General features: G+C 56.8%; 2 protein-coding genes and 1 pseudogene across 4 annotated transcripts; 1 reads left to right on the top strand and 2 right to left on the bottom strand.

Annotated features, from left to right (window-relative positions):
• Window positions 1-49368: 49368 nt before the first annotated feature.
• On the top strand, window positions 49369-76198 carry KCNG2 (potassium voltage-gated channel modifier subfamily G member 2). The gene is made up of 3 exons (XM_032872152.1): window positions 49369-49554; window positions 50289-50894; window positions 75470-76198. The coding sequence occupies exons 1-3, from the start codon at window positions 49369-49371 to the stop codon at window positions 76196-76198; spliced, it is 1521 nt and encodes a 506-aa protein (XP_032728043.1).
• Window positions 76199-79001: 2803 nt separating this feature from the next.
• Window positions 79002-124567, bottom strand: SLC66A2 (solute carrier family 66 member 2). Of its 3 annotated transcripts, none has more exons than XM_032872185.1 (5): window positions 124102-124567; window positions 116926-117059; window positions 109075-109128; window positions 87526-87742; window positions 79002-79831 (listed from the first exon to the last, which is right to left on the bottom strand). In XM_032872185.1, the coding sequence occupies exons 1-5, from the start codon at window positions 124302-124304 to the stop codon at window positions 79624-79626; spliced, it is 816 nt and encodes a 271-aa protein (XP_032728076.1). In that variant the 5' UTR covers window positions 124305-124567; the 3' UTR covers window positions 79002-79623. The 3 variants fall into 3 exon arrangements, with proteins under 3 accessions (XP_032728076.1, XP_032728077.1, XP_032728078.1); XM_032872186.1 differs by having other exon boundaries at window positions 109075-109122; window positions 124102-124565; XM_032872187.1 differs by lacking the exon at window positions 109075-109128 and having other exon boundaries at window positions 124102-124561.
• On the bottom strand, window positions 81508-85180 carry LOC116876193 (annotated as a pseudogene).
• Window positions 124568-141009: the final 16442 nt, after the last annotated feature.

Here is a 141009-nt window from a genome sequence, read left to right as displayed (position 1 = left end):
GTAACTACAAAGATTTTTTTTCAAGGTTTTTAAAGACGTCACTGCTACGTGACGTGTATCAAAGAGACGGAATGTTGGGAAACGCTGAAGACGGCACAAAGCACGTACGTGACTCACCAAGCACGTGCACAGATTCAGCAGGTTTCCCCTGTATAAATATGTATAAATATGTATAAATATGACACCCACACACACAGAACTTAAATTCTGTTTGCAGGTATTACACTACAAATACACGTGCTCACTCTGAAACGGGAGGAAAGGCCCGGACACAGCCCGCGTGCGGCTCCTTCCGCTCCCCGTGGTGCTGTCCGTCCTCCCTGCGGGGCTGCGGATCCCCCGACTGTCCGCAGGCCGCGGGAGCAAGGGCCGGGGAGACCAGGGACCTGGACACGGGCACAAGCTTCATTTCATGTCCTTCCCCGAAATCCCTCCAACACCTGCGGGTAGATCTTGCCCGCGGAGCCCCCGAAGACAGCAAGGCCTTTTCTGGGGGTGGGGTGTGAGCCACTGCCAAGTCGCGGTTCTGGGGCTGCCCGCCCACCCAGCAGGAGCGCCTTCACTCTGTCTGGAGGCTCCCCCCACTCTGACGGGCTCTGGTCTTGCTGCCTGAGGAGGGCAGGCGTCCCCCCAACATCAGGAGCGGGCACTCCACTAGGAGTGACCCCCGCTCCACTCTCTGACCTTGGCTCCCTCTGTCCCCAGGGTAGGAACACGAGGGCCAGAACAGACGGGCGTGGAGGGGAGACCCTGGTGAGCAGAAGGAGGTGGGCAGGGCCAGCCCCACAGGCCGGGTCGGGCTGGAGGCTGAAAGCGAAGGGAGTCCATCCAGCACCTTGAACCCAAGGTCCGAAATCGCAGCTGTCTGACCTCATCCCGCCATGACGCGGCTTCCTGGGGCTCCCCACATCTCCCCCGGCTCCAGAAAAGGCCCCAGGACCTCACATAGCCAGAGGAGGGAAGCCCGACTGACAGCAGAGATGCCCGCCAGCTCCGTGGTCCAGGTGAGCCCCATACGGAGGGTGACCCCCAACACGGCTGCCCTGTAGAGGAGGGGCGGGCGTGGAATTCAAGCCAGCACACGGGGAGCCAGCGGGCAGGAGAACCGGCAGGCTTGGCCCTCCTGTTCTTTAAGCGGGGTGGAAACTGAGTGCCCCTCGGTGACCACAGCCACCTGCTCCCTCATGGGGGACGTGGATCTGTCGTCTGTGCAGGGACACTCATGTCCACACACAGATGTCCCAGGCTCCTGCTCTGAGGCGGCCTCTCACAGGCACGGCTCGATAGGCCAGTCTCTGCCGTTGGGGAGACACCGTCCACGCAAGCCCTCCGAGGGCTGGGGGCTGACCCTCCAGGTGTGTGCGGGCACCTGCAGGCCCAGAGCAAAGGACGCGCGCAAGTCCCCGCAAGCCGACAGGGAGGAAGCTCGGGAGGTGGGGTGAGTGCGGCCCCTCGTCCTGCAACCCTGGCCGGGCTCCCAACCCCCTGCCTCCAGACGCCGCCACGCTCCCAGCCCCGGGGGAGAGGTCAAGCGCCCACTTTGCCGGCTTTCAGCTGAAGCCTATGCACCCAGGACCCCTCAGAGACCCCTGACGGGGAGTCAGGGCAGCAGCCCCCCAAAGTACCGTGTTCGGCTACAGAGGCCATTCTCAAGGGCGAGTGCTGGCCTGCAAGGAAGGGGTGTTAGGGCCAGAGGAAGAGTCAGCCTCCACTGCAGCGGCAGGGGACCCAGCCGGGGGGGTCGAGATACCCCAGGGATGGGGAGCCCGAGCTGCGACTTCACCCCAGGACAGCCGTCAGCCTGCGGATGCCGGTTCCACTCAGCCAGCCTAGGCTCCGGAATCCCCACGCCGCGACTGTCCAGACGCCGCCAGGGTGGGGAGCGGGTCCGCGGGCACAAAGCCGCTGGAGAGCGGGGAGGGGGCTGCGACCAGCCTCGGCTGAGGACAGGCAGTGACGCTGGGAGCTACGCTCTTATCAAAGCTTCTGGCTGAGATTTTCCGTGAACTGCTGAACTGGGATTCCTGCGATGACGGTGGGCCCGTCCCCCAGCCGTGTCCCCTCGCGACGGACGGCTTCCCGCCAAAGCCTGCCTCCTGGGTCAGGACCCTCGCGAGCGACAAGAGCGTCTGAACCTCTCGAACTGCTCCATCGGGCACTTCCCGCCATTGTCACGCGCTCACACGTGTGACAGCTCTCCCGGCGCCGCCACACGGATGCACAGCCCTGCGGGAGGAAGACCGGCTCCCGGAGGCTGCTCTGTGGGAGGAGGAAGACCGGCTCCCGCTCCTCCCAGCGCGGACGGGCCCGGGCCAGGAGAGGTGTCTGTGTGCTTGGCGTCCCGGGGCGACCGCGCCTCCGGTCTCTGGCCCCTGGTGGCAGGTGTCTGGCCACGGCTGGGGCTAATCTGTGGCCCCTGGTGGGAAATGTGTCCTCCAGACGGCGTCCGAGGGAAAGGACGCCCCAAACACACACGTGCAGCTGCTGGGCTTCTCTGTGTGACTCTGACACATACCCTCTCTGGCTGTGCCCCCAGCCAGGCGACAGCGCGGGGGACACTGGGGGCCGGACACTCGGGCAGCAGGAACTTCAAGGTGGAATTGATGTGGAGTCTGATTTTTGGTGCTAACACTGTGCGCCAGGGCAGGAGCTCCGTGGAACCCACAGGAGGGGTGCGCTGTGTCAGGGCTCAGCAGGGCGGGCCGGGCGGACCACTCTGCAGAGAGCCCTGGACTGCAGCTCTCACTGGGGGTCCTTTGGGAGGAAGGTCCGGCCAGCCTCGTGGCACCAAAGGCACCCAGCCGATCGGCTTGGGGCTCTTCAGCCTGGGAGCTGCCCAGACACCTGCCTGGTGAACCTGTGAGCTCCTGACATTTTTCTGGAAAGTTCCATTTCATTTAACGTGGTCACTTGTGAACAATTCACCCGGAAACTGGGCAGTGCTTGGGGGCCGGGGGTGCTGTGCTGCACAGGGCACCCCGCCACACTCCTCCTTCCAGAAACACAGCTCTGGGGTCAGTGTGTCGTCATGGACACTGCTGCAGCCTGTCCCTGGCCGGAACCACGCTCCCAGGAGCAGTCTGTGCAGGAAAACGCACGGCCAGGGGCTGGGAGCCGGTCAGCAAGTCTGCTGCGCTCTGCGCTGTGAGCACCCCAACCTGGGGCCAGTTCCCGGGCTGATGACCTCGAGAGCAGAGATGATGAAAGTCAGGACGATGGTGAGGGCCTCCTCATGGTCCTGAGTCACTGCTGAGGTCACAAGCATCCGAAAGTCAGTTTCTAATACCGGATGGGTAACGACCGTCTTGCCCGGGCACAGGCCGCGGCCCTGGGACCCTGCTGCGTGGATGCGCCCGCCCTGCAGAGACAGTCGGTGAGCCCAGCTTCCCGGTGCACACGGCCCTGCTGCCTGCTCTGGCCATGGCCAACCCACACCGCTGGCTCCCCAGGGCCCTGAGGTCCCGCCTGCTCTTACAGAAGCAGGTCCCTGTACAGAGGGCAGACTTCAGGGGCCGGAGCACGGGCTGCTCTTGGACGGGTCACCCAGGGTCTTGTGACGCAGTGTGGTGCCCGAAGCCCCCCAGGCCTGGCACTCCCCACAGGCGGGGGCCCTGGAAGCCGTACAACCCTTGGGTGCCGGAGGCCCGTGGGCCCCGAGCTGCCCTGACGGGTGGTCCGTCTCCCGGGCCCGGCCCTCCCCCACCTGGTTCGCCTGGCTGGCCCCGCCCCGCCCCCCAGCACCCGACCTGCAGCTCCTCTTACACGGGTTCCCGGCTGTCTCCAAACACGCCCCAGCACACACACGAAGCACCGCTACCCTGAGGAGACCCCGTGCAAACAGGGCTTTGGCTGCGCCCCCCACGTTGGCCCCCAGCCCCGCTGACAGGACACCCCGGCTGCTTTAGCCTCAAACCCCGCTGTTGCCTCGGGGAGCCGGGGGTGGGGGGCGCCTGGGCGCGCTGCCACAACCTGGGGCCGGCCGTCCCTGGGTCTGAATCCTGCCGCGCTCCTGGAACCGGTTTGCGCGGCACACGGCCCCGCGGGTGCCTGCCCGGCGTTTGTGCAGCGGCCAGCATCCCGGGTCTCAGAGCCGAGCAAGCCGACCCCACTGAACACGGCACAGCACGCACCGCAAGCCACAGCTGCTCCCAGCCTCCGTCCACCAAGGAAGCGCCCGCCTCCGGCTGGGCTCCTGGGCCCCGTGGTGGCCGCTGCCTCTCCAGCCGCAGTCCTGGGGCCCACAAGCCCTTCGTCTGGCCTCACACCGACCTTTCCCGGGCACAGCCACGCTCGCAGCGGCCGCCTTCAGGCCAGGCTGAGATGGGCCTGGTCCGCGGGGGGAGGCGAGGACCCGTGTCCCGCCGTCCTGGGGACAGACTGAGCAGCACGGCCACCCGCGTGCCCTGACTCAGGACTTTTGTTACTGATGGATGGACGTCTCATTCCTGAGAGGGGAGGGCCCTTGAGGGGTCCCCGGGGGCACAAAGGACACGCCCCCCGCCGCACCCCTGCCACCAGGCTCTGGGTCTCGTCAGGGCGTGTGGCCTCTCCTGGCAGCCGCTGTGGTCACGAAGGTCGTGACTCTGGAAGCTCTGGAACACACAGTGCTCTATCGGGAAGACGTGTCGAGCTCCCACGAGGGACCTCCTCCCTCTGCTCACGCTTCGTGACGACACTCGTCCTCCCCAAGACCTGGGATCACTCTCCAACCAGTGCACTGCTGCTTTTCCTTCTAAAATCCAAATTTCCAGTTTTATAACTTGGCCAGAGTTCAAAATGAGAAAAAGAAAACCGGTTTTTGGGGATTGGATTTTTGTTTGTTTGTTGTTTTGAGAAAGAAGGAAAACTTAAAGCTAGCGGCACGCGGCGTCCCTTCCACCTGCTCCGCTGCCTGAGGCGTCCGGGGAGCGTGTCTGGGGAGGCCTCAGGGGACGCCTTCCATCACCGCGCTGCACCTGCCTGGAAACGGTGCGGGGTCTTTTCATTTTTGGTTCTGGTCATCTCTGGCCGGTAGGTGTTGAGAGATGGGGGATTTTCCAGTCCTTCCCCAGCAAACACAGGAACTAAGTGAGCCCGGAAACCGTTCGAATTCCGGCCTCTGCCCTTCAAGTCTCAATGCCAGGACTGTTCCCTGAATAATGTTTCCAGACCTGCGTGTCCACCGACGGATGGAATCAGCCGGAGCCTGTACCCTGTACGCCATGGGGGCCCCGTGGGTGCTGCAGACCCCAAATGTGGGGCAGGCCCTCCAGCAGCTGCTGAACCTGCTGGCGATGACCAGCACGGGGGGTGGGGTCCCCCGAGGCCTCCCCGCCGGTGGGGAAAGGAGCAGACAGACGAGACGTTCGGGGCCCATCTGAATGAAACAACACTCTCCCAGAAGTCTCCCTTCAAAACACAGTCCTGTATCCCCTGATGTGGCCCCAAGCCAGCCAGGTGGTGCGGTTGCCAGCGACGGACGGGGGCAGGCCCCCCGCTCCCTGCACCTCTACTTCCAGCCCGGGTCTCCACCTGTCTCAACGGCCTGAGTCCCCCCACCAGGGGCGGGGGGTGTCGCCGTGGGAACAAGCGCCCCGCACAGCATGCAGGACACCGGGCCATCTTGACCCAAGGCTCAGGGGCCCGTCCAGCACCACCGGGGAGCTGCGGCCAAGCGCAGAGCTGGACTCCTGACCCAGCAGGGGTCCCCTGGTGCCACCCCTTCCAGACAGGTCCTTGCACGGCAACCTGAGTTCCTGTGTGCTCAGCAAGGCTCCCCGCCTGCCTGCAGGGCCAGCTCCCAGTTCAGAACGTTCTGGCAACTCTGCATTCTAGAGCTGGCCTAAGGAAAACAGCAGTTTTTGGTTTGCTTTGTTTTCTGTGCTCCGTGTTTTTCAGCCCACATGGGTCCAAACTCAGCATCCAACAAGGACGTAAGACCAGGGAAGCCTCTGACCCCATACCCTCAGTCTCCCTCAAGCTGCTGGGACACCGGAGGGACCGGCACAGAAAGGACTCCTTGCTCGAAGAGCTCCCCTCCTTGGCCCACAGTCACCCGGCAAACTGGGGTGCAGAGTGGGAGAAGGGAGTCTGTACGTGCTAGGGACTCAGGGTGACACGACCGTAGGAAGTCACCAGGGGTCGTCAGAAAGACGTGCTGTGGAGCTCCAGGTCCATCTAGAAAACGGGTTAGAGCAGAGTCAGCAAGCTGGGCGGAGGGAGGGCCAGGGAGAGGAAGGCGAGCCCTGAGTCAGGGGAGAACGCTGAGTGGAGAGCAGACCTCCCTCCCTCCTCTCCCCTCGCCTGGCCCAAATAAACGTGTTTGGGTATGCAGGCACTGCCCACTTCTTAGGGAGCTCAAGGCCATTCCTTCCTCCCTCCAGAGACCTCTGTGCTGCTGCTAAGCACCGGTCTCCGCGGGATTGGGGGTGACAGGCGCCAGCCACCGGGAAGAAAGAGGCCCCGAACCAGTGAGAGTATGTAGCAAAGGGGAGCACGTCACGGTGGCCCGAACGCTGGCACGGTCACACCGCCGCCTGTCCCATCACCGCCGATACCTGTGAGTGGGTGCGTCTCCCCCGTGAGAGCAGAAGCTCCTCCCTGATGAGAAGTTCTGCATCACAGGGCCGGCCCGTACCTGGCAGGACGTGTCTTGTAATTGCAGGAAGCGGGTGAGTCAGCAGCGTTCGGGGTGGGTGGGAAGGAACTTTTACGGTGACAGGAAACTGCACCCCCGACACTGCTCGGCTGCCTAAAACGGGGGTGTCTGCGGAGGACCCAACCGGCCGACCCTGCACGAAACGCGGATGCCCCAGGCGAGCTGGCCGACCACTGTCTGCGCCAGGCAGACCCGCACGGGCCGCGCCGGATTCCCACAGTCGCCGTCCACGCTGCTGGGTGAGCGGGTCTTCCCTGGGACACCTCAGCTGGCATCTGCTCTGACGGGCGCCTTCTCTGACCGGAGCCTCAGTGAAGGCTGCACTGACTTCAGGCGCTGGCTCGGCGCCAACCGCACGAGAGCGAGGACTCAGCCGGGCCCAGCACCAGCCGCACGGCAGGTGACGCTTGGGCAGGCACAGCTTGTGCGAAATCGCGGACGGAGCTGGAATTCTCCGGGACACGGGGAAGACGGGCCGAGTTCGTCGCCATCCACGTTTACCCCTGCAATTCCCATCTCGGGGTTCGGGGCTTTAGGGGACAATGGGGGGTCACCGGCCAGGACTGGGGGCTGCCTTGTTGGTAGGGAGGGGCCGTTCCTGACTCAGCGGCACACTGGCGCGCGGTTCTCTCCCGTGCGTGTTGCCAGGATCACGCCATCACCCGCTCCGGCGAACCGTCAGCCTCAATCAAGCACAACAAGCCGGGGGCTGGCGCTCTGTTCCGCCAAACTGTACTCCTGGCGTTACTAAACGCTCCTCCCCCCATCGCAACAGCACCAGATGACGTCTGAGTTTAAGTCTAAGTGGGAGAACCTCATTTCAGCTCTAAAATACAGTCATTTTCTTTATTCTACGAGGATCTGGGGTGTGGACATCAGATAACACCATGACTCTCATGTGGGGTGTCTCTACCACCTCCATGGGGACGTCCGGCCACATCTCGACCGTCTTGGTTACGTAGGGAGGCAGCACTGGCCTCTTATGGGGGGTGCTGGGGAGCTCCTGAGCATCCCATGGGGCCCAGGACAGCCCCCCACCCCAGAAATGACCCACCTGAACGCTGAGGGAGCCGCGGCTGAGAGGTCACGGTGCGGGCTGACCTGAGGTCTGTCCATCCTGCACGGTCCCTTCCCCACCATCCCAGCCTGACCCGCCAGGGAGCTTGAGCCTCTAGACACAGTGACATTATTCTGGGATAGAAAGAAGACGGCGGATCCTTCCTGGCCGTGTTCCTGGAATGACTCCAAGACAAAGCCTCTGGCGTCAGGGCCTCTGCCCACGTGTGGTGCCGGCTGAGAAGAGACCAGAGAGGACAGCGGAGCCAAGACGTGGGAGGACAGAAACAGACCCATGACTTCGCCTAAACCCTAAACTTAGGCCCGCTGGGGCCGAGCCGTGGCCTTGAGCAAGTGGGTTCCGGGGCTGAGCCTTCCGTGGGCGAAGGCAGCTGGAGAACATTTCTCAGGCCGAACCCGAGTCCTGGCGGCTCCACGGCCACGACGCCTGTGGGTTTCCGTGAATGAGGCAAAGGGCATAAACAAAGCAGAACGTCCCCTTCGCTGCCCCGAGGAGCGCGGAGCGTCTTGGCAAACCCTACAGCCCCTTCCCTCCGATCCGAAGCCGAACGTGTCCGAATTACTTTTCTCTCCTGCCTTTTGTAACGAATTAGGGGTTTCTCCTGCTGAACTTTACTGTCCAGTCGTCCTCTGGTTGGCAACAGCTCTTCACAGCCTCCGCATCTGACCAAACGCCTGAAAAACCCTGCGAAGTCTCTCTGGCGCGAAACCTGCCTTGACGGCGGAGCAGGTCGTGCGGGCCGGAGGCGAGGGCAGCGCGATGCCCTCCTCCCGCGGCTGGGCGCGGAGCAGAGGCGGGAGGGGCCCCTCGTGCTTGTTCACATCCCACCTGCGACGGTTGTGAAAGTTGCACGAGTTCTTTCCAGAGAATACGGAGAAGCAAAAAGCGCTCACGACCCCAGGCGAGGGCACAAGCGGGAGCACGTGTGAGAGATTTTAACACGAGGCCCCGGGTCACCTCACCCTTTACTGTCCCCGTGTCCCGAGTGTGCTTCACGGACACGTACGCGGGCTACTCTCCGCGCGTCCGGGCAGGCTGGGGGTTCCCTGTCCGGCGACATGCTGTACAGCTCCCGTCCACAGTCCTGCACCTAAACTCGTCCATCCCGATCCGTGTCCCGCGGGGACTTCCCGACGAGGACGGCGGGCACCCCGAGAAGGCGCGCACCTTGCAAGGAGAGGGGACGTGGGGTTCCGGTGAGCCCTCCCCTTGCGAGTGAGCCTGAGCGGAGTCGTCAAGCGTCTGCTGGTACTGTTCGTCTGGTCCCTTCCCCCCGTCCCTCGGGAAGGAGCCGCCTCACCTGTTCTCACAGGACAAGGGAAGGACAGCATCCACGGGCCCATGGGGCGCTCCCTCCGGGCAGTGGGCTGGACGCCGCTCTTCCTCGAGCCACGCTGCACTCGCGATCGCCGTCAGCCCCTGCACAGACCAGCAGGGCCGGGACCTGCCGCGGAGGGACCCTTGGGGAAGCGAGCAGACACTGGCGCGAAAGGCCTATGGGCTCTGAGAGGTAAATAACTCGGCTACTCTGGTGAGCAGAGACTGTCCTGATTTCCAGCCCGCAACAATGGCAAAGCCCCCACCGCAGGCATTAGAGGATGGGGTCCCTCCTTGGCTTCAAAGGAGCCCCAGCTGACAGACAGGACGCGGACGCTCCATCAAAGGACACTCGTTATTCAGCCGCGCCCCGGGAACTCAGTGACCCGCCTCACCGGGACACACCCTCCCGCGGTTGGAGTGCTCCGAGGGCCGTGCCCGCCAACCACAGACCCCAGGCCGTGCACGCCGGGCTCCCAGCCCCCGACGCCACAAGGAGCCCTGGATGCAGACCGTTTCCATCCACCGCTAGCCCGTCATGCTTGCTGTGTTTCTGCCAAAGCCTTTATGGACACGCGAGTCCATGTGGACTCTGGTTCTCCGTCCCTGGGCATCGCAGCCGTCCCTCACACCTGCCTGCCTCCGCCAGAGACCAGACACCACCAGCCAAGCCCTCAGAGGCTCCTCAGGGTGTGATGTGGGGAAGGAGAGTCCTGACCTTCCTTCCTTCCCAGGGTGCAAGGTGACCGCCAAAGGGTCCATTCCGAAAGGGAAGAAAATGTTCCAGTTGACCCCCTTTGGCCAGCAGGGATCTCCCTTCCCCTGCACCTGGTTTAAAATGTTTTCTAATCAGTTGTTTCAAATGCAGGAAACGTGACCAGTTGCTACCAAACTGTAAAATGACTCTTTCCTTCAGAAAACTTGTACGACGGTGGTGAAGGACAGGGGCTCTGAGCCCCAAGCACAGCGGTTGTTCTCGCCCAGGAGCGAAGCCCGCAGGACGGTTCCTCTGGCTCAGTGTGGTCCCCATGCCTCAGCCATGAGGCCACCCACCGTCTTCAAAGGCCCCAGAAGTAGGGGCCTCCGTCATCCTTCTGTCTGTCCTTTGCTCCTTCCAAGCTCTACCGGAGGCAAGCCTTCCAGACGGTTCCTCACTCTTCCGGTGTGGGAGGCCCTCCCCCGCCCCCTGGACAGTGTCCCTGGGTTCCCGGAGGCCTCCTCCTCTGTTTCTGGAGCCAGCAGGCCAGGAAGGGTGGGGAACGGAGACAGAAGCAGCCCAACCCTGAGCCAGAGGAACCCTATGCCTTCCCACAGGAAGCATCGTCTTTGCTCTTCGAACAAACATAACAAGTATAAGGCAGGGCCCGCCACAGGCAAGATGCTGTCCCAGGCTCTGTGAGCGACACGGGCACCTGCCCTCCAACACAGGTGGGATGCGGGACCAGACACACACGCCTGCACACAGACGCACGTACGTACACATGCACACGACACGCCTCCCATGCACACACACGTCTCAGCCATGTGCACGCGCGCCACAGACACACGTGAATCACACCAGGTTAAAACGTGTCAGGTGGCAGGCGCGAAGGGCCCGGAGTCCCAGCACACCTGGCAGGGCCACCGTGCCCTGGGGTGAGCATGGGGCACACGTGTTCTGTGGCTCTCAGCGGCGTCCAGGCACAGGCGGCTCTGTCTGCGCGTTTGCTCCCCGGCCCGGATCAGAGCGCAGGCCGCTGTCCCAGCCGCAGAAGCGGACCACAGCTCTCGGAAGTCCCAGCGACAGGACAGCGACGCACGGCACCAACTGTGGACGCCGCAGAGGCACCCCCAGGCCTCGCACCCCCACGGGTGGCGAATCAGGCCAGACCCCCCCAGGAGGGCTGTCGGGCACCCGGACCGCGAGAGCGGAGAGCTCTGGCTGCAAACCCAGGGCAGGACACATCCAGCCCCAGTCTGACTCACAGTGCTTCCCCCACAGAGCCTGGGGGTGACGCTCCCAGAGCCCTCCTGTCACCCCGCCAGCTGCCACCCATGACGTGCAGGGAGGTCCCGATGCTGCCTTGTCCAGGGACCTCATCGTGTGCCTGATATTCCAGATGGGCCGGGCCAGATGCCTTCTGGGCTCATAGGAGGCACGACACAAGCTACCTCCTTGCGTGTATCCATATGCCAGGACAGGGCCTGCCCCCACCCTTGCCCCCGCGAGCCTGACTGCAGCGCACATTCCCCACGGCAGAGGCCAGCGGCGGCCACGGTGGCAGGGTCGTCAGCACCGTGGGGACGTCATGCTCCTCGTTAGCAATCCCCAGGAGCCAGAGTGTGGAGGGTGAAGCCCGCAGCCACGCGGGGCTTTCGTGGGCGCCCTGCAGCCACGTGGCTGGTGTGGTCACGGGGCTGGCAGACCCAGCCTCGGCGGGCCCCTGGACGGTGCCGGGAGGAGTTCATGCGAGGGATATACGAGCCAGGGTGCGAGGCTGAACATGAGCTCAGGGAAAATTCTAGCGGAAAGGCGACTCCATTTTAGAAGTCTAAGGGTTCCACCCGTCCGCAGCAGCAACGGTCTTTTTATCTGGAGGGGAGGGGCCCATTTTCCCAGAAGAGCAGCACAGCCAGACCACGGGGGGTGCGTGGACTCTGTGGCCAGGATGGACCTTTGACCTGAGCCAGGAGGGGGTCTGTGAGGGCCACTCTCAGGTCGCCAGCCTAGGGAGGTGACTAACGGCGGCCCCTGCAAGCACAAAGCATCAGGACGCTGAAGAAGCTGGGTTCTGGGGTTTTCTCTCGGAAGCTGGTGACCCCAGCAGGACACGGACAGCAGGCACCCCTCCGCCCGAGGCATCTTGCGGACAGCTCCGCCTGCCACGGGACGCGGGGAGCCGTGGCCATGGGGCCGGCAGGGTTGTCTGCATGTGCCATAGCCGTGCCCACTCCCTGGGCCTCCTCCGCGCGGCTGTCCTCTCCAGGACAGTTCCTGTCATCGTGCGACCGCGGCCGGTCAGGGGTTCCTGAGGACGGCAGCTACGGGGCACACAGGCTGGGAAGCGCCACCGCATGCTTCTTGCGAGTCCCAGGACAGCTGTTGGTTCTATCTGGGTGGTTGTGCTGGGGGAGACGACAGGCGCTTTCTCTCTGTCTCACTTGGTCTCACTACGGGCTCTGGCCTCCAGGACCTGCGCTGTGGCGGTTGAAGATGGGGGGTGGGCACACGGAGTGGCTGGTGTCAGGAGGACGACCGTGAGGCAGGAGGATGACCGTGAGGAGCCCTCCCCTGTCTCCACGGAGCCCTTTTCCCCGTGGGCCCACCACGGGTTCAGCCCGTCCGCCCTGTGGGGTTGCTCAGGGCATGCATCAGCGCAGTTCCTGCCCTCCCGAGGGCAGCGCGGAGCCTGATGCGTCTCTGGGCCATGGAGCCGCTTCTCTGATGCCTGAACAAGTCCTTGCTGAGCTGGACGGAGGCGACTGAAGGGCGGAGGGCTCTGCTCTCTTCGCAGACAAGCAATTTCTCTGCAGAACATCAGTAATACCATAGAATTCTGGGAAAAAAGTAAGTCCCAGTCATGCAAAACCCTGCCCAGCATTCTACTCAGGACGGAGCAATCCAAGCACTTTCAACTGTGATCACATCGACTGTGAGCTACTTCCGCAAGGCAGGGCCAGTGAACTCCAACGCTGAGCCGGTGCGTGGAAAGTCAATGCTGGGAGACGGCCCTAAAGGAACCGCGCTGTGCTCTCCGGGCTGGGAACACTGCGTCACCGTCGGAGCAACTCTGGGGAGCGGCGTGTAAGTCGCCCACTAGCACACGGACCCCGAGAGCGTCCGGCCAGGGAGCCGCCACTGCACAGCCTGCCTGCTGGCCCAGAGGGAAGGACCTGATCCCAACCGCTGGGCGCCGACACAGGGCGTGCGTGCAACTCCCCCCTTGTCCAAGAGCGGAGAAGGAGCTGATGGCTAAGCCTGGCCAAGAGCCCCTGTGGGTGCCTTCGCCGGCGCCCACATATCTGGCCAAACGGACAAAACTGCAATCGCACGTTTCCTGCGGGCGACGCTGTTCTCTCCCTGAACCACAGGGAGGAGGGGACGGCGCGGTCGCTGCTCCGTCAGGAGCACCGCGAGGTAAGTGCGTCCACAGTTCAGGAGACGGATTCCCATCTGGAGCTCAGATTAAGGTAACAGAAATGTGGAGCCCGGGACTTTGGGATGAAAAGTAATGAACAAAGGAGAAAATCTGAGAAAGCTCAAAGGCAGGCGGGGGGAGGAGCAGACGAGAGAGAAGCTGACGCAGCCAGAGCCACGCTCGACCTCCAGGGTTTGAGCAGCCACAGACGGCCAGACCCGGGGACGCTGCACACTCTGGGGAGAAAGAAAAGCCTGAGGACAGAAATGCAGACAGAGAAGTGTTTCCGGTCGCAGCTGAGTGAAGCCAGGGGGAGGACCCACGTCCCGGCGTGGGGCAGGCGTCCGGGGCCGTGTCCTCTGTCACGAAAGCAGAGAACAAAGAGTGAAGAGCCAGCCGGGTCGGCCAGGGACGCGAGAGGGGAGAGCCGGGGCAGACCAGGGCTGTGGGGCACAACCGAGTTCCAGCCCGCAGGGACCCCCAGGCCAGGCGGGGAACAGAGGGGCCGGCGCTCCCTGCTGCCCGGCCAGGGTGGCCAAGAGGAGAAGTGCCTGGACCGCCCCCGGTGGTGGCAGCACACCCTGGGAGCACCCTAAAAACCACGGAATCGCACACTTTAAATGGGTGAGTCGTCCGGTGTTGGAATCCTATCTCAATGAAGCTGTGGCCAAAACCAAAAAAAACAAAAAAATTAAAAACAAAAGGAAGGACTGTATCCCCTCTTGGTTTGAAAAGCAGCCAAGAAATGAAAACTCATGAAATTATAAATCTCTGTAAAAGTGACTCCTCGACGGTGTCAGTGAGGAAGGCACCAGACGTCCGTCTGCAGGAGTGACCGCCCGCTTCCTCGTCACGCACTGCCACAGCGCCCGCGTGAACTCGCCCAGGGCCCGGCCCCGAGCCAAGGACCCAGAAGGCGAGAACAAACGGCGCCCGGCTCAGGGGGCTTCCCTTCTGCCAAGGCGGAGATCAGCAAATACGCGCACAGACCTTCTGCTCCTTCAAGGGAATGAGTTTTCAGTTCCGTCCACCACCAGGACCCGCCTGAGAGCTCAGCGGTCCAGACTCACCAGCATCGCTGTGGTCGAGATACACCTGCAGAGATGCTCATGGCCAAGATGGTCTCTCATGAGCGAAACACGGGAGAAGCTGTAAATGGACTTTTGGTTAAAGTACAGTTCTAGCCTCCGGAGGGGACTCCATGCCACTATTTAAAATGATGGAGGGACGCCTGGGGGGCTCAGTTAGTGAAGCGTCTGCCCTTGGCTCAGGTCACGATCCCGGGGTCCCGGAATCAAGTCCCACATCAGGCTCCCTGCTCAGTGGGGAGCCTGCTTCTCCCTCTGTTGCTCCTGCTACTTGTTCTCTCTCTCTGTCAAATAAATAACTAAAATCTCTTAACAATTTTTTTAAATTTTTTTTAAAAATGGCATTGGTGCCTGGAAAACATTGTTTCATTTCTTGTTAAGGAGTGACAATCCGGCATACATTATGGTGCTGTTTTTGAATATAAACTAACAAAAATGTATTTTTACATCAAAAGAGAGCAAAATGCTTGGTACAAACGTCAGGTTCTGGAACAATAGCAGTGAGAGGTTCTGGATGACACAGTTGGGAAAATCACAGGATTTATTTTCCCCTTTGCATTTTTCCCAGAAAGTTTTCTGATTTTCTACAATGAGCATGTAATATAGATACATTTTTTGTAAATATTTGCTCCTTTTCCAAGACAGAAGCTACACACAAATACGAATGTGTTAGCCAGGATGTGAACTGAACGTTATTTAGGAAAAGCAGCGGACGGGGGCTGAGCCTGGGTGGCTCAGATGGTTGGGCGTCTGCCTTTGGCTCAGGTCATGATCTCAGGTCCTGGGATCGAGCCCCACATCGGGCTCTCAGCTTAGCAGGGAGCCTGCTTCTCCCTCCCCCTCTGCCTTCCTCCCTGCTTACGCACTCTCTCTCTCTCTCTCTCTCTCAAATGAATTTTAAAAAAGAAAGAAGCCGCAGAGAGGCTGCGGGATGGTAGGGGCCATCTTCTTCAGCCCGCCCCTGGGTGCCCGCCCTTGTGGACCACTGTGAGCACCATGGCAGCCGCGCTGGGACTGGAGGCCACGTGGCCGCCGGAGGCCAGGACACCAGCAGTAGCCCCTCACGGCGCGGCCTTGCTGTGATTTCAACAACAAACAGAAACACAGAAGAAACACTGGGAGGTTCTGACGCAGGGAACTCACATGACACGGGAGCAGGAGACGCACACGAGAGACCGGCCAGCCGGAAAATCGCTCCGCGAGCTCGGTTCCCCCGACGTTCGCACAGAGCCCGCCTGGCGCCTCCGAGATGCCTGGTTCCTTCTACCGCATTTCCCAAAGGCTTTCGACAGAGACTCCGCGGACCCCTCCCAAGCACCTGGACTGGTCTCGATGGGGGGCAGATGGCGCTGCGCCAACGGTCAGGCCAGGTGGATGGCACACTGGCCGGCAGCAAACCCCCGCTCTGTCGGCCAGGACGGCGCCAAGCCTGGGACAGATGATGTTCCTCCCGCTGAAGGTGAGGAAGAAGCCAAGATGATACGATTCGGTTTTCGGAGACAGCTCATTTCATTTTAAAGATTCTATTTATCTGACAGAGAGACACAGCGAGAGAGGGAACACAAGCAGGGGGAGTGGGAGAGGGAGAAGCAGGCTTCCCGCAGAGCAGGGAGCCCCATGTGGGGCTCGATCCCAGGACCCCGGGACCATGACCTGACCGAAGGCAGAGGCTTAACGACAGAGACCCCCAGGCGCCCCGAGACATCTAATTTTAAAGAACCAAATGATTGAAAATTATGGATCAGGAAAAATAAAAAACAACTACCTTTAGAGATTTCTGTTGACTGGAAAGCCAGGGTTGACAAAACGCACTGTTCTGCAGAAGAGGCTGGGAGGGGTGAGGGGCTCAGCTAGGCGGCACAGTCCCGGAGGCCCAGAGGCCCCGTCAAAGGCGCAGGGTCTGGAGAGCGAGTGTGGAAATGTCCTCCTGAGGACCGGCGAGGGCTCATGCTGAGTCTGAGAAATCACGCACCCACCCACGACAGCACCTGTGTGAATGACTGGCAGCTGGGGGGCTCCCGGCTGCCACATGCTGGGAACTTTCCCAGCGTTTTCTCGTTGGCTCACTTACGTTACACGTTTTCTCCCGGTGGGAGGCTTCTGGGTTACGCTCCTGGCCTCCTGGTCTGGGCAGCAACCGTATCCATTCTGCCCAGCAGCACCTGCCCCAGGAGGGGGTTGTGCTAGACCTAAGGAGGACTGCGTGCGCACTCAGATCGGTCCCAGGGACATCCTTCCCATGGAGAGGTGGCCTTTCACCTGTGGGGGGCCAGGCTTCTCATTCAGTGAGTGTTTCTATGGAGAAGAAACCTTCCTTCCCAGGTCTCCGCGTTCAGGCTCAAGCGGGGACACTTCCTGCAAATGCCAGTGATGAACGTCTCTACCAGAGCGGCTCGGGTCGTCCAAGAGCCATGACACAGACGTCACCGGTATGCGAGGCCGGACAGCGGCTCCAGACTCCAGAGCCTTCCCCAAGGCTCGCAGGGCCGCGCCCAATGGGGCAGACCCTGGTTCTGCCGCTTTCCCACAGGGTTGCTTCGGGTGGGTTAGGAGGGATGGGGGGCGGGTCTCTGCTGCTGCAGCCAGTGCCGTGTGTGTGAGCGCGCGTGTCTGGGAGTGAGTGTGAGCGCGTGGGCCGGGTGCCCCCGAGCGCCCGCTCCAAGCGGACCCAGGCCTGCGCTCCCTGCCCGGGCCGGCGGGCCGTGCGCCCAGGTGTCTGCCCCCAGGACCCGCGGCCGGGCGCGAGAGGGCGCCGCGCCACCGCCGCCGGGCGGATCGCCGGGGCCGAGGGGGGCCGGGGGCGGCGCACGGGGCGGTCCCGGACTTCGCGGGCTGCCGGCTCCGGAGAAGCCGCGCTCCGCCCGGAGGAGGCCGCGGCCAGGGCAGCCGAGCGGCGGCCCCGAGTCCGGCCCCGAGGTAAAGTTGCGCGCGCGGTGGAGCGGGGTCTGCGCCGGCGGGTCGCGGGGCAGAAGCGGGGTCTGCGGAAGAGGCAGGAGGTCTACACCCCGGGACCGTGGCGACGGGGAGCGGGGAGGGCGGGTCTACAAGGGAGGGTTCCCGGCAGGAGCAGGGACAAGGGGGCGCGGCGCGGGGGACAGGTCTACACTGGAGTCTCTCCGGGCCAGAGCGGGGTGAGGGACGGGGGTGTCTACACCGAAGGGGCCGGGGCCGGAGCACGGCAAGGCGGGGTGCAGGCGCCCGTCCCGACGCGGCGCTGCTCCCGCGCGCAGTTGCTCCTCGGTTGCGCCGTGGAGATGGGGGCGGGGGGCCGTTGAAGCGTCCTCGGACGCCCGGGGCCACTCGAGGCGGGGCGGGGCTGTGCAGGACGCCGCCCGCGGCCCCCCGCCGAGATCCTAGACCCCCGCAGGCCGGCGGGCGCCTGGGGGAGACGCGCACGGGCCCCGGCCGCTGGGTGCGCTTCCATGGGGGTCCGGGCGGCAGCGGCCAGGGCCTGCTTCCTGCCTCCGAGCCGTCTGTCCGCGTCGGGTCTGCGGGAGCCCGGGTGAGAGGAAGCGCCGAGGGCCGAAGCCGCGACCGCCCCGCGGGGGGTGACCGGGGCTCCCCCTGCGCTCGGCCCCGCTTGGTAGGTGGGCGCACCCGGCTCGCGCGAGAAGGAGGCGGGACGTGGGCGAGTGCCGGCTCGTGGGGGCCGTTTCCTCGCCGCTTCTCGCCGCCCTCACACCCACCCCTGCACACGCACCTGCACGCATACACCTTCCGCACGCACGACCCTCCTCCCAGCCGGCCTTCCCCGGCTCCCCGGGGCGCAGACCTGACCGGTGAGGGGGTCCCAGCGCCGTCAGCCGCGAATTCTGCAAACTCAGGAGCGGTCCGAGCCGCCGGAGGGGCCTCCCACACCCGCGCGGGGAGAGCAGATCCCAGGAGGGGGAGGGGATGGGGGACGCGGGGGCGGGGTGTTGGGGAGCCGCGCGGGGTCCCTCTGACCAGCGGGGCGGGGGAGGGGAGTTCCGAGGAGTTCCCTGCGCCTGCGCGTGGTTGTGCTCTGGCGGTTTGGGGGTGACGGTGGAGCCCCCCTCCCAGACTGCCTTGTTCCAGGGGGTTCGGCTTCTGGTTTCTGGCCGTGGGAGTGGGGCCACTGTCAGGGACGGTTACTCCCTTTGTCACCTGGACTGAAACTCCAGCCCAGAGCTCGGGCTCCTGTGAATTCTACTTGGTCTTTAGAATTCCAGAAAGTACTTCTTTTACCTGTCCCAGGCCTCCCTTTCTCCTCCCTCTTCCTGGGCTGCAGAAACTGATGGTTTCCTCCAGTGTGTGCTCAAGGCCCATGTCTGGACCAAGTAGCAGGTGTGAGATGGGTTCTGACTCTGCGGGTGCGAGTCGGAATGGCCGGCTTCCGGGGACCAGCACACGCGGGAGAGCGGTTGGGTCCCAGCGGTGACGCGCACAGCTGCTGGAAAGGTTAGTTGGGTGAGCCCTCCAAGGCCGTCCTGTGCACAAGGCGCGGACGCGCAGTGGAGGAAGTCATGAGATCCCTGAAACCCAGGAGGGATCCCACGAACCCCGCACTGGCTGAAGCAGAAGAGAGGCTGTCCCACCGGGGTGGGGGACCCCACCGGGGTGGAGGACCCCACTGCAGTCGGGCCTCCGGAGGCTTCCTTCATTGATGATTCCCAGTTAGTCAAAGGATGGACTGGCTCTGGGTTCTTTTCAACTGGGAATTGGGGGAGGGGGTGCATTAGGGCCCATTTGGGGGACAAAATCCCCTCGATTGTGGTTCCCTGGTGTGTACCAGCTACAAACATACAAAGAATTATACGCTATGGCTAAGAAAAGACATATTTGTATTTCAGTTGGAGACAGGTTAGGAAAACAATTTTGAGATTCTTTCCAAGGCCGGTGCCGTCTAGTGTTCTGGTTCCTTTCCTTTTGCAATGTATATATTCCACTTGGCAAAAGTTTATTTTTTATACCTTGAGATTTCCATAATTCAAGATAAAAAATTGCGTGTTTTTGCATGGGAAGAAAAGAAGGGGACGCGCCTTGTCAGCCGGCTCCGAAGCGGGAGGCTGTGTGGATTTTCTGTTCTGTGCTTGGCACCGAGTCCCGTGCGCGGCAGATGCTCTGAGGACATGAGCTGGTTGTGGGTCGCTGGAGCCCTAATGAGGAGTTTGTACCCGGTGTGTGGTGGGCGCTGCATGTTACAGCAGCACAGTGAGGTGAGGGCCACTCCGGGCTCTCTGTGTCCTCATGGAGGGTGGTGCCCGGCTCCCAGGCCCCACCCCACCTCCTGGCAAGCCATTGACTTGCACCTCAAAGCTTGAGAGGCATTAAAGAAATAGGCATCCAGCACTTTCTTTCCCTGGGCTCTGGGCCAGCCCCTCGCTTGGTGTCTGACCTGTGTGCACCTGCAGCCTTCCCTGGGCTCCATTTACCAAGCACGTTTGTCTGGAAGAGCACTTAAGTCAGAAAACACCTTGAGAAGCAAGTGAACCGAAGGGGAAACAGGTCCCCAGAGGAAGGCTGCAAAGGGTCTGCTCAGAGTCACAGAACTTCTCGAAGGGGCCCAGTGACCAGCCTGCTTCAACCTCTTCTTGTGGCTTAGGAAGTCAGACTTACAGACTGCTTACCCAAGGTTTCCCGCCACCAGCTCCCGCTGAGAAGTAAGGGTGCGCGTTCCTGGGAGGGCTGATGCAGGTGCCCTAGGCCTCGTGGGCCAGGAGACGTCGGCCTGCTTGCCACGGACGGAGTCCTCCCGCGGCGTGTGAGAAGGCTGGACTGAGCCATGTCTTAGCTTTCTGATTTTCAGAGGAGAAACTTGTATTGTAGAAAAGGAATATATTCACTCAAAATGGAAATACCCAATATTTTGATTTGATTGTAGGTAAAGATTAATCGAATTGTAATGTTTGAACAGTACAGACGATCTTTACGTGCTCTTTTCAGTTAAGGGAGCAGACAGTGGGAAGGAGTTCACAGAAACGCGCGCCCCAGCTCCCGGCGACACTTCTGAGGGCCGGGCTCCATGTCCTTCGCCTCCTCCCGCCCAGGACAGGGCAGCTGGACATCCTCCCCCCCATTCCGGGGTCTCTTTCACACCGGCCACTGGGTGCACCTGCGCTCCAGGCCACGCCTGCTCTGGGCCAGCCCTCGGCTTGGCCTTCCTCAGACAAGCCGCACCGTGAGGAAAGCGGACGGTGGCCAGAGCCCAGGATGACAGTTCCCGGAATTTAATGAAATTCCTGGGTATTTTTAACCTTTTCAGACGTTTGAACAATGAGGGTGAAGTCTTAGACTGAGCGGTGTTGGGCACAGGAAATCGAAGGCGAGGGCCTTTCGGGCCCGCAGAACCTCAGACTGATCAGCTGTTCTGGACAACGCGGCGGTTTTCACTCAGTTCTGTCCAGAAGAGGCCGATTTGTTTCCACCCAACGATTAGCACTGGCGGGAGAGGCTGTGTGATGGGCAGGGCACGCACCTGCCTAGCCCTAGCGGGACTTGGGGTGGGGGACGTGAACAGAGGGTCTGCCCCCAGCTGGTGTGCCCCTGGCTGGCTGTCCCCACACGCGCCCTTGGCCCTCAGCTGCTGTGAAATCAAGGCCTTGGGTTGACACCTGATCCAGGCCACACCCCCATGGGTTCGGTTTGGTGGGTCAGGTGGGGCCCAGGGATCAGTAAGTCTCATTGTTTTGAAGGTTGGAAATGCTGGTTTGGGTTGGAACTGGCATCATTGTAGCAAGACAGAGAAGAGAAAGTATCAGAATTTCCTGTCTCACATGTGTGTTCTGGGCCACAATATTTCTCACTGTGGGTTCACAGTAACGGACAGCCCCATCCAGATCCCGTACATCCTGAGGCACCCAGGTCTGTCTCTGAGCCAGTTTAGTTAGTGTGGATGTTTCCAGACGCTCTTAGTTAGGAGGCCCATTGGGCAGGCTGGGGCCAGGGCGCGCAGGGGAGCCCAGCCATCCACCTGGGCCGGGCAGGTGCGCGCGTATGGCCGGTTTCTGACCGTCCCCCGGAGCAGACATGCAAACCTTTGTCTGGTAAAAGCCAGGGAAAGGGTTCCCTTCCTATTTCCTTTCTTTCGTGTGTTTGGGGTGTGGAGGAGACATCTTTGTGTGTAGATTGACAAGAAATGGCTGACAGGTTTTATATCCGTATGTTTTATTTAACGTGGTAACAGTTAATGCAGTAGAGTAAAATGCATCGGTGAAACCAAATGCATTAGAAACTAACGGTCGTTATGCGGACTAGCTAGTCACCGGAAACTGTCCTCTTGGCATACTGTGAGATTTGACCGGGCTCAGCACCTCTGTCTACCCTGTCTGGCCACTTTCCTGGGGCATTTAGCGCAGCTCACGCTCATTCGACTGGTTTACATGTCCTTCAAGAAACAGACAGTTTCTGACCATGAACAAAACTCCCCAATTTTCCGCTAGAAGAAAAAGGCATCTTTTAGGTGAGGACAGATAGTAAATACATATAAGGCTTCTTCATTACGCGGCAGATTACACATAGAAGAACCCCGGGGTCTGGAGAAGACGCAGGTGTCGGAGCTGGTGGGCAGCACTCAGGATCAGTGAGTCCTTGCTTCTCCTCTGGGTGGTCATGACGTATCGTTTTCCCAAGGAGCCCACAACACTGGTGGGCGTGCGGAGTGTGGGGCTTCTGTGGGGCCTCCGGCCAGGCTGGAGGCTGAGACGGGCCACGACTCCCATGCTCTGTGCCTGGCACTGCCTTGGGGCCGAGCTGCAGTCAGACGCCCTGGCCAGTGGGAGAGCCACGTCCCGGGTCTGGCGGGAGTGTAAGGACAGGGCCACCCTTCCAGCGGGGCTGGCCCGTGGGTCACGTCTGGGCTGACGCCCTTTTCTGGGAACAGCGAGGACATTACTTTGCAGCAAAGGGAATGTGGCATGGGAAGCAGCCAGCGCTGAGCCCAAGGGACATGGAGAAAGGTCGTTTCTCGTGTTTCCAGAAGCAACACGTGCAATTTGAAAATTCTTGTGATTGCTTTTCCCTCGTTATTAAGCAAGTCCACTGCTACCATGGCAGACTCGGGGATGAGCTTGAAGAGAGGCACAGATTTTTAGAATCCTCTGTGATTTCCACATTCTGGAGGTGATGGCTCCAGGTTTACTAGGACATGTCCTCTGTCACTCAGTGTCTGCACACACATGTCGCACACGTGTCCCACGTGTCGGCACAGACGCCCATAGTCACGCACACACTGGCAACCGCTGTAAGTCCTCACACTTTCTTACGTTCTACTGGGAAGATTTTGCATGGAATCGTCAGTCTGTCCACGTGTCCTTCTGTGGTTTGCCACGTGGATTGTTTCTAAGTCTAAATACCACTATCTTTGTAGGTAAATGCTTGAAAACTTGGCGTTTGGTCAAAAGGTATGAACGCTTGAAGCTCTTGATACGTAATGTCAAGTAGTTTCACAGGAGAACCTGGAGGGACGCAGTCGGTTGGTGCCCCACTCTTGGTCTCGGCTCAGGTCGTGATCTCAGGGTCATGGGATCAAGCCCTGCGCTGGGCTCCATGCTCAAGGCGGAGTCTGCTTGAATGTCTCTCTCACTCTTGCCCTCCACCGTTCCCCCATGCTCTCAAATGAATAAATAAATTTTAAAGAATCAAATCGCTTCTTCGGGAAGTTGTGGGGCTGGTCCCCTTCACAGCCTCGTCATCACAGTGGGTGTCCTCACTGTCCTCTCTTTTCAGATTTCCAAAGTAAATGTCCTTTTGTTGTAAAGGCAGTTCGTGGTCATCATAAAACATTATTGCAGGAAGATGTTGTGAGTGAGAATAGGTGCCACTGGCCAGGCCTTCAGCCGCATGTGCACACAGGAGCGTTGGCAGTGAGCCGGGTCTGCACAAGATGAGAAACTGTGTCTCTGAAGACCGAGGTGTGGTCACGGGGCAGGAGGAGCTGTTGACAGAGACAGAGGGATACACGTCATATACATACACACATGCATGTGTGGATACACACGCGTGCACATGTACACATGTACATACATATACATGCGTGTGCGTGGATACATGTATACACACATGCACGGACACACAAGGACGCGTGCATGGATACAGGTACATGTATGCCCGAGTGCACATCTGCACACATGTGCATGGATACTTATATGTATATGAACATACACATGCGTGTGTGCATGAATACATTGTGCGCATATACACCTGCACACATAATGTGTGCATGAATGCACCTACATGTACATGTACACATGCGTGCACACATGTGTGTGCCTGCACATGCATATGCTATGCACAATGTGCACACAAATGCACATGCATGCACATGCATGCACGTGTGTACATGCATGTGTGCATGTACACACGTGTGCTTGCGTGTGCGTACATGCACATGCCTATGCACATACATGTGATATGTGTGGACACACGTGTGTACATTTGCACATGCATGTGTTCACGTATATAGACACGCATACACACAATGCATGCCCGAATGCACGTGTGTACATGTAGACGCATGCACATACATATGTGCTTATACACGTGCATACACATATGCACACATGCATGCAACGTGCGCACAGACACATGTACATGTGCACAAGTGCACATGTGCATGCACGAGCACACACAATGTGCATGTGAACACACATACATGTGCACAGGCACGTACACACGTTTATGCACACATACAGGTAGTGTGCATGTACACATGCGTGCACATGCATGTGTGCGTGGGTGCACATGTGCACACCTGTGTGGCTATTCGAGTGCATGCGTGTATACCCATGTGTACACAAGCCTGGCGGCCAGGGGAGGACTCAGAAGCATCACCAGGCATATCCTGTCAAGCCAGTGCTGATCCAGAGCTGACTCGGGCTGAGGAGACACCAGGATGATCCCTCAGGGATGGTCTGACCTGCGAGGTCCGAGCTGGGCGTTCTGCGTGTTGGTGTCTTGCTCACACACCTCTTCCAGATGTCTGTGTGACGCAGGGATGTAAGGGCCCTGAGAACACCTCCCAGGGCGACTTCAGGCCTCGTCCCCGCTGAGTGGCAGAGCCTGTCTCCCAGGACACCCCTGCCTCTGTGGGCTCAGCTGTCTCCCGAGATGAAGGGCGGCCAGAGGAAGCAGTCTGTCGGTGCTCAGAAGGCCTGGTGGCCTCTCCCGGACACTGCCCGTGGTGGCTGTGCCCCAAGCCAGTGTGGCTGGTGGCCTGGCCCACCTCATCCGTGGGCTGGGCCCGTTGCACTTTGCGGGACCTCAGGGGAGTCTCCTGCTGTGGGTTTTGCCAGTCCCTCTCTTGTTGCCCACAGCCCTGGGCAAGGGGAACTGTTGTGGGGTCGTTCAAATGTGCCCTGTGCCCCCAGTCAGGCCTGGAGAAGAGCCCCTTCGGAATCGGGGCCGTCTGTTAGCTCTCGGAACATGGGGCTGCTGGGGAGAGGCTCCAGGACGTGGGTTCTGATGGGTCCTTATGGCGTTTCTGGCCCCCATGGAGTGACCTCCGGCTCCACTTTCTGGGGCCGGCACCTCCCCTGGGACTGTGCAGTGACCCCCCGTTCAGGCTGTGGCCAGAAACAAGGGCATGGGAGCCTCCTGAGGCAAGTGCAGATGAGAACAGCGTTCTTCTCTCGTCACCAGCAGACCGACAGGTCCCCACGTGTGTGCTGCTTCGGGGCCGGAGTTAGAAATTAGTAATAAATGGGGCTCTTGTGCCATTTTCTTTTCTCTTGTCCCTCCCCATGGCCCGATCCTCCGTGTAGGAAGCCCCCAGGGCTGCCCTCCCTCATCTGTTAAGTGTAATGTCAGAATTAGCCCCAGACCTGGAGCCACCTGGAAAGGACTTCGGAGAGACTGTCCCAGCTTGCCTTTTAAAGCCGGGGAAGATAAGGAAGGCAGCTCAGAGCCCTATGCCTCGCCCAGCCTTCCTCTGTGCGGCGGCTCTAGGCCTGCAGACAGGGAGGCACAGGCTCTCAGTCCATATTCTTCCTTACGAAGGGCCTCCGAGAGGTGCGTTTTATAAGGACTGTATGCGTGGGGGCTTCAAACGGGCCCCAGCTCTTTCCTCACATCCTGTGGGACAATTCCAGAACTTCCCCAGCATCTCCATTTGCCCATGGGCATGGCCACCTGCATAAGCACGGGTCTCCCTCTCCAGGGACCCATTACGGGTCTTCTGAGTCTCATAGCCTCTTTGCACACGTCACACACTTAACTTGAAGCAGTTGTGTTTGCATCTTGAGTGATGAGCTCAAGGACACACTCTCCTAAGCAAACGACTGGGACACAGTTCGTGACTCGGGATCCCTTCCCTCCAACTCTTCTCCACCTTCTGTGCCGTGGCAGCCCTTGCAGTGTCGGGGCCGCACCACCGCACTCAGCTGGCCCTCCTCATATCACACCTAGAAAAGCTGATCCTGGTTGCAGTGCCCCAGATCAGGTCCCGAGCTGCACAGGAGAGCCTGGGGTCATCAGCCTCCAGCTGCACGCGGATGCCATTCTGCCGATCTACGATGTTCCGTCCTAACCCTCAGCCCCAGCAGGGAGGACACTCACGTCCACTGAGTCATCCTCTTCTGACAGCACTCCAGGGCACCCTACCCGAGAAGAGAGGCTGTTCACCTCTTCTAGAAAACGTAAGAGCTTCACCCAAGGACACTAACGGCTCTGGCCCACCCAAGCCATGGGATTTCACCAAAGCCTTCGTCCCTGTCTCCTTCACTGCTCTGGGTTTCAGACTTCTCCTCTGCCACTGCGGGGACCCAGCCTGCAGGGCAGACAGGGCCCTGAGCCCATGGCCAGTGTCTGTGCCACAGACAGGCACCTGCATTCGGGCCAGCCTGGTCCTCGTGGCTGTCTGGCTGAGCCAGTCGGCCTCACGTGGCTGTCCTGTTCCTGGGCTGAAACAAGCCCCCACCAGTCTCAAATCAATAGAACTTAGAAAATGTGTTAATTCTTTTAAAACTCCTGAGAAAGGAAATCTCCAGGCTCAGGCAATTTCACTAGAAAATTCTACCAAGCATTCAAAGAAGAGTTAATCCTATCAAACATTCAACAGAAAGGAGGGAACTCCTAACTCGCTTTATGAGGTTAGCTTTACCTGGAGACCACACTGGAAAGCACAAAAAGGAAATACAGATCAATATTTTTCGTGGACTTAGGCACAAAATCCTAAATAAAATATTAGCAAATTGAATCCAGTGATGTATAGAGTTGCAGACCAAGTGAGATTTACTCCAGGCGTGCAAGTCTGGCTCAACATTAAAAAATCAATCAGTATAATCCACATCCACAGAACAGACATAGTGTCATATAAATTCATGCAAAACAAAAGCACTTGATAAGATCCAAAACCCACCCATAATGAAAAACTCTCAGAAAACTAGAAATAGATACTCAACTAAACAAAGAGCATCTACAAAAAACCTCAAACTACTAACCCGCGTCGGTGAAAGGCTGACTGTTTTCCCCCTAAGATCAGGAACAAGACAAAGCTGTCCACCCTCATTGCTGTTACTCAACCTAGTACTAGAAGTTAGATAAAACCAGGGAAGGACATAAAAGAGGTACAGGTCAGGAAGGAAGAAGTACAGCTGCCCTATATGCAGATAGCATGAATAGCTACGTGGGAGATTCCAAGGAATGTACCCCAAACCTCCTAAACAAATGGAAAGACATACCATGTTCATGGATTAGAAGACTCCATGTAGCTTAGCTGTTTTTTTCTCCTCAAATTGATCTGTGGATTTAATAAAATGTCTATCAAAATCCCAACAAGATTTTTTGTAGCTACAAACAGCTTATTCTGAAACTCATATGGAAAGGCATGACCTCTAACATAGCTAAGACGATCTTGAAAAACAAGAATAAATTGTGAGGTCTCACAACCCGGTATTAGTGTTCATTATAGAGATCCAGGAGCCGGGACCCCATGATGCTGGCAGGAGGACAGACAGATGCACAGAACAATGGAACAGAACACAGATCCACACCAGTATATCCAACTAATTTTTAACAAATTTTCAAAACCAGTTCAGTGGAGGAAGCAGAGCCTCTACAACAAATGACATTTGAGCAACTGGTCATCCATAAGTGGGAAAAAAAGAACCTTATCCTTAACCTCACACCTTGTATAAAAATTGAGTTAAAAATGGATCACATTTTAAGTGTAAAATGTACAGCTGTAAAACTTTAAGAAAAAAAAAATAAGAGAAACCCTTTTGGATTTGGGGTTAAGCAAATAGTTCTTAGACTTAATACCAAAAGTATGATCCGTAATATCTGGCTTGATAAATTTGAGCCCATGAGAGTTAAAACCTGCTCTTCAAAGGACCATTTAACAGCATGAAAGGAAAAGCTGAAGTGAGAGACTGTATTAAGACACCGGACAGTTTGGAGGAATCTTCAGGGACTTGTTCTGTGTCACATAAGCCAATCCCTAGGTGACCATTCTAATCTCATCTCTAATCTCATCTCTAATCTAATCCCTAGGTGACCATTCTAATCTCATCTCTAATCTCATCTCTAATCTAATCTCTAGGTGATCATTCTAATCTCATCTCTAATCTAATCTCTAGGTGATCATTCTAATCTCATCTCTAATCTAATCTCTAGGTAACCATTCTAATCTAATCTCTAATCTCTAGGTAATCATTCTAATCTAATCTCTAGGTAACCATTCTTTTTTTTTAAGATTTTATTTATTTATTTATTTGACAGAGAGAGATCACAAGTAGACAGAGAGGCAGGCAGAGAGAGAGAGAGAGAGAGGGAAGCAGGCTCCCTGCCGAGCAGAGAGCCGGATATGGGACTCGATCCCAGGACCCTGAGATCATGACCTGAGCCGAAGGCAGCGGCTTAACCCACTGAGCCACCCAGGCGCCCCTCTAGGTAACCATTCTAATCTAATCTCTAATCTAATCTCTAGGTAACCATTCTAATCTAATCTCTAGGTAACCATTCTAATCCAATCTCTAATCTAATCTCTAGGTAACCATTCTATGTAATATTCTGAAATGATAAAAATACAGAGATTGGGAACAGATTAGCAGTAGCCGGGGGTTAAGGAGGCAGGGAGAGGGAAGGACCTGGGTGACAGGAGGGACCCTGGTGGCAACGGATGTCCTGCATCTGGGCTGTCAGTGTCCTGGAGGTTGCAACACTGGGCCAGCCAGGAGAAGGACACACAGAATGTCCTTATATTATATGAACCCACAGATATTTCAAAATAAATTTAATCTTTAGAATGTATGTGCAAATATTTCATATAAAGGTTTAGCAAAAAGTTCTGGACAAATGTGTCACCTTGAAAGTCACCGTGAGGTGGATTTGAAGGGAATTTGATACTGGACACATACCATCCACTGTCCTTGCTGTTGAAGGGGAAGGTAGAGGCAGACATGGACCGTCCCCTTTCCTTGCTGTCGTAGATGCTATATGCTGATATAAAGATGCTTAGTGGAGGATGAGGAAAGCTCAGAGCAAGTGACTTGAGTTTGCAGGAGCATTCACGGTGTCTGATTGTAGGTTAATATTAAAATAACGCCTGGTGTTGGGGGAACGCTGATGGAAGTAACGGGCCATCCTGGAACAAGAGGCTGTGCACAATGTCTATCACGAGCTCGCCGACTGCAGACTGATGTGGGGGTGGAGGCCAAGAAGGTCCAACGTCACTATTCGTACGGGACTCCCAGGGTCACTAAAGAGCCACAATTTAACAAAACCGTGGGCGTCACCATAGTCCCTGTCCGTTCCCATCCAACCAGACAGCACAGCCCCAAACTTCTTGAAAGTCTCGCTCAGGCTTCTTCTTTTACCATCGACATCCCCTGGGGAAGGAGAGGAGAGGAGAGCCTGGGCGTGGAATCTGAGGACGCTGGAACTCTGGCCCCCCAGGCTTTCAGTATATGGTGTGGGTTGTATATGGTGTGAGGTGGGGTTTGAATTCATCCTTGCGTGTGGGTGGACCGTTTTCCCAATGCCATGTGCTGACACACTGCTTCTTTCACGTTGAGTGGTCTTGGCACGTGTCTAAAATCAACTGACCAAAGGGGCGCCTTGTGGCTCAGTCGGTGAAGCGTCTGCCTTCAGCTCGGGACGTGATCCCAGGATCCTGGGATCGAGTTCCACGTCAGGCTCCCTGCTCGGCGGGGAGCCTGCTTCTCCCCCTGCCCCTCCTCCCCCAACTCTGTTCTCACACTCTTTCTCTCAAATAAATAAATATCCTTTAGAATCAATCAATTAATCAAGTGACCTTAGGTGTATGGGTTTATTTCTGGACGTCCTATTACATTACGTTCAGCCGTGGGCGTGCCAGGACCACAGTCATATTCCCGCAGCGTTGTAGTATGTTTGGAAATTGGCAAGTCTTAGACTCCCGACCTTGTGGCTCTTTTCAAGATTGTTGTTGCAATTGAGTCCCTGATGCTCCCTATGAATTTTAGGATAGTTTTTCTCTTATTTCTGGAAAAAAACACTGTTGGGATTTTGATGGGCCATCCTAGAAGTGTGTGGAACATTCTGGTAGGTTTTACCTGTAAGAAAATCCCAGCAGTAATATTTGGGGAAGATTGTGTTGCTTTCAGTAAAGCTTGTCAAATTCAGACTCAAGGTACAGTTCATTCCAGTGCCCCAGGGATGAAGCAGAAAGAGTAGACTAGAAATAAAAAACTTTTTATTTGAACTATTTTAGACTTACAGAAAAGCTATAAAATTAGCTCAGAGTTCCCTCACCCAGCTCCCCTCATGTCCTATCTTATGTGACAGTAACCCAGTGGGAATGTGAACCAGCTTTAGAGCCCTGGCCCAGACACACCCTCTTCCCCTGTGTGTCTGCATTCCGGGTGCCTCCTCAGGACCCCACAAAACACTCCGCGTGTCCTCCTCAGTCCCACAGCCTGTCCCGGCCTGCAGCTTTCCCTGCCCTTCAAGATGTCCAAGGGTGGGTAGAGCTGGCTCTGGGCCTGCGAGGGTTTGCTGGTCTGGGGCAGCCCTTGGGGCCCAGCCCTAACCGCCCTGCCCCTCACCCTCACCTTGACCCTAACCTATGGGGGCCTTGGCCCAGGTGGGCCCCTCATGCTCCCCACGGAGTCCAGCCCCTCACCCGGCCCCCGGGGGCTCCAGTGCGGTCCCCCCACCCTCCCCTCATGTCTCTCCTGCCCTTCAGTTCCAGACTCCTCCCTCCCGGGTTCTGCTGGACCACCAGACACACGCCGTGTGGACTTGTGTCCCCTATGGGTGGCTCCCCAGCCGGTCCTGTACAGCTCGCACTCAGCTGTGCGACTGCCAGGAACGCACCCCCTGCCTCGTGCCTGGTGACCGCGCCCCGTTCCATGGGGCTGTGGACCCACCGTGCTGGACCCTCTCTGCTGGACCCTCCCTGGGACCCGCCGTGGCCACATTCTTCCGCGAGTGCAGGGGTGATGGGCGCTCAGGGATGTGGAGGGCGTGTGTGACCCCCGGCTCCCAGGTCAGCAGCGCTCCCCCCACCGGCTTCACGTGGTCCTCTCAGCTGCCCACTCGCATGCAGAGATTTTTAAACTTCTCACGTCGCGTGGACGGGAAGTGACGTCCAGTGTCTTTTTCTGTTCTTCTTTGGCCGTGCGTGTGCTGGGATGTTCTCTCCACATGTTCGAGGGCCGTTTTTATCTATTTGATCTATTTAGCAAATCGCCTTTTCATGGTTTTTCCCACTTCTCTATGGGTTTTGGTCCTCTGTCCCTCCACTGGAACAATGCTTCTGACGCACTTGCACATTTGACCCGAGTCCTACATGCTAACCCCATAAAACAGCTTGCTCTGATTTTGCTGGGATTGAATGAAACGTGTACGTTGACCCGAGTGGAGAAACCCCTCGTGTAAAACGCCGAGTCGCGCTATCCAAGAACACGGGGCGGCTTTCCCTGGTCCGGTTCTGCTCTTCTTACCCGGGGTGTTCTAAAACCCTTCCTCGAAGAAAGTGCACACTTTCCTTGTGACACAGGCGCCTGTAGATTTAGTCTTCTCTTGCAATCACCATATTCTCGATTTCTTGTTTGTGTAAAGGAAGCTGTTGATTTTGTGGCCTGCTACTTTACTCAGTTCTTTTAGTCAATAAATACATGTTTTACCATTGGTTCCTGTGATTTTCTAGTTACATTATCATCTCATCTCCAGGTAGAGACGGTTTTACTGCCTGTGCTCCCTCCACGCCTCTAATGGATTTTCTTGCCCGGTTCGGTCAGTTAATACCCCGAGGGTAACGTCGAATAACATCAGAGACAGAGCATGTCCCCCCTTGCTCCTTATCTGGGTGGGAATGCTCGTCACAGTTCTTCATTAGCCAAGAGAATGGCTTTTGGGCTTAACATAGTGGTGTGTTGTGCCAGTGAAATATCTCCAGTTTCTGGACAGTCTGTCAGATGCTTCTTGGCATCTGTGGGATGGTCAGAAGATTGTTTACTCCTTGGGTTTATTTTTATGGCACGTGACGTTAGTAGACTTCCTACTATTGAACCTGTCTTGCATTCCTGGAACAAATTCCAATTTTTCTAGTATTTTTTAAAGAACATTGGGTTCTTCCTGTTTAATAATATTTGCTTAGATTTTTTACGCTGGTAGTCACGAGTGATACTGGACTCGAGTTTTCTTTCTTTGTATTAACCGTGTTTGGTTTAAGTATCAGGTTTTACCTGCTTCGTGAGAGGGACTCAGAAGCCTTCCTTCCTTTTCAGTGCTCTGCAGTACCTCACAGCACGTGGGGACTGTCTGGTCTTCCAAGAAGTCGGGGAGGATTCCCAGAAACTCATCCAGGTCGGGTACTTCCTGTGGGGAAGTTCCTTCACCACCTTCTCTGTTTCTGACTCTCGTGGGATCATTTCTGATCGTTTGTATTTCCGGAGAAAGTTGGCCATTTCCTCTAGGTTTCTAGATTATTTGCATGGAAGACTTCAAAGTGTCCCGTGATATTTTATATTCCATTTCAGAAGGAAATTTCTTGAATATAATCACGTAGTTACAAAAGGGGGGAGAAAGTTTGAGTGACTGGGAGAGATCATCATCCTAGAATTTCAAACATTATTATTTTCAAAGCAGCATGTTACAGTGTTGCTCACCCTCAGTTTTCAAAGACTAAGCCGTTGGGTGGTCTACGAAGGCATCTCCCCGTGCCGCTGCTCCAAGAGCTGCCCGCTGTGGGAAGCGGTGGCCTTGCCTGGGACTCGCAGGGGCTCCGTGACCGCAGAGGCCGGCGGCTTCTGGTACGGCCGACACGGCGTGCAGAGCAGATCTCCGGGGTCAGTGCCAGGACAGCCCCCCACGAAGGGCCATCGCATCGCAGTACGTTTCAGGAGACTTGCATCTCCTCAAAACACTAGAAGATGAGACTCCCCCTAAAACCAGACTGGATTTATTCCTTTTTCCGGCTACTCGAGTTCTGGGATCCTCTGTTGGGGGGTGGGTGTGATGAAGCAGGGTCGAAAAGCATAACAAAGTGAAAATCACCTAAAACTCTGCCGGCGCACCTGTGTGCTCTCCGCCTGCTGACGACTTCCGTCCCAGAGGTTTCTGTGTGCATCGTCCCCAGAGAGAGAAACCGGGCACAGATGGTCGGTCATGGGTCTGGGCAATTCTGTCACCTGCTGTTCTTCTGGTCCTTCATCACAGATGTCCCTGCCCAGACTTGAAGACGAGGAAGGGGGAGCTCCCTGGAGAGCAGGCTGGAGGTCTGCGGGCTCGGGATGGCGGGCCGTGCGCCTCAGGCCGCCGAGGGCTGCAGCAGTGTCACCGCACGTCCCACAGCCTGTCCCCCAGCCGGCGGAGGGAGTGTCTGGATCCCGAGGCCGCGCAGAAGCAGCTGCCTCAGACTTGACTCGAAGCCTTATTTTCGCAGCCAGTGGGCAGCTCCGGACACCTGGGAGGCGCGCGGCCCCTCTGTGAGGAAGCGAGGGTCACGGAGAAACCAGGCCGACATTAGGGCCCCCTCCCCCTACCGCACAGCCGTGCCGTCGGCCCCACTGGGTGGCAACTTCACGGTGTGTGTGCTGCTGTCACGGAAAGTTAAATTATGTGTGTTTCGTGCTGGTTCAGAGGTATGGGAATGATTAATCACTTGTTCTAAAAATTGATTTGAAAAAGAAATTACCAAATAAGAGTTGTCCCGATTGAGAAGTAAAATTCGATTATCTGGGACATGTGCTCCCTTCCTGTTCTGTGTCTGCTCTCCCCGGCGTAGGGACGGGAGCCCAGCATTGGTGTCTGCTCGTCTTTACGAGGACACAATGGAGGTCTCAGGCCCCCTGAGGACCGGCCTGGGGCCCCTCACTCGGCAGAGGACGTGGGTGGAGAAGCCCGGTAGCTGGTCTGATCGTGGCCCACCTGTTTGTCGGGAACTGGGGATCCTGAGGTCCAGAGGTCGGGACAGGGGAACTCCTGGAACCCATGAGAACTTCAAACCAAGTCCCTGTCAGCCCCCCTGCTGTTTCAGGAGCTCTGCGCCGTGAAGACGCCTGCTCCGGGGCCCGCGTCCTGGGCCCGGCTATACCTGCGTTGTCCTGGGCCCGGAGAGGGGCTCCACAGCTTCGGAAAGCAGCTCTCAGACTTCTCCACCTTAAGGATGATTTAGGATCAAAGAGTTTTTTTAAAAAGTGGGTCGTGTGTATCACCATAGCCAGGTTAGAAACCACTGGGGCAGGAACAAGCCCCCGAGGGCGTGCCTGGCCTGTGCCCTGGGGTCCTGTGACACCGATAGTCCAGCCCTGCCTCCAAGACCCCATCACGGATGGGGGACGCTCAGGACGGATTTGGGAAATGCTAGGGGGAAAGACACAGCTCCCAGGAATGTTAACCATGCCCTCCAGGATTGCATTTCCTCCAAACCGTGGCCCAGAAACCAGTAGGAAGTGGACGGGCGACTCCATTACCCACCCCGCGGCCCGCTGCTCTGCGCGCTTACGTGGACGCTGGTGGCGGAGGGGCTCTCTCCTCTCCGGGATCCATGAGCAAAGGTACAGATGTAAATAGCTATTCAGAGGGAAGGTGGGCTTGACGTACATTTGCATAAAGCACACTGATTATAACCCTCTGACCTGTGCCTTGAGGCAGATTCAGCAGTTACAAGTGTCCTGGAATGAATGATCTTCTTAAACAGAGGCGCGCGGGCCGAGGGAGGGGTCCCTCCGTGCATACGAGGATGCGAGCTGAGCTTTGCCGACTCTGACGGCACCATGGCGAGGGGCCAGGCCCCCCAAGGGGACTGACATCCCGAGAGACGATGAACGAAGTCCAGGTCTATGGCTGATCTGGAGCGGGCACCTGGGGCCGGCTGAAGCAGGGTGAGCGCAGCCCGTGTCGTAGCGACTTTGGGCTCCTCTTACAGCAGAGGGCAGCTGGCCCCTGGGGCAAGAGGAGGAGGCAGCTCTGGGCACGCGGAATGTGACATGTGCAGGAGGAAGTGAGAAACGCAGAACGACAGAGTGATTCGGGAGGTCTTCCAGAGGACGCCAGCGCGGGCGATTGGCCTCCAGAAAGAACCCTCCTTCCCTGACGCCGGATGGTCATGGTCGGGGCGGGGGACAAGGGCCTCGTGCTGGGGCCTGCAGGTCGTACTTCTCACACTTTCTGGCATGGGCCTGAGCAGCTGTCCGGTTTGCAAATGGGAGACCAGGAGAAGATAGGAGAAAGGAGCAAATTCTGGAAAATTCTTATGTTTTCCTTTGTCCAAATGCTACACTGGTGGCTCTACCTTTGGTAGACGAGAGTGACAGTGTGGTTTGCCATCATGATGTAATTAAGTTGGTAAATGAGATAAATGCAAAACGTTCCCCCAGAAATCAAAGCTCTCGAACTGGGGAGCTGTGGTCCTTGTGACCACGGGTGGATTTCATGGGGTCCAGGGAGGCCCCAACCTGAGCCAAGATGATGTGTGCGGCGACATAAATTCTACACAAGGAGATGGGCTGTGTTGGTTGGATTCTCTGACAAGTTCATGGCCCTACCAAGGTCAAGAAGCCACGCCTTAAAGGGGATTGGAGGGTTCCCCCAGGAGGCTCAGCTGATTAAGCGAGAAGCTTTTGGTTTCAGCTCAGGTCGTGATCTTGGGGTCCCGGGATCAGGTAGGCTCTGTGCTCAGTGGGGAGTCTGCTTGGGATTCTTTCGGCCTCGGCCCCTCCTGGCACTTGCTCACGCGCGCTCTCTCTTCTCTCTCTCTCAAATAAAACCCATCTCTTAAATAAAAACCTAAAAGGGAGATTTGACGTGTCATTTCAGGGACTTAAACGCACTGGCCGAGGTCCGACGGGCGGCACCATTTGCGAAGGGGCCCCTGGGATGAGCCACCATGAGGGGACACCGGCCTGAGGTAAGACCGTGCCTGCCCCCCACACCCCACTGGGAGGAAATGGGAAGATCTTTTCCCTGAAACCGTCTCATTTAAAGAGTCTCAGTGTGTGACGCCGTAAATACACGGACGTCCTGGAGCTTCGATGAGGACGGGGAAGGAGGGTGAACTCTGGGCACAGAACCCGGGGACAAGCCGCTGAGCCTGGTGGCTTCAGGTGCCCGTCCCCCAGTAGCTCCTGCAGCTGCTCTGGGAGGCCAGCAGGGGATGGCCAAGGGGGCCCCCGAGTTCTAACTGTGGAGTGGGATAGAGGCAAACTGATGACCTGGGGGACCCCAGAGAGCCTGTGTCCGCTGTCCCCCGGGCCTGTCCTTTGTCCTGTGAGACCCCGGAGCCTACCTCGCCCTTCATGGGACACTCACGGAGCAGACCTGCGAGCTGCTGATTCTTTGAGCTTTGCCCCAAAATTCCGGACTGAAGGCTGTCAGGGGTCTAGGAGCTCACCGACCCAGGTGGCCAGTGTCACCGGCTCCCACCCTGCTCCAGCTCCAGGCACCCCAGTCCCACACCAGCCTGGGCCTCCCCCGTCCAGTCTTTGCTGCTACTTTCCTCCTCCCTGTTCTACCCATCCCTGCTGTTCTCCGGAACCCCGCCCCTCCCTTCTCGGCCACTCTCACCTGGCATTTACAGACCTTAAACTTGGAAGAGAGCCAGAGATTATTCCATTCAACCCTCGGTTTGCTACCTGGACCCTGAGACCCTGAGGGTTTTGGGCGGTGGGCCCCAGATGCACACCAAAGGCACCAGGACACCCTCCCCTCCCCTGACTTAGTCCTCGGGCTTTCCCGCCGCTGTGCCCAGAGTCCTGTTGGGCGCAGCACACAGTGGTCCCAGTAGCTTTGCACACTCAGACGTGTGGTTCCAAAGGACGTCCCCCCTCCTCACGGCCCCCAAGTGCCTGCTCTGGCTCCCAAGCGGAGGCAGATCGGCCGTGAGCTACAGTGTAGAATCTGGCCAGTCCTTCTGTTAGCGTTCGGCTGCGAACCAGGATTCACCCTCTGGCCGGGAAGGTGGAAGCTTCATTTCCCATAAAAACCGGCAGAGAGGGATAGCGTGCGAGTTTTCCTTGCCGTGGTGTCTCCGTGTTTCTCAGCCTCCACGACTGGCTCCGCGATTCTTGGAGTCTGACCTGGGTCTCTTGCTGCACTTTGATGCGGCTGTTAGCGCTGCTGGGCACGGCCCCTGCGGTTCCGTTTGCCTTCCAACGCCCGCATCTTAGTGGTGTTTGGGGACTGAGAAAGCGGGAGCTCTGAACTTACAGAATAAAACCCAAATCTGCTGCAGTCGTTTTAAAAGCGCACGTCCATGAGGACACCCCGCAGATGGACGGGGAGCCAAACAGGCCAGGCGTGCCGCATCCGTGAATGAGTAACGGGCACATCAGTGTTGATGTATTTTACAAAGACTCCTCTGCCCGGTTTGGTCAAGCCCCGTGTGGTCACTGTGACGGAGACACGACCCAGCAGCCCCGCGTACGTCAGAGTGTCCAGGGTGCCCAGGCCCTAGTGAAGGCCTCGGTGGCGGCCGGTGTCATCACACTGAGGGGCCCAGGAAGAGGAGGACAGCCCGGGGGCCACACAGGTGGTCAGGGCATGGACGCCCAATGCAGCGTCGCACCAAGAGAGTTACGTTTGTTGGCGTAGAGTTTTGTTTCGGGGTTTGTTGCTATTATTTTCCAGCTTTTTTTAAAGGGAAAAATCTCAAACACACATAAAAGCTGAAGGAGTCGCACGGTGAAAACCCAGCCATCTGTGCGTTCACATACATGAGAAATAACGACCCATCTTGGAAGCGGCCTCCGGCATCGAGGCCTCTTATCCCTGAACAGTTGCTGTGCATCTCCTAAAAAATAAGGCCCTTCCCTCTGTGACCACAATACATGTAACACTACGGAAAATTAACAATCGTGGGTGGATCGCGTCCCAGTGCAGATTTCCCCAGCCGTCACCAAACTGTCTTCTGTTGCTGTTTTGGATAAAATTAATCATGTCTACAACCTCATCGGTCGGTTATCTCAAGCTCTTTGAACCCTGATTCTATGACATTCCTCCACGTTTTGATTTCCCACGTCACTGACTCCACGAAGAAGCCAAGGAGTTTCCTCAGAGTGGCCTCTGCTCACGCTTCTGTGCGAGCACATCTCACCCCCGGGTTCTCTGGACACGGGGACGTGGGTCTCCGCGTCACTCAGGGCAGAGCCCAATGGCTGTGGCGGTGTCAGCCACTGCACACCGTGTCATGCTCGAGGCCACGATGTCAGCGGGGCCATGCCACGTTGTGTGACTGGACTCGGGTGAACCCAAAAGGCACCCGTGGTAAACCCACATTCACCCTCACGACGACTGGGTGGCCGGCGCAGGGCAGATGCCCGTCCCCTGGGGATGGCAAAGGTTTTTCCCTCTTTTCTATGTATCTCTTTTATTATTGCGTCTCTACGGACTCATCGGCCTCTGTTCACCCGTGTCACGCATCCACTCTCAGTGTCGGCTGTAGGACCCGTCCCTGCGCACCGCTTCACCCGGGACTGCCGCGCGGCTCACAGAAGCACTGGTCACGAAGCGTTGATCTCACCCCGGATTCTGCCTGCCTCCCCTTGGGGACCGGCACTTCCTGCGAGATGCAGCTCACGCAGGAAGGGCCGTCCCTGATGGCTAAGAGCATTTTCCCTAGAAAGAGAGGGTATTTAGCTGTATGATCTTAGGAGATACGCCGGATGTGTTCATTCTGTTCTGAGCGGCTACAACAGAAGGTTTAAATAAGATCCAGTGTCCCATAACATCATGCCCCAAATCTCCAGGTTTCTTTGGAAAACCAGTTCTCATACCAAGAGCCAAGACGGTTTCAAACCCAGCGGAGGACAAGCATTAGACACTGACATCGAGATGACAAACGCGTTAGAATTAATTAAGCTGCCATCATAAAAACACGTCAACGAGCAACGACAAACATGCTTGACACAGACAAGAGAACTGAGCTTTAGCAAAGACAGAGCGTCTCAGTGAAGGAAGAGCAGGTATGAAGGAGAAGAAACTAGAAATTTTAGAACTGAAAAATACAATAAATGATAAAAAGACGCAGTGGATAGATTCAAGCACCAACGAGAAGGACAGAGGAAAGAGTCTGTGGACGGCGAGCCGGGCCGTCTGAAGGGCAGAGAGGACAGAGACTGAGGGTAACACGGACAGCGGCTCAGAGACGGAGCTGCCATAACAAGACCCAGCGTTTGCGTCGTCCGAGTCCTGGAGGGGAAGGACAGCGGGGTGGAAAGTTCTTGGGGAAAATAACGACTTAAAAATTAGCAAAAGACACAAGTCTACAGATTCAAGAAGCTGAATATGTACTAAACAGTATAAACCAGCAAGTCCACACCAAGACACACCATAATCAAATTTCTAAAAATTAAGAAACTAAAAATCTGGAAAGCAGGTAGAGATAAAACGTGCCTTCCCTGGAGGGAAACAGTTCAAACGGCAGGAAATTTCTCATCGGAAGCCATGAGGCCAGAGGAAGTGGGACGAGATTCAGTGGCTTAGTTTAAGACAATTCGTATCAGCTCAGAATCTCACATTCAGCAAAAACACCTTCAGGAATGAGGTGAAATCAAGACATTCTCAGGATACCTGGACTAAGAGAATTGTTGCCAGCAGACCCCTCCCCTCCAGCACACGCTGACTGGAAGTTCTTGGAAGAGGGAGAGGCTGAGGGGCCCCGAGGGGAGAGCGTGGGGAGCGAGCGCAGGGCAAACGCGGCAGCTTTGCCGCGCTCCTGGGGCTTCCGAAGCGAAGTTCGATGGCGGGAGAGAAAACCGGACGGCTGCCCGTGTGCTTCTAAAGCCCCTCGAGGACAGCCGCGGACAGCTGGCCGCCCCGTGTGGCCTGGGCATGTAGGGGAGGGTCGGGGACCGTGCTCTGCGCCGGCTGTGGAGGAACGGCCCCTCGCCTGACAAGTCGTGTGCACATAGCGCAGGGTCTGAACCAGCCACCGAAACACTCGGAAACAGCGCGACGCGTCCAGGGAGAGTTCCAGCGCACGTGCGAGGCGCGGGCACAGGGGCGCCCGGGGGCTCCGCCCGTGAAGCGTCCCACTCTGCTTCCGGCTCTGGCCATGACCTCAGCCCCCGCCGCGCTGCACGCTGGGTGGGGCTCTGCTTCTCTCCCTCCTGCTCTCCCTCTGCCCACCTTAAATGAACAAGCGAACCCTTAAAAAATAATTACTTGAAGCCTACATGGTATAAGGGCCCTGGCTGGCTCAGTCAGTGGAGCTGATGACTTTCGATCTCAGGGTCCTGAGTTCAAGCCCCATGTTGGGTGTAGAGCTTCTTAACTAAAAAAAGAAAAAAAAAGACAAGAGATTTTTTTTTTTAAAGCATAAATGATACAAAGAAAACAAATACCAGTTAAAAGGCAGAGAGAGATTGGCAGACTGGATGGAAAAACAGGACCCAGATGCATTTGTCTGCAAGAAAGGCCCTTCCGTATAACGACAGGAGCAGGCTGACCACGGAAGGGTTTGACGTGTCACACAAACACCCGTCGAAGGGAAGCTGAAGTGGCTGTATTTTGTATTTGATAAAGCAGACAAGGGCCAGACATGAAGCCCAGGGCAGAGAGGGACACTCGAGAGGCTGAGACTCAAGCCTTGGAGACATGGCCATGCTCCGTGTGTGCACCGGGACCTCCGACAGGGTCGAGGCTGACCGGGTTGAAAGCAGGTTTGAGGTCCATACAGGTCCTCCAAAGTCCTCAGTGAGGTGAGTTTTGTAAATAAAGAGAAACGTATTCTGGAATGCATGTGGAGAGGTGAAGGACTAGAGTCAGTAAAGGCCGTCTTGGGAAGAATGAAGGGTAGAGGCTGGAGCGTGGGTCCGGAGACGAGCCACACGTGCCAGCAGACACCGGCACACTCCATGGGACAGAACAGAAGACCCATGAGGAGGCACACAAATGGGCCCAGCTGGGTTTTGGGGGAGGGGTTGTCTATTTTTTTCTTTCTAAGATTGATTGGTTTTAGAGAGAGCGAGAGCAGTAAGCAGGAAGGGCAGAGAGAGATCTAGGGCAGCCTCCACCGGGCTCGATCTTGCCACCTGAGCCGAAACCAAGAGCCAGACGCTTCACCGACTGAGCCTCCCAGGTGCCCCTCCGACTGGTTTTAGAGGGGACTCAGAACGCGTCAATGAAGAAAAGATGGTCTTCTTAACAAACGGGGCTGGAACCGTTAGACGCAAAGACCGTGAGCTTCCACCCAAGTCCAAGTGGAGACGTTGGCTCCCCTGGCACTTAACCCAGAGGGGAAGAAACCCTTTACGGGAACGTCCGTAGCAGGCGTGTCCAAACCCTGGAGATAACCAGAGGCCCCGCAGCCTGGGTGCAGTCGCACAGAGTGTGGTCCCCCCGTTCCGCGAGCCGTCCCCAGGATGAGGAACGGCCCAGGTGAGCGCCCAGCGCCCAGTGCCGATCGAAGAGCCAATGAGCCTATCCGGGAGGGCCACAGCCTGTCCGTCCAAAGGCCGCTCCTGGGGTTCTGGGTTTTTTAAGTTTATTAACTTCTTTATGTAAGCAAGTTGGGGGCTCAAGCTCACCACCCCGGGATGGAGAGTCACAGGCGCCCCGAGCTGAGCCGACCAGGCGCCCCCACCACTCCTGGGTTTGACCAGAGGACAGGGGTTGGGGGGCAAAGGAGAGGACGGGGTGGGGTTGGTGTTCATTGGGGTTACGGAGGCGGCGGGAGGGGGGCGGGCGTCAGGGGCCCCGGGCGTGGCAGTGGCGAGACTGGGCTGCAGGTGTGCACGGAGCAGACCGGGGAGAGGCACCCGGGGTCTCTGCAGGGAAAGTCTGTGAGCGGTGACCCTTGCTTCATGCACCGCGGTCTCGTGCACACGTAAGCACACTCTGCTGCACACGCCTTGCTTTGTGGGTGAGGGCCGTTAGTTACCACATTCCAGGTCTAACAGGTTTGGAGATTATAAGTGGTTTCCGTAAGTCATAACTCAAAAATAATCATCAATTTTTCTATCAACAACACGGCTAAAAATGGGTATAATCAGCACGTTTTCAGTTCCATTCATATACATGCATTAGAAGCCTCTTGGAGCTTGTGCTGCTTTGGCACAGAATAAACCCATTTCAAAACAAAATAATTGAACACACGTGAGTTTAAAAAATCAGGGGCGCCTGGGGGGCTCCGATGGCGAAGCTTCTGCCTTTGACTCCAGCCGTGGTCCCGGGGTCCTGGGATCGGCCCCATGAAGGGCTCCTTGCTCAGCAGGATGCCCGCTTCTCCCTCTGCCGCTGCCCCGCACGCGCTCCCTCTGACTCTCAAATAAATAGTCTTTCAGAAGAGCCGGAAAGGAACCACAGGAATGATCCTAGTGAGGTCTAATTTTTAAGACTGAAAATCTCTGAAGAGCCATGTTTTACCTGAAATTACTGACTTTGGGCGCGTTGTTTCTAACTGTGGGTGGTCTTCTCCGTCCCTCCTGTCCTGTTTGTTCGGAGACGGGAACCCGCAGCAGCCGCTGGCCTGTGGGCGCTCGGGGTGGGCAGTGAGTGGGCCACACGCCCTGCGCCTGCTGCTGGAAGGGGAGCGTGTTCTGTTGGGACCACATTCCCCTGTCGTCCCGGGGCCGGGCCCACGGGCCTGTCTCGGGGACACGGGCCCGCTCGGAGACTACGCATCTCCACCACAGAGCAGAGCCTGTGCCTGGGAGAAGACCCGGCAGGGGAGAGGGGGGAGAGCTGGACAGACGCTCCGCGGACAGACACTGCTGGCCACTGGCCACGGCGGCCGGCGGGGAGGAGCAGGGAGCCGGCTCTGCCAAGACTCGGGAACCAGACGGAGGCGGGAGCAGCAGAGCCTGCGGTCGCCACATTAATGACCTCCAGCATCTGCGGCGTGGCCCTGAGGCTGTGACGCGGAGACCACACGGCTCAGAGCGTCCTCCTCGCCAGGACGCCCCGCGTCCTGCCCCGCGGTGTAGACGTCCCTGCAGCTCCGCGTGGGTGTCTGGCTTTCTCGCGTCTTCCCTCGTGTGGTGCCTGAAGGAGCCCGGTTGGAGCTGGGTCCCCCCGGCACCGCCGACGATGGGTGGGCGTCCCGGACCAAGCGCGATGAGCAGCCCCCCTGCAGCTGTCGGTGCGACGCCCACAGATGGCGCCCGAGTCCCTGGGCCACGGGGGTCTGGCGGGCCACAGGGAGGGCAGCCACCGTGTACAGAGCGCCCCCGGCTAGCACCCGCAGAAGCTCCGAGTGACCTCAGCCCAGAACTGTGAGGGCCCCGGAGTCCCCCGAGCCCTCGATGACCAGGGGGGCCTCGCTCTGCTTGCGCAGCCGCAGGCACGAAACCCCACGGGCCCGCTCAGACGCGCATCCTCCGCTCCGGCCCACCCTCGGCCTCCACTCGTTCCCCCAGAACTCAGACACTGCTCACGGGCACCTGCCAAGTGCCGGTGGTGTTCTAGGCACTGGGGACGGGCAGTGACACAAGGCAGACACCGCCCTGGCCTCCTGGCGCCCACCTATTAGTGGATCCCCCTCCGGGCTCACAGACAGGTGTCCCTCCCCAGCTGCCACTCCCCGCGCCGCGGCCCAGCCAGAGACGGGGACCCAGGCGCAGCCGGGCAGGCCTGTGAGTGCGCGGCGCTCACGGCAGCTCCGAGAGCCCCCAAGCCCTCCCGTCCCCGGCGTGGGGATCGCAGGTTCTGCGGGGCACATGACAGCCGCACGTGGCACTGACGTCTGTCTGGCCCAACGTGGACAGCCTGTCTGTGCTCCATCCCTCAGCTGCGGTGGCTGTGAGAGTTGGGGCTTCTGGCCTGCCCAACGTCCGGCGGTCGGAAAGCCACGTGTGGCTCCCTGTGTCATCCTGGCTTCCTCATGGCCTGGCACCGGGCCCCATGGCGAGGGTCCAACAGGGTGGGAACTGGCAGAAGGCCTGTCCTCAGGAACCCCGTAGCTGAGCCTCCGCTACTGTGCCTCGCTGGACACATGGGGTCCCGTCCACCTCCTGCTTCAGCCCTCCGTCCGGGGTACTGTCTCCACCAGGAAGTCCACCCTGCTGAAAGCAGGTGCCGCAGCGATCCTAGCCGGAAGGCCCAGAAACAGGGCAGGGCACTGAGAACACACGTCGGCACGGGCTGAGGACTCCTGAGCCCAGACCGTCCTGCACACTCACACGGATGTTCCCATGCTTATGAGGCCGCTGCTGCCGTTCATGGGCGTGGGATCTGTGACTTCCGTGGGCTTGCACGGCTCTTGGCACGGGAGCTCGGTGTCGGCCCGGCCGCCTGGCCGCCATCACGCTGTCCCACGCTGGGGCTGGAACCGAGGGGATCATAAGTCCCCATGGCTACCACCAAGCAGACTGTCCCTCAGTGATGAGACTCATAGAAGATGTGTCCTCCCAGAGGCTGCGGCCAGGGCCACGGGGGTCCTGGCACTCAGCGGGATGGTCTGAGCGCTTTGCTTCCTGAGGAACAGCTTGTATCCAGCGTTGTCTCTGCTCTATTTCTGTGACATTGAATCACCCCCAGGAGGGTGAGTACAGTCCGGACGTGCTGTCACCCCCGAGAGACAGACGTTAGTTAATGAGGAGGACATGTCGCAGGCACCGACTGCCCAGACCGCCGGCTCTGGAGGGGTGGGCAGATCACTGTCCCCAATGGGGACACGGCCGCCCTGGTCCTCCCACACCCACGAGGGGTCTGCGAGCCAGGGTGGACCATGGCACGTTGGAGCCAAACTGCCATCTTGCGGGTGGGGACGCTTGACGTGAGGACGGCAGAGCGATGGGGAGCAGGGCCACAGGTGCCGTCCTGGCCTGCCGAGCCTGACTCAGTCTTCCTGAGCCTCTGCTTCAGGACTCGGGCTCCGGCCGTTTCTTTAGGGGAAATCACGTGGGCTGTGTTCTTAGGCCCCCCGACCAGTTCCACCAGAAACCTCCTATGTGCTAGGCCACGGGCCAGACCACACTCCAGCCACGCTCATGCCGGCCTTGCCACCGTTCGGGAGACACGTGACGCGTGGGGCAGATGGGCCGGCAACATCTGGGGCACGTCTGAGGCCTATTTGTCCCTAGCTTGTCCCTTCGGCAAGGACTGCCTGACCACCCGCCACACTCCGGGGACCGTGTTGGGGTGTTTGATACGTCTGTGGGCACAAGATGGCAGCCATTCCCTCGTGGAGCCCTTGTCCCAGCAGGAGCAGAAAGAAAACAATCAGTGGCTAAAGCAAGTGAGCACACTGCCTGCTCGTCTAGGAGGAGAGCACCACGGGTGGAGGGAAGCCCTCGGCAGGCGGGAGGCCGGGGAAGGCCGGGGTGTGCAGTGTGGTGAGAGCTCAGGGATGGAGGCAGATCTCAAGGGAGGGAAGGGGCCGGAGGACGTGGGGGGTGAGGAGGACACCGCACGGGCCAGACCTCCGTCCGGGGAGCAGACACCAGGGAAGATGTGGTCGGAGGGATGACTGCCAGGCCTCGGGAGCCTCCCTGGCTGCAGTGCTGGGTGCAGGGGACAAGGAGGGAGACCGGCCAGGAGAGGATGAGGCTCTTCAGCGGGAGAGGATGGAGGCTCAGACCAGAGGCATTCAGCGGTGGACACTGCACCCATCACACGAGTCGGGAATTCCCCAGAACATCAGACACGGGTGTCAGCCTGGAGGGGTTCAGAAGTTCGCAGGATTGGGACCACCGGCCGGCGTGGAGCTGCTGCCGGCTCTGTGCTGATGGGCAAGGAGGTTGGGGACAAGCGTGCACTCACTGTCTTCTGCGCCCAGATGCAGCGTTCCTGCCCACAGGCAGACACCGCTCCGGGGAAGCCGGCCTGGCCTCGCTCTGAGCCTCCGGACAGACGGGTCCTCTTCATCCAGCTCCCGACCTTGTGTGTCTGGTTATACAAAATGCCCTAAGGGGACGACTCAGACCTCGTTCCTCGGGAATCTGTGAGCTGCGCACCGTGAGCAAATGGCGTTAGGTTCCGAAGTCAGTCTTGGGAGTGTGTGTGCGGACATGGGCGGAAGGTCGCCGGTGCTGGTTCCTCGTGTGACATCATAGAGCACTGCACCAGCATCAGGGTTAGGGTTAGGGTGTGGCGGAGTGCCCCTGGCCAAGCCTCCTGAGGACGGCACCGAACACCCCAGCAGCGCTCACCATCTGGGCCTCACCCACAGCCCAGCCCTCACTGTCCCGTGGCCCCAGATGCGCTAGCTGGGAGCCCTGTTATGCGCGTTCCGAAATACACGTGGACTTCAAAGTGAGGAGGGAGAGGTCGTCTTACCGTCCCACAGCACACACAGAATGCCAGGGGAGCGCTCTCCGGTCTCAGAAGCACGGTCTTCTCAAATGAGAAGGAGTCAGATTCCCGTCACCTCAAGGAACACCAGTGGGAGCCTCGGGGACGGTCGGGCTCTCTAGGCCCTGGAGGAACCCGGAGGAGTCTGCCTGCCAAGCAGTTGTGAGCAGCAGGCACACCCCTGCTGGAGGGGAGGGCTCGCAGCTGCCCAAGGGGACGGCTGGCCGCAGCGAGCCCAGCCCCTGTGAACACAGAAGTGCCAGGACACAGAGACGGGGCTCTCCCTCGCATCCCGATGGTGCTTTGGGGAGATGTGGCTCTGCCTGCTGGCGCTGTGGACTCCCACTTCACCCAAGGAACACCCAGCCCAGCCAAGCACCGTCCCAGATTGGCTGATCGGGCAAATGGACGGAGGCAGACAGGTTAGCAGGACCTGTTGCATCCTGCATGAGTCAGCGGGAATCAGAAGGGAAGAGGGTGTGGGGGAACAGCAAGCTCCCGGCTCCTTGACCCTGCAGTGCAGCCGCACCCCGCCCTGGGACACGTGGTTTGCAGTCTGCAAAGTGAGCCCTCAAACCTGCCCCCGAGGGCCGGTGCCCACCCGTGACAAAGGATTCATGGCAATCCTAGACCCAGCAGGCCCTCAGACGGTCACCGAGCGGCTGTCCCTGTCCGCAGACACCCCGCCCCAGCTCCTAGTGCCCCCCAGTCAGGCTTCCTCCCCCTTCCCCACCCTACCCTGCTCTTCTGGTCCTGGTTTCTGTTGGCATGGCCAGGAGAGGTGCTTAGGGACTCTGAGAGCTGTCACACCAGCCGTCCCCGGAGGAGCTGGGAGACGGACCGTGGGGGTGTGAAGGCCAGCAGGTGCCGGCCCCCACTCAGGGCCCCCTGCGGGACCCCACTTCTGCCCTTCTGGGGCAGGGTAACGTCCCTCTCAGTTGACTCTGGGTCCCCTGCCATCATTCACAGCACCCTGTGCCTTCTAAGAGTCCCGGTTTGGATGACAAATTACGTGGGGGAGGCAGGTGATCGCCAGAGCAGAAGTGGGCACTGTGAGGTTCAGAGACCGTGTCATAAAAGAGCAGTAATTTCCCTGCAAGACCCAGTCAAGGGACGTCTGGGGGGCGCGGTCAGTGAAGTGTCTGCCTTTGATCTCGGGTCCTGAGATCGAGTCCCACATCGGGCTCTCTGCTCAGCAGGGAGCCAGCTTCTCCCTCTGCACCTTCTCCTGCTTGCACTCACTCTCTGTCTCTAGCAAATAAAATCTTTTTAAAAAAAGAAAGAAGGAAAAACATAGTCAAGCAGCCCAAGATAGTAGCTCTAAGTCCCTTTTCTCCCTACAAGAAGCAGGAGGTTCCATTCTAGAAGGTAAGAGCCTGATGCATCAGAGGCTTTGAGTAATCAGTGACACGGACGCATGCACGCGTGAAGCCACTGATAACATTCTCTTCTAGACACTGTTCCTTGCATCTTCCTGGCTCTTTAAAGTTCTGGGAACCACGGGCTCCACACACAGAGCCTCACACTCCCCAGATGTCTGAGCTCAGTTCCTGGAGGAAGGGATGCAGAAGCCTCCCCAGGCTTCCCCAGGAAGCCGCCCCAGGAACACCAGTCCCGAGTGTCCAGGAGAGGAAGGCAGAGTAGGTCAGCCAGGGAGGCCCCTCGCAGGACTGGGAGCTCCGGGGGCCCCTCACCCCTGCCTCTCTGCCCTAGTGAGAGGTGCCCCTGCAGACGCTGAGCCTCAAGCATCTTTGGTCTGTGCTGGGCCGGCAGGGCGGGCAGGGCGGGACCCAGCGGCCAGGGGGACGCAGGCACAGAGACCCAGGCACGGATAGCTAGGAGTCCACCCAGCATGGGCACAGACCCGTGGGAGGTGGGGTTCAGGCGAACACGAGACCAGGGAGACCCAGGGCCCAGGGGAACATGGGGACCAGGAGAGATAGGTCCGGGGGACATGGGCCCAGGGAGACTTGGGGACCAGGAGAGATAGGTCCAGGGGGATGTGGGCCCAGGGCCGCTGTTTCTTGTTCTACTCCGCCTGGTCTCTTTTCTCCGTGATGTCTCTAACCCCTTCTTTCACGTCTTTGTGTTTGGAAGCTCTATTATCTAAAGACCCTAGGGCCTCTCTTACCCCTCAGGTGCCTGCTGCTTCTTGCTCTGAGGATTGTAGCCATGTGTGTTTCATAATTTCGCTTTGTGACTTCATCGTCACTGAGGCTCCGTCTGTGGGAATCCCACAAGGCTGGACGCGAGAGCTGGTCCCACGAGAGCCGTGGCACTGTGGACATCTGGGCTGCTTCCCACCCTGGGTTCTGGGGACATCCTGTGCATCCCAGAGTCAGCAGCCCCCATGCTCTCCGCCCACGGCTGTCAGTCACCAGCGCAAACAGTGGCCCCAGCCCCACCAAACGCCACCTGTGTCAGGTTGAGAACCGCAGCTGTGGACGGAGGGTGTGCGGCTCTAACACGAGCCGTGGGGACAGTGCCAACCCGAAACTACCTTCTGTGGGCGATCGTATCTGCGCTTCGAGTTTCACAGACCGAAATCCCAGCCGCAAACGACTGTGATGGTGGGCGTTGAGGTCCGTGCTCTCATTCTACACCCAGAGCCTGGCCAAGAAATCTCATGGTCTTCCCACACCAGCAGATGGATTTTTTTCTAGTTTACCCTTTTCCTGAGCACGTGGCCTAGCTAAGGTCCCCGGAGTTCACACCCTCGGCTGCTGCCATAACAGTTGGACCAAATGACGGTCCCTGAGAAGGGAACGAGTCTGACAGACCCCACACCTTGACAACAGAGAGATCAGACTTCCTCATCGGTTCCCACACGCTGCCTCGTGGGGACCGGAGAGCTCTCTTTGGTCATGAATGAGGCTGCATATCTCTTCATATGTGGAAAGGCTAATTTTTCCTTTCCTGTAAACTTTGTGACTTTTGCTCATTTTTCTGTTGAGCCGTCCGTCCTCTTAAAACCAGCTGCACTTACAGGACTATTGTGTTTGTGTTGGGAGTGGGGATGTGTTCAAGGTGCTTGGAAGTGACAGGGTGGTCTCCTGAGTGAGCAAGAAGTCGACTGAGAACACTTGTAAAGTGAGGGATGATTTATACTTCTATTTCTACAGGTACGTTCTGGAGGGAACATGCATGCTCTGTAGAACGTGTGTGTTCTACATGTATGCAGAACCGTGTTCCCAGAAGTCCCGGGGTCCGGCGGATTACCCAGACCTTTCAACGCCTGCGCACGCACTGACGGACACTTGGGAGCACGCACCTGATTTAGCTACAAAACGAGTCCCTCATCCCGTTCCACGGACTTAGTATGTGACTCAAAAGGGGTGTAGGGTGAGGGGGAGGGACCGAAGCCCCGGGCAGCCCAGACAGGCTTCCGCACGTGCGTGTCACGTAAGCTGAGTTAGTTCTCTGTCCCTCGTGGTGAGACCAGACGCCGGTATTCCCAGCAGAAACTGCTTTGGGTTCCGCAGTCCCCGGGGGAGGGTGAGCCGTGCTTCCCTCTGGGGCATGGGACCTTCAGCGCCTTCCCGGGAGCTGCAGCCGCTGGTCCACGCCCGTCAGCCTCACGGGGCTCCGGGCTCTCGGGACAGTGTCCCCGTGAGGGCCACACGCTGCCCCCGCAAGTCTTCCCTGACAAATCGCTGCTGTTTCCTGCCGTTTCGAGTGCAGTTGCCTTGTGACCCCACGAAGGAGGTTCGGTCTGGGAGCCCGGGGTGGGGGGACGGGGAACTCTCAGAGCTCTGCACCCCTCTGAGTCTTCGATTTGGGGGAGCAACAGGAAGTCTTGGCAGCGAGTTCCCGGGACCCAAATGATGATTGCTTTCCAGTAAGTGAAAGCTCACTCCTTCAAAACAGCTTCCACTTTTCCCCAACTCCTTGCTTCTGAGAGGCTCTCCTGGCTCTCCCAGACCTTTCTGGGTGCCCTCCAGAGCACCCTCTTATTTCTCCTATAGACCTCACCTTGCAGCTGGGGGTGCTGGGCTCTCTGTCCCCCAAACTGGAACTCCAAGGAGCCACGTCCTCCGTGTCAGGTGTCCGGCACACGTGTTCATCCTGTGCTCCTGACGGCTGGCTGAGTGCACACAGATTCAAACTTGATCACTGGCTCTCGCTTCCAGCCACCGACTCCCCTTCCAGAGCCCAAGAGCACACCGCCCCACAGCTTGATGAAAACATCCCCTCCGTCTTTCCCTCTTGACCTTTATTCGAGGAGCCGGTGAGCCTGGCCAGGATCCCCTGCGGGGCATCAGGTTGGTGGCCCACCCTTGGCCACTGCCTCCCGGGGAGGTGAATTGACACTAGGGCACCACCTAAGCGGGCCTGCGGGGGCTGAAGGTGTCCGATCCCCAGTTCCGTGCAGCTGGGACAACCAGGCTTCTTCCCAGGCCGGATCCCCCGCGCGCCCTGACCCCTCTGTTCCTTCACAGGCCCTGCGTCCCGAGTCCGGCCCGGCGCCGGGGGCCATGGCACGGCTCCCCGAGCCCGCGGGCGGCGGGCGCGTGGTCATCATCAACGTGGGCGGCTGCAGGGTGCGCCTGGCCTGGGCGGCGCTGGCGCGATGTCCCCTCGCGCGCCTGGAGCGCCTGCGGGCCTGCCGCAGCCGTGACGAGTTCCTGCGCGTGTGCGACGACTACGACGCGGGCCGCGACGAGTTCTTCTTCGACCGCAGCCCGTGCGCCTTCCGTGCCATCGTGGCGCTGCTGCGGGCCGGCAAGCTGCGGCTGCTGCGTGGCCCCTGCGCGCTGGCCTTCCGCGACGAGCTGGCCTACTGGGGCATCGACGAGGCCCGGCTGGAGCGCTGCTGCCTGCGCCGTCTGCGCCGCCGCGAGGAGGAGGCGGCCGAGGCGCGCACGGGGCCACCCGGGAGCCCGGGGGACGCAGGGCCCCAGCGGCGCCTGCGGGACCTGCTAGACGACCCGCGCTCTGGACCCGCCGGCAAGCTCTTCGCCTGTGTGTCCGTCGCCTTCGTGGCTGCCACGGCGGTCGGCCTCTGCCTGAGCACCATGCCGGACATCCGTGCGGAGGAGGAGCGGGTGAGCGGGGCGGCCGGGGCGGGGAAAGCAATGGGGGTTGAGAGCCAGTCGGGGGTGGGGGGGGGGGGGGGGGGGGCAGTGGGGAGGGGGGAGGGGGGGGGGGCGGACTGCGATGGCCCAAGGGTGTGGGGCATGGGGGGCGGAGATGTCCTGCAGAGGGGCTGCTGGTCACCGCAGGGTTGGTTGTGGCCAGGGCCGAGGGTGGGGACAGCTGGGACCTGGAGGCAGCTAGGTCAAGGGAGAGCCAGCTGCGTGCTGGTTTTGGAATCCCTCCCCCGTCGGGAGCTGACACCCCGGGACCTGGGCCCATCCTCTCCTGCTCTGGTCTGGAGCCCCCAGAGTGGGCCTTCTGGAGGAGGCACTAGCATCAGCCGGGTGGCTGGGCTGGGATCAGACAGCTGGAGAGTGCGAGGCTGCGTCTCCTCGGTGAGCAGCTCTTTCTGGAGCCTCTCTGGCCGGCAGGCCAGCAGCCCCCAGACTACTTGCAGCCGAGCACACAGTATCATAAAGGCCTGGGGAGTCGTGTGCTCTAACCTCTAGTCCTGGGTCTTGAACCAAGGGGACACGACCTCACATTCAGGAGGGACAGGCCCGGCGTCTGCTCAGACAAACCCAGGGTCGGCTGTGCTGAGGGGCTGGGCGCAGTGGTACACTCTGTCCCTGTTTGGTCTGTGAGAATGCCCGCACTTGTGGCCAGAAATGTTCCCAGTTTGGATGTTGCCCAACGTGTGTCAGCATCTATGCACTGAACGCACCATGGAAAACCCAGGGGACATTCCGGAAAGGCCTGGAGTGTGTGGGGCAGCGGCGCCGGAAGACGAGACAGAGGGTCCTGCGGCGTGTGGAGGGCAGAGTCGAGCATTTCCAGCGTTTCCTCCTCGGGAGGGTATAAACCCTCCACAGTCCCCAGCTTTCCCATTCCAGGGGCTGGGCCGAGGCTTCTGAGCACCTTCCTTGGGCAGAGAGCTCGAGATCAAAGCCTTGGAGCCCCTCAGAGGTCAGGAGGTCAGCCTGGAGCACAGGTGATGGGGTCACCCTTATCCAGAGTCACAGTGACGAGCTGAAGGCCAGTGCCCTCCCCCTGAAACACAGCCGGCTGACCGGGCGCGTGGCGACCCTGACGGCAGAGTCAATTCCAACATGAATTTTAGGAGGTGGGTTCCCTTTGCCGTTGGGTGTCTGATTCCTGAGCCGTCGCTTCCAGGGGTCTTAGCTCCGGTTTCGGATTCTGCTTCAAAAAGCCACTTGCCGTGTTTGGATTTTCTGAGCCTCAGTAACCCCGGGCAGTACGCAGAGGGGACCCATGTACATAGTAGAGTCAGGACACTGGAGGAGTCGGGGTTGCCTCGTTCCCGACGTCCTCTCGGGAGTCAAGCTGGCCCCTGCGCAGTCCTCGGGCGCCCGCCGGCCTCCGTGCCTCCCCCAGTTCGAGCCCCTCAGCCCCTCCCCCCACTTCCTGAAACATCACTTCACGTTGGCCAGGCACCACCTCATCCCGTCAGTTGTGGGTTTTTCAGAGGAAGAATCCCAGTGTCGGTGAGCACATGCTGGACTGTGTCTTGTGTGCCCTTGCCTGGGGACAGACACCTGTGGGGCGCCTGGCCCCCCGCACAGACCAGGTGCTGCGTAGAGCGGGTGTCGCTCATCCGTCTCAGGGGAAACCTGCCCAGAGCCGACCATCATCTCGACGAAGTGTGCACACGTTGTGTCATTACCGCCACCGCCACGGCCAGAAGCTTTTCATCTTCCCAAACTGGAAGTCCACCCCCATTAAACAGGACCCTCCTCCCCCAGCGCCTGGCACCCACCGTCTACCCTCTGTCTTTGTGACTGTGACTCCTTCAGGACCTCACACAAGCGGAATCCCACCGGATTTATGCTTGCGGCTGGCTTACCTCACTGAACATATGTCCTTCAGGATCGCCCGTGTCCCAGCAGGTGCAGAATTTCCTTCCTGCTTAAGGCTGAGTAGTATTTCACTGTTACGCATACACCACACTTTCTCATTCGTCCGTCTGTCTGTGGACACTCGGGTTGCTAACCCTCCGGCCATGGCGCAGGATGCTGGCGTGACCCCGTTATCAAAACCCCTGCTTGAGTCCTTGTCCTTCATTATTTTGGGTAAACATCCAGGCGTAGGCTTGCAGGATCATATCGTAATTCTGTGTTTCCTTGTTTGGGAAACCTCCTTACTGTTTTCTGCGTTGGCTACACCATTGACTCTTTCCAGGAACAAGGCAGATGGGGTGGAGGCAGAAGAAAAGAAACTTGGGAGCCTTTTAGTACTTTCTTGTTGAGGTTTTTCCAGTAGAATTTAACTTGAAAGTCACAGGGCTGCAATATTTTCTGTATGTGATTTCCGATTTTAAAAGTGGCTAAAAGATTTCTTTTTAAAGTTTAAGTATCATTCTGCCCACAGTGTGTGCCCCCACCTGACCCCCCGGGCTGTGAATGCCCTCAGGGACCCGAGGGCCCTTCTCTGTCTGCTCCAGCACTGAGCCGTGGGCTGGAGCGCCCTCAGGGCTGAGCCCAGGCCACGGAAACCCGCCCTTCTGAGGGTCGCTGTGTGCATGGTTAGGCTGCTCGCAGGAGCCTGTGCCGGCAGGTGCCGTCCCCGGGAGCTCCTGACCGCTGACTCCGGCCGGAGCCGCATCATGGGTCACCGTGTTCCCGGCACCACTGGAGCAAACGCCACGGACTGCCTGGTAGAGGCTCCACACATCTCCCCGCACGATCCTGGCGCTGGGCCTGGCCGGGACCCCGGGAGGGCACCGTGGTCTGCCTGCCGGCCTTCCAGCCGTCAGGGCGGGCGTGCTCCCAGCCCTGGTGTTCTGCCCTCCTTGTGGCTCCTTCCTCTGCTTGCGGCTCTCAGGCCTCCCTCTCCCGAGGACACAGATGACTATGGGCCTCTGATCCAGGGCCATCCCCAGGGGACGGGGTGCTGGCCTGTGTGCCACAATCTCAGACCAACCTGTCGTAAGATGTCTCTTCTTTCCGTGAGAAACCCCCCCTCCTGTGAGGGGCCTGGAAACCGTGAGACGTGGTACCTCAGTGCCATGTCGTCAGACCTGCCCCCTGCGGCGTCTGCAGGCAAGAGCCGTGATCTCGCTCAGGGGGCGATGGTCCATATGTAGGGAGTGGAGACCTTGTGTCAGGCGCTTGTGTCTGTAACAGGAAGACAGAGCTGCCTAGAACCCTGGGGACACACTCCAATCCGAAATCATCCGTGGGCGACACGGGCCTTGTGTCTCCAGCAGCTCTCTAGAACCTAAGAAAGAGGCATGCTTCCCTGCTTCCAGGCGTCTCGGGGTGCACCAGCCCCCTCCCCTCCATGCCCCGTGCCCCACCCCCAGGCCCATGGCTGCCAGCTTCTTGGTCCCCATCTGCAGGACTCAAACTGCCTGGTCCCAGAAAGCCTGTCCCTCATGGTCGGCTCCCCCGTGCTCCCACCGTGAGCCGGGCTCATCCCAGCGCCCCCTCTCGGTGGCATCCTGAACCCCAAACTTCTTGTGGACAGGCCTCAGGCCAATCTGCTCAGTGGTGCCAGCTTGCCTGCAGGGACAAACGTTAACAATCATCTGTGGCCACAGAAAGGTACAAGGAATTCCCTCATTACCAAAAAGTACTCTCTAAGCCAGACACACCCGGGCACACTCACTTCACCTCGGTGCCTGGTAACCCAGCGGTGCCCCCGCCGCCTTATGACCACGCTGGAGGGGCTCCACACGGCACATGGGTTGATGTTCTAATGCCAGGTGCTCGGACGGAGTGTGGGGTGTATGCCCCACGGAGTGAGGCGGGGTCACCACTGTTTAGGGTGGAGACCCCAGGCCCCCGGCAGGGGGTCATCTCCAAGCTCCCACTCCGTGTCACTATAGGAGCCCTGAGCCGGAGGCCGTCTGTGGCCTTCACCTTTGGGGTGGGGGGGGCTCTGGGAAGGAGAGGACAGCCCCTCGCTACCCCACCCCACCCCTCGTGGAGGCCCCATGTGAGCACACGCCCTCATTATTGTGGGATCATCAGGGCTCGCCCGATCTGGAGAAAACAAGGCCACGTGACGTGTCCCTGGGGCCCAGCATGCTCGAGGTGGCCGGGAGAGGCCAAGGCCGTGCCCAGCTGTTGGCTGGTGTCCGACACTGAAGGGAGACATCCGTTCTAGCGACTCCATGCTTTGTGGAGAGGCCCCAGAACTGCCGGGAGGACGGGGGACAGGAACTGTCTGCCGCATCCCTTCTGTGCGGCCGCCACTGGGGTGTTGCCGGGAGACGGTGCTGAGCGGCCACCCCGCGGCTGGCAGTGGCGACAGGTCACACACACGGACTGTCAGAGGACAGGGTGTCCCAGGGAGGCTGTGCTTGTCAAAGCCATCGCTTCCCCTGGTCCTGGCCTCAGTCAGTTTTTCTCCTCAAAGCCCACACGACCGAGTTGAGACTGGCACGATCAGCTCCAGATTTCACCGCTGTGAGCTCAGCCTGGAATTCTCTAGGAACGTGTTGGCGGCGGCATCAAAAGCTGGGGAGCGAGCTTGTGCGGCGTGTGGCCCCCGGCACACAGGTGGGGTCTCGCCAGGTTCTCAGAGCAAGAACTTCTCTCGGGAGCCGGGGTTTTCCGGAGAAACAGAATCAGAACCGACGAAAGTGGGGGCCTGTCTCTCCTCCTTTCTTCCCGCTGGACAGAAATGTCTGTCCTGTGTCCAGCCCTCCACTGTATTTGGGGGGACACAACGGGTCTGGTTCCCGGGCTCACAGCGGGGGACTTTGCCTCTGACGGGTCACACCAGGAGTATCACCCACGTCTCCTTCATCAAGGTTCAGCGAGACTTTGGCCTTGGATGTCGGAGCTGCTGCTAGAACGTGTGACACTTTGGGCTGTTGGAATAGGTGTGTCCTGCATGTCAGAAGGACCAGAATTGTCCCCCCAGATTCGTAAGTTGAGACGGAGGTGACGATGTTAGGAGGTCAGGCCTTGGAAGGTGATGAGGTCACAAGGGCGAAGCCGCTGTGAGGGGATCGTATCCTTATAGAAGAGGCCCAGAGGGACCCCTCAGGCCCTCCGCTGGGAGGACTCAGTGAGAAGACGCTGTCTGTGAACCAGGAGGTGGGTCCTCACCACAGGCCAAAGCTGCTGGCTTGGACATGCGGCCAGAGCTATGAGGGTAACACGCACGGTTCCAGCCGCCACTGTGGGGTACCTTGTGACAGCAAATAGCCTGAGCACGGCCTGAGCATGGGCCTCACGCACGGACGGCAGGTAGGGGTCCCCGTTCAGAGCAGGGGACTTAGGTTCTCATCTTGAGCTCCTAGAAGAGCTTCTCCAGTCCATGGTGGCAGGAGAAAGCAGCGTTGGTTAGGGCCCCTGAGCAGGGGTGGTTGGCAGGGGCCACAGGCCACTGGGCATGCTCAGCACACAGTGTCCACCTCACCCCTGCGGGGGACAGCCGGGCTCCCTGTGGAAACATGGCTGCACAGTGAGCAGCCTGTGTCGTGCGTGCTGTGGGCTCCTGCTGCTGCGGGGGCTGGGACAAGTCCCAGGCAGGTGGCCACAGGCCCAAGGGAAGCTTCCCTGCTGGAAGGAGGAAGGAGAGACAGCGCTTAACAGCCAGACCTGACAGACCGCAGGGGCTTCCCCGGGGCTGCAGGGATGCGGGGTGGTGCAGGGAAGATTAGGGGCTTCCAGGACCCCCCCCCCAAGAAAAAGAGAATGGCTTTGGTTGGTTTATTTTCCTATTTGCAAAGATGTGATCCAATCATCGGCAAAGTCCAGTGGCAAATTTTGTGCAGTGAGCCAAGCCTCATTCGGGAGCCTGACATGCCTGCCCGTTCAGGCTCTCACTATGTTCCCTTCCTCTTCTGAGAGATGAGGACGTCATTGCCCAGGGCTGCTAAGAAGGGCCGGGTGAGCCTCCGGGCGGGACGGGCGCTCCAACGGGTTCCTCAGCGGCGCGGCTGCAGCTGCTCCCGTCCCCCAGCCCCGCACCAGGCTCCGCCCCTCTGCCCCGAACGGCAGTCCAAGCCCCATGTCTGCGAGACCCTTTAGTGAGGCCGCCACAGGCGCTGGATCCGCCAGCACGGCCAAGGGATGAACTTAAAGGTCAGGATGTTCTCCCTCCGTTTCTGCACGAATTGGGCACGGAAAAAAGTGCCGCGGGGGGTGTGTTTTAGATTTGTGCTTCAGCCTGAAAAAAAAAAGAAAAAAGAGTTGTACTCAAGTGGCCAGAATAGAGGCTACAAGATTCTTCTTTTTTTTAAAACCAGTTTTTAGAGTAGTTTCAAGCTTGCAGAAGAACTGGGAAGAAGGTGCAGAGACTTCCGTAGACCCTGTCCTGACACGTACAGGCTCCGCTGGCCCCAGTGTGGTGCCCTTGTCACTGTCGGTGAACTGACACGGACACGGCCTCGTCAACCAAAGCCACAGCCAGCAAAGCCACTTGCTCTCAGTGCTGTCTGTTCTGTGTCTTGGGACAGATGTGGAGTGACGTGTCCACCACTGGCATCTTATGGAAAGGTTTCACTGCCCGAAAACTCATGTGGTCTGTGGTCCACCTCGTCGTCCGATCCCCAGGTCCCGGCCACCACGGGTCTGTGCTGTGTCTGCGACTCTGCCTTTTCCAGAACGCCGCACACCTGGAGTCACGCAGGACGTCGCCTTTCCAGACTGGCTCCTTCTCTTTAGTGTCACACACTCAAGGTTCCTCTGTCTTCTCTTGGCTCGACCACGTGTTCCTTTTCACCGCTGAGCACTGTCCCGTTGTCTGCCGACCAGTTTGTCCTTCGCATCCTGAAGGACACCGGTTGGTTCCGAGCTCTGGCGATTACGAATAAAGCCGCTCTGTAGTGTGCAGGCCTTTGTGCGGATGTAAGGTTTCAGTTCATGTGGAGAGATAATGGGGAGCATGACTGTGAGATCGAACAGTGGGTCCATTTGGTTGTGAAGAGCCATCAAACCGTCCCCGTTCTGCACCCCCACCCACGGCCGTCGCTAACGGTTTCTGTGGTTTTGCATCCTCTCCAGAACGCGGCGCTGTCGGTATGTTGGAGTTTGGTCCTTCCGGTCGGTGTGCGGTGGGTCTGATTGTTGCTTCAGTGTGCGTCTCCCTGAGGGCGGCACAGTCGGCGGAACGTCCCACTCGTGGTTCCAGCTCAGCGTTGCGGGATCAAGCCCCACAGCGGGCTTCACGCTCAGCGGGGAGTCTGTGTGGGATTCTCTCTCCCGCTGCCCCTCCCCTCACGCACACTCACTCTCTCTCCGTCTCTCAACTACACAGATCTTTTTTAAAAAGTAAATTAGCATTTCCCGATGACATATAACTTGAGACAGCCCGTCCTCGGCTTTTGGCTGTCTGCGTGTCTTCTGGAGGACACGGTCGAGCTCCCGGAGGTAAATCTGGACAGATGTTGGGGCCACACCATGGCTGGACCCTCTGGAATTTTATGTGTCAGACTTGTCCACACTGAGCATCCAGCAAGTTATTGACACAGTCCGGGGTTTCCTGCCCCGGCGCTAGTTCCCAGCACAGGATGTGCTCCCGTTGGCGGGGCTGCTGGGTCCATGGTCCTTCTTATCTTGGGGGCGGACTTGGCTGCGTCGTTCCCCTCAGACTGGAGAAGAGCTGCTGGTTTTCAGTCTGTCCGGCTTCTGTTAGGATGCAGTGCTGACTCCCAAGCCCTTTGGTGCAGACCTGAGACTCAGTCCTGAGGTTCTTTTTGCCATCGTCTATCCAAGGGCATCGTAAGAGGCCAAACGGGTTGTTCATTACTTTCGCGACACTGCACACGGAGCTGGGCCCGGGGCCCACTGCCTGGAGGACAGCCACAAGGCCTTAAAACCCTCCTGTCAGCTTTCCCAGCCTGTTACCTCCTCTAGTAAATGCAGACACTTAGAACTATTGAGAAGAAACTGGGCCATTCGTGTAAATTGCTCTGGATGGTGCTTTGCTCTCAGAATTAAATAAGCTGCAGCTCTTTTCACCTTCTTGCAAATGAGGAGGAAGCTGACATTGCGCAGGACATGCCGGGTGGCGGGACAGCAGTCAGGAGGGCTGAGGGCAACAGCCAGTGAGCTCTCCAAAACCCGGTTTCAGCAAACGGACTACAGAGCAGCAGGGAGCGTCAGTCCAAAGAGGCCATTAGAGTCTAATGCCCACCTTGCGTGGCCATCAGCAGAGACTGTGTTGTGCAGGATGCGGCCACTGCCTCTGCCTCTCCTCGGAGGACTCGGGGGACTGAGACCGCCCCGCCGCGGGGAAGCCGCTGCCCGCAGAAGCGTCCTCACCCTCCCTCCTCACCCCTGGGGATCCGTGGGTCTGCCTGCGGCCCGTGGTGCCGCTCGAGCAGGAGCCCCTCCAGCCTGCAGATGAGAGGCCGCCCCCCCACGTGAGCACACACGTGCTCATGCATGCACACATGCACACACGACACGTGTACACACACACATTTACACATGTGCACAGCGCACACGTGCACACGGGGCACACACACGGAAGCACACACATGTGCACACGCATGCACACACGCACACACACACACCCTGCAGCCTGAGAAGGCTCCACCAGAGAGGGAGAATGTGGGCACATCCCTTGCGTTCATGAGCGCATCCTGAAGGGGTCTGGCTGTCCCTTCCTTCCCCCTGAAGCTGCCTGCGTGGGAGCAGCTATGAGAACAGTAAAGGTTGATCGGAAATAGCGGAGACAGGAAGGTCTCTCCACGGGTATGACCCCATTGTCTCCTCGCATTCCCGTCCTAGGACTGAACTATTTGACTTACAAGCGGTATTTTTAAGGGACCTAAATTCATCCAAGCACAAATTCATCAGACACCGCCCTGACTGGGGGAAGAGACCTGAGAATTCAGGTGATTTTAGGTTCCATGTAAGCCTGAAATATTAAGTAGGACCTGAAGGGACGTTTTCGATAATAAGACACTAACTATTCTAACTCAGCAAACGAGCTATTCCAAATGAGCTTGTGCCATTTATTTTACCAAAGGGTTAGTTTGCAGGCAAGTGTGAATAGTTGGTAAGGGTTTGGAGTTAGGACACGGGAAGGAAATACATTGTGAAATCCGTACACTGGAGGGTCCTGGGCACTCTGACGGGCGACGTCGACGTCCCTCGCCACCTGGGGCTCTGCAGGGCTTCCGGGGAGGACTCACAGGGGTGGAGAGCTGCTGTTTTCCAAGCCGGCCTGGGAATGTCCATCTGGAGAAGAAAGCTGGGTGCTTCCCTGAGAACGGGTTTGTGGCCTTGGTGTGCTACAGAGCTGGGGGAACGTGTCCTCCAGCCTCATGTCCTGTCCAGGGATGGGGTCAGCTCGGGGCCTCCCCCCACCCCTGCATCCTGCCAGCTGCCCCCACAGCCCCACCGGTCCAACGCCGCCTGTCCCTCTGTCCCCAGCCAGCTCGGAGGACATGCACGTCTTTAAAAGTGTCTTCCCAACCTAACGGCATGACACTTGCTCATTAGGAAAGCGGCACACGCCGTCCTGCCTTGCTTCCTGACCCGTCTCCGTGACACTGCAAGGCCGCGTGCTGACTCCAGACCCTCGCAGCATCAAACCAACGGGCTCTTTCTAGCTTGAAGTCGTCCCTCCTCCTGCTTTGTTTGCGGCTCCTGGCAGTGAGCCATGCCGGGATGAACACTCTTGCTCTGGATTGTTCCCTGGGGTACGCCCACCCGGTGTGCTGCGGCGTCACCAGGCTCCTTCTGCGCCCAGAGGAGGCCATGCGATCCACGTGAGCACGTCACAGACTGTCCCCGGCCAGTGGGCCATGTCCTTATAACAGTTTGCTCGACTCTTTTTTTTAAAAGACTATTTATTTGAAAGAGAATGAGAGAGAGAGAGCATGAGAAGGGGAGGGTGAGAAGGAGAAGCAGACTTCCCGCTGAGCAGGGAGCCCCAGGCGGGACTCCAGGATCATGACCAGAGCTGAAGGCAGTCGCCCAACCAAGTGAGCCACCCAGGCACCCCAGTTTGCCTGACTTACAGAGAGCCCTCTCCTGGCTTCTGAATCCGCACCCCATCCGCAGGAGGCTCACATCTTTCCCCCTCTTCCCACGCTGTTCATCCCCCTGAGGACTTTCTTCCTCGTCCCCGTGCGCTGGGCGGCTGCCTTGCCCTTGGTCTGTGTGCGTCCAGTGTTTTCCCAGAAGGCTCCCAGACACTGCTCGAGGGGACCTGCCGCCAGTCTCGGCCCCACGAGGGTCCTAGCAGGGGCCTCACGCAGCCCTCTACGTCCTCCCCTGCCCACATGTCCCCCCCCTGCTGGCCCTCAGCAGCCCCAGGCTCAGCCTCCGTCCTCCTGTCCCCCTGCCCCTCCATCCTTTGCTCCATTGCCTCCTGTGCCCGAGGTGTCCTCTCTTCGGGGCTCCTGCTGCTCCCCGCCAAGCCCCCACGGCCACCTCTGTACACGCCCTCCCACGCTGTCCCTGTCAGCCGCAGCCTCTTGTTTTGCACTTGTGCGATTACCTCAGGCGCTTGGTCTTGCCTGACGTGCGGCTGTGCCTCCCTCACACCGGGGACCCCCAGTGAAGCGGCGTTTTTGCGTCCATTGTGAGTAAAACACATGGTGGGCCGTGCTGGGTGCTGCTGAGTTCCAGCTGTGCGTGGTGGCTGCAAAGTGAGTGAGTGGGAGAGGGCGGAGACGCCGCCATCCTCCCCCAGCGGCCAGCCTGGGCATCTGGAAGCGGGCGTTTACCCCGAGGAAACATGGGGCCTGGGCAGGCAACGGCGAACCGCACCACCGCGGCCCCAACAGACACAGAAGCGGCCGCGGGACGCGTTCCAAGGTCCGACGTGCGGGGGCAGGGGAGGCTGCAGGACGTGGCGCAGTGCGGCTCGGGGTGCCCGCGGGGCCAGCCCCTCAGCCAGGCATACCGTAGGGGCGAGGCCCGGCGTGTGCTCCCGGCCTCTCGTGGCCCAGCGTCCGCGTGCGGCTCGTCTGACTTCCAGCTTCGCTCTCTGGGTCTGCCAGTTCACCGAGGTCACCTGTGGCCGCCCAGCCCGGGCTCCCCGAAGCCAGGGTCCTTCTTCCTGTCACCAGGCTGGGGCGCGCGGATTCTGTTCTTATTCTCAGGCGACAGAAGGAAAACCGCAGAGGCAGTCTTCAAAATTTAGCATTTAGTTCTAATGAGCTTTTAGTAAAATTGGCACAAACAAGTTCTTCATTTTAAAAAATGTAAAATGTGAGTGAGAAAATAAACAAGTGTTCTTTGGACGCACGCAGTTCTAAGTGCCGGGACGACGGGTGTCGAGGTGGAGACAGTCCCGCCACGCAGACGTGCGGCCCTGAGAGCACGTGCGTTTTGGGACAGCTGGACAGAGGGGAGCAGCAGACCCACTTCCCACCCTCAGCGTCCGGCCGCATTCACGCTGCCCACGCCATGACATGTGGGTGTCCTCAGGGCCGCTGGGCCCCTCCAGCCACCCAGTGGAGACGGCTGTCTGTTCTCCCCGGATTATCTAATTTGCTGCGTTATTCGTAGATCGAATGAAAACGCAAGAGAATTAACTGAAAAGTTATTATAAATAAATGAGTTTGTTAAGGAAGCTGACTTCAAAACAGATACACAAATATCAGTCGGTTTTCCGTCTGTTACCGGTAATAGCAAATTTCGTGGAAAATCCGGTCACTGTCATAACAAGAACATGAAATGTCTGTTTTTTCAAAGATTTTATTTATTTGTTTATTTATTTATTTATTTATTTATTTGACAGACAGAGATCACAAGTAGGCAGAGAGGCAGACAGAGGAGGGGGGAAGCAGGCTCCCCGCTGAGCAGAAAGCCCGATGCGGGACTTGATCCCAGGACCCTGAGACCATGACCTAAGCCAAAGGCAGAGGCTTAACTCACTAAGCCCCCCGGCGCCCACGAAGTGTCTTAAATTATTTTATTTATTTTATTAACCTTACTAAGAAAGGTTCACTCTCTATAAAAGAGAAAAGGAATGTACTTCTACTGAGGGGCACAAAAATGGCTAAATAAGGAAAGACAGACACATCATGTTCTTGAATGAGAAAATTACTCCCCAAATTAATATGTAAATTTATTACACTCTCAATAAAATCCCAATGGGGGTTTTAGAACCTAACAAAATAGTCGTAGAAATCTAGAGATGTGAACCAAATATTAGCCCACGAATTCTGGAGAACGAGGAAGGACGTGTCCGAAAAGTGTGCACCCCTAGATCAGTGACCTTTTCCTGTGACACGAAGCACGCCACACCCCGGTGGGTTAGGCTCTGCCCTTCTGTGGCTGGCGTGTGGCTGGGTTTGTGGGCGAGGCATCAGTGGGGCTCGCCTGTGTGCGGGTCTTGCCGGCGGTCACTGGAGACGACCGCCGGCTCTTCCCTCATGAAGGTACCCCAGGCCTCTCCGACGGTGTCCGGAGACACCCCTGTGCCTGTCCGGGGGCCTCAGGCAGATCTCATGGCCAGTCTCATGAGCAAATCTCTCCAGGTTTGATAGGAAAGCCAGAAACCGTCAAGGAAAGGGAGTGTCTGAAAAAATTAGAAACTAATGGAATCCTCCCCCCACCCGAATTCCGGCAGTGACCAATCTGAAGTCTGACAGTAGAACAGCCACCTACACGGTGAAAGGCTAATATCCCTAATATGTGGGAAATTCCAACGAATTAATAAGAAAGCAACAGCACCTGAGTGCAGAGGAGGGCTAAGACGGTGAGCCCAGAACTACGCGGACACTAGCAAGGGCTCACACACCGGAGACGCTCGCTTTGTGGGAGAGAAGCGCACCCAAGCACCGCCGCGGTCCCCGCAGCAGGGACGGAAGAACCGGCCGCACCCGGGGTGCCTGAGGGCCCTTGGCGGGACCCCCTCCGGTGTTGCCGTAGGGTCTGAAGACAGAGGCCGAGCTGGGGTGTCTGTGCGGGTGTCACACGTGGGAACCACCGCACGGAAGAAGCATGTCGGGGAGCAGGTCCGCAGACCCCTTGGGGTTGCTGGTCAGGGCGCTCTGCACCCCACAGAACCACAGGGAATGCCACAGCGTCAGTGTCCCCCGACTGAGGCGCCGTCAGGGGTGGGAGCTCGTCACCCCAATGGCGTCAGGTGGAAGGCAGGGCAGAGCCAACTTCATGCGGAAAATCTGTCCCCGGCAAAGAGCACAGGAGGCAAGAGGGACCCCTGCGGAGCAACCAGGAAAACACGAACCTAATGAGGACGCGGCCTGAAAACAGCGTTGCGATGCGCGGGCTTCGGAGGCAAGTCAAAGCCATGGTCTGGAGCTGCTCTCGCTTGAGACGGACGCCCACCGCCCGTTCCGAGGAGGTGCCGTCCCCTGCGGCTACCTGTTCTCTCTGTGTGTCTGTGGCTCCTGCCGGTCCCATCCCCAAGGACATGGGGCAGGGACCACAGCTGGGCGCACGCATGCCTCCTGGCCCCGTGCACACGCCCAGCAAAGCCGGCCGAGTGGATGAACACGTGTGCAGAGACGTGCATGTGTCCTCTGCTGTCACTCCCCGTCTCCACCCACAAACCATAAGGTGCTGGGGTCCCCGGTTCCCTCGTCTGTGTGGAGACCCTTCGAGGCCTCCGACCCAGGACGTCGCTCCCAGAGAAGCCGACAGACGTCGGGCTGGGGCCGCTGGAAGACCAGGCTGGTGCGCAGGAGGGACAGACCAGGTGCGCGACAGCTTATAACCACCCTGCATCCGCTTCCTCACGTGAGACGGCACGAAACTCGTCCGTGGAGTGTTCGCGGGCAAGTGACCTGACAGCCTGCTTTGGCGGAGATAATCTGAAATGAGCACATTCATTAGTTCTGTGTAAATGGCTGCTATTTTTAAGTATTTAATGTTCTCCCACTTTTCTATTTGTGCAAGATGCTTTTTCCATAGATAATTGGAAAGAATGAATCTCAGTTCAGTTCAGAGTCAAGTTATTGTTAAGTTCATAGTGAAATGAGTTAATAAACAGTTCTTCCAGGCACTTGCAGGAGGCTAAAGATAAAATCTGCACACAACGTCATTCATGAATGTAAATAAGTTAATAAGGGTACGTCCTTCTAAGTTGAGAGGCAACATGTGGGGCTTGGGGGGCAGGGAAGGAAAAAAATGAAACAAGGTGGGATCCGGAGGGAGACAAACCATAAGAGACTCTTCATCTTACAAAACAGACTGAGGGTTGTCTGGGGAAGGGGGTCGGGAGAGGGGGTGGGGTTCTGGACACTGGGGAGGGCATGTGCTGTGGGGAGTGCTGTGAAGTGTGTGAGCCTGACGGTTCACAGACCCGTACCCCTGGGGCTAATAATACATTATATGTTAATAATAAAAATTAAATAATAAAAAAAAAAGGATACGTCCTTCTAATAGGAAGAGAGGGACAAGCTGGGTGGTGCGTGCAGGGTGAGCGGGCCCAGCGAGGCTGGACCTTAGGATGGCCGGGCCCGCGCTGCTCTGGCCCCGTCTCTGCATGGGCCCCATGGTCCACTCTGTGTGCACGGGCACGGACATGAGTTACACACTTCTCCGTGTGAATGGTAAGCCGCAGGAGTGACACGGACAGCTTGGACGTAATGGGGAGCACCGTCAAGATTATGCCGGGGACTAGTCCCTAATTGTCGTTCCTTATCCAGCTGTCACCGCAGTCCAGGATGGGGCAGGAGGACACCCAGCCGGACCTGCAGAGGCTGGAGACTGTGCCCCACACGGCTCTTCTCAGGAAGCTCTGGATGGAAAAATGGAATAAACCAGCCGGTGCTGGGGAGACTCCGTGTTCAAGGACATCAAAGCCGGCAGAGAAACTCCAGACCACAGCTCTGGGCAGCCGGCCGGATGTCCCCGCAGGGGAGGGAAGCGGAGAGGAAACAACCCGGTGGTGGTTAGACGTGTCCGAGCGTTTGGAAGAAATGCACCGTGATTCACAATAGCCGTTCTAGAGTGAAGCCACAAACCTCAGGAAAACAGGACCGCTTATGAGGGAAAACGTGTGATTGTAGACCGCGAGCCGGGCCAGCAGTGCGCAGTGTTTATCTTAAATCAATTACTGACTTGACCCCCAAGTGTGACAGAACTAGTTTTGGGGGAAAGGGGTCATGGAGGTGAGGACGTGAGGTGAGGTGGGGTGAGGCGGGGGCACACTAAGTCAGCAGAGACGTGTGCCGTGAGGACACCTGTACATCACCGGAGAGGGCGTTGTTTAGAACGGCAGAAAGAACTGTCAGTATAACCAGTTAGGACTGAAAATTATTGCCTCTGGGAGCTAAGAATTTGGGTGAGAGTATTCTTTTTTCCTGTAAACCTTTTAGTATTCATCAAGTTTGGAGGTTTTTTTGAAGATTTTATTTGAGAGAGAGAGCGAGCGCACGCAAGGCGGGGGAGGGGCAGAGGCAGAGGGAGCAGCAGGCTCCCGGCCACGCAGGGAGCCTGACACGGGGCTCCGTCCCAGCACCCTGGGATCATGACCGGAGCCAAAGGCAGCGCAATGCACTCTAGGTTTTCACCCAAGAGAAACGACCGTGTGTCTGTTCACAGACTTGTACTGAAACAGCCCCCAACTGGAAACCACAGTGTCCGCACACAGATCCGTCCAGGGTGCTAATCGGACGGAGGACAAAGCACCAAGACCCCAAACAGCATGACTGGGGCACAGACCATAGTGGGAAGAGCCAGACACAGCATACTTCCATGTGGGAGGTGTTCTGGGAGAGGCGAGAGGGTCCGTGAGTGCCGGGGTCGGGGTGGGGACGGTCTGGCTGCAAGGAGGCGGCACAGGGACATAGGGACCTTGGGATGGTCACAGGGCTGGACGCCTGTGCAGAAGAGTACACATTGTCCTACTGAAGTCTGTGGCCTGCATCCACTGTCTCTTGAGAGCCCGGTCCCCAGACTGGAATTTCCAGGTCAAGCACATACACACGTGAAGGCTTTTAAAATACACGTGTGAGAGCGTGTACACATTATCCTCTGCCCGGTGACCTGGGTTCTGCCTGGACCCGCCCAGACCGCCAGATCCTTGGCCTGGGGGTTAACTCTAGAGCTAGTTAGGGTAACAGCTCCGATTCCTGACCAGCATGAAAATGTTCCTTCCCTCCCAGGAAGGCCCCAGACCAGCTCTGACTATGCGCAGAACATCCCCAGCAGGTTCATTCATTTGTGTTTGGTTTTGGTTTTCGGTAACAGCGATGATAACACTTACATGAGGTTTAAAGACATGTTGCAAATCCGATATGCAGCTGAGCGGCGGCTGGACACACGGGGTGTGAAGGGGTGTGGGCTCTGTGGCCGGCCACCCCCGTGTCCTCACGAGTGTGTCTGTAATCAGCTCAGACGTAACCGTTGACTGAGCCTGCTTCCCTCAGGGCATCTGACCTTTGGTTCTGGAGCCACAAGTGATTGAAGGATGCCCGGTCCCACTTCCAGAAACAAAACAGAAAGGGGAGGGACCCACAGCCCAAGGGCTCAGGCACCTGGGGAGCTGCCTTTCCATTCCCTGCCCACCCCATGCAGACCATGAAGGGCGGCACCCAGGACACGGGCGGTCGCTGGGGAAGGGCACGCAGTGTCTTGTGGCCTTTCCCCAAGAAGGGAGGTTTGCCCGTGGGACCTTGAGGGAGGCTGGGGGATGAGCCCAGCAAGGGGGTCCCAGCTCATCCTGGAGGAGAGGTCACAACGAGGGCGGCGTCGGGGCTCCTGGCAGGTGGGAACGAAAGGCTCTGCTCCAGAGCTCAGGGAGCCCCCAGCCCTTCCATCCCGTCTGACCCGACTGCTGCACTTGCTGACTCGAGTGCGGACTCACCCCCCGCCCCATCCACTCCAGCCCCGCAGCCGTCCCTTCCAGCCGCCGGCCCAGGGCTTGTCCCTTCCCGGGCCCGTCCCCGCTGGCGTGGACCCCCTTCCTACTGGGCCTCACCACCTTCGGAAAGCCTTTGCTGGAACCTTCCCCAGCAGCCCCCAAACAGGCTTCCTGGTGGTGGGTGCGGGGCTTCTCCCAGCCCTCGGCCATGACCTCTGGCCCTGGCTTCACGCTGCTCTGGCCTCAAGGCCCGGTCTCCTCCACGCTCTGTTCCACTGGCCCTCAGCTCCCCACACCCCCATCACCTGCCGCAGTCGTCCGAGTTCTCGCCCAGGTCCTGCCCCAGCCTCGCGCGCTGAGTGCAGCATCAGCTCACAGCTCCCGATCCTGTGTGTACGGGAGCGTCCACCCTGCACTGCCCAGCCATCTGGGCTGGGACTGTCCCCTCCCCCGCACAGGCCCTAAAGCTTCCATCGCCAAACCCTGGCCCTCCCACCTTGCTCTTCTCTCCTGCCCCTGCAGGGCTGGGCCCTCCCTTTCCCAGCCAGCCTCCCGCACCCCGTCTCACCTGCACGTGGTCTGCCACCCTTAGGAGCCCTCCGAGGCCGTGTTCCATGGCACCCGAACGTCCTCCCCTTTAACGCCCATCTTCTAGGACCTCCGCCCACCTGCAAGGGACCCTCCTTCCTGACACACGAGTGTGGTCCCAGCTGGACCCTTGTACCCCGATGCAGAGCCCTGCACCATCACTGTCCCTTGTGGTATCCCCCAGCTCCTGGCAGCGGTCCCTGGCCCCCCGGCACCGGCCAGCACATGGAGCTGGAGGGAACCCACAGAGGCTTTCCTTATAGTCAGTACTTGCCCCCAGAGTTGTGGGGCCCAAGACAGGGCAGGCCAGGGCTCCTGCTCCTGGGATTCCCGTCATGATTCCTCCATATCTCCTGCACCAAGCTAAGGGCTCGGGGTCCCTGGGGAGGTTCTGGAGCCGCGTGGCCTGGGCTCTCGGGCGCATTCCGGGCTCGTGGGGGGAGATGTGCTGCTCACACAGCTGCTGACAAAGGCCCCGCCCTTTTTTCTCCCAGGAACACACGTGGAATGTGGAGGGGGTGGGACGGGAAAACGTCCCCCACCCATGGGGGCTTTGCCCGCGCCGGCACGGCCCAGGCCCACCTCAGAGTGGGGAGTCCACTCCGCCCCTCCACAAGTGTCTATACTGGAGTCCCTGTGTAACCCCCTTCAAGTTCCTGGGACCAGAACCCTCTCCCCTTGGCCCTGACAGGAGACAAGCAGAAACCGTCGGCAGGACATCCCGTCCAGTCCCCGAAGGCCAGTCCCCAAACCCAAAACGGGAGCACCCGTGACTACAACCAGGAGACAAACAGTGCCTTGCAGCCCCGTGCAGAGATGGAGTTTAAAAGGCTTCAGCTCGGCACCTGGGTGGCTCAGTGGGTTAAGCCTCTGCCTTCAGCTCAGGTCATGATCCCAGGGTCCGGGGATCGAGGCCTGCATGGGGTTCTCTGCTCAGTGGGGAGCCTGCTTTCCCCCGCCCTCTGCCCCTCTGCCTACTTGTGATCTCTGTCAAATAAATAAATTAAATAATTTTTTTTTAAAAAGGCTTTGGCTCAGGCAGAGTGGGATCTGGGGACCTCAGCCCCACTGGCCTGGGTAGGGGCCACTCAGCGAGGCCAGTGTGCGGACAACACACTTTGTATCCACAGGAGGCCTCTGTGGCCCGTGGACAATGTGTGCAGAGATGCTGGCCAATGCCAGATGAGCGGCTAGAGGAGGGGGGCCCTGCAGACCACGGGGAGCCGGGCCCAGCATAGACTTACTTCTGACCTGATTTTGACCAAACAGGCCAGATGTGTCAGACTTTGATAAATTGGGGTCTGTTTTCTGGGTTGAAATTTCCAGAAATAGCTTCTTCCAGTTAAGCTCCGTAGCTGGTCTTCAGGAGGGGGCGGCCGGGCACAGGGCTGGGGTGGTTCCCACAAGCTCGCCTCATCTCGAGCCCCCAGGGTCAGCCTGGCTCCAGGGGAGCGTACTGGCGTCCCTGCTTGTGCCCGGGGCAAGGGTCGGCCATCCCCAGGGGGTCTCCTTCTCTCCTCCTTCTGAACATGGTGCTCAGACGGGGCCCCGATGGGGGCTCACCGCTGCCCCTGGCCAAGATGATGGGAGCTGGGCCACGGCGGGCCTGGAAACGGGGTGTCACATGGGTGCTGCTGGGGCAGGTGTGACACTCTTTATGCTGTGACCACCAGACTCTGGAGTGGGCAAGGGAAGCCGGGCCGTGACACCGTCACCTCCCAGACCTGGCGCTGGGCCGGCCCCCATCCCCCTCCTCCCGGTCCTGAAGCATTTCACCTGCAGGTGTCTCACAACATTGGCCCCCTGGGGCCCGGCCCTCTCTTTGCTGAAAGCCCACCAGCCGGGGTTTTCCTCCTGAACCCCGTTTGCCCGCTGTCACCCCCGATGCTGGGGCCGCCGTGCCCTAAGGCTCTCTGACCCGACCAGGGGCTCGGGAATCTACAGGGCGTCAGGCGCCACGCTGGGGGAGTCCTGTAGCCTCCCTGAGTCTGACTCAGCTTCAGGTCGGATGAGGTGGGACCCCATCCTTGGGGGAGGGGCAGCAAGTCCCTAGGGCTGGCCGACGCCCTGAGGTCCAGGAGTGGACTAGAAGCATTTCCACTCCTATAGCAAAGAGCTGGGACAAAACTCCAACCCCAGACCTGGACCACCTGGGGGCAGGGGCCTCCAGGAGCAACGAGCCCCAGGGCTTTGACCTCCGGTTGTCATGGACGCCGTCCTGGGGAGACCAACAGAACAATGGAACAAGCAGACTCGGGCCGCGGTCAGGCCCGAAGCTGCAATGCACTGAGCTCTGCTCCCCAGGTCTCCTAGGACACCAGTCCTAAGGAAATCAGTGGGCGCTGGCCCTGGTCCCAAGGAAACTTCCAGAAGGGGAAGTGGCAGACGTCCTTGCTGTGCTTCTGCTGCCCCAATTGCTGCTTTCCCTGGCTGTGCACGGTCCTGTCGCCAGGCCTCGCCCCTCAGGAGCCCTCCTGCTAGGATCTGTGACCCGCCAGATGCCCCAGGGTGTGCGGAGTCTGCCAGCCCTCACAGTGGCCTCCACGGGGAGGGGGCGCAGCCAGCGGCCTGCCGCACAGAGTCGAGTGGGTGATGGCCCCATGTCATCAGCATTCCCCAGGGAACCGGGATTTGGAGGGGTGATGCTGGCAGGTGGGAACAGGTGGACAGGCCCAGGTACCCCCGAGGGCACGGGTGGGGCAGGAGCCCCACAGTGCTCTGCGCACAGCAGCTCCTAACCCTTTGGGGGCCCAGAGCCAGCTCTGAGACAGAGGGACAAAGGCACAGACTGGACACGCTCGGGACCCCAGGCCATGCCGCAGACCGGGCCCCTCCAGTCAGGCTGCAGCCCCTGCTTGTCTGGGAATCGAGGGCAGCAGCGAGACCAGCGGACTTTCTAGAACAGTCGCACCGCTGGGAGCTGTAGCTGGATGGGCCGGGTGACTGCTGGGAAGCCTCTGGACTGGCCACACCACCCCTGACCCTGGGGGGATCGGGCCTTGTGGGAAGACAGGCCACTGAAGACCCTAGACCGGGTTGTCCGCACACCCCAGCAGAGGGTCTGAAAACCCCTCCTCTGGGTGGAGGCACCACTGCCTTTGTCTGGGGACAGATCTGCCACGTTGTGTCCGGACACCTGCACCCGGGCCGTGTCTGCATGTGAGCATGTGGGATAAGCAGCGGCACCTGTCCACTATTTCCGGGCACAAAACAGGCGATGACCACGGCAGCCGAGGTCCTGGGCCCCAACGGCTCATTTGTGGGGAGGCGAGCCACCGGACGGCGGCGCATGGCGGAGACAGGTCTGTGGGAGCCCCAGAGGCTCGGGTTCCTAAAGACCGAGATAAGTCAGCATCTGGACATGCAGGACACACTTGGGGAGAAGCCCTGTGCTGTCCATGGGGGTCGGAGACGCAGTCCTGCTGGCCCCTCCCTGGAGCAGGCTCGGGAGCTGGGCGGGCAAGAGGGTCTGTCCCCACAGGCCAAGAGGGACGTGAGCCCGGTGGGGGGGGGGCAGTGCAAGGCCCCCAGGTCTCTCCTCTCCAGCGAGAGGGGGTCCGCGAGTGCACACCAGCGTCCGCTGAGTCTGGGGAGTTTGCTGAGCCCCCGGGAGGTTCAGGCCAGGGGGAGCTCGGGGTCAAAGGCGGGCCCGACCAGGACCCGCCTGCAGCTAGGCACACGGAGAAGCCTGCACGTTCCACTCTCCCGTCAGCATCTGCCCCAGTCGCCCCTGCTCTGGGGTTTCCCGCAGGCCGTCCGATTCATCCTGCGCCCCAGCGGCCACGCTCACAGACGTGCCTGGAGAGTCTGTTGAAGCAGCTTCACTGATCTGTAATTCTCACACCGTGTAATTTGTCCATTTAGAGTGAAGATTCAGTGGTTTTTAGCATAATTACACGGCGGTGCCACCATTCCACTTCCATCACCCTGAGAGAGACCTGTGCCTTTCACCCTCCCCGCCCCACCGGCCCTGTCCCCACCCTCACGCCCACCAGACCCTGCTCTTTATACATTTCCTTGCTCTGGACTCCAGTGAGAACAGGGTCGTGCGGCGTGCCCCCTGGGGCTGGCGTCCTTCGCTCCGCACCCCAAACCGGGACTTTGTTCCTTTTTATGGCCCAGTGAGATCCCATTGTGTGCATTTATTACAAGACTGTACTTATCCATTAGCCTGTTAGCGGACACGTGGGGTGTTCCCACCTTTTGTCGTGAGCATCTCGCGCGGTGAGCCCGCGGGGGCAGGTTTCCGTGGGGACGGGTGTGTTCGCTTCTCTCGGGTGCACCCACAGGAGTGGGGTCCCTGGGACATGTGGCGATGCCCTGTCTGTGTGAGGAGCTGCCCAACGCTCCTTCAAAGTGGCCGGAGGGCCCAGCAGCTGTGGGCAAGGGTCCCACCTCTCCGCACCCTCCCCGCACTCCCACTCCAGCCGCCCGGCGTGGGTGCGACGTGGCTCCTCTCAGCGGCTTGAATCTGTATTTCCCTGATGAATGAGGTTGGGCGGCCTCTTTCTATGGGCTTCTTGGCTATTTGTGTATCTTTTTCACAGATACGTCTCCTCCTTGCCTGTCTTTTAATGGGGTTTTCATCTGTTGAGTTGTAGGAGTTCTATATATGTTCTAGATACCAGTCCCTCAGCAGATAAACAACTGTCAGTATTTCCTCCCATCCTGTGGACTGTCTTTTCCTTCCCCGATGGTGTCTGTAATGGTTCACCAGCGCTCCCACAACAAAGGGACACAGACGGTGTGGCCTGAAATTGAAATTTATTTTCTCAGCGTTCTGGAGACCACACGTCGGAGGTAAGGCGTCGGGAGGGTCGGTTTCTCCCACGACCTCTGTCTGGCGTATCGATGCCCTTGCCCTCATGCCTGTGTGTGTCTGTGTCTTGACACCGCAGTCCTGTTGGACCAGGGCCACCCGTGTGACCTCATTGTCCCTGCGTCACCTCTTTAAAGACCCTGTCCAAATACAGTCCTCATCTGAGAGGTCGCGGGTTAGGGCTTGAATGTACGATTTTGAAGAAAAACAATTCAAACTTTACAGTGTCCTTTGAAGCACAGAAGTCTTAAATCTTGATTGAATTTACCTATTTTATCTTGCTTGCTCGTGTTTTTGGTGTCATCTCTAAGAATGTTTTGCCAAATCCGAGGTCAGGAAGATTCTGGCATCCCTGCTTTCACCCAAAGAGCTTCCTTGGGAACTTTTTGCAAGGCAGCTATCCCGGAAACCTGTTCTTTCAGATTTTGTTTCTCTGGGAAAGGTTTCACCTTCCTGCGGGAACAATGGCTTTGCTGGAGACGGGATTCTGGCAAGACGTTTGTTCTGATGTTCTGAGTCCGTGCCCCACAGCATTCTGGCCTGTGCCGTCTCTGCTCAGGCGCATCCCTTCTCCGGCCACGGGCCGTTCCCGCCTGGCCAGTGGCACTCGGACCCTTCCTTGCCACCACACACCGGAGTCTACATTTGCCCTGCGTTCCCGGCTGTGCGGGTGACTGTGCGCCGGGCGATCTGGTGAGTTTCCAGCCATCGTTGCGTGGAACGTGTTTCTCCTCCTCCCTCTCTGGGCACCCCTGGCCCCAGTGCTTCACAAACATGCCCACATTCCGCTCAGACTCCGCGGGCCTCCCTCTCTCGCCTCGCTGCAGGATTGGCCTCTGGTCCCACTCCCCGGCTCGTCCTTCTGGCGGCTCGGCTCTGCTGAGGAGCTCCTCCGGGGCTTCACTGGTTCTCAGTGACGTCTCAACTCCAAAAGCTCCAAGTGGTCGTTTTAAAAATGTTCTCTTTATTGCTCATCCCCATCTGTGCAACGGGCTGCCATCCCGAGTTCTACGTCTTCGATCTTCCTCTGGTCTGTGACCACCTTTCCACAACGGTGCTTCTCCAAACTCCGGTATCTGGTCCTCTCAAATGTCGCTTCCGTTTCCTGATTCTTTTCTGAGGCAGGGATCGTAATTTACGGTTTCCGCGCCCGCTCCAGGGTTTCTTACTGGAAAGACGCAGGGTCACATGGACCTTTCCTCTGGGCTTCGCTTCTGCTACCTGTTATAGCACAGGGGTCCTTGCCCTCCGTGCGTGCACACACGTACACAGACATACATGTGCACATACACAAATGCGCACATGCACGCACACACAGATACATGTGCGCGTAGACACGCACATGCTTACATATGTGTACACGCGGATACATGCATGCACACAATACAACACACGGATACACACATGCACGCGTACACGCATGTACTCGTGTGCGTGCACACACGCAGACACATGCACACGGATATGTGCGTGCACACGCGTACATGGATACATGCATGCACATATACACATGCGCACACACGTGCAGATACAGACATGCACACGTACAGACATGCACACCCACGTATGTGCACACACATCCGCACACTGGGATTAGCCCCCGATGCTGCCCCTCAGGGGCCCACAGCTTGGGTACACCCACAGTCATCCTGGAACGAACTCCATGACTCTCCTCCCAGTTTCCTTCATGACAACCTCCAATGTTGAGAACACCCTGGGGTCCAACAATTCTGTACTTAGTTACAAATGAACTTCATTTCTTTGGCAAGAAATGACTGTTCTAGGAGCCTGCTTCCCCCTCCCCCGGGGAAAACCTCTGCCCCAGGGGTTGTGGAACTGGGGGTGGGGACAGTGCCTGGCTTCTCTGGTGACCCCCATTCTCTAAGCTAACTGGGGGGAGGGGGTCAGAGCAGCTCAGGTCCTCTGGATTGCCTCTCCTGGTGTGAAACCACCAGCACAAGCCAGGGCCCCAGGTGAGGCGGGGGACCCCAGTGTTCTCAGAGCAGCGTGAGGCGGAGCGTCCATCCACGGCAGGTCTGGGGACTGGGCAGGAGAAGGGCCCCCTTCCAAGCTGCACTGTCCTGGGGAGCTGGGGGACGCGGCCTGTGTTCTGGAGCAGGGTCTCCTCACTGAGCTGGGGCGGTGGTATTTCTCTCGCCTTTTAAAATGAATTTCTGTAGCTTTGCTCGAATGGATGTTCCGTTTGCCGTTTGCCCTTAGGCTTGTTTCCAGAGGCTTTAATGGCTGTTTTTAATGACTTTCACCAGTTGTGCTGGGGAGCCGGGGAGCTGGTCAGCTGAGCTCTTCCTGGCTCCCAGGCGAGAAACCGGGCCCCCTGCCGTCGCGCATGGGGGAGGAAGGTGGGGTACGTGGGGGAAGGGCAGCGCGGGCGTGACCGCACCCCACCCCTCTCCTCCGCAGGGCGAGTGCTCCCCCAAGTGCCGCAGCCTCTTCGTGCTGGAGACGGTGTGCGTGGCCTGGTTCTCCTTCGAGTTCCTGCTGCGCTCGCTGCGCGCCGAGAGCAAGTGCGCCTTCCTGCGGACGCCGCTCAACGTCATCGACATCCTGGCCATCCTGCCCTTCTACGTGTCGCTGCTCGCGGGGCTGGCGGCGGGGGGCGCGGGCGCGGGCGCGGGCGGCGCGGCGCTGCTGGAGCGCGCGGGGCTGGCGCTGCGGCTGCTGCGGGCGCTGCGCGTCCTCTACGTGATGCGCCTGGCGCGCCACTCGCTGGGGCTGCGCTCGCTCGGCCTGACCGTGCGCCGCTGCGCGCGCGAGTTCGGGCTCCTGCTGCTCTTCCTCTGCGTGGCCACCGCGCTCTTCGCCCCGCTGGTGCACCTGGCCGAGCGCGAGCTGGGCGCGCGCCGCGACTTCTCCAGCGTGCCCGCCTGCTACTGGTGGGCCGTCATCTCCATGACCACCGTGGGCTACGGCGACATGGTGCCGCGCAGCCTGCCCGGGCAGGTGGTGGCGCTCGGCAGCATCCTCAGCGGCGTCCTGCTCGTGGCCTTCCCGGTCACGTCCATCTTCCACACCTTCTCGCGCTCCTACTCCGAGCTCAAGGAGCAGCAGCGGCGGCGCGCCGCCAGCCCCGAGCCGGCCCTGCGCGAGGACAGCGCGCGCTCGGCCCCGGCCACCGAGGACAGCCAGTAGGGGCCCGCCGCAGCCGCCCACACCAGGAGGCCCCGCGCGGGGTGTGGCCGCGACTGTGGCCCCCAAGAGGCCGCTCCTCCTGAGCTTCCTCAGGTATAGAAGCGCCCCCCCCCCACCCCGCGCCCGTCCCACGGGCGACCTCGCGGTGGAGGGGCCTGGGTCCTTCCCGGTACCCACGGCATGTCCCTCCAGCCCGCGCAGCCCTGAGGGGGGGGGGTACTGATCCTCTGCTTCCGGTCATTCCTTCCCTCTTTCCTCCTTCTTCCCTTTGGAGTTCCGATTCCCTGGCCCAGAAATTCCAAGGCCGTGGCAAATGCCAGGAGGCCACCTGTGTCTGCAGGCCGCACCCTCTGCTTCCCTGCTCCTTGGCAGGGCAGCTCCTGGAGGAGCTGTCTGCGGTGGGCAGTCTGGGGGGGCTCCTGCTTCTGCAGGGTCATCCACCGTGGGCGTCCCACTGCGACACTTGCACACACAGTTTCTTCTTGCCCAGCTGGAGATGGGCCGGCTTCACTGACAGCCTTCCGTGGGCTCCAGGTTCTCAGAGGCTCAGCGCAGGGAGCCGCACCATGTCACACCAGCAGCCCGGGCAGTCGCGCCACTATCCTGCTGAGGGGAAAAGCCATACAGCTTTATCAGAGGTCTAAGCCTGCGGAAAGGGACCCTCATCTACTCTGATTAGAGCCCCACTTCTCGGGCTCGGGAGCCTGTGCCCCGCCGGCTGGTGTGACGACGGGGCCCCAGCTCCTTCCCACATACCTGGCGGCTGTGAGTGGAACCAAAGAAAGAGGCTACAGGTGACTTTCCAAGAACTGAGATGGGCTCACGGAGAAAGAGGCCTCTCCGTGTTTCACTGTTCATTTCGCCATCGGGATCTCTACTGCATGCAGAATTAGCAGTTAATTTTAACGAACTGATTACAAGAAAGTAAAAATCCACCCCCAGAGCAAGAAGACAAGGGTCCAGGCGGGGATGCCGGCTGCCAGAGAGACCGCGTGGTGTCACCCACACGGAGCAGCTCCGGGCCAGACTCACTCTTGGACCCCGGGGCCAGTGTGGGAGGGGGCTGGGGGGGCCATCCAGAAATTCAGAATATCACTTTCATGTACTTTCACCGTATCTCTTTGATATTTCTGACACCTTGTCCCCAAATGTTAATGTCTCCATGAAAAAAAAAACTGGTCGGTACACACAGCTCCGTCCCTACAGGCTTGACAGAACTGTGCACTTTTCTTCAAACACTTCCCTTGGCCTTTCTTTAAACAAAACACCTCTCACCCTTTCAAGGCATTCAGTGGTCAGGGCCTCCCCTGGCCTGGTCCTGCTGGTCTGTCTGGGGAGCTGGTCTACCTCTGGGGGCCAGTCTGTCCTGGGGCACTGGTCTGTGCTGAGGGGCTGATGTGGCCCAGGCTGGTCTGTCCCAGGAGACTGGTCTGTTTGGGGAGCTGGTCTGGCCCTGGGGGCCAGTCTGTCCTGGGGCAGTGGTCTGTGCTGAGGGGCTAGCCTGGTCTGTCTGGGAGGACTGCTCTGTCCAGGGGACTGGTCTTTCCTAGCGAACTGGTCTGTCTGGGGGGAGGGAGTGGTCTGTTCTGGCTGGGGGCTGGTCTGTCCAGGGAGCTGGTCTGTCTGGGGGGCTGGTATGTCCGTGTGGGGGGACCAAGACAGCAGCCTGGGTTTCACAGGGGCAGAGCTGGACCGCAAGAAGAGGGCACCCACCCTTCCCTGAAGACCCGTACGGCGAAGGAAGGATGGGGGGGGACCCATGATTCACTGTGTCCTGGGGCGCCCGCTCGGACTCCATTCACGAGGCCACACAGATCCGCAAGCGGTTTATTGGGTTAAAGTCAGAGCTCGGACAACCCTGAGTGCTCCCCTCGCTGGGCACATGCCGCCACGGCCGCAGTCAGAGGGAGACACTTTAATCTGGAGGAAATTACAGCTACTGACACCCCCTGTGTTTAAAAATAAACATTTTCAAAGCATCTTACAGCCCAAGTGACTAAGCAGGACCCTTACTCAAACATTCAGGTGTTTGTGAGCAAAGCTCCGGAGGCGGCAGCAGCTGGAGCAGCAGGACAGCGGCGCCGCCCCCGCACACCCGCCCCAGGGCCGGCCCTCCGCCCCGCAGAGGGGAAGCCCCACGGCTGCTGGGACACAGGCGCTGGGGCCTGGGAGCTCGCCCAGGGCTGCTGGGCACAGCGGAGATGCTCCTGTAAAACCGAGGGGGGGAAAAGCAGGTGGCCAGGGACGCCCCACCCAGGCACGTCACCCCACGCCCAAGGAGCGTGGGGACACCTGCATCACATGTCCCCACGTCTGACTCGCAGGCCATCGCCGTCCTGGAACACAGACGTCCAGGGCGGCAGGCTGCAGGCGCGTGCAATTCCCAGAACCCAGAGGGAACGCCCCTAAGTACGCCTGTCCTTGGCGGAGGGTGCGTCCCCCAGACCTGGTCCCAGGCCCCCAGCTTCCCTGGGGGCACACACGGGCCACTTGTGCCTCCCACATACCCCCAGGACTCATGGGGAACTCCAGGCTCTGGTGCCAACACCCCTGAGCTCACTCTGGCAGCGTCCAGCCGGCATGGACACAGGCTCGCCCCCTCCCTGCCAGCGGCGTCCACACGGGCATCTCCCAGGAGGCAGCCAATGCAGAAATGAGGCACGTGGGCACACGGAACACTCTGGGCCCCACTGCCAAGCTTAGGGCCAAGTCCCGAGTCCCGGGACGCGGCTGCACTGAAGGTGGCCCTCACAGGGCCGACTCCGGCAGGTCACCAAGAGCACTTGTAACGTGCGTAGCTTCCTTCCCACAAGCATCAGCTGCGTACAAACCCCAGGCCCACTCTCTGTGCCCGGGCCCTGCTCTGAGTCACTCTCGCGCGCATGCTGTCACCAGGATGTCCACGTTTGGGCCATTCTGAGACCAGGCTCTGTGCGCCGTGTGTGCGGGTTCTCCTGGTGCCCCTGCTCACTCCTGCTCCCCAACCTGCCCAGGCCGAGGGTTGCCGAGAGCCCGGCTGCAGGCCCCGGGGGCTCCCGGCAGGCCTGAGTCCCAGAGGGGCTTCCTGGCGCCCTGTCCCGTAGCAGCCCGAAGTCTGCGTTTCCTGGGTCTGTGAGCACATTCCAAGTTCCAGACAAGTGTTTTCTGAGAGGAAAGAAGAGAACACTTGCTTCTCCATCACCTGGAAAACAGCCTCAGCCCAGCCCTGGGGTCTAGTGCCCACTCACACTCGTCCTCAGGGTAGAGCACCAATGTTGGCACCCAGGCCCCCTGGCAGTGCACCCGAGACCCACAGAGCTGATCGAGATCCCGATGACCCAGACATCCCCTTGGGCCACAGTGCCCACCTGCCCCACACAGGGATGACAGGTGACTGGGCCAGTGCCCACGGCGGAGGCCACATGTCCGTGTCCTCCCCCGCCACCTCAGAGGGCCTTGGCGCTGGCAGGGTGTGCCACGTGGGGGGCTGGCTTCTGGGGGTGGCGGGCGAAGGCGTAGGCCTGTCCCAGGATGGCCAGGTCCACCAGCACCTGCAGCAGGCCGCACACGGAGAACTGCAGGGGGGCGCCGTTGAGCAGGAAGTAGGCCGTCTTGAAGGTGTCGCCGCTGGTCCACATGAGCACCATCTTGATGCTGCGGAGACACAGGGCAGCAGTCAGCGGCCACCCAGGCCCCCGCCTGTCCTGTCCCCCCTGCCTGTCCTCCCCGCCCCTCCTGTCCTCACCACGAGGCCACGGCATGCACAGCCGTAGGGACAGGCAGGCCCTGCGGCTGCCGGGCAGGGAAGCAGACACTGTGGACACCGTGGCATGGCTCACGTGGCCTCATGAGCGTTCTATCCCTCCTGACGACAGGTGTGCAAGCTATGACCCTCAGGAGGCGTGCTGTGGCCTCAGACGGGAGAGGGGAGACCACCCCTTCCCACACGGCATCCCAGGGACCCCCAGGCAGGTGGGGACTGCAGGAGAACAGCACTTGGCCATGGGGATGGGCAGGCTGGGCCGGGCCGGCCATGGGAGCCTTGCCCAGGAGGGGAGGCCCTGTTGCCAGGAGCTTCTTTCTGGCCGGGCAGACCCCATCTGCACCCAGGCGTGCTGAGGACGAAACTGGAGGCCACAAGCAGCAGCAGAGTGAACCCCTGGTCATGGGAACCCGCCTGGCCAGACCCCCTCCCTCAAAAGGTAATTGGAGGGTGATCCCGTCTCTGGTTGCCGACGCCAACCCCCCTTCCAATGTTTCAGATCAGTCCACAGGGAGGCAGGGACCCTCAGCCCTCAGTGGGTGACGAGGGAGCACCTGTCACTGCCACGTCCCCCCTGCCACATCCCCCACCCACGTCTCCCCCGACAGCTTTGAATGCCGGGGCTTCCCACAGCACAGGCACAAGCACTATTGTGTTTTCCGGTAACTTACCAATAAATTTAAATCAGACCCGTTTCCACCAGCGGCCTGAGCCTCTCCCAGCTGAGAGCCAGACCAGAGTATGAGCGGAGTTGCTTCCAGGAAGGGGCGTGAAGACGAAGGAAGGGTTGTGGGGATGAAGGACGGGGCGTGAAGACGAAGGACAGGGCGTGAAGACGAAGGAAGGGGCGTGGGGACGAAGGAAGGGGCGTGAAGACGAAGGACGGGGCGTGGGGACGAAGGACGGGGCGTGGGGATCCCCCAGCAGCGGGGAGCCGTCCGCCGCCAGAGCTGCCAGCACCAGAGCAAGGGCCACGCACCCAGGCACTGAGCTTGCGGACGGACACCGTCCTCTGAGCCCCAGGCCGGTTCTCATTCCTAAAACCAGGGTGAGGACCCCCGTGTCCGGAACTCCCCGCCTGAGGACGTAGCTCTGCGTCCCCTCCTCAGCCGCGGCCGGCAGGGCGCAGACGGGGACGGAGAGGCCTCCCGACCTGCTGCACACGGGCTGCCTGAGGCTTCTCGGGATGGTCACGGGGAAAACGGCCCGCGGCCTGGTGGGCCCCTGCAGCCTCTCCGCGGACGGACGCTCCACGGCCGGAAAGGCCCCCAGATATGTCCCCTTTGGCCTGTGATTCTGGCTCACACGGTATTCTAAGGCTTTGTTGTGAGGGAGCTGGTAACTAATTCTGCATTTTTAAAATCCACACTGTGTACGACAGACCCTCTTTTCCTAGTTGCTTTCAACGTCGGACTTCGGCTTTTGGCCGACCGTGACGGGGTCCATGATTGGGATCTGAGGAACTTCTCGAATCTGTAAGTTTATCGGACATCAAAGCTGGGGAGTTTTCAGACATTCTGTCGGTATTTTGTCTGCTCCACAACCCTTCTCTCCTCCAGACTCAGACGGCATCAATGTTCGATTTTCTGGTACTTTCCCTGAAGCTACTTTTCCCCTGGTTTTTCTCTGCTGTTGAGAACGTATTTTTATTGATCCGTCTTCAAGTTCACGGGCTCATTCCCGGGCCATCTGCATTCCACTACTGAGCTCACGGAATATATTTTTATCTGGCTTACTGTGTTTTTTAATTTAAAATGTTCTGTTTCATTCTTTTAATTTTATAGCTTCCACGTCTTCGCTGAGATGTCCCATTTTTCCATTCATTTCGAGCGTGTTTCCTCTCCTCCCTGGACCAGTTTCCCAGGGACCGTTCCCAGGCCCGGGTGCCCTCGCTGGTGCTGCGTCGACGGCTGGCGGGCCCCTCCTCTGAGCTGCGGAGCCGGTGTTGACGCTCCCTCTGCTGTGTGTCCTGGGCACGGTCAGTGTTACATAACGAGACTCCGAGTCTCATCAAACCCCGTGGGAACGTCGGGTTTCTGCTGCAACAGGCACAGTCGTCGTCAAGCAGCACGTGGGCTGCCACCAGCTCTGAAGACCGCGACTCCGGGCCTGGGGCCTGCCTAGGGTCTGCGGAGGAAGGGCAAGGCGGAACACCGACAGCCGCGGCCCGAGCTCACGCTTCCCCACACAAAGAGCAGCGGGGGCCGAGCTCATGCTTCCCCACATACGGAGCAGCAGGGGCTGTGCTGGGAGCACATCCTGCTCGGCCCCGGGCACGGTGCTGAGCTCCAGGCTGGCAGGTCCGAAGGGAGACCATCATCACCCACGTCCGTCATTCCAGGGGTTTCCTCCTGCTGCCTGGTAGAGTCCCCCCAGCTGCTGGGCGCTTCCTGGCCAGGCTCTCTGTGCCCCTCGAGGGGAGGCTTGGGCTTGCCCCCACGGCCCTGAACAACATATGCGTTCCACCACTGGCCACCCCAGACGGGCCCCTGGGGATAGCTGGCCTCGTCTGCCCCGGATGGGGCAGAGGGACGGTGACTGTTGCTGTGATGTCCCCCCAGGATCCACTACCTGCAGTGACCAAAAACCCTGCACTTGCCAAGGCTGTGCCTCCAGCTCAGTCCGGACCTCCTGGTCTGGGGCAGCAGCAGGGGAACTCGGCGCGTGGCAGAAGGGCCCCCTGGGGGCTGGACAGCGGGGAGCACGGGCAGGAGCGGGGCTACCCGCACGCTCGGTGCTGGTGGGGGCCGCAGAGAAGGACACAGCAGAGCGACGAGTGGAGGGAGGGAAGCAGCTCAACCAGGGGACCTGGCCGGGGCCCCCGTATAGGCTGCAGGCACCTGGCCCGCCAGGCTGAGATGGCCCACCTGAATGCCCCGCGGAGGGGCCCGCCTGCCTGGGAGGGGCTGCTCACAGCCCTCACGCTCACCCCTGCACTCTTCCAAAGAAAGGCCACACCCACACAGCAAGCATTTCAAGGAAAAGCTCCTAGAGCAACCAAGGTTTCTGCAAAAGGCCGTGAGGACAAGGAGGGAAGCAGCAGGGCCCAGCAGAGGGGTCTAGTTCTGTCTTACAGAATTGACAGTGCAAGACACAGTCTGCCGGAGGCACCCACATTTTAGCAGGAGATGGAGACGCCTCCCTCAAACACAAATAAAACCTAAGAAGCCCCAGCGATGGTTCTAGGCCTGGCAGCGGGGTCCGTCAGGGGGCCGGGCTGGAGCCTTCGCAGCAGACCTGGGCGGGAGCAGCCAGGCCTGGAGCGAGACAGCCTGGAAAGGTCCTGCCTGTGTCTCCAGCTCCTCGGGGCCAGGCCGCTCCTGGGGTTAGGGTGCTCCCGGTCCCCCTGGGATGGCCACCTCGCAGGAAGCTGGCCCCTCCAGGCAAGGCGGCACTCCACATGAAGGCCTGGAGACAGTCCCAGGACCCCCACCCGGTGCCCGGTCACAGCCCCTCCCCCAGGCCCTGAATGCACAGGTGGCCTCTGCTCAGGGTCCCAAATGTGACAGCCTCGCGGGCGGCCCCACATCAGCCGCCTCGGTGGGGGGCTCGGGGTTGGGGGCATGGCCGCCGGATGAAATACTAGCAAAGCGCAGGGAGCTCTGCTCATCACAAAGGAGCATTCTGGAGCAGGAACAAGGGCTCAGGATGTACGAGCTCATGCTGTTACCCCAGGACCCTGAGGCGCCCTGCCCCCACGAGCTGTGAATTCCCATCACCCACCACAAATACGGGAGGGAAGAACGAGCCCCAGAAGCTGGGCTATCAGTTCACAACGTGCAGGGAAGTCCTGGAGTCCCCACCCCAACGGGGACCAGGATGGAGGAATCTTTTTTTTTTTTAAGATTTTTTATTTATTTATTTGACAGAGATCACAAGCAGGCAGAGAGGCAGGCAGAGAGAGGGGGGGAAGCAGGCTCCCCGCTGAGCAGAGAGCCCGATGCGGGGCTCGATCCCAGGACCCTGAGATCATGACCTGAGCCAAAGGCAGAGGCTTTAACCCACTGAGCCACCCCGGCGGCCCCAGGATGGAGGAATCCTAACCACTCCAGAGCTCCAACGCCACAGGAAGCCCCGACCGCCCCTCCCAGGCCCCAGCTGTGGCCTTCCTGTTCAGGCTGGCAGCCTGGGAGCTGGGTCCCTCCACCTATCGCCCATCCAGGGGCTGCCTCCTGCACCCCCCGCTCCGCCCTCTTCCACCATTTTAATCCAGGCTCCTATTACCTCATTCCTGACTTCTGCATTTTTCCTCCCAAACTCTTCCTAAGATTCCTCTCACCACCTCCTCGCCCTGTCCTGCAGTCCAGAACGCGTCTTCCCAGCTGGTGCCCAAGAAATGATGGCCACACTCTTGTGCCTGCCCAGCCTCCTCCAGAGCCCAACTAGGCATGCCGACTCCTGTGGCCTCCCCAGCCTCCCCTCACTGCTACCCTCAGCCTAGACCTAGACCTTCTTCCTTCCACGAATCAAAAGCTCTCCTGTAATTCAAAACCCACCCAAAACACATTCCAAAGGAACAGGTTTTTGTGACCTTGGGTTAGACGGGTTTCTTGGGTATGACGACAAAGGCATGAGCAACAACCCCACCCCCACACACAAATTCATTAACTTCAGCAAATTTAAAATCTTTTGTGCTGAAAAGGAAAATATCAGGAAAGTGAAGACACAACCTACCGGAGGGGAGAAAAAAATTACGAATCATACGCCTGATACGGCTGTAGTGCCCAGTGCACGTCAGGAACTCTACAACTCAGTGATAAAAGGACAGAACACCAACTTTAAAACTGGAAGGACTGGAACAGACGTTTCTCCAAAGACACACAGGAGGGCCAAAGAGCACGTGAGAAGATGCTCAACCTCATTATCACAGGGAAATGCAAACTGAAACCACATGGAGCCCGGAGAGCCCCATAGGACACCCGCGAGGACGGCTAGAATCAACAGGCCACACGGTAACAGGCGTCGGTGAGATGCCGGGTCGGAACCCTCACGTGCCACTGTGGACCCAGCGTGACCGCGCCTCAAATCATTAAACCCAGAGCCGCAGTCCGACCCAACAGTGCCACCTGGTCTGCTCCCAGAGAAAGGAATGCAAGTGTCCAGCAGAAACTTGTACGTGACGGCAGCATTACCTGTAACAGCTAAAGGATGCCGGACACCCAGATGTCCGCCAGCTGAAGAACAGGCACGGGTGCATCCGCACGACCAGACTGTGGTCCGGCCTGGGAGCCGAACTCGGATATGTCATGCACCGCGGAGCCTTGGGAGCGCGGTCCGCTTTCCCATGGCTCCGTTTACGTCCAGAGTCCCAGAGACAGCCGGTCCGGGGCAGCCAAGGGCCGGAGGTGGGGGAGGTTGGGAGCGAATGAAGGGTGATGACCAGCAGGTACAAAGTTCCTCTGTGGGGGGAGGAAAATGTTCTAACATGACACAGAGGTGGCGGCCGCACGGCTCTGCGGGCACGCCGAACTCCTTCCACTCTCAGCACCACGGGCCGAGAACACTGTCCTTCTCCACTGAGAGTTCTTGGCACCCCTGCCGAAAGCCACTGAACCACACACGTAAGGGTCATTTCTGGGCTCCTGCTCTACCCCATGGGTCTGTCTGTACGCCAACAGGATAGCCTCGAGGCACCTGCACAGCCATTTTTGAAATCTGAAGGTGTGTCCTCTAGTTTTGTTCTTTTTTGAGACTGTTTTGACTATTTCAGGTCCCTCAACATTCCATGTGAATTTTAGGACACGTTTTTCTATTTCCGCAAAAAAAAAAAACATCACTGGGATTTTGAAAGGGATCCACTAAACCTGAGGTTGCCTTGGGAAGTGTTGACATTTTAACAGTCCTGAATCTTCCAGGCTGTGGATGCGGAATGTCTTCCCATGGACTCATGTCTTCAAGTTCCTTCAACAGTGCTCTAGTTTCCACTGCCCGAGTCTGCTACCTCCTTGGTTAGTCTCCACACTACCACGAATGGGATAGTTTTGTCACTTCCTGACTGCCTGGCGGTCTGCTCATCTCAGGGGATTGAGCTGTTGCGTCATTTCCTACATTACGAGTCTTGAATCCTGGGGCGCCCGGGTGGCTCAGTCCGCTGAGGTCCAACTGTTTATTTTGGTTCAGGTCATGGTCAAAGGGTCGGGGATGGAGCCCCGTGCCGGGCTCTGTGCTCAGTGGGGGTCTGCTTGGGATTCTCCCCTCCCTCTGCGCCCCCACACCGCTCTCTAAAATAAATCTTAAAAGAAAAACCTTGAATCTCTGCCTTCTAGAGACGTCTGTGAACTCGGCTTTCCATCCGTGGACCATCGTCTCTAGCCAGAGGCATCAGCAGCCTCTACTCCACCCACCTCTGACCCACGGATAGTCCTTCCCCATCACAGCAGCTCAGACTTGGAAAGTTGAGACAATGTTAGATTCAACTGCCAGGGTGTCCCGTGTGTGCTGGACATACTAAGAGCAGCCACAGGACCTAGCCAGTGAATGGTGGCAGCCGGGTGCCGCCGCACACACAGGTGGGCTACAGAGCGGCAGGTACAGGAGCGGCATGAGCTCACTCTGAGCGTGTGCCGTGGCCACAAACCAGGCGGTTAGCCTCGGTGAGTCTGCAGGTGCCAAGGCTCCCCAGGGAGGGGATGCCCTGCCCCAGTCCCGGCACAGGCCTCCCACAGCACATTCCGATCTGAAGCTGCACACTAGACTTCTGTCATGCGTCACTCAAACAGACCCACCCTGGGAGAACTGGGTAAGGAAGGGGCTGTAAGCCATCATGGGACGGACGGCCGACAGAGCGAGGGAGAGCAGCACAGACGGGAGGCCCCCAGGGGACTGGGGTCACGATGCTGCCCTCGCACACACAGGGCCACCCTGGGAAGGGCTGAGGGGCTGCACGGATCTCGAGGAAAAAGCGAGAGAGGTTCAGGTGCTACTATGGGCCCTCGAACAGAGCCTTGTGCAGGGGTCCTCATGCCTGGGGAGGAAGCTCCCCATCACAGGAAGCAAGCAAGTACGAGAGAAGCCCCCGGCAGGAATGACAAAGCTTCAGAGCAAGCCCGTCCACGGGCCTGGAATTCCCATCGACACCTTATTCCAACGCCGCAGGCGACTTTCACAGGCTGGTGGAGGGCTCCACCCAGTGCCTTCGAGACCCGTTCCACGTGGCCTCCCGTGACCGGGAGGGCATCTGAACACACGGAGGGCCCTGAGGAGACACACGGCTACCACCGAGAGTGTATCTCGGGACACAGCCCCCACCGCCGGGCACCGGAGCCGCCTCTGCTCACCTGTGCTCCGCGGGCAGAGCCTTCTCCCTTCTCATCCTCTGTGCTCCGCACATGCTCCCGCGACAGCGCTCCAGGTTCAACCCGGAAGACCCTGTACCGCGTATCTGTTTCACAAGGGGGTCGCGGCGTCCCCTTACATGTTCCACACAAACATGTCTACTCACACATCCAGACGTCTGCTCTCTACCTGGTGTCTCACAGATACAACGTAAAACACAGCAGCCAAGTCTGTACACATTTGGTTTTTACCAAACACGCCGGCACACTGGTACCAACAGGTGCACTGAGAGCGACTCAGGCCCACCTACCTCATTCCCTCGGTGGACTGGTGGCGGTAGTTGCGGTAGAGCTGTGGGACCCCCAGCATGGCCTCAGTCAGCACAGCCAGGAAGCCCAGGGTCTCCACAAACAGGGCTGAGTCAATGGACAGGTATGTGACGTAGCCCGCCACTCCCGTGAAGGCCAGGACACACTGCACGTAGTCCCCAAAGCTGCTCCAGTGCCAGAAGTGGTGAGGGTCAAAGTCTAGGGCAAGAGGGAGAAAGAAATGTAAACTAGGCATACGGGTCACGGTCAGCATGAGGACGGGATGTGAACTGAGTGAGGTCAAGGTCAGTGTACAGAAGACAGATATGGGCTGTGGGGCTCCATATGCTCTTGACCAAGGCACTGGTGAGGGAGCCTTGATACAGATATGAATTCAATGTAAAGACGCTAAAATCCTTCAATCCGCTGATGACATAGGCAGGGACCGTACTGGAGCCTCCGAACCCTCTTCCTGGGTGAAATCCTTGCCCCTTCCCTCCACGACTGCACTGCTAACCACACGTCTCATTTCTTCAGACGTAAAAAAGGAATAGCATAATCTCCCTCCTAGGGTTGTTTCAGCAGTTAATCTTCTGAACCCTACAGAGTGCCCAGCCCGTAAGCGCCCAGCAAAGCTACGTGCTTGTCATCACTACACACATCACTGACAACGTCATCTGCTTGACAGATGCGTCCTGCAGAAACCGAACTCACAGGCACTCACCATCAGCAAACCACATGAAGTTCCTGGGCTTTGGCAGATAAACACGGGAGGCCCTGGGGACAGACGTGGCTTCAGGGAAGGTCAGGAAAATGGGGACAAATACGGAGAGAACATGGGGGGGGCATGATGCGCCCCAGGACTGGCCTGACCCTCACTGGCAGGGTCTGGGCGTGGGCAAGGGTGCGGGCTAGGGGGCTGGCCACCCAGGGGCCGGGAAGTACCCTGAAGGGAATGTCCAACCCGCGTTCAGGTGCCTGTCCTCCCCGCCCCAGGCCCTCCCACCCAGCTCCACTCCCTCACTCTGTACGAGAACACCGCCCCAAGTCTGAGCTAGAAAGCAGGCGGAGTGTGGGCAGGCGGCCAGAGGAGGGTGGACACAGTATGCAGGTGTGACGACACGTCCCAGAGCAGGGCACAGTGGGAGCGGTTGTGCTTCCTGAGCAAAGCCTGGCTTCCCGGGAGGGGTGGCCTGGGGCCCAGGCTGGGGGCAGACACTGAGGCATCCCCTACAGAAAACATGGAATCACGAGAAGATGCAGCAAGGCCATGCACCTCAGACCTGGGGAGTTCCTGGTCTTGTGCCGGGTAGTGGGGGGAGCACGCTCAGAGCCGAGGACAGGGGCCAGGACAGGGATGAGCTAAGCGGCAGGAGACGGTTCGGGGGCCTGAGCTGAGCAAACAAGGCCTGAGCTCAGTCTGTCCGAAGCCTTTCTATTTCAGGTTCTCAAGGAGCACGTCGGTTAACAAATGACTAACAGAAAATCCTACCAAAACTTCTGGGAAAAGACTGAAGCTAGACCCTTACCTTCGCATATACAAAAATTAACTCAAAATGGATCAAAGACCTAAACATGAGAAACAAAACTCTGAGAAGAAAATACAGAAAGCTTCAGGGTGTTGGATTTTCGATGGTCTCTCTGATGTGGCAGCAAAAGCAAAAATCAATATGGTGATATCAAAATTTGAGCCTTCTGTGTTTCTAAGGAAAAAGCTCTTTGACATTATTGGTCTTGGCAACCATTTTTTGGATATGACATCAAAAGTGCAAGGAATAGGGCGCCTGGGGGGCTCCGTCGTTAAGCCTCTGCCTTCGGCTCAGGTCATGATCCCAGGGTTCTGGGATCGAGCCCCGCATCGGGCTCTCTGCTCAGCAAGGAGCCTGCTTCCCCCTCTCCCGCTCCCTCTGCTTGTGCTCCCTCTCTCACTGTGTCTCTATCAAATGAATAAATAAAATCTTTAAAAAAAAATGTGCAAGGAATAAAAGCAAGAATGAATGGAACCACATCAAACTGGACGGCAGCCGCACAGCAAAACAAACAAACAAACAAACAACCAGCAAAATGAAAAGGAGACCTACTGAGTGGGAGAAAAAAACTGTCACTCTTACTGGGGTTATACCAAATCATATATGAAACTCATTCAACACAAAGGGGAAAAAGTTTAAAAAGCCAATCCAGTTAAAAAGCGGTCATAGGACTGACTAGATTAGCAGACCAGGTCTTTTCCCAAGTAGACACTCCGATGGCCGATGGACACCCGGACAGATGCTCAAGTCCCTCCGCGCCAGGGAAGTGCAAATCAGAACCTCAGAGACCGCCCCATAGCTGTCGGAAGGCGACTCGGGAGGACAAGAGGCAGCAGGTGCGGGCGAGCAGGCGGAGAAGGGGGCCGCGCGCACCGCTGGCGGGAAGGCGGGCTGGCGCGGCCGCCGTGGGGAACAGTACAGAGGCTCCTCAAGAAGTCGAAAGCAGGGCTACCCTATGCTCTGGGGCCCCCCTGGAACAGAACCTGAGGAAACGCAAGCAGCATCGGGAAGAGGTATCCGGGCCCCACGTCCACTGCGGCGTCACTCACAGCAGCCAACAACCCGAGTGACAGTCGAGAGGGGACGGGATAACGGTTCAGCCATTCAAAAGGCGGGGGGGATGGACTCTTGCCTCTAGTGACAACATAGATAGAAATTGAGGACGTTATGTGAGTAAAGTCCATCAGAGAAGGACAAGCACTGTATGTTCTCCCTCAGATGTGGAATCCAAAATGCCAAACTCAGAGAAACGGAGAGGAGAACGGAGGCTGCCAGGACTGGGGTGGGGGAGATGTCAGTCCCAGGGTACAGACCTCCAGTTTGGGGTCTCATGTACAGAACGTAACTGTAAGTAATGCCTGAGAGCGGCTGGGGCACCTGGCTGGCTCAGCTGGTGGGGCGTGTGACTCCTGATCTTGGGGTCATGCGTTGAAGCCCCACGCTAGGTACAGAGTTTTTAAAAATACTTAAAAAAAAAAAAAGGCTGCGCGCCTGGGGAGGCTCAGTAGGTTAAGCAACTAACTGCCTTCAGCTCAGGTCATGATCCCGGGTCCTGGGATCAAGCCCCGCATAGGGCTCCCTGCTCAGCACGGGGCCTGCTTCTCCTGCCTCTCCCTCTCCCTCTGTCTGCTACTCCTCCTGCTTGTACGCTCTCTGTGTCAAATAAATACACAAAATATTTTTAAAAAATTAAAATTAAAATTAAAAAAATTTTTAATGTGTTGAGAGAATACATCTTAAATATAAAAAATAAAAATTATAAAAATAAAGTAATTATGTGAAGGTGTGGAAGTATTACTTGACCTTACCATGCACTTAGTTCACCATATCTGTGTATTAAAACATCACACTGCATGTCTTAAATTTAAGTGGTTATATATCAATACTATCTCAATAGAGCTGAAAAAATTAAATTTTTTAAAAAATCTGCGTTTCAAAGGACATAATCAACACTGAAGGGCAACCCAGGGAGCGGGAGAAGGTCTCTGCGACTCCCAGGTCCAGGGGGAACTCGTGTGTGTGGAATATGCACAGGGTCACAACTCGGAAACCAGCCAACCGACCCACTTTGAAAGGGGACAGAGGAGCCGAACAGGCGTGTCTCCGAGAGGGCCAGCAGCGACGCATGAGGAGGTCCCCAGGGCCGCTCATCGTTCGGGAAGCGCAAGTCAAAACCAAGTGCGCCACCGCTTCACCCTTCCAACAACAGGAGTCGGCGGGGGCGAGGGCGCGGCGAAACGGGGCCCCCGCGGGCTGCTGGTGGGGCGCAGAGGCCCCCACGGAAAGCGCAGAGGGCGTCCTCGCAACAGCAAACACGGAATCACTGCAGGAGCCGGGACTCTCCTTCCGGGTGTGCGCCCGGAGAGCGGGGACAGGGACTCGGGGACAGCTGCGCCCAGGGTCCCAGCGGCGGGGCTCCCGGGAGCGGGACCCGGAAGCCACTTGCTGTCCGTCAACAGGTGGACGGAGACGCAAACGGTGGCCGACACGTCGACAGAGCATTCATCTGCCTTAAAACGGAAGATTCTGCAACATGCGAAAACACGGATGAACCTGGAGGGCGTTACGTGGAGGGAAACAAGCTCAGGACGGAAAAGAAGGGGAAGCGGCGTCCCCGTGCCTCCAAGCGCAGCGATTCGAATCCAGAGCGAAGGAACCAAAAGGCACCGTGCGACGCCGTCACTGCTGCGGCTGGGAGGAGGGCTGAGGCGTCCTTCCACGCTGCTGAAGTCTGGGCTGCGGGGGAGGAAGATCCCGGTGAGAGGCGCGTCCACACGCAGCAGCCACGGGAGGCCAGGGGCGTGCCAAGGCCCCGAACAGGAAAACTGAGCTTCCACCCCCTTTCCCGTCGCCGCAGAGACCAGCCTTACTCCCCCACATGACTGAGAAATGGGCAGAATGTACGTCTGCAGATCACTGGGTACAAGGCAGGAAAGGACAGTGACCTCTGGCAGATGGGAAACAGGCGGAGGGAGCCCAGAACTGACCACCGCAGGCAGGCTAGAGCGAGTTTCCAGGGGACCAGGCCGAGCCCACAGAACCCGGGGCTGCGTCCAGGAAACAAGGCAGCTGGAGTCGGCAGGACAAAACTCCATGAAGCAGGACAGCACGGAGAACGCCGGAGCTCTGCAGAGCGTCCTGCCCAGGCCCTCGGCGGGGCACCGACCACGAGCCCAGGGAAAGAACCACCCGGGCAGGTGAGCGCTCACCGTGCCCAGCATCCGCAAAGGGCCAGGAGTGCCTCCCTGCCCGCCAGAAGGGGAACCTCCCAATTCTCGGGACTTTGGGCAGAACGTGCGCCAGAAGTCACCAGTCCAGACTGGGCAACGCTCTGGTCCCAGCCGACTCATCAGAAAAGCAAGACCTAAAAAGATCAAACTGTTTCCAAGCTCCTTAACCGCATCCCCAGAACGAGCTCACGCACCTGTGGAAACTGAAGACGCCACAGACGCCAAGGGCGGTCTGACGGCCACAGGGGAGCAGGCGAAGGAAAGGAAACGTGGCCTACGATGGAGCGACAGATCGGCCGACTGCAAAGACACGCACAACCGATGTGAACGTTGGCGTTAAGCTGACAAGGCGATCAAAACCGCTGTTATAACTCTGTTCCACATGCTCAAAAGGTCAGAGACAGAAAATTCTGTATTGATAGAACACACGTACACACCGAATATATATTATATATATACACATTTTTTAAGACCTACCCCCCCAAAAAAAGCCACCTGGGATCTGAGATGAAAAATATATGGACGGGATTCACATCAGATCAGACAAAGAAAAAAAGATTAGGAAACCTGAAGACAAAGGAAGAGAAGCTGCAAAATATGACAGAAAAGAGAATTTTTTTAACAGAGCATTAGTAAGCTGTGGGACAACTTCAAAGAGCATAGCTGTGTGGTATGGAGTCCCTGAATTTTGGGGTGGGGGAGGGCAGAAAAAAGGGGCCAAGATTGTTGAAGAAAAGTAGGGCCAAAATTTTCCAAAATTTTATGGACACTGTGAGTCATAAACCGAAGCAGCACAAGAAACCTGAGGAAAACCGCGTCATCGTAATGACACATCTCAAAACGAGTAATAACACGGGAACGATGACGGCAGCCAGAAGACAGCTCACACGCAGAGGAATGGAGAACGCGACCTCGGGTCGCTTGTCTGGCACAGCCCAAGCAGCGAGAGCTCACCTGCGCCAACCGAGAGAAAAACGCATCCGCTTAGACTGTCAGACCTCACGGAAATGTCTTCCAACATGAAGGTGGGTGATAAAGACTTTTTTACATTTAAAAGCTTAAAAAATCCATCACCAGAGACCTGTGGCGCCAGAAATGTTACAGAGAAGGAGTGCGGCACCGGATGGAAATCCGGATCTAACATCTCCGGCAAGGACGTGGTAACTAAGTGCGTGGATGTATACGATATTTTTCTCATAATTTCATTCTCTTTAATAAGTGACTCGAACAAAAATAAGAACGAAAGAGCAGAGGTTCAGCACACGCAAAGGAGAGCCGTCCAGTGATCGACGGCAGAGACGGGGCAAGCGGACCCAGCCGCGGGCCGGGCTCTCAGCAGCACGCGCAGCGCCCGGGCGTCCCCCCAGGGCAGACGGAGGGAAAGATGACAACCGTAAGCCTCAAGCCAATGCCCATGAATGGATACGGAAAAAGAGAGATTAAAGTCAGCAAAGGAAATTAGAAAGTAATTTGCACTGAACATAACGAACTTGGAGGCAACGTCCAAGTCCACCGCGCCACTGTGAAGAGGCTCCTGGCCGCTGGCTCGGCCGCGGTGCCTGTGCCGGAGAGCAAGGGTGCGGGAGCGCAGGGGAGGACAAGTTACACCCACCGGCAACGGGTGCCTGGGTGGCTCAGTCGGTGGGGCGTCCAGCCCTTGGTTTCCGCTCAGGCCGTGAGCTCAGGGTCGTGGGATCGAGCCCCACGTCGGGCTCTGTGCTCAGTGGGGAGCCTGCTTGGAAGTCTCTCCCTCTCCGTCTGCCCCTCCCGCTCATGCTCCCTCCAAAAACACGTCAATCAATCTTTAAACCCAAAGTGAACAGATAAAAGGAAGTAAGAATAACAGAAACCAATATCCAGAAAACAGGAGAAAAGAGAAAACCAGTGAAACCAAAACGAGACCCACCATCTCTAGGCAGGATAAAAGAGAAACTGTAAAGGAGTCAAGAGGAAATGAATAAAACAAGTAACCACATACCCATCAGGAAGCTGAATGTGAACTAAAAACTTCCCACAAAGATAACTCCGGGCACAGATGGCTTCCCCAAGGGACCTTACAAACTCACCGAGTAAACCGAAAAGTACGGAGCAACTCCCAGCTCACTCCATGGCGCCGGCATCGCTCCGACACCGACACCAGGTAAAGGCATCGTAAGCGAACCGCAGACCAACAGCTTTCGTGAACGCAGACATAAGAACTCAGAAGAGGCTGCGGCAAATAAACTCGCACACAGAAGGGTTAGCACCTTGCGGCCGAGCAGGGTTCATCCCGGGAGCACAAGGCTGCGTGACTGCCCAGGAACCAATCACGCGATGCACTACATCTCACTAAACTAAAAAGGAAAACACACTCATCTCAACAGGTGAAGAAAAAGCATCTGACGAAACTCCACACGCAGTCCTGGTGAATGATGGAGGATTAAAGGGCACTTCCACGACCTGAGGACAAAACACACAAAAACCCTGCGGCTAACCCCACACTCGTGCGGACACCCTGAGACCGGGAAGCCTGAGACCGGGAACGGGACAGGAGGGCTCGCCAGCGCTGCTGACTCCACCCCAGAGTTTGTCACAGCGACGAAGCAGGAGAAATGAGACACATCTGTCCAGGAAGGAAGAGGGAGCCCCACCTCTCTTTGCAGGTGACACGATCATGACCCTATTTTACAAATACTGAAGGAATCCACTAGTACCCATTAGTTCAGCAAGGTTGCAGATGGTAAACTCAGCACACAAAAACCAACTGGGTTTCTACGTACGAGCAGTGAACAATGAGAAAGTACAATTTAAAAAGCAAAACCGTCTAGGATACTACCGAGTGTGAGTCACTCAGGGATCAGTGTGACGTGTGAGACCAGCACACAGTGAAATTCAGACACACACGGCGCTCATGGGCCGGAAGCCTCGGTGCTCTGTGCGGGTTCCCAGACCAGCCCTGGGTCCAGTGATTTTTCTAGAAGGACTGACACGGGAGGAGCTTAACTCCTCCAGCAACAAACTACTGACAACAGGTGTCAGGCTCCACCAAGGAAGCTCCCGGAGTCTCAAAGCCCAGAGTTTTTACTGTAAACACCCTGCCTGGCACGTCTCACAATCCCAACTTCCAGAAAGGAAGCAAGTGTCCAGCACATCCCCCATCATACCCACAGTCTAGGCACAAAGAGCCCCCGTGCTGGGACAGAGGCAAAGTCTCCTAGAAATCCGGACACCAGCCCCGGGCCAACTGCGCACACAGGCCCCTCTACGGCTGCTGTGTGAACACCTTCTGCGTTACTGCGAAGATGTCAGTTTCCCCCAGATTAATCTAAGACTCAAAATAATCCTCAAATCCTAGCATGTTTTTTGTAGAAATTGACAGACCGATTCTAAAATTCTACAGAAATGCACAGAATCCAGAACAAAGTTGAAGACTAACAACACCTGATTCCAAGACTTATTACCAAGACCGTGTGGTCCTGACCAGAGACAGAGGAATCAGACGCTGATCTTCGATAAACACGCGAAGGCAATTTAGCAGAGAAAAGTCGGTGTTGGACAAACACATGCAGACACAGGCTGTAGCTATAGCTCACATCATCAACAAAGAGGAACTGAAAGCGGATCACAGATCTAAACGTAGAACCCAGGGGCGCCTGGGGGGCTCCGTGGATGAGGCATCTGCCTTCGGCTCCGGATATGATCCCGGGGCCCTGGGATCGAGTTCCGCGTCGGGCTCCCAGCTCGGTGGGGGTCTGCGTCGCCCTCGGCCCCTCACCCCACGCTTGTGTGTGCCCACTCTCTCTCACTCTCAAATAAATAAATAAAATCTTTAAAATAAATAAATAAGTGTGAAAGAACTACAGTTATATGAAGGTTTCTGATACATCAAAAGCGTCACACGTAAAAGAACAAACTGGTAAAGTGGATTTCATAAAATTAAAAATGTTAAAGAAAAAAATACCCCTCAGAGCTCGGTGAGAACAGTGTTCCAGCCGGCCGATCGGGGCACCTCACCAGCAAAGACGCAGAGACGACAGCTGGCCCGGGCCAAGGTGCCCACCATCACCAGTGAGAGGAGAACCACATCGAGATGCCCGCACGTCCCTCCAAGGCCTGCAAACAAAAGGAGGTGCAGACTCGGTGTGGACGAGGTGTCAGCCAGGAGCCCGCACGCCGCGGGTGGCGCGCCGGGCGGCACTCGGACACCGTGGATGGTTTCCGAGGAAGCCAAACCCAATTACCGTCGGGTCCGGCCAGTGCACGCCCATGTCTACCCCGGGGAGAGAAGGCACACGGTTGTAGAAGGACCCGTCCACAGATGTTCTGAGCAGCCTTATTTGGACCAGCCCCACGGCACAGCTCCAAGGCCCGGTACCACCGACACCAGCACGGGCGGACCGCTCACGGCACAGCTCGGACACAGGGCAGGCAGCTCTGCCGTGTGGACGGAGCCAGTGGAAGAGGGGACACGTGGGACGACTCCATCTGTGCTGAAGTCCAGTCAATGCAAGTGGACGTGCAGGGGAAGCGATCAGTGGTGCCTGCTGGGGTGACAGAGGGAACCTGGGGAGGCAGGCACACTCGGGCTCTCAGACCGCACTGGGGAGGGTGTCACAGGCACGCGTCCACACTCACCCAAACCGTACACCTTAATACAGGTTTGCTGTGTGCTGTGTCTCAGCAACATGGGGTGGCCCACAGGGACTGGGGAGCCACGGAGCCACATAGTGGGGAGAAGGGCCCCCAGTGCTCAGGAGCCACCCCGGGCCCCGTCCACACCACCAGACCACAGGCTCCCGAGCTACATCCAGGGACGACTACACAGGACGGCAGCTGTCCTAGGGATTTCCACAAAAGCGGAGAAGAGCCCCTTCCTGGCTGAGACCCCTGCTGCTGCCCAGGGTCCCGGGCCTGATCCCCCACCCCGAGCGGCTGGAGGGACCGGCCTCCCCCCGCAGCACAGCCCACGGGCACTCCGTCTGGGCTGGCCGTCACCCCTCACATACCCTGTCACCCCTCACATACCCCGCACATCCCGCGAGCTTCCCCGCCCTCCCAGCCCAGCCTCTATGCTCGCCCCAGGCCACACAGCCGCCCACTGGGGGAGCCCAGCAGCCCCGCCTCCATGATCCAGACTTTCCCTGTTTGCTGCTCTCTGGCCACACCGGGCTCTCAGGAGCACACACTCCCCAGACCACAGGACAGACGTCCATTCCTGTGGGACACAACCCTCGGTTCACAAGTTCCTTTTCTTCCCTCATACTGCGGACCCCACCTTTTCTGGGGGGAGATGTTCCTGAGTCTCTGGGGTTCCGGGGTGGGGAGGGTAGCCCCGTGGCCAAGCGCAAGAGGTACCCTAAGGGACACGGGCCTCGACCGGCAAAGCTGGGGACGCGGCAAGCTGCCCGCTTTCCCAGCTCTGTACTCATGGGCATGGCACTGTGGAAAGTGTGTCCACAGAGCAGAAGCCAGGTCTGGCCCCTGACCCCGAGGACACCACACCTGTCACCAAACTCCCTGTGCCCACCTGGCACCCTTCTTCCCAATTCCTTCCCAACCAGAAATTCGGGGCGGGTGGGGTGGTGCCACTCAAGACTGCCAGCATCCTTTGCCGGGGTAGGAAGTGACCGTCCCACACGCAGAAGTCCCAGGAGCCGCAGAGGCCCATGGCCCAGGGACCCCACGGGACAGTCCTGACCAGTGACACGTCTCTGCAAATAGCGCCGCGGCTGTGCCTCAGCGCAGAACACCAAGTACCATGGATTCGTCCTGGATTCTCCCGGTTTAACGAGGAAACACCAACAGATGCATGACCCAGCCATCCCCCGTCAGTACGTAAGGCTGGATTTCCACAAATTCCCAATCTGGAGCAGAACTGCAGCTCGGAAGGTCGTCACAGGCCTCAGCCTACCCTCAGCCCCTGAGCACAGCCCTCCCGAGTGCCCCTCCCCCAACAGCTCTACTCTGCCCCGGGCGGGGGCGCGGGGGGGTCACCGCCCAACCGGAAGGCTCTACCTTCTGTCCATGACAGAAGCCACCCAAGGACAGTTTCTAAACCGGGTCAGTAATTTCACCCCAAGAATACAGGACAACTATTCTTTTGAATATCATTAAGAAAACAAGCAGAACAAGCCCGAAAGAACCCTAAACACAGCACAGAGGAAGGTGAGGACACGCCCCGTGCACCCAGCAGCCACGCTCAAGGCGCTCCCGCCACCCCGATGTCCCCCCGAGGCTTGGCCCGGCTTCTCCGGGCAGCCTCGCCCGCCCACAAGACCACACCCGCACGGTGGCCAAGGGCCACCTGGGCCGCACTCGTGGGTGTGCGACGGTTGGGCCGCCGCGGGGTCAGCTGGCCCGGGCTGAAGACCAGCGCAGCGGGAAGGCAGGGGCCAAGCACCGAGGGCCCAGCTGCCCGACAAAGGACCTGAGGTCAGAGGGGCTCCCTCTGGGGCCCCCTCCGCCACCGTCTCTGCCTTCTGGACTCCGGGAGTCAAGCAACACCCCCCCCCAGGACACGTTCTCAGCTCCTCCTCAGTGCCACGGCCAGAACCAGGGGACCCCAGACAGTAGCCCGAGGGGTTCCCAGGACCTGGTTGGGCTCCACCACCTGACTTGTCCCCACACCAAGCCGGTCAGTTCTCCTGCGGCCGCTGTGGGGAAGACGACGCATGTCCAGGTCCAGCCCCTAAGACGGCAGGGCCAAGAGAAATGAAACAGCACTTTCAGCAATCCACAAAATGAGCTTCATTTAGAATTCCTGGGACAGCTCAAGAAGCAATATTCTTCTTGACTATATATGATTTACAACAAAATGACAACCCAATTAAAAAACGGGCAAGGGACCCGAACACTTTCCCGAAGTCACACAAATGACCAAGCAGCACGTGAAAAGACACCTAACAGCACCAGTCATCAGAGAAGGGCCAGCCACAGCCGCACTGACCCACTTCGCAGCGACCACGACGGTGAGCAGAAAGACAGAAGTTTTGGTGCAGATGTGGGCAAACTGGAAAGTGGACATGCAGCCGGCAGGAAGGCTGAACGGTGCCCTTCGGGAAACCGTCTGGAGTCCCTCCGTGACTGCACGTGGAGTTGCTGCCCGGCCAACGGTCCCACCCCACAGACGTCCCCAAAGAACCGGAAACACACGTCGTATAAACTTGTACACAAACATCCACAGCTATATGGGATTCACGAAGGTTCATCGACGGACAAAGGGGTGAACGTGGGGTGACGGACCAGTCAACCACGGAAAATCACCCAGCCACGGGAAGGCAGAAGGCGCCACGGAGGAACCTGGAAAACACTATGCTGAGTGGAAGGAGCCATAGACGGGTCACTCCCTCACAGGAAATGTCCAGACCAAGCAAATCTGGAGACAGAACACAGACAAGTGGTTTCCCAGGGTTTGGGTAACAGAGAAATTGGGAGGTAAAGGGTTCCTTTTTGGGGGGATGGAAGTTCAAGGGGCTTGAACTCACGACCCCAAGAGTCTCATGGTCCTCTGACTAAGCCAGCAAGGTGTCCCAAGAAATGCTCTATAATTAGATAGCGGTGGTGGTTATACAACATTGTGAATGTACTAAAAACCACTAAGCCATATACTTCAAGGTGATTAAAATGGTGAATTTGATGCAAAATTTATCTCAAAAGGACTTCAAGGGTAAAGTTTATGGTATGTGAAATACACCTCAAAAAAGAAATTTTAATATCTAGTAGAGGACAACAGTTTCAACGTATATAAAATGTTTTATACAGAGAGATACAGATATAAACATCCACTTCAGTAAGTGTACTTTCTAATGCTAAAGTTAAAAATACTTCTCTTAAATTTTAAGTAGAAGGTGCTGTCATTTTTTTCCTGGGCAAAATAAACTCAGCAACCCATCCATCCATCACCTGTGTCTGATACACTTCACTGAATTAAGCAGTAAGGAAATAAAAGTGGAAATTATATAAGAAAAACGTCAGCTAAGGGTAATACTGGATAAATGCAGAAGGCATGAAATGAGAAAGAAGATGCTTAGTAAGAAGCACTGATCCCCGATCTGTATCGGAACCAACTTCTGAGCGATTCCTATGTCGAAAGACTTTTCGTTAAATATTTTTAAAGTAAACCGAGGGAGAAGAGAGTCTGGCTTCCCTCCCAGAAACACTGGCGCTACACCTAGGCACAGGAGCCCCTAGGTGACACCTGCCCCCCAGCCCCAGGGCAGTGCCCCAGAGAGAGGCAGGTGGCTGTGAAGGAGGCAGTGCTCCAGGAACAGAAGGGCGAGGACAGGGGACGGATGCCCCAGGTGCCCAACAGGGTCAGCTGACCTCACATCTCAGTATTTTCACGACCCACACACCGAACTCAGACACGGTGTGTTTTCTAGACAAGACTTGAAAACAAGGCGTTTAGCCCTGAACAGATATTTCCGGGACTGGGTAAGGACACTTTTAGCTATTCCTGCTTTTCCACTGCCTCTTAGAGGGGAACAGACACTTCCTCATCACTTACACGTCCGAAAACCCCACTCGTCGGAAGGCAGTGGCCTCCCCGGATTCACAAACACCTTCCCTTGCCACCAGCCCCCCAAGGCTTCACGCTCAGTCCACTGCCGTCCAGATTCAGAAGCAACTTCTCCATCTGGGGAATGCGCGCAGGGGACGGTCCCCCGTGGGAGAGAAAGACCCGGTTTCTGATCAGGTGCACTTTCATCCTCCGAAGGCTGGTCCTTCTAGGAGGACACTGAGCAGCCACCGTGCAAAGAGCAGGGACTTTGGGGGAGTTTCTGAGTCAGGAGCGAGAGTGCAGGAAGAACACGGTCACGCCGGCTTCAGACACGAACACACAGCTGTGCCCCAGGGGTGCACTCTGCCTGGGAGATGGGAAAACAGGGCCCACTGGGGCCACGATGACACGGACTGCCCCACATACCCGCCGTGGACGCCGCCCACAAAACAGGTGTGCACACTGAGTGGTAAAACCTTCCCCGTCACTGTCTCGGCTCACGCCTGCCCCCTCAGCCCCCATCAACTACATGTTTCAGCCACACCAGACCCCCTCCCCATACTCGCCCAGGCAGTGCCCACCCCCCACCCCGCCAGAGCTGCACAGAACTCTCTGACCAGGAGAAACCTGCTTGGCTGCCTGAGGCCACCCCCAAATTCAGCAGCCGCCCCTGGCCACCAACCCGGAGCCTGACACACCACGTGACCCCTGTCCTCAACTCAGACCCCTGGGTATCCCGCCTCCGCACCAGCAGATCAGGCCTGCCACGCCCCTAGGCCCTAACCCTAAGCTGGGTTTTCAGGTTTCCATCCCAAGAGGCCTGGCCTCCATGTCCTCCAGATTGGGGACCCCGGAGCCACACCCAGAACTCCGCCTGCCACCCAGGAGGAAACCGTGCCGTTTGGAGCTGCGCAAAACCCTCAGAGCAGGAGGCACCTACATGCCCCCCAAGGCCACCCCCACCTTCAGCACCACACCGGGCTGATGCTCAGCCAGACCCCCTCCCTCAACTCTGGCCCCGGAAAGCTCCCCTGCGCAGGCCCTCACGGGAGCTGCGTGTCCCCAGCCTGAGTTCCCAGATGGCCGTGACATGCACCAAGCCCGAAAGCACTCTCAACAGCGGGCGTAAGAGTGGCCCGGAGCACCGCACAGCGCCGGCCAGCTCAGACCTGAGCACCCCCCACCTGTCTCCCCAATTCTCTCATCACTTCCCACCCAACCCGAGCCCTCTCTCTGCCCCCAATCCCCTCTGTCCCTCCCTGTCCCCCAGCCACCCCATCCCCAGCAACTCCCTGTTCCCCAGGCCCTCTCTCTTACCCAATCCCTTCTATGTCCCCTGGTTCCCTCCCTCTCTATCCCCCAAGCCCCCCTGTCTCCCAGTCCTCCTTTCTCTCCCAGGGCCATCTGTCCCCTAGGCTCCCCCATCCCCAGGAACCCCCGGCCCCCACCCTCTCTTTCCCCAGAACCCCTCTCTCCCCCAAGCCTGACTCTGTTCCCCAACCCCATCCCCCAGACGTGCTCTGTCCCCCAGCCCATCTCTCTGAGGCAGGAGGTCAGGTTAGAGAAGGCTTCTTGGGGACAGACTCTAACCACCGTCTGTCAGGCTGCTGTGAGGAGACACAGACGTTCTTTCTGCAGCCGAGAGTTCTGGCATTAGGGCCAGCTCTGGCCAGCTGAAGGAGGGGACCCCTTATAGCTCAGACAACCACGCGGACGAGGGAAGCACGCCAGCAGGGGGACCAGAGCTGGCCCACAGTCCCTGAAGGAACCTGGCCTGTGAGCTGACCGCACCCACGGCTGACGGTCCAAGAGGCGAAGGAAACCCCCAGGCTCCGCCTTCCTTCTGCAGACTCGGAAGAGCAAACTCTAGTCCTTTCCGCTGCCTTTCTAACCCCTCCCCAGCAAAACAACGCAGCGACCGCGTGTGTCCCGTGAAGTGTCCTAACATCTGTTTAATAGAAGAGCATCTGAGACTCGGCCCGTGGCCCCCACCACTCCAGGGGGGCGGCCACTACATGCCCCAACCCCGCAGTGCTGTGGGTTCTCCGGGAGCAGCAGCCGCCAGCACTTCCCAGCCCTCTGCTGACTGCTCCAGGCAGGCACGCAGAGCCCACAGGGCGCTGCTCCCCAACCACTCAGCGACAGAGGCTGCAGGGAATACCGTCCCCCCCAACCTGCTCCTGGGACTGAGGTCCCACACTGGGAGGGCCGAACCCTTCCCTCAGTCCCACACTCAGAAGAACAGGGGCATCACCCCAGAGAAGCTGGAGCTGCCCCAGCCCCCAGCTGCAGAGCGGGGGTTCCGAGGTCTGTCCCACAAATGGGGCGCACAGGAATAGACCGGTCTGTCGCTCCCCCTAAAGGGAGGAACAGGAGCAGGTGCAAGCCTGAGCCCTGACGAAAGCAGTGGGGACCTTGGTAGAGGAGCAACCGGGAGCTGACAGCTCAGCACAGCAGCTCGTGAGCCAGCAGACCTGCTCCGCGAGCATCAGACAAAAACAGCCCTCCTGGGGCACAGCAGCCTTGGAGACTGCCCTCGAGATCCCCCCACCTGATGAGCCACTCGTGCCCCCCTGGCACTACCCACCCAACAGAGCCATCGACCCGCCCGGGGCGGCCGATCTGCTAGCCACGGGCAGAGGCGCACAGGGGAGTGTGATTCCGACGGAGGCCGGCCACCCAGAAGCTCAACGGGGGGACCCAGGAGGGTCAAAGACAGCTAGACCCACAGCCCTGCCTGGGGGAGGACACGTTCAGAGATGGCACCAGACGAGCCCACTCGCACAGCACATCAGCAAACAAGCCTCCCCACCAACGTGGGGGCAGGGGGGGGTGTCCAGGAGTCAGTTGCTACAGTATTTTATAACACACAGTTTTCAACAAAATGTTTGAGAAATGCAAAGAAATGGGAAAGTGGCCCATACGCAAAAGAAAAATAAGAGGAAACAAAACTGTTCTTGAAGGGGCACAGCCACTGGACTGAGCAGAAACGACTTCAAAACAGTCACTGTAAGTATTTCAAAGAACCAAAGAAAATCGTAAAGGAAAGCATCATGACAGTGTCTCTACATACAGAAGATCAGTACAGGGGCATGTGGGCGGCTCAGTGGGTTAAGCGTCTGCCTTCAGCTCAGGTCATGATCCCAGGGTCCTGGGATCCAGTGCCTTGAATCGGGCCGCCCGCTCAGCGGGAAGCCTGCTCCCCCTTCTCCCACCCACCCCGCTTATGTTCCCTCTCTCACCCTCTCTCTCTCTCTAATAAATAAATAAAATCTTTAAAAAAAGAAAGAAAGAAAGAAAAGCAGTACAAGATAGAAATTATAAAAAAGAACCAAATGGAAATTCAGAAATTGAAAAGTACAAAAAGTACAAAAAGTACAAATTTCAGTACAGAGGCGCCTGGGTGGCTCAGTGGGTTAAGCCTCTGCCTTCGGCTCAGGTCATGCTCTCAGGGTCCTGGGATCGAGCCCCACATTGGGCTCTCTGCTCCGCGGGGAGCCTGCTTCCTTCCTCTCTCTCTGCCTGCTTCTCTGCCTACTTGTGATCTCTATCATATAAACAAATAAAAATCTTTAAAAAAAAAAAAAAGGAAAAAAAATTTTCACTACAGAAGCTTAACACTAGATTTTTTTTTTTTTTAAGATTTTATTTATTTGACAGAGAGAGAGAGAGAGCAGGGGAAGTGGCAGAGGGAGAAGCGGGCTTCCCGCTGAGCAGGGAGCCGGATGTGGGGCTTGGTCCCAGGACCCCAGTGCTCCGTGGGGAGTCTGCTTCTCCCTCTGCGCCTGCCCCTGCTTGTGCTCTCTCACTTGCTCTCTCAAATAAATAAATAAAATCTTTTTTAAAAAAATAAAAGATCACCAAAAGAATTAATATACTAGGAAACATCTGCTTAATCCAGAAGCAAGCAGTAAGGAAGGAGAAGACATACGCGGACACAGAAGACAGAAAAGGAGAACAGCAGACACAAGTCCAAACACGGCAAAATAACATTCAATACGAATGGATTAAATAACACAAATCAAAGGGCATAATTGCCAGGATGGATTTTTACTAAGTTCCACTATATGCTGTCTACAGGAAACACACTTTGGATTCAAAGATACAAGTTTAAAGTAAAAGAATGAAGGGGTGCCAATGGGTGGCTCAGCTGGTTAAGCATCTGCCTTTAGCTCGGGTCATGACCTCAGGGTCCTGGGATGGAGCCCCAAGCTTAGCGGGGAGCCTGCTTCTTCCTCTCCCACTCCCTCTGGCCCTTGCCCCACTCATGTATGATGTATCCTCCCTCTCTCTCTCTAATAAACAAATAAAATCTTTTTTTAAAAAAAGTGAAATAAGGGAAAAATTTTCATCAAACAACAGCAACCATAGGAGGTCTGCAGTAGCTATACTAAGATCAGAAAAAAAAAGAGACTTTAAAACAAAAAAAAATGACTAGAAATAGGGGGACAATTTATAATAAAGAGCCAATCCATCAGTCAGATAAAAGTATAAACGTATAAACAAACACAGACACGCCTAACAACAGTCCTCCAAAACAAAGGAGGCAAACCCGACAGAAGTGAAAAAGAAAACCAAGTAATTCAAAAATAGTGGAAGATTTCAATATACACTCTCAGTCATGGGTGTAACAACCAGAAAGGGCGAAGGAAAGACGTGAGGTTTACGAAACTGACAGTCTCTCTCCACTTCCACCCAGCAAAGGGCGTCATGCATGTGGGACATTTCCAGGACAGACCTTCTGTGACCCCATGAAACCAACCTCAGCTTAAGATGACCAGAATGATATAAGGTATATTTTCCAACTACATGGGTTAAGTTAGAAATCAGTTACAGATGAAAATCTGGGGATTTCACAAATACATGCAAATGACACAACATATATAAACAAAAAAACGGGTCAAAGAAGTAATCTCAAAGGAAGTTAAAGAGTATTTAAGACCAATGAAAATGAAAACACCACATGCCAAAACTTTCAGGGTTCACTGAAAGCATTTATTAGAAGTTTATGATAATACATGCTATACTAAAAAAGAAAAAAGTATCTCAAATCAATAATCTAACCTTCCACTCTTAGGAAACTAGAAAAAGTAAACTAAACCCAAAGCCGTAAGCAGGAGAGAAGGAAATACTAGACTCAAAATAAACACAGGAGAGAATAGAAACACAACAGAGAAAATCAACAAAACCAAAATTTGGTTCTTTGGGGGGGGAAATCAATAAAATTGACAAACCTTTAGCTAGAACAGCCAAAAGAGAGAGAGAGATAGAAGGGGACTCACACTATTCAAGTCAAGGACGAAAGAGAAACCACCTGCCCAGAAACAAAAATAAGACAAATGTACACATCAGCAGATTAGACTCAGTGGACACATTCCAAGCAACTGAGAAAAGTAACTAAGTAAAAGTTACTAAGAAAAGTAACTAAGAAAGTAAAAGTCACTAAGAAAAGTAGCTCAGGAAGAAGCCGAAAGTCTGAAGAGACTTGTACAAAGAGACTGACCTGGTAATTTTAAAACTTTCCACAAAGGCAAGTCCAGGCCCAGAGAGCCTCACAGGACAATTCTACCAAACATTTAAAGAATCAATAAGCTTGTGATGAGAAGTAAACAAGCCGCAGAGACCGAGAGCATTTCAGGGTGAACACGGACAACGCCGTTCTGTGGCCATCACGCCTGCTGAGACTAAAATATAATTATTCTAACCACTACGAAGATTTTAACTATGTAATATGATAATCACCACTATGACGGCAATCATACTACAATATATAAATGTATCAAAGTGAAACAATGTACACCTTAAATTGTCATAATGCTATATGTCAAATATATTTCAATTAAAAAACAAAAAACCTCCCATAAAGGAACATAGCCAGTAAGCTCCGTGACATTGGCCTTGGTGATGAGTTTTTGGACCTAACTGCAAAAGCAAAGGAAAAAAAGCAAAAATAAGTAAGTGGGACCACATCAAACTAAAAAGCTTCTGAACAGCAAAGAAAACCACCAAAGCACACAAGTGACCATTTTAATCAAAGAGACAACAGAGCTGGGGCGCCTGGGTGGCTCAGTTGGTTAAGCGTCTGCCTTCGGCTTAGGTCATGATTCCGGGGTGCCAGGATTGAGCCCCTCATGGAGCTCCTTGCTCAGCGGGGAGCCTGCTCCTCTCTCTCCCTCTGTCTGCTGCTCCGCTTGCTTGTGTTCTCTCTCTCTCTCTCTCTCTCTGTCAAATAAATAAATACATCTTTAAAAAGAAAAAAAAAGGACAACAGAGAGCAAGCGTTGGCGAGGATGTGGAGGAAAAGGGCCTCTCATGCACCATTGGTGGGAATGCAAACTGGTGCAGCCACTGTGGAAAACAGCATGGAGGGTCCTTAAAAAATTAAAAGTAGAATTACCACATGACCCAGCAATTCCACTACTGGGTATTTATCCAAAGAAAACAAAACCACTAATTCAAAAAGATATATGCACCCCTATGTTTACAGGAGCATTATTTACCACAGCCAAGATCCGGAAGCAGCCCAGAGTCCGTCCACTGATGAATGGACAGAGAACATGCAGTGTATATGTACAGCGGAATATTATTCAGCATAAAAAAGAAAAAAGTCCTGTCATTAGCGACAACACGGATGGACCCTGAGGGCATTTTGCTAAGTGAAATAAGTCAGACAGAAAAACACAAGTACTGTATGATCGCGCTTATATGTGGGGTCTAAGGAAACAAATGACAGTCAGTACAATGACTGATGTTAACTAGACTTACTACATACTCGAACCAGATGTTATATGTCAATTACACCTCAATAATTTTTTTTAATTAATAAGGATTTGATACCAATCCTTCCTGAACTTGAAATAGAAAAGGAAAGGGGCGCCTGGGTAGCTCAGTGGGTTAAGCCTCTGCCTTCGGCTCGGGTCTTGATCTCAGGGTCCTGGGACTGAGCCTTGCATCGGGCTCTCTGCTCAGCAGGGAGCCTGCTCCCCTTCTTCTCTCTCTGCCTACTTATGATCTCTTTCTCTCTGTCCAATAAATAAATAAAATATTTAAAAAAAAATAGAAAAGGAGGGAACACTTCCCATTCCCAACCTGACTTAGAAGACCAGTACTATCCTGATACTAAAACCAAAGTCATCACAAGAATTTAAAAAACAGGGGGAGGTGGGGCCTGGGTGGCTGGGTCATTAAGTGTCTACCTTCAGCTCAGGTCATGATCCCAGGGTCCTGAGATTGAGTCCCACATTGCGCTCTCTGCTCGGCGGGGAGCCTGCTTCTCCCCACCTCCCCCATCAACCACCTGCCTCTCTGCCTACTTGTGATCTCTCTTCTGTCAAATAAATAAATAAATAATCTTAAAAAAAAAATACTAGCAAACAGAATCCAGCAACTTATAAAAAGGATTACACATCACGATCAGATGGGATTTATCCCAAGAATGCTATGTTGGTTCAACATACAAAAATCAATCAATGTAGAATAAAGGACAAAACCACATGATCATCTCAAAGACACAGAAAAGCATTAGACAAACTTCAACATTGTTTCATGATTTAAAAAAACAAACAAACAAAAAACTCAACAGACTCAGAACAGAAAGGGTCTTGCTTCATCTACATGAGACATCTGTGTAAACTGCGCAACTTCATCCGGCTCGATGGCGACAGAATGCCTTCTCATTGAGACCAGGCACACGACAAGCATACCCATGCCCACCATTCCTAGCCATTCCTAATTCTAGGGTAATTAGGCAAGAAAAAGAGAAAGCATTCAGATTGGAAAGGAAAAAGTAAAACTACCTCTACTTGCAGATGACATAATCTTACAAGGGAGAAACCCTAAAAAATGTACTAGAAAGCTATTAGAACTAAAGAATGAGACCAGCAAAGCTGCAGGATACAAGATTAATATGTGAAAACCAATTTTATTTCTACAACATAGCAATGAACAATCCAAAATGAAATTAAGAAAACAATTCCATGTACCATAGCATCAAAAAGAATAGAACACTTGGAAACAAATTTAACAAAAGCATTCCAAAACTTGTACTTTGATCATCTGTTCCCCCCAACACACACACACACACACACACACACACACGCGTGCGCGCGCGCAAAATGGGCAGGTTTCTAGGAACTAGTTCATGCTTAAAAATAGCAGGCTATGGGTTGGTTAGTTCGCTGGAGACATGGCCGCCTTAGTAAAATGAATCACACGTGGAGCAGCAGGACAGTGAGGGGCTGAGCTGGGACAGAGCTGCACAGAATGAATGAAGCAGAGGGTCCAGGGGGCCGCCTTGTGCGGTGTGGTACGTACCCAGATATGACCGCCTGGGGGGGACCTTGATTTCTTCATCCTTATTATCTGCAGCTACATTTAAAGAAAGAGAAACAGAAAGGAGGAAGAGACAGAAACAGACTGGTTTGAACACTGGTCAGCAGCCGTGGCTCCCAGCCCTCTTTGCATTTCTTTACAAACAAAAACAAAAACAAAAGACATTGGAACAGAAGGACAGATCTTGGCTTCTGTGTTTTAGGAAATTTACTTCCTGAACTATTTTACCCCCAACGTACCCTCTTCCTGTAGAAGTGCCTGGAGCAGGAGGAGGAAATCTTGGCCAAAAAATGAAAAGTCACCACATTTTCACTTAATTTGTAAGGTCGGAGGTGCCATAAAGGCCACTGCATGGCTACTAGGCTGAGAGAAAGAGAAAGCAGATGCGACTTCTGTTTTCCCCTAAAAACTCATCTATATGCGAGCTTTGACTGCTCTTGTCCCAGGGTCACACCCTTCAGAAGGCGGCTGCAGAAAGCTGTTTTCGGAGCTTGTCAGAATGGGGAATGGGGAACCAGTTCAACCCGAGAACCTGACAAGCGTGTAGCCCAGAGACAATGCGGGTCCGTCCCACCAGGGAGGAACTGGAGGAGTCAGGGCAGCTGCACTGACGTAGCACGAGATGACTCCGTGCTGGGGGAACCCGCTCCTCTGGCAGCCCAGCCCCACCGCAGACCCCCCAACACGGTGCTGCTAGACGACAGCCCACAGCCCTTGAACACACAGCCAGAGTCCCTGCACAGTGGAGCCCAGGACGGAGTCTGAAAGACAGAGGGAAGAGTCACGGGGCCCAGTTCCCTGTCCCCTGCCCCAAGTAATGAGGCTCCACCCATAAAAGGACAGACTGCAAGCAAACAGCTGGGAGAAAATGCCAGACTGGCTCCGTGCGTGGGGACAGCAGATGCCCACAGACCCTGCTTGCAAGGAGTGGCTGCAGAGCCCACATGAGGGCTCCCTGGGGCCAGCAGCACCGGCCACACGCCTCACCTCCCTCACCTCCGCACCCACTCCCTCCCCAGCTCCCCTCCAGCAGCTCCTGCCCTTGAACACCCAGGCTTTGCCCTTGAACACCCAGGCTTTGCGGAGTTCCTCAGCTTCGTGATTCTATTTCTCTCCTGAGACCGATTTCCCCACTCACTGACACTTCCTCTAAGGATCAGGTTCCAAAGTGCAAGGGGGAGGGGACGAAGGGGACACAGGACACACTGCTTAAGTTGGCTCCGGGTGCAGGCCGGACCCCGACACACCATCTGCCCTCTCGACTCAGGCCACATCATGCCCAGCGGACAAGCAGAGCTCGGAAGCACGCCAGGGAGCAGGGTGGGGCCAGGGGGAGGCCCAAGAGTGAGAGAACATGGCCCATCGGGCTCTCTAGGTAGCACCACGGGGGAAGGAAAAGCAGCAGCTGGTAGGGAGTCATGGGTCAGGGAGGGGAGACTCACCCCAAGGACAGAGTCAAGCCACCTAAGGTTTCCTGGCTACAAAGCAGAGAACCATCCCTGTGCAGGACAGAATGGAGGTGAGCCAGTCCTGAAGCTGAGAGCCCAGGTAGGGACCCATGGTCCATACTGCCCACGTGGTCCAGGCCTCCCAGCAACGTGCCCACAGTGACGTCAGAGCCTCACCGCTCCCCGCTGGATGCACCCCTGGGTTCCTGGGGACTGTGACCACTCCAGGATACAGAGACGATGCTGCATGGGCCCCAAGACCAGATGACAAGAAAGACACAGCTCCCACCCGGTTCTCTCCCAGACCCATCCCCTGAAGCCTGGCTGCCGTGTCGCAAGGAAGCGTGGGCCACGTGAGGAGGCCACATGACCATGTCCCAGCAGACTCCCCAGGCACGTGAGAAGCTGAGAGGAAAGGAGGGAGGGAGGGACACAGAGAATGAAGGAGACCCAAGCCACAGAGACTCCAGCAGGAGCTCAGACAGGAGAACTGGCCATCCTGAGCGCCAGAGGACAGCTAGGGGATGGCGGGCGGGAAGGCTGGGAGCTGCCACGAGCCAGGGCACATGCGGTTTCCAGGGGCTTCAGGTCCCCGTCGTGGTGTGAGAGCCACTGCGGTAGGCACGTGGAGAGACCAGTTGGGAGGAGCAGAGCATGGGGGCCATGGAGGGCGAGGGTTCCATGGACAAGATGACCCAGAGACCAGGGCACCAGGGGGATCCAAGCAAAATGGAGATGCGAAGGACATCAGTTAGGGCTGTAGGTAGGGGAGACACTCCTCTCCAAGGAGGACACCGATTAACCCTTAGAAATGCAGAATGGCTCATAGACAAACACCTTCCAGGGGCTTGGTGGGGGGGGGGGTCCTCAGCTTTCATTCTTAGGATGGTATGTGACCCTCCCCCACCCACTTCCCCAGCCAATTCCATCCTGGAGCTTGGAGTGCCGAGACCTGGGGCCAAGTCAGATGAAGGCGACCATCTGACTCTGAGCCAGAGACGAGATTCTTTCTTCAATAAAAAGGAACCAAGAAGCCAGCAGTGTGTGCCTGTCCCTAAGGAGCCACTCTTCCCAGCGACTCTGAACAAGGTCATCGATGGTAAGAACGTATCGTCCTGGGACCCCCAAGAGAACAACGTTCCAGGAGACTCCTACGGAGAGCACCACGAGCAGAAGGAAGCAAGTCCAGCCATTCTCTAGCTCCTGGGTCCTTGAGAAGCCGGTAGAAGACGCGAGACAAGACGGAAGCGCGGCAGAGTCGGCTACAGGTCTCACCACACCATCTGCCACAGAACCTCCCACCCACTGAGAAAGCCGAACCACCCCAGTCCCACAGCTGTCCCCGGGACCAGAGTGCAGCCTCCAAACGCCACGCGCACGTAGCACACGGGCTCCTTGGAGAGATGACCGGCTCTCGGCCTGCGGCAGAAACAGGAGACAAACATCTGGAGCATCTTGTCACGAGATCGCAGGTCCGAGGGACACTCGTCCATGCCAGAAGGTCAGGAGCCAACCGCAGAGGCTCCCAGCAGCAGACGGGAGTCAACAGGGCCTTCACCAAATATAATAAAAGGCAATTCAGAGAAACACATCAAATATGGGATTTGAAACCCACATACTCAGAGCAGAAAAACAACGTGATCACTGTTTCAAGATGCCGGGGAACCAATTCTGAAAACCGGCAAATAAAGAGAAAGAAGAGAAACAGTGACCTGCCTTTCATTTATAAATTATAGACTGGATAACTGAACAGCGTTTACAGGGGCAGTTTTTCTTCAGAGAATCCCTCCAGCTAACAGGTGAGCAGAGACGGACAGATCATCAGTGCTCTGCAGCCTCACGGCCACGGGTTAGGCACCAGGCACCCGCCACCGCTGACCACTGATCTCCACCACGGACCCCGCCCCCACTGACCTCCAACAAGAGATAAGCCGCCAATACATGTGTCCTTGTAGAAGAACACAACAGTCGGCAAAAACCAGAAAGAACCAAACCTAGATCTGACCAGACCCCTAGATCCAAAGATCTCTTTCCAGTGTCCTTCCACACGGCATACCAGAGACAAGAAGATGTGATCAACCACCACGAGTGTGGCCAGCAGAAGCCAGGCTGGGATGACGTCCGTGCAGGGCGGCTGGACGTCCCCTGCAGCAGCAAGAACCTCATCCTCGCGCGGATGTGGCTTAGCTCTCGACTCTGCATTCCCCGCACACTCTGGGCTGTCAGCCCCCGGCTGAGCCTGGGGGTCGCACCACCCACCAACCCACAGACCAGGCCACACGGAAGGACAGGAGGGAGGGAGAGCCTGCAGATGAGAAGGACAACCAGCGGGCGCCTGGGCAGCTCCGCTGGGTAAGCGTCTGACTTCGGCTCAGGTCATGATCCTGGGGTTGTGGGATCAAGCCCCACGTTGGGCTCCCTGCTCCGTGGGGAGCCTATTTCCCCCTCTGTGGCTTAAACGTTCTAACAAACCAAAATAATCTCCAAAAAAAGAAAGAAAGAAAGAGAGACCATCAGCTGACTGCAGTGTGCAGCCTGTAACCTGACCCCGGCTCGAGGAGATAAATCAGCCCAAAATGAGGAAGTGACGAGGCAGCTAGAAACTTGCACCGCAACTGCGTCCTAGATAATTAAGGAACTCATTTTTTATGACTGATAATGGCATGACAGTATTTTTTTAAAGTCCTTCTCTTTTAGAGAGACATTGTGAACTATTCACCAACAGGGTATGTCAGGAATTTCCTTCAAAAACGGCAGGCGGGCGACGAGAACAGGGCCTTGGGGAGCAGCCAGAGGTGGGCACGACCACACCTCTCCCCGAGTCTGTAGATGTCTCACGTTCTCCAAATAAAACATGGCAGGTGAGAAGGAAAAACACAGCACAGAAGACACATCGGACTTCACTCCCGCGGTGGGTAAACAGCAGCGTCTCCGGAAGATTTCTTCCTTAAACACATGCGTCTGGCCACCCCCGGAGGCTGAAGTCACCTCCAGGACCCACACCCCAGCCCAACCAGAGTCTGAACAAGGGCACAGAAGGAACCCCCAGTGGAAGGAGACATTTTTAAAAATTTGAGCCTCATTTTGAAATACTCCCAGTTCTGTGATAGGAGACAAACTGCAGAAGTGTCCCCAGAGTTCACAGATGTCACCTCTGGGTGGCCGGATGGAAAGCTACTTGCTTTCACTTCATACTCCTCTCTCCTCCCCCAAAATGTCGACTATGAGCATGTACAGCTCCTTCTAATCAGACAGGAAATTATATATTTAACTGTGTAAGTAACCTGCTTTTTCTTCTTTGATTCCATTTCTTTCTTTAATCTTAACTTCCAACATGAACCAGTACCTTCAAAATTAAAAACCTCTATAAAAGACAGGTATAAAACATTTAAGTTGTTGTTATTTGTTTAGGCTTTCTATCCTCTGAGCACGCTGAAACAGGGGTATTAAAGATTTCCTTCCTGAAATACTTGAGGTGTGCATGGCCAGCCTCCTCAGGCAACCCCAACGCCCCAGCAGAAAACCGCCAGGAAGTGGGGGCCGCCTGCCTTCCACGGGGAGGCCCCCCGCACCGTGGTCATGGGACCTTAGCGCTTCCAGCCTGAAATAGTCGGTGTTTCCGTCCCCCACCTTCCCACTTCCGGCAGAGGACAGGAGAGAAAACCACGCATCATTAAAAAGTTTCCCTTAGGAGTGTGCTGTGTATCTCATACACAGGAGACACAAAAATACGTAAATCTCATTGGATTCAAGAATTGGAGATGGACCTCACTAACCCTCAAACACATCCTGCTGTGTTCTCCCATGTGGAGTTTGGGGATGGGCTCTCCATCTGGGGCTGTCTGCCCCCCCCCACCTCCCCTTGAGGAGCCCAGGGCTCGTGAGACACGGTCCGTCCTCCGCCAGAGTGGAACTGCAGCGAGGCGGCCAGCCAGGCAGGGACAGGCCCGGGGGGGGGGGGGGGGGGTGCTGTTCCGGGAGGCAAGGTCAAAGCCCACCGCCGCTGTGAGATTGGGGGAGGAGCAGAGGGAGAAGTGGACCCCCCACAGAGCAGGGAGCCTGATGCGGGCTGGATCCCAGGACCCGGGATCATGACCTCAGCCGAAGGCAGACGACACCAGGGGTCCCTCTGTTCTTTCACTTTTAACTTACTTGTATCTTTGAATCCAAAGTGTGTTTCCTGCAGACAGCATATAGTAGAACTTAAAAAAAATTCATTCTGGCAATTATGCCCTTTGATTTGGGTTGTTTAATTCATTCAAATTTAACGTTATTTTGATGTGTTTGGATTTGTGTCTGCTGTTCTCCTTTTCTGCTTTCTGTGTACCTGAGGCTGAGCTCCCCATGTCCCTGCCCTGCCGGCTTCTGAGGTACTTTCCGCTCCTGCCCCTCCCCTACGGCCAGCGCCAGAACCACTTCTTCCCCAAGTCCTTCCTGGCCGTGTCCTCTCTCCTCTTCTACTCTAAGGGCCTCTGCCGACATCAGGCCCGCCCAGGCAGTCCAGGGCAAGCCCCGGGGAGGCCTCAGCGCTCATCACCCCTGCAGCCCCCACACCACCTGACATGGCCCCTCACAGGCTCCCAGGTGTGGACGTGTGTGGGCTCTGGTCATCTGCATCCCAGAGAGGCTTCTTGTTAAAGTTCACACTGTGGCCTTATCCCTGGAAATTGGGATTCACTACTTTAACTCGATCCATTCTAATCGACCAGCATTGAAGACAGTCCTTGTAGAAGAATTTACACACAACACTAGGTGTCAAGATAGAACGAGCGAGAACTGTGGCGCCAAAGGCCGTGGGAAGAGGCCCCACTCCCCGCTCCCGAGGTCTGCCCCTGCCCTCAGCCGCACCTGTGCCTCTGGCCTCCTGCCGGTGACTCCGGGAAGCAAGACAGCAGGTGTGGGCAGCCAACCGCCTGTCTTCCAAGCAGGGCACAGAAGGGTGACTCTAGGACTGCTCCATGGCCTGGAGGCCCACGCCCCTGCTGTATCTGGCACCCTACTCAGCACAGCCTCACACTATTTCCAACAAGATCATGAAACCTGGTCTCACGTTTCAGAGTGAGGCATAGGAACACTGAGCAACTGTGGGCCCCAAGCGTCTCCTCCTGCCTTTCGTCCTTCCCTGGGGGAGCGGAAACTGACCGCTCTACTGACTACCGACCAACCCCCACGCTCCCCCACGGGGGTGGGCGCAGACCCTGGGCCACACTGAAGGCGAGGTTTGCAGATCGGTGGGGCGGGGGGTGCAGAACCTGGGCCAGCCCCTCACCCGCTAAGGGCCAGGTGGCCAGAGAAGCCCTGCTCTTAGGCAGGACCCGCAGTACAACGAGCACAGCCTCAGTTGTGAACAGTGAGAGCCGAGAACAGATTGCAGAGAAGTTAATGGGGGAGAGAGAACAAAGCCACAACAGAAGCAGACCATGGGGGCCACTTGAGTGACACGAACCAGTCCGGGCCGCCCATCAGCGCTGGAGGCTATTTAAAGACTGAAACTGGCAAACCTTCATCTCTAAAAACAGAAGCTACCGGGGGAAAGGATCTGCTCCGATGGAGAGAAAGTAACCATCAGGACAAACAAGGAGCAGGACCTCAAGTCCCCAGGAGCCAAACACAGTCCCACAAAAACGCTTCGCTAAGCAACAGGTGAGATGAAACACACGCTTCAGACAGAGTCAAATGAGAGCTGTGTTCCGTCTAGTAACTGGAAGAAAACCAGAAGTAAAGCATTGACAACGCTCCCGCATGTTCACACACAGAACACAAGCCCAGAAGGAGCTTTTTCAAAGGAAAAGGCAAAAACAAGAAGTATTTTCTATTTTCTGAGCCACAAAGTCACGAAGCAGCGTGGGCTGAGCGTGTAATTCATCCTGCCCGACGCGCAGACCCCGCGGGCCCACTCCAGGTGACCCCCCGACGGCCCCACAGGAGCGGGACGTCGGGTCAATGGTTACCAGGCACGAGAGGAAGCTCCCGGTGTCAGCAACGAGCGCAGCTACAGTCACCGAACCGGCATGTGGGAGCCGCCGGCCCCACACGGAGAGAAAACCGCCGTTGGGCAAATCCCCCTCTGAACCGACCGTGCCAGAGAAGATACCGAAACGTACGTCCTACCCCAGTCAGAACCCTCAGGTAAACAGCCACGGTGCAGAGGAACACGTCAAGATCACTTCGTAACTTGCCCACCTTCCAGGGAAGAAGCGACCCCGTGTTAAGGGAACGTGCGGCACATGGGAAACACGGACGTCGGGCACTCGTCACCGTGCCCTGCGTAACCCAGCACGGGTCCGGCAACACGGAGCGGCCCCTGCCTCTCCCGCGCACACAGGGTGAATTCTGCTTGTTGACCGAGTGCTTTGTTCCCAAGGCCGCAGATCAGATCACCAACCTGCAAAGAAACGGCGTTTTACGTTCAGCTCGTTTGTGACGCGGACTTCGGTGCAGAGCTTCAACATCAGTAACATGGTCAAGATCATGACTGCACTCTGCCAGAGAAGCGGCGACTCAAAGTGCCGTCCAAACCTGGGGAGGGAAAGAGACCACGGCGTCAGGAGGGCCCCGGGGCACTAGGGGCCTCACCGCCTCTCCCTGCCCGGGCCCCTGCCATGGCCCCCGTGGCCACCCCCCGAGCAGCCCCAGACGGACTCACACACGCGTCACAGCTGCGGGCCCAAGCGCCTGGGCCTCCAGCCTCCGTGGGGAGACACAGCAGGGTGGGCAGGGGCTAGGAGCACTCGGGGACGGCAGGACCAGGGACCACGATGGCCCCTCTGCAGGGGCACCTCTCAGAACGACGGGCAGGGTTGCCACGCTCCCCTCCCCGGGACCCGCAATGAGGGCGGGATGGGCCTCCCGGGTTCCCTCACCACACAGCCAGACGTCCCGCGGACAGAGGCCCCAGCCACCCACGAAGCCCAATTTCTAGAACACCTGATTCCCTGGGAAGACTCACACCAGAGTCCAGGAATGACAAGAAGTCCTGCCTCCTGCCTGGGCTGAGTGGGGTCAGTAGGCCAGAGCAGTGGAGGACCAGGGAACCCCCCCGTCCCTCCCACCAGGAGGAGGCAGCTGAGGTCACAACCTCCCACTCCTAACCTGAGGCCCTGACTCCCCCCATCCAGGCCTCGCTGCCTGCTGTCCTTCTCCCTCCCTGCCCAGGCCTCACTGCCCACTCTCCTCTACCCGCCAGCCTGCCCGGCTCTCATGCCCTTCCTGCCGATGTCTTCCTGGTGGTAAAGTGTCACCAACTGAGCCATAAGCTCCTGGAGGAAAGACCCTCGATCTAGTGACCAGTACGAGCTGGGCCCGTCAGCAGACCCCAAACCCCAGGGGCGGAGAACAGCAGCGCCGCCCTCCATGCACCAGCTAGGGGGTCTCTGCTGTGGCCACGAGGATCGGTGTTGACCCAGGCCCATCTCTAAGGCCAGGCCTGGACAGGGCACCCCTTGAAGCCCCAACCCCAATTCTAGCCCAGCTACTGGGGAGCAGGAATCCCACTAGGTCTGGCTGCATCACGGCCTGAGGGCAGCTCCAAAACTTGAGCTGGGTCAATGTTTTGAGTCAAGAGACCCTGCACGGCAGCTTGACTTCCCAGCTGGTCGTGAAAAGAAGATGCAGAGAGAACCACCCGCCCCCTCCCCACCGCCCTCTCCCTCACCGGGCCTGAGCCAACAACGTGCGCCCCACAGAGAGGGTTGGTCACCGAGAGCTGACCACTGAAGCCTGGTAGGGGCACCCCCATGACACAGAGCTGGGTCAGAGCTCCCGGAAGGGCACGGGCCAGGGCTCCCCCACACCGCCAACATCAAACCAATGAGAAATCAAGACAAAAACTCAGCTCTGGGCTTGTTGTGAAGGTCAAGATTAGGCCTCCTGGCCGAGGAACACACCTTTGAGAGGTGTGCCTACACAGCAAGAAAATCTCCCTACATGGTCGAGAAAACATGATGCTTCTTCGCACAGAGTCACTGACTCTGGCCCCTGCTCCAGTGCGAGTCAGTTTCTCCAAGACGGAGTCTGGGGCATGCACCGCCCTGCCGGCGTCCTAGCCAACCCACACACCTCTCTGGAGGGGATGCCTCTGCCCAGGGTCTGCCCCGCCAGCGTGAGTTGGCCCAGCAGCAGAGAGCAGGCCACCGGGAGCGGGCTGCACCCAGGCCACCAGCCCGCAGGAGGTCCAGCCACCAGGAATAGCCAGATAGTCCCTGGGAAGCGGGGAACCACGACACCCGTTCCAGCACTGGCATTCTGCACGGTTTCTGAGGTTAAAGCCTGGCCTGTGTCCTCAGAGCAAAGGACAGAGCAATCTGGGGTCACAAAGCCTCAGGCCCGCACCCCTTGGGCCCCTGAGGAACCAGGACACAGATAGGACAGCTCCATCACCGCGAGATTACTCCTGCCTCCCCAGGAAATGTCACGTGGGCTCACCGGGGATCCTGCTGCTTCGTGTGGACCCCTCCTTCAGGAGAGGAGCTGAATGCTAAATGGTCAGAGCAAGAAAGGGCCAATGGGCCCTGGAGCTTTCGAAGCCAGCGGCACAGACTGGGGGAGCCCACAGACTCCACCCCAGGCTGGTTCCACAGCCCTCGCGCCTGGACCCACTGCCTCTGGGCCTTGCCTCTTCCGTAAAGGGTAGCTATTACCCCAAAGGCCATTAAGGACACTTCTAGTCCTTTCTAGGAACTGGATCCCACTGGTTACGCAGCTGGGATCAACTCCTCTAAGGTGAAGTTCAGACAAGGGGACAGCAAAAGTTCAGTGTCAGCCTAAGGAGACAGGAAGTACTTCCTGAGCAGGTGGGAAGGACCCAGTAAAGCAAGGTATTCTGGGGCTCCTCACACCAAGCTAACTGCCAGTTATGAGGCTGAAGATGTGCAATTTTGGCCATTATGTGAGAAAGGCCACTTTTGTTTTTTAAATTCTCAACAGAAACAATGACTAGAAAAACTGTGGGCAAAGAAATCAAGGTTTGCACTTCCCCTTACACCCTACACCAAAAACTGAATCCAGATGATCTCAGTATTTACAATAAAAACAAGACCATCTAAAGCAAAATAAGAGGGAGCAGAGGTGAATATTTAACTGATTTTGGAAAGACAGGCTAAGCAAGATACAAATTTCAAAAAGCACAACTCTCGACAAGCAATATACAAAAGACAAAGTAAATATGAAATGAAGATCAATGTCATTAGTAACTTTTAGAGGCTAATTAAAATAGAAAGATACCATTTTTTACTTATCAAATTGGTTAAGCTTTTTCTTCCTTTAAAGCTAAGAACTAAACTGACAGAGATGTCAGCACTTTGTCCTCTCCGGCCTGAGAATGTGTGTTGGCACGACTTCTCCTGAGGGCAGATGATAGGAGAGCCCACCAGATGAGTGCAGGGCGTGCTGCTCAGATAAGCCAGTTTGAAGGGTTTGTCTTTCCCCCTCGGAAGATACACACTGCAGGAGAGGCGATGCTTCACCAAGTCTGAGCAAAAGTTTCTACACGGGACACCTCTCATGTCTTCCAAGTAACAGAAAAGCTCCAGTAGAAAGAAGTTGTCTATCTCCTTCCCTGTGTCACACTGACTGCTACACCCTTAGCTGAATGTTACTGTGTGCCCAACAGGGCCACATCTCTGATACAATGTGAGCAGGACGCAGCTGCATCTCTGATACAATGTTACTGTATGTACTACAGTCTTACTACATCTCTGACAGGGTGCTGCCCCTCTCTAGTGTTCCCTTATTTCTGATACAATGTCACTGCATCTCTGATACAATGTTATTAAACATCTAACACATTACTGTCTCTGTTACAGTGTTTTCACCCAATAGGAATAGAGCTTGAGAACCAGCTCTGTGAACGCAGAAGGCTAGGGATGGAAGGTCCTGCGATACCAGCCCTGCACCCCGGCCTCCTGCGCCTCATTCTGCCCTTCTCTACAAAATCACAAGTCTGCAAACATCAGTCATGAGGCATCATTTAGCCCTTCGCCTGGTTTCTCCTGATGCCACTCATCTGAGTCAAAATACTATCCGTAAGCATTTCATAGAATATAACCTGCTGAATGCTAGTTTTGCGAAAGGATGATAAGAATTGTAAGAAATAAAGGTGCTAGAGGGGGCACCTGGGTGGCTCAGTCTGTTAAGCATCTGCCTTTGGCTCAAGTCATGATCTCGGGGTCCTGGGATTTAGTCCCACATCAGAGGGGGAACTCAGCTTGGAGGGAGTCTGCTTCTCTCTCCCCCTCTGCACTCATGCTCTCTCTCAAATTCTTAAAAAGGGAAAAAAAAAAAAGTTTTAAAATTAAAAAAAAAAAAAAAAAAAAGAAAGGAAGGCACTAGAGTTCCACAAGTTTTAGAAAACCCATGTTGGGGTATGTGAGTGGCTCAGTGGGTTAGAGCCTCTGCCTTCGGCTCAGGTCATGATCTCAGGGTCCTGGGATCGAGCCCCACATCAGGCTCTCTGCTCGGCGGGGAGCCTGCTTCCCTCTCTGTCTCTGCCTGCCTCTCTGCCTGCTTGTGATCTCTCTCTCTCACTGTCAAATAAATAAATAAAATCTTAAAAAAAAATAAGTTAAAAAAAAAAAAAGAAAAAAAAGAAAACCCAGGGTTTACCCAGCTCAGTCCCCCTCTGCTGCACAACTGCGAGCTACTCACAACCCTCATACCACAAATCTGCAGGGGTCTTCCCACACCAGAGTTCCGAGGACTGTGGTCTCAGCTGGCTTTGGGAAACACACTCTTCAGTTCTAAGTTCAGCCCTGGTCTAGTATAGACACAGCTTCCGTCTCACCTGGAGCCTGCCACAACCCATGTTGTGTACAAGGTACACCCCACACAGCACTTCTGCTAACATGCAAACCCCATGGCATCTGGACCAGGGTCTGGAACGCAGGAAACCCTCCAACACCTGCTAACCCACGGGCTGCTGCTAACAAATAAAGGCTGGAGGACCCAGGAGTGGGGGCTTCAGAGGCTCCAGAGAAGAAATAAAAGGGAGGATGTGCACCCCTCTCCGAGGAGTGGGGCCTAGGACTTGGTGGGCAGAGAAGCCCACATGACTCCAAGTCCTGAACAGAGCTCAGCCTGTCTGCCGGGCTTCACTGTGACCGCAAGGACTGTCCTGCGTGAAATGCAAGAAAAGCACACCCCTGGGCCAGAGACACTCTGGAGGAGGGACCAGTGCCCTTGGCCAGCCCTCCTTCCACCCCACATACTGCTGCAATCTCCTGGAATGTGGGCTGAGGGCAGTCCTGTGTGTTCACATGTCACCACAGAACCGCTCCGGTGACCCGGGGCAGCACAGGGTGCTGACTCTGGGAAAGGACCAGTTGGATGGATAGAAATAGACTTGCCAGTGGATGAAGTTTAGAAGCCCACAGTTTAGAAGCCCACAGTTGAGAAGCCCAGTGCCCCATTAGGAGAGCTCCAGATTCTGCTTCCCAAAGTCTCAGGCCCTGGAGTGGGGACAGGACTCCCAGCCCAAATGTCAGTTAAACCCAAAAGCCCTGAGACTCAACATTTAAGAAATTAGTGTAATTGCTGACTTCTCCAAACCAGCTATTTGGATGTACATTAGCTATTCTATCCTCTTTTTGCCTCTTTTTGCGACTGTGAAGGAGAAGCATACTAGGAAGAGATCTCTTGACTGATCTTTTTCCCCCATAAGGCAAGCCAATGTCAGGCACCCCCCCCCCCAGTGCAAGAGAAAACTTGTTGCACAACCTCAGCCTGGGAGACCCCTGAATGAACCCCCAGTGCACTCGGGATTAACAATGGTGTCAGACACAATTATATTTCAGGAGCTGCTTCTTTTCAACCTCAGACTTGATTAAAGCCATCTTATTTTTTTTTTAAGATTTTATTTATTTATTTGACAGAGATCACTGAGCCACCAAGGAGCCCCCTAAAGCCATTTTAGAAAAAGCCACATGTCACTGTAAAGCGAGTGATCTCTGCCCCCAGCCGAAGGAAAAGGAGGAATCTTCAAAATGTGCGTTTTCAACTTGTGCCAAAGGAAGAAATAAGCACCCATGAGCCCTCCTTCCAAAGTAGCCTCCTAACCCAGAGACACACCTGGGGGTGTGACAAATTCTCCCTGGAGGGGCTGACTTACTGGCTCACCTTTTAAAAGCCCCAGACAAGGGCAAAACTAACACACAGTGAAAATAAATCAAAAGTAGCCTGGGGCCTGGCACCACTGGATGGCCCCATCCTGGATGGAACACAGAGGAGAGAGCAAACCTCTGGGCTCAGAAAACTCCTATCTGGGTTGTGATGATGATGGGAAGGGGACGTTGTCAAAACTCGTCAAACTGTGAACTTATGATGGGCAGTTTTATTTAATGTAAATCATACCTCCATAAAGTTGACTTAAAAATGAATTAGCAGGGGGCACCTGGGTGGCTCAGTCAGTTAAGCGGCTGCCTTCAGCTCGGGTCATGATCCCAGGGTCCTGGGATTGAGCCCCACGTCAGGCTCCCTGCTCAGTTGAGAGCCTGCTTCCCCCTCTCCCTCTGGTGTCCTCTCTGCCTACTTGTGTTCTGTCTGTCAAATAAATAAAATCTTAAAAAAAAAAAAAAAAAGAATTAGCAAACAATGTGGTTAGTCCATTACCAAAAAGCCAACAGGAGGAACCAGAAGCAGAGCTCTGGACGCCAGTTGCCTGGAACCCTTGTCCCACCTCTGCACTCAGCCGTCCCACTATATGTGTGGACAGTCAAGAAGAAAGTTCCAGACCTCTTCCATCTTAGAATGGGGCTGTAATGGGGCACCTGGCTGGCTCTGTCTGTTAAGCACCTGACCCCACTCAGGTCATGAAATCAAGCCCCATATCCGGCCCTGCGCCGGTCACGCAGTCTGCTCAATATTCTCCTGTCCCTCTGCCTCTTCTCCAACTGCCACCTCTTCCTCTCTTTAAAGAAAAAAAAGGCGGTCATAAGACACCATTTCATTTCCTCTAAAAACGCCCCCTCCCAGACATGCCTGGCTTTAGCAACTATTAAAATTAACTTCAGACTTCCTCACCAGAATGCAAACGATAGTAAGAGCAAGCGGCACTGGGACTGGCAAGGAAAACAGTCTCTTAAGTAGCACCCAGAAAATTGCCTTTTCTATCAGAACGAACAAAACTGTACACACAACAGACACGCCTGAGGGGACGGCCCTCCCCGCACCCAGCCCCTGAGCTCTTTCCTGCCCGGCTCTGATGTGCCTTCCTGAGGGGCTCCGTGGTCAGTGGTATGCCCTTCCCACAGCTCGTCACTTTTGGTTAGTCTTAATTTCTTCTTCATTCCCTCTTTCGTCTCTCCTGCCCCCATGCAATCCTGAGGGAAGGAACCGAGTTCAAGGACCTTGCCCAGCACCCGGTCGACTGCGGGAAAATCTCTCCCCAGGTATGAGTGCCATGAAATGAAGACGAAGGCTGAGAGTCTCCACTCCAGTCCCCCATTTTTCCTGGGAAATGATCGCATGCAACCGGCCAGCTCCTGCCACCACCCCCACCCCACTCGGGAACCCCAAAAAGAGAAAGCCATCTCCCTGGAAGCACCCCCATAGGAAGCCCCCCACTTACCAGAAGAGGATCCGTAAAATATTAGCCACCAGGAGCACCAGACACACGTAGGTAGAGAAGCCCTCAGCGTTCTGAGTCCTCCGGATGTCCCTGTACTGGGGGATATACGGCACGACCCCTCCGAAGACCATGGCCCCGGCTGCCCCCCAGGAAACCAGCTGGTGCAAGGGGACCAAAAGCCAGTCCAAGCCTTCCGCTTCCATCCCGAACACCTGCGTCGCCCTGCCCGCCGACGGACGTCCGCCTGGCCCAGGTCCCCGCTGCTCTCACGGGCTCCCGGATCGCGCGCTGCCGGTCACCCCCACATCGCGGCTGCTGCCCGGCGACCCTCCGCCATCGGAGCCTGGCGGGAGAGAAGCGCTGAGAACTCCGAGCCAGGGCACCGCGGGGGCGCACGGCCGGGGCACCCCCCGCCGACACCGGAGCCCCCGCGAGCCCTCCGCGCGCGAGCCAACCCCGCGGGGGGACAGAGGCGCGGGGCGCACGGCGGGGCCCGCGGGTCGGGGGGGGCGGCTCGGCCGGGGCGGGGCGGGGCGGGGCGCGCTCAGGCCGGGGCGAGCACGCTGAGGCCGGGGCGGGCGCGCTCGGAGGGAGGGAGACCGGCGGCTCCGCGGCGGGACGCCCGGCCGGGCGGGGGCGGGGGACGCGCGCACGGTCCGAGGGGCTCCGTCCCGCGACCCGCGGCCCGCGCCGATCCCCGAGCTGCGACCCCGGGGCGGGCGGCCCTCGCGCCGCGTCCGCGTCCACGCGCGGCCTGCGGACCCGGAGCCCGATCCTCACCCGCGGCGGCCGCGCCCGCGCCGGCCCCGCCCGGTCTGTCCTGCGTCCTCCGTCCGTCTGTCCGTCCCAGCGCCGCAGCCCCGCCTCCGCGTGACGTCACAATGCAGGAGCCCCGCCCGCCCGGGCGCCGGGCCAAGCGGCGCTGGGTCCTAGAGCGCAGCGCACAGCCGGGGAAGGGTCGGACGTCGGGGGCGCGGGGGCGACGTTGCTCCGCCCGCGCGCCCGGGCCGGGGTCAGGAAGCACCTCCCCGGCGAGGCCGCGCCTCCGGAGCCCGGGACCCACGTGGGCGCGTCCGCACCTGCGCCGGGGCAAGGGGCCCTGTGGACGCGGCGCGCCCCCGAGAGCGGAGGACCCGCGCCTGCCTCTGGCCGAGGTCTGCGCGAGGCCCGGAGCCCTCCTCCCCTGGGGATCCCCTCTCGTGGGGACGGAAACAGCGTCTGCGCCCCGCAGGTCGTGCCTGAGCGCCCCCAGGGGACCCCCGCGGTCCTTCCACGGCCGCGTATTCTGACACCAGTGTCAGGCTCCCCTTCCCGAGGGGCAGGCCGAGCCCGGAGCAGCAGGTGTCAGGGGCTAAGCTGGTCTCCGGTGAGGCTGAGGGGGCGGCCCTTCTGGGGAACCAGGCCCAAGATGTCGCTTAGGGCGGGAGCCGGGGCTGCCTGCCACAGAGTGTCTCCACGCTGTAACTTGCTAAGCGCTCCGGGCTTCATCTGAGGCACACAGTTCCGGGAGGTGAACTCACAGGGTGCCCGCTGACATAAAGAAACAGGAATTCCAGAGTTCCCTGACCAAGGGGAGCCCCGGGGGCCTCAGGAAGGTGCTCCGAACAAAGATGCTGGTGGGCTGGGCGTGCGTGAAGCCCAAAGCCGGGTGGGATGGAGGGGCACTGGGGACACTTGTGAGAAGCCAGCCGGCCCCGTGTGCCCAGCACCCTTACAGTTGGGACTCAGGGTGGAGAAGACCAACCGCAGGGCCCCAGGACTCTGTCCACAGAGCAGCTCCCCTCACGCTCCTATCTCCACAACGGCAGACCTGAAACACCCCAAAAGGGAATGTGGTCCTGGGGCCACACACCTGGCTGGCCAGCTTCCCACTCCAAGGTGTGGCCTGCCCTCCTTCCTACCAGGCAGGTCTCAGAGAAATCATGGAATAGCTCCAACCTCCCTGAGACTAAGGCCCAGACAAGTCTGGTGCACTGAGCAGGAAAAACACAGGCTCGTTCTCAATCCCAGACCCCAGGTGGCTGTCCCCTCATCTCAGGAAGCTGCAAGGAGACTGGAAAGAGGCTTCACCCATCCCAGAGGCTGATGTTAGGGATCTCTGAGTCGAGGCTACTCAGAGTATCCCCAGGAAACAAGCATCAGGAATGTGTAGAGGGGAGAAAAAAAACAACCACAACCACAGACAAGGCTGCTGTGTCAGGGCAAGGAGGGAAAAGTGGGTGTTCCCACCCAGCCCCCTCTCCCCGAGCTCCAGGGGCCCTGGAGGCTTCACTCTGTCCTGGGGGTTGGAGTGAAGCTTCCTCCTGACTCTCACTGGAGCGTCCGGAGTCACAGCTGCTGATCCTGTTCATCCGGGCGTACTCGGGCCAATCGTCGCCATCATGGCCGTTTCGGAGCCATCAGGGCTGTCAAGGGAAGCGTCCACACCAGACCGTATCTACAGAGTCCAGCTACATGGGTACAGTCTGGCATCCTTGATCCAGCACCCCACAAAGGTCTCCAGTAAGGCCAGCTGATGACTGGAGAGTTCGCTGTTAAGTCCTTTTAAACACCAACCATCTGGGACCCGAGATGCACTCGCTGGCCTAGAACCATCCGTCAGTCAAGCAGAAGGGAGGACAGCTCATCCGACATGCTGCCTCATCCCATGGCTTCCTGTAGTCCCAAACAGAAGGAGCCAGCCAGGCTGTGCTGGGACGGAAAATAGCCCCCAAACGTATCATCCTCACCCCCAGGACCTGGCAATGTTACCTTATTAAAAAAAAAAAAAAAAAAAAGGCAGGGCCCCTGGCTGATTCGGTCAGTGGAACGAGTGACCCCTGCTCTGAGGCTGTGCGTTCGAGCCCCACGTGGAGTGTAGAGGTTACTTAAAAATAAAATCTTCTAAGATAAATAAAAATAAAATATTTTTGAAAATGCAGGTGTGATTAAGTTCAGAGTCTTGCTCTAGGGAAATGGTCCAGGATTATCCGGCTGGGCCCTGTGTGGAGACAGAAGGAAGGAAGGAAGGCAGAAGGAAGGAAACTTGACACACGGAGGAGACTGTGTGAAGACGGAGCAGAGATGTGGAAAAGTGGCCCTGAAGACTGGATTGGCCCAAGATGGTGGGAGTTGTGCCCAGAGAGGCAGGACCACCCTGTCACCACTGCTGGGGAAGACCACGCCACTAGGCTCTTCCCCCACGTGGGAGGGTGCCACCAAAAGCCATCAACTCCTCCAGGAGCCCTGTCAGAAGCTGCCTAACCAACGGCATTTCTAAAATGAAACGTAAACCAAGGTGACCTTGGTCCTAGGAGTCGGGACATTTTGGGCCGACCCCAGGTGGCTGTCCCCTCATCTCAGGAAGCTGCAAGGAGACTGGAAAGAGGCTTCACTCTGGAACTTGGGTGGCAAAGTGCAGGAATACTGGACTTCCAGAGTCTGCTCCAAAGCCCGCGGTGGTCGTCCCTGCTGACCCTCCTCCACAGCCACCCCCACCCCTGCCACAAGAGGCTTTCTTCACGGGCCCAGCCACAGCCTCCGCTGGTGAGGTGGGTGTGACAAATGTGTATTTCCGTGCATTCTGAGCTCACGTGTTCCCTCGGGCAGGCTGACCAGCTGCGGCCGAGGCTAGGCCCCACTGGCCCCCAGTCCCACAACCCCCATCTTGGAGCAGCCAAGTGGCTGAGCACCAGCCAGTAAAGGCTGATGGACTCGACGTCTGCCACTTCAGGCCTGTCTCCCTGGGTCTCCTCCGGCCCTTCATACTTACTGTCACCTGCTGACCAGGTGCAAACAGGGCAGAGGAGAATCCACCGGGACATGGCCTGGCATGTGGTCCCCGGCTGGATGGTCCCGGAGGCTTGACTGACAGCATAGGGCGGAGTCGCCATGGCAGCCTAGCAGTGTCAGGCCCTGACATCCCCGAGAATGTCACTGGGCTCAGCCGCCGGAATGGGTTTGTTCCTTACAGACAAGCGTTTCTTCCTGTGACGCACAGTCCGGTTCTGAAACTCCCACCACCTTACCACCTCCCCAATGGCCTCTAACCACACTCAGACACACTGCACACGTCCCCAGACTACGGGCCCCAACAAACCCAGTGCAGCCCACTTCTGCTCTTTCCAACCAACGCACCGGTGTTGTTCCCAGTAGAGGAGGCTCCGAGAGCCCTCCGGGACTTCCACGCAGCCACGCGCAGACCGAACCCAGAGCAGACGTCAAGGACACCTTTCGTTAACGCTCCATGTAGATTCCCTGAGAACACAGCAGCTCCACGGTCAGTTCCACCAATGACGGTTCTGGGATGAAGACCGCCCGTCGGGACAGCAGACCCGAGCTCCAGCACCGGGGCCCACAGCACACCCCACGACCCGCGCCCTGAGGACCAGAGATCCGTCCTTGCAGGCCTTTCTCTGGCCTCTTCTGGACACAGGAAACGCCCCAGAGGTGTCGTCAGAGGTCACGGATATTCCCGCCCTTCTCAGCCCTCCTCCTGCCTTTGAGAGCCTGGAGTGTGGGGGTCCCTGCTCAGATCGCTGAAACCCTGCGCGGGAACACTGTTAGCACTTCAGATTCTGAGTGACAAATCACAAAAATAGATAAAAGACGACAAAATGGAGGACATATTCAGAGCAACAGGAGAGAAGGCGGTGGACCTACAGGGCTCCTGTCTAGCTCTGGCCCCAGCGGCAGCATGGATTTTCCCTGTGAGAAGGAGCTGTGGGGGTGGGGGGGCGGCTAACCCGGTCCAGGCAGAGCCCCCGCCCCGACAAGGGTTGCCCCTCCCCCAAAAGCCCTGTAAGCAGAAAGGCAAGTCGTCCTGCGGTGAGATCCAGAGGGGGCAGACACTGAGCGGCGGAGCCGGTGGGTGGCCACCGCCTGGCGGTGTGGACGAGTGTCCTGGCATGAGCTAAGGCAAGCGGGATGCTGAGGCACAGGTGGAGGGAGAGCCCTGGGGCCCCCAGACTGCAAAAATGAAACCCCTGACTCGCAGCAGGGGGCAGGGTGGACAGGCTGGTGCTGAGAACATTCCGGAACTACTGAAAGCCCCATCCGTCGGGGGCATCTGGGCGGCGCCATCCACGGAGCATCCGACTCTTGGTGCCGGCTCGAGGGGTGACGTCAGCGTCCTGAGACAGAGCCCCACGACGGGCTCCACACTTGGCGGGGAGTCTGCTTGTCTCTCTCCCTCTGACCCTCCTCCACTCGCCTGTGCGTGCGTACTCTCTAAAATAAATAAATAATAAAAATTAAAATAATTAAAGCAAAATAAATAAATGAATAAATAAGATCTTTATTAAAAAGTTCCATCAGCCAACCAAGAGAAAAGAGAAAACAACTGTAGGGGGTGCCCGGGGCTCAGTCAGTGAAGCGTCTGCCTTCGGCTCGGGTCATGGCCCAGGAGTCCTGGGATCGAGTCCTACCTTGGGCTCCCTGCTCAGCGGGAAGCCTGCTTCTCCCTCGGCCTCTGGGCTCGTCCCCTCTCTCTCAAATAAATAAAATCTTAAACAGGGAGAGAGAGAGAAAGAGAACAACAGCATGAAACACTACCTGCGTGAATCCTATTTCCGAAGCCTCCAGAAGCCTGACTGGGGAAAGGAGCGGGGCGGTGCTCCCGTGATGCTGCCCAGGGATCAGGCAGGAGCCTGGTTTCCACCGGTCCCAGGGAGGTCGGAGCCACGACTGCCTTGCTGGGAGCTGAGTGCTTTCCACTTTTCTTCTGGACAGTACCCAGAGAGTGTGAAAGGTTTCGGTGACGAACAACAGAGTGTGTGTAAAGCTTTAAAATATCTTCAGAGAAATACATGCAATTTGTAAAATTTGCCAGACAATAACAGTATTCGGGAAAGGAAGGAGGGAAGAAGGAAAGGACGGGAGAGAGTGAGGGAGGGAGGAAAAACGGAGCGAAGGGAGGGGAGGAAGACAGGAAGGAAGAAAGACACTACCTGGGAAGACTGGTGAACCGTGAATGACAATGACGTCTGCCCGCAGCTAAGGGCACCGCACAGTGTCTGGAGCTGACAGAACCCTGCAGTTAGAGATCGTTGTCAGGGATGTTGTCCGGGACGTTGTCCCTGAGTGAGGGACAAGGAACCGCATACAAAACCGGGGTCTCTCTGAAAACGCCGCGGAGCTGAAGGGCGTAACTGTGGTGCAAAGAAACTGAACCAGAGCAGGTGGGACTCTCCTAAGTCCGGGACCAGAGAAGAGGTAGGGTCTGTGGGACTCTTACAAGACTTTAACTACCACACATTTTTCAAGGACTGACTTATAACACATTCAGAGAGAAAACCCACAATGAAACTGCACTGAGCAAAGAGAAGACAAAGTTTGAATTTGAGCAAATCTAGACAGAAAATACCAGAATGAGCCCAGTGTTGGCCAGCAGAAGCAGAGCCTAGACACAGTGACGCGCGGAGCTCAGAGAACGGCCGACCTCACACCAGAGGCCTCCAAGTCCTCGGAAAGTTTTCACTCACTTTTCACAAAGCGAAATGGAAGTTCTGGCTAAGTGGTTTGTCCTGCTGACCGGGTGGCAGGTTACGTGAGATAAGAGGAGGCAAATGAGGCTGTCTCTCGCTCAAAGCTCTTCGCTAGTAATCGGAATAGACACCATTTCCAATCCAAACTGAGTAGTAAGATGCCAGCCACACAAGACGAAAAAAACTGGAACACGACCCTTGTTTACTCTCTGATAAAACCCGCTGAAAAAAGGAATGCAGGATCTAGTAGCGCGAACAGTCTAGCTTTGGCATGAGCTCTCGTTGCAGAAATACACGACTCCACAAAGCGGAGGGTTTCAAGAAGAGCAGCAACGATAGCGAATGAGCCCAAGGCTCCTTAGCAACAAAGGAAGTGAGAACTTACAGACAGAACTCGAGAAACCGAGGAAGGTGCGCGGAAGAAGGGGAGGAAGGCCTGCGGAAGCCAACTGATGCATCGGTAGGGACTCTGGTGTCACCGTGCAAGAGAAAGCTCACGACTGCCAGCCTCCCTGCTTGCTCCTCCCACAGCAAGAACTCTTCCTGGAGAAAAGACGCAGGCGTGAGGGGTAAATTCACACCGGGAAGGCAGACGAAGACAACGCTTCATGCTAAACCAAGTAGTGCACACATGCCTGCACACACACACATGCACACACTGCATGCAGAGACATGTGTGTGCACACGCATGCACACACGCACATGGCATGCACAGGCACGCGTACACACACCTGCACGCTATGCACACAGCGCATGCACACACACACTGCATGCACAGACAGACGTGCACAGACACGTGCACACACATGCGTGCATGCACTGCATGCAGACACATACACTGCATGCACAGACATACATGCACACACGTGTGCGCGCACTGCGTGCACAGACACACAGCCTGCACAGACACGTGCACACACGCGTGAACACACTGCATGCACAGACACACGTGCACACACATGCGTGCACACTGCGTGCACAGACACTTGCACAGACACATATGCACTGGGCTCTCCATCTCCAGAAATACACACTTTTGCTTATGAAGCTCCCCCTTTTCTTATATTCTTTAAATTGAGGCAAAATCCACACAATGCAAATTCAGCCCTGTCGAAGTGAACGATTCGGTGATATTTGGTACATTCGCAAGCTGGGCCAGCCCCTCTCCTGTCTGGCTCCCAGACATTTCTCTACCCCCCAAGGAAAGCCACAGCCTCCCCTGCTCCCCTCCCTCCCTGGAACCACCCATCTGCTCTCTGCTTTTAGGGATTTACCTATTCTGGATATTTCCTGTGCATGGAACCCTACGACGAGGGGCCCTGTGCATCTGGTTTCTTCTGCTGGTCTCATGCCCACACTGAAACTTCAGGAGCAGAGAGGAAGGACACCCATTCTCTGCCCAGCAGAAGCCCGGCTCCAGGCCCTCAGAGATCCTCTTCCTACTGGCCTACTGCCGCACCTACTGGGTAGGCTACTTGTTAAAGGGTAATTAATGGGCTCCAGAAATGCTCCAGGCAACTTTAGTTTTCTGTTTTTATTCACATTCCTTCAGGTATTTTAAATTTTATGATGTTGTCCTGAGTGTGACAAAAAGTAGCAGAATTGTTTTATTTGCAAAATCATAAGGTAAAAGGAAAGTAAGTTATACTAAAGAGATTTTTTTTAAAGATTTTACTTATTTGAGGGGCACCTGGGTGGCTCAGTGGGTTAAGCCTCTGCCTTCAGCTCAGGTCATGATCTCAGGGTCCTGGGATCGAGCCCCACATCGTGCTCTCTGCTCAGTGGGAAGCCTGCTTCCCCCCTTCTCTGCCTGCCTCTCTGCCTACTTGCGGTCTCTGTTAAATAAATAAATAAAATTCTTAAAAAAAAAGATTTTATTTATTTGAGATAGAGAGATAGTAAGAGAGGGAACACAAGCAGGGGGAGCAGAAGAGGGAGAAGCAGGCTCCCCACTGAGCAGACAGCCCGATGCGGGGCTCGATCCCAGGACCCTGAGATCATGACCTGAACTGAAGGCAGAGGCTTAACCCACTGAGCCACCCAGGTGCCCCTAAAGAGAATTTTTTTTAAGTTTATTTATTTTTTAGTAATGTCTACACTCAGCATGGGGCTTGAACTCACAACCCTGAGATCGAGTCACGTGATCTTCCAACGGAGGCAGCCAGGTGCCCCAGGAAAGTTTAATTAGCAAGTGTTTATTAACTGGTTACCAAGTCCCCAAGACTCTCTATTCTTATGGGTTTCTCTCTCTTCCTTCCACACACCTCTCCTGGGGTCCCCACACTCTGACTAGAATGAGCACCCCAGCCTCCCAGGGAGGCGAACACCTGCATCGGTCCCCCAGCCGGATTGTTTCCGTGGCTTTTCCTCATTAGGACTGGGCCTTGATTAATGGGTCACATGAAGAAACTTCATGTTGTTTTCCTCAGATTTTCGGTTTTGTTCCCAAGGCAAGTGGGGGACACAGAGAGGAGCCCACTGACAGGCTAGGAGGTTACCTGAGGGGAGAAGGGGCCGGTGGCCAAAAGCCAAGCCAGAGCTCCAGAGTTTCTGCCGAGACACGTGGGAAGGCTGATGTCTCTTAAGCGCTGTGTTTGCGAGGAGCAGAAGGAGCAGGGCCAACTTTGTACTCCACACAGAATGCTGCTGTTCTAGCGTCTGTGCTCCTGGGGGCGGCTTTGGAGAGGGGCTGAAGCCCCCCAGGAGGGGCACGGTGCGGAATGCAAACCAGACACGAGGCTGGTCAAGGGGAGGCGTGGGGCTACCTTTCCGGGGACTCATGAAAGTATGTAGTACAAGCTCTTCAAGGTGCTCGTGATGCAGGAAGCAGAGGCAGAAAACAATACTAAATTTCTTTACTACCTACAGCCCACTGACAAGTCCTTGACATGGGCAGAGTGGCGGTCCTCTAGGGACACAGCTGCCTCGATGTTAATGCTTTGCTAAGGGCAAAAGGCAATCCGAGCCCAAGCCCCCCCCCCGCCCAGAATCCTGTAAGTGTACTTTAACATATAAAAATTCCTTCGGAAACTTCCTGTATCTCTCAACCCCCAGATGCACACTGGTGGTCATCCCCAAGCATATGGCCCACCGATAGACATCTGAAGGGTCTCATGCCTAAGGTTTTTTTAGACGGTAATAAATGACCTTTTCCCAACAACAGCTAGCCTGGTCCTTGGAATGTTGCTTCCAAAATTCCTTTGAGATTTACCTTATCTCTAACCCCCTCTCCCAGCTTGAAACTGTGTAACGGGCCACTCCTTATGACCCCAGGGCAGCTCTTTCTGCCTGCAGGTCCTGCCCCATTCTTTAATAAGATCACCTTTTTGCACCAAAGTTGTCTCAAGAATTCTTGCTTGGCTGTTGTCCTTGAACCCTAATGTTCCTTCCTGCATCCTACGGTGTCTGAATGTGGGGCTTTGAGTCCAGGATATCACGCGGACTCATGTGGACTCGGAGCCTCGGCACGAACTTGGCACGTACTTTCTCTCCTCTTCCTTCCCCTCCTTCCCGGGGGCCTTCAAAGAGCTCTGTCTTACCAGGAAGCTTTCCTGTCCATTGCTCAGGCTGTAATCCTCTAGCCCGTGGCTACTCTACAGGGAGGAGAAGGTCTGCCTTTTGGCTGGCAGTATCCCCTGGCCGGAATGGTAAAAACCCAGAAACTTCAAGCCCTCTCTTTATTGCTGTTCCTATACACAGTTGTCTGCTTGGGCACAGGACAGCCACCTAAGTCACAAGGACAGCTGCCAGTCTTAAGACTCCCGTGTGACGTTTCCTCCTGACTGATCTAATGTGATCGCCTCCACACCCCTCATCTAGCGGCTTCTGCCCGAGGGACCTCCACTGGGTGCCAGGTGAAACCAGTACCTGATGGAATTAAACCCAGCTGGGGACTGTTTTCCAGGGAAGTTGGCTGTAAGGACCACGTGTGTTGCTGTGTCACTTAAAACCATGATGAATTTCCATCTTTGCTGTTTTCCTTTACTGTTTCCCTAACTGCTTAAATCACAAAATCAGGTCATTTCCCCTTGTAAGACTTTTCTAGTGTTCTCCCTGATTCGGAAGTGGAGGTTCTTCAAGGCAAGGTAAAATAAGGTGTGACTTTCATGGCATGACCCTCAAGGCTCGGCATTTCAGTCCATATACTGGCACAGTCTAGAATGTGACGGGGAAGTGGGGGGAGGGCAGGCCTCCCTCCCGCAGGGGCCTTCATGAGCAGCGGTGGTCACAGCGACTTTGTTCAGGGGGATGCCTTGGGCTGCTCAGAGGAACCTCGGCACGGGAGTGGGGGGGGTCTTGCAGGTAACGGACCTCCTCTTTTCCTCAGTTCCCACGGCTCCCCTTGGGGTGCCCTTTAAACCCACTGGAAACAATGTCAGATTGCAAAATTTAGGAAAGGACAGAGCTGCTGTAACCCTGCGTGGCCTCAGTGGGATCTGTCAGTGAGAGCCCCTCCCTAGGGTGTCGTCGCTGCTCTACACAATGACCCCAACCTGAGGGCGTCTTGCAGACGGTGTCTGCTCAGTGCGGCGGCTGGTGAACTCCCTCCCGACACGTGGGAGGATAATTATCTAAACAGGCTTCCTCCCAGTAGACCCACGTTGCTGGAGGACACACAGGCCGTCCCTAGCAAAGGGGACTCCGTCTCACTGCTCTCCTCATACATGTGGGGGCTTCTCCCTCATTTCCAGGGTTAATGGCTGTAATCGCAGCCAGCTGTGGTCACTGTGGTCAGTCTACCTCCGGATGGGGAGGTATTGCCAAGCAGTTGCCAAAACTCCTTTGCTTCAGGGAGATTCCCCGTCCCAAGATGGACAGCCTAGTCCCCCTTGCTGGCGGGAAAACACGACATCTGCTCCTTCACTGGAGCTCGTGAGTGCCAGAACCAGGAACCTCCTCCACCTTTGGCCGCTTGGCCTCTTCTGTCTCCCCCTCCCCCTCCTCCTGTTTGGGCACCGGCTTGGGTGTGGCCTGACTGGCTCCTGGACCATCCTCCGCGCCCCAGGCACCATGGCGCCTGCTCCCCTCACCATCAAGGAGCACCCCCTGGGCCCCACTCCACCCACTCCAGATTTCCCCACCAGGGTGTGGGGTAGAAAATGATCCTGGGGAGGACCCAGGAGCAACGTAATTCAGTATTTGAACTAAGTTAAGTTTGTTGTTTTAATTGAGATAGACGTGTCTTTAATGTTATCAGCGCTAAACATGGAACTTAAGTCTACCGAGGTTTATTGAAGGTCAAAGAGAAGCTCGTGTTATCTCTGTAGCAGTTTGTTAGCAAAAAGATGACTTAAAATGATGGTTAATCTTGTTAAAACTTATTAATCAAGTGTTCATGGGTAATTGTTAAGAGAGTTTTCAAAGTCTTTGGTAACCTGAAACTTCAAAGCTTTGCTTGGATGATAAATGGGATGAAATTTGTTGCACAAGTAGGTCTTTTCCAAGTAGGATACAGTGCAAAGCATTAGTTACTGGATGTAGGTTTGTGCCTTTGACTTCTTACTGCACAGAAACCAAGAATATTTGGGTCTGTTGGTATGCTTTGTGCTTAATCAGTTCATAAATTTGCCGTCTAAAGAATTCTGGTTTAACAGTTCACAACTGGTTACTACTCAGTTTTTACTGGAGACTAAGATTTTCAAAGAATGCAAAATTCCACTAAATGTAATTAAGACTGATGGAAATAAGGGAAACAACTCTGTATGTACAAAAGAAAGAGACATGTAAGAAAGATATAAGAAATGGGAATGCATTTTTGTTGAAAGTAAAAGAAGGTAATTTTGTCCTAAATAATGGCTTGGGACAAAATCTGAATGCAAAGCAAGTTGGAGAAGGCTTGTGAAGGGAGATCCTTGGAAAGGAATTTTAGGTTTGGTCAGGATGGACTAAGATTGAAATGAATGGCGCCTGGGTGGCTCAGTCTTTAAGCCTCTGCCTTCAGCTCAGGTCATGATCCCGGGATCCTGGGATCGAGCCCCGCATCGGGCTCCCTGCTCAGTGGGGAGCCTGCTTCCCTTCCTCTTTCTGCCTGCTTGTGATCTCTCTCTGTCAAATAAGTAAATAAAATCTTTTTTAAAAAGATATCTATGACTTACAGAACTATGACTTGTGAACAAATTGAAGCATTTAACTTCTCTCTCTCCCGAGCCCTCTGAAATTCAAAAGGTCTCAGTAAGTATTCTCTCCTCATGGCAATCATAGTCATTTGCATAAGTTCACTAAGAATCTGTTCTCCCTTGTAATGGGACGTCAGTGGAAACATGGGTCATTTTACCAAGGCTTTGACTGGAATGCCGTATTTGAGAGACGTGCATAGACTCAGAAATGACCAAACAGCTTTAAGGATCTAAAGTTGACTTTATGAAACCTGGGGCCATAAAGCCCCTTGGAACCGTTGGCCTGGTACCTGTTTCCAGAGTCCCCAGCAGCCTCACCAGGTGAGTCAAGAATGTCACTTCCTGGCAGGTGCAGGACCTCCCAGGTGCTGTCCTGGGGACCTCGTGGAGAGGAATCTGCCACATCTACAGGTACGGCAGGCATGTCTGACGGCAAGTATGGGGCTTGGCTCCTGGCCCGGAGAGGCTACTGAAAGTTCAACCTAGAGATTCCTTACAAAAAGTTCCAGCAAAGCAGATTCTAAAAGATCTATAGGATCATTCACCGTTCTTGCTGAGCTTATGGAAATGATTAGGCCAAGTTTGTTAAAACTGCACTTGTTTTTAAAATAAATTAGTCCTGAATTGGCTATCTCTGATTTAAAAATGAGGGTTATCTTAGAGAGAAAAATTATGTTTCAATAACACATTTGTGGATGTTAAATTCCAGATCTGATATGCTCTGTAAATGTTTGTTGTTTGCCTAAGCTAGACAGCTTGAGGTAAAGCTCAGAGAAGCTGGCACGGTAGCTCATGCACAGACCGTCCCCCTGCTCGTTGTTCTGTGGGGAGAATGGCAGGACCCCATGGGCATATGATTATTTGAACAATGGGAACTGGGATAGATTCCCCAACAGCCGTACAAGTCAGTGATTGCCGTGACCAGTTCTTGTGCTGGGATGACAAAATCGCTCTGTAGAAGCCGGAGCGCACACCACTCTACGGGGCCAGCTACGGTCTTGTGGAGATAATGGACGACCCCACTCTCTTTATGACTGGATAGGGTGACGCACTTGGTGATGCCCTTGTCTCTTGAGACAAGTTTTCTCCCAGTTGCCTGTGATTCACTGTAATTAGGATACTGCTGACACAGGACCTCAAACACAGAGGGCTTCTCGATGGTGTCATCCCTTAGTCACACTGATCGCCGCCTCTACTGGGATGCAGCGGCAAGCAAAGGCTTGAGCCAAGCACACAGCAGTCTCCCTGGCAGGAGCGTCCAGGCTCACTCTGCGATGGTCCATGGCTGCAATGACTTCACATCAGGTCCATGTCTTAGAGACAAAGGCCACCGACAGATGATGGAGGTGCGCTTATTGAATACCGGGCTATGCTTACAGATACGCCTGGAATAATGCTTGACCCCTGTCGGATGTGAGACCAGCTACGCTCATGCCTGAGCCTGACCGTCGTCCTTTCACAGAGCATAACTCTTCAGAGGCTACTTACTGATCTTGCTTATGCTTGTCAACGAGATTTAAAAGGTGCCCCTACTGAAAATACAGATGACAGTCGGTTTACTGATGGCGATAGTGTCCTGAAAAAAGGAATAAGAAAAGCTGGGTGTGCCCTGGTGCTCACTCATGCTTTGCAATTCCCAAAGCCTTAAAAATTAGTATTTCTGGGGCGCCTGGGTGGCTCAGTTGGTTAAGCGACTGCCTTCAGCTCAGGTCATGGTCCTGGAGTCCCGGGATTGAGTCCCACATCGGGCTCCCAGCTTCATGTGGAGTCTGCTTCTCCCTCTGACCTTCTCCTCTCTCATGGTCTCTCTCTCTCTCTCAAATAAATAAATAAAATCTTAAAAAAAATTAGTATTTCTGGGTCCCTGGGTGGCTCAGTTGGTTAAGCGACTGCCTTCGGCTCAAGTCACGATCCCAGAGGCCTGGGAACGAGTCCCGCATTGGGCTCCCAGCTCCACGGGGAGTCTGCTTCTCCCTTTGACCTTCTCCTCGCTCTTACTCTCTCTCTCTCTCAAATAAAATGTTTTTAAAAAGTAAAATATATATATATATATATATACATATAGGTATATGTATATATATATATATATTTCTGCTGATTCCAAATATGTCTTCCCAGTCCTGCATGCTCATGGAGCAATTTGGAAGAAAGGGGGACTTTTATCAAGCCATGATTCCCCAATCAAATATGGGCCCGAAATTATTACTCTTCCTATGGCGGCACACCTACCTAAGGAGGCAGCTGTCAAGGACATCAAGGGATATGACCTTAGAATCTGAAGGAAACAATTCACTAGACTGCGCAGCCAAGTAGGCAGCACAAAATAAACAAAGTCCTTTACCAGCCAGTAAAGTCCACAAGTCCAGCCTATTCAGACCAAGAAAGACAGAGGACTGGCTTGTGAATAATGAAGGAAAAATATTTATACCAAGAATAACCAGTGGAAGGCAATACAGGCTTTACACCAGGTAATACACCAGGCTACTTATTCGGGTAAAAAGGCTGCAGAGGTGGCAAAAAGTTCACTAAGAGAAATTGTCCCTAGATTTGGACTCCCTTGGTCCCTACAAAGTGACAATGGACTGTCTTTCGTGACACATTCAAAACACGGCCCTCCAAAACCGAACAGCCCTTGGCATCTCAACTGGAGTTAAAGGGTCCAGAATTAGATGACGGTCTCCTAACAGGAGCTGGTGGCTATGCAACTCTAACTCGTGCCATGGCTTCCCCCAGGCTGGAGAGACCACTGGACTCTGGGTTTTCCCTGGATGCACCGACACATTATTAAAACCATGACCAACCCGGCCAACCTTCCAGATTTACAACAATGGTGGACATGTTCTGTGTCTCGTTGGTCTGAGCACCTAACATCCCTCTTTGTTCCCTCTTTGGGATTGGAGGGAGGCACACGGAAGCACTTCATAAGTACACGGTCAAAGCCCTAAGTGAAACTCAAAATACCATCTGTCTACTAAACACCGAAGTAACAGGAATGCTCAAAGCAGTTTCATGAAATGGAACGGTGTTAGATGTGCTACCTGCTACACGAGGTGGGACGAGTGTGATCCTAAAAACAAAATACGGTGCTCACCATGTTCCGATGGTCACAGAGCATTTCTGGGTTTCTGACATGGATACTCAAATCGGCGCTTTAAAAGACCCATCTCTGTCCTTTAACAACTGCTGAAACTTCTGGACCAGAACAGGATTGTTGTCGACTGTCAAAGGGCTCTGTGCCGGCTTCTTGATCTTGCTGTTACACTAACCGGTTTGGCTATTTTCTCCCGTCTCTCCACTTGGTGCTGACCCCTTCGCCGACACAACTTCCAGCCGATGGGTGATCGCGTGTGGAAGAGCCACACGTGCGGTCTCTCCTGGATTCAGGTGCCTCTGTCTTTCGTAACTCCCCTCTCTATATGGACCGACTGACCGATGGGGACCCATCTCCATGCCCTACTCAGCAGGAAGATGAGACCTTCCACCCGCAGCAGCCTTGACGATCTAAGGGTCGACATTGTTCAGGGAGGAATGATGCAGGAAAGAAACGCAGAAGAAAAATGATTAAATTTCCTCTTACCTACAGCCCCTTGACGAGTCCCTGATACAGGCAGAGTGACCCTCCTCTAGGGATTCAGCTGCCTCGATGCTGACACCTCGCTGAGGGCAAAAGGCAATCTTAGCCCAACCCCCAGAATCCTGTGAGCCTACTTTAACACATAAAAATTCTTTTGGAAACTAATTTTATCTCTAAATCCCCAACATACGTGTTGGTAATCACCCCCCAAGCATATGGTCCATTGATACACATCTATCTGAAGGGCCTCATGACGAAGGTTTTATTAGAGGCAATAAACGACCTTTTCCCAACACCGGCGAGCCCCAAGGTCCTGCAAATCTGCTTCCCAAATTCCTTAGAGACTTATGCCCTTGTAACCCTCCCAACTTGCAAGTATATAGTGGGCCCCTCCTCAGAAACCCAGTACAGCGCTTTCTGTCCATGGGTCCTGTCCCCGTGCTTTAATAAAATCTCCTTTTTGCACCAAAAAATGGCTCAAGAATTCTTTCTTGGCCATCGTCTTCAAACCCCAACGTTCTTTCCAACATCACTTGTAACCTTGGAGAGGATGCTGGGAAGAGGGCAGAGCAGGGAGCACCAGGAATCTCTCCCCACCCGGGCAATGACCCCAGGGGCAGGCTCTGTCTGATGGGAGTCTGGGACCGTGGGGTCTGCCGAAGCCTGCAACTGTCCAGGGGAAGTCGTCAGTTTGGGTCTCTCCGAGCTCTCAGCACGGTCGCAGCCACCCAGCCACGCCGCAGGCAGCTGTGCA

This window comes from Lontra canadensis, unplaced genomic scaffold (assembly GCF_010015895.1).
Source record: "Lontra canadensis isolate GAN:19392208 unplaced genomic scaffold, GSC_riverotter_1.0 scaffold44, whole genome shotgun sequence".
In the NCBI taxonomy this organism is placed as follows: Eukaryota; Metazoa; Chordata; class Mammalia; order Carnivora; family Mustelidae; genus Lontra; species Lontra canadensis.
This window is presented reverse-complemented; position numbering and strand designations above follow the sequence as displayed.

Excerpts from the sequence above, each read along its gene's own strand:
- KCNG2 (XM_032872152.1), top strand. The coding sequence starts at position 49,369 with ATGGGACCTTCAGCGCCTTCCCGGGAGCTGCAGCCGCTGGTCCACGCC. Across the intron at positions 49,555-50,288 it reads CTTGTGACCCCACGAAGGAG|GCCCTGCGTCCCGAGTCCGG; the intron begins GTTCGGTCTGGG and ends GTTCCTTCACAG. Across the intron at positions 50,895-75,469 it reads TCCGTGCGGAGGAGGAGCGG|GGCGAGTGCTCCCCCAAGTG; the intron begins GTGAGCGGGGCG and ends TCTCCTCCGCAG.
- SLC66A2 (XM_032872185.1), bottom strand. The coding sequence starts at position 124,304 with ATGGAAGCGGAAGGCTTGGACTGGCTTTTGGTCCCCTTGCACCAGCTG. Across the intron at positions 117,060-124,101 it reads ATTTTACGGATCCTCTTCTG|GTTTGGACGGCACTTTGAGT; the intron begins GTAAGTGGGGGG and ends TTCCCTCCCCAG. Across the intron at positions 79,832-87,525 it reads CAGTCCACCGAGGGAATGAG|CATCAAGATGGTGCTCATGT; the intron begins GTAGGTGGGCCT and ends GTGTCTCCGCAG.